The sequence below is a fragment of the Spea bombifrons genome, chromosome 13, assembly GCF_027358695.1.
Source record: "Spea bombifrons isolate aSpeBom1 chromosome 13, aSpeBom1.2.pri, whole genome shotgun sequence".
Lineage (NCBI taxonomy): Eukaryota > Metazoa > Chordata > Amphibia > Anura > Pelobatidae > Spea > Spea bombifrons.
Genome location: NC_071099.1, coordinates 13,967,959 through 14,083,665, shown reverse-complemented (window position 1 = coordinate 14,083,665; position 115,707 = coordinate 13,967,959). Strand labels below are relative to the sequence as shown.

At 39.9% G+C, this 115,707-nt stretch overlaps 6 protein-coding genes across 11 annotated transcripts; 4 read left to right on the top strand and 2 right to left on the bottom strand.

The window, feature by feature from the left end:
* The first annotated feature begins 5,839 nt into the window (after positions 1-5,839).
* On the top strand, positions 5,840-7,210 carry LOC128472127 (P2Y purinoceptor 1-like). The gene has a single exon (XM_053454201.1). It carries the CDS (start codon positions 6,124-6,126, stop codon positions 7,177-7,179), a length of 1,056 nt encoding a protein of 351 aa, XP_053310176.1. The 5' UTR covers positions 5,840-6,123; the 3' UTR covers positions 7,180-7,210.
* A 9,917-nt stretch (positions 7,211-17,127) lies between these two features.
* ARHGAP27 (Rho GTPase activating protein 27) lies at positions 17,128-45,418 on the bottom strand. 6 transcript variants are annotated; one of them, XM_053454192.1, is made up of 18 exons: positions 44,285-45,418; positions 29,543-29,617; positions 26,064-26,486; positions 25,237-25,443; positions 24,916-24,996; positions 24,456-24,566; positions 24,103-24,171; positions 23,538-23,605; positions 22,715-22,805; positions 21,538-21,636; positions 21,057-21,164; positions 20,702-20,801; positions 20,487-20,606; positions 20,249-20,347; positions 19,958-20,035; positions 19,153-19,287; positions 18,656-18,761; positions 17,128-17,654 (listed from the first exon to the last, which is right to left on the bottom strand). In XM_053454192.1, exons 1-18 carry the CDS (start codon positions 45,404-45,406, stop codon positions 17,477-17,479), a joined length of 3,270 nt encoding a protein of 1,089 aa, XP_053310167.1. In that variant the 5' UTR covers positions 45,407-45,418; the 3' UTR covers positions 17,128-17,476. The 6 variants fall into 6 exon arrangements, with proteins under 6 accessions (XP_053310167.1, XP_053310168.1, XP_053310171.1 ...); XM_053454193.1 differs by having other exon boundaries at positions 21,538-21,633; XM_053454196.1 differs by lacking the exon at positions 44,285-45,418 and adding an exon at positions 38,553-38,665.
* Positions 45,419-54,368: 8,950 nt separating this feature from the next.
* Positions 54,369-63,599, bottom strand: PLEKHM1 (pleckstrin homology and RUN domain containing M1). Its single transcript, XM_053453983.1, has 12 exons — positions 63,423-63,599; positions 61,397-61,489; positions 60,266-60,516; positions 59,384-59,989; positions 58,639-59,023; positions 57,867-58,047; positions 56,892-57,761; positions 56,301-56,446; positions 55,985-56,178; positions 55,364-55,427; positions 55,110-55,267; positions 54,369-54,757 (listed from the first exon to the last, which is right to left on the bottom strand). The coding sequence occupies exons 2-12, from the start codon at positions 61,448-61,450 to the stop codon at positions 54,649-54,651; spliced, it is 3,018 nt and encodes a 1,005-aa protein (XP_053309958.1). The 5' UTR covers positions 61,451-61,489; positions 63,423-63,599; the 3' UTR covers positions 54,369-54,648.
* A 16,265-nt stretch (positions 63,600-79,864) lies between these two features.
* Positions 79,865-82,496, top strand: LOC128470899 (uncharacterized). Its single transcript, XM_053452755.1, has 6 exons — positions 79,865-79,994; positions 81,053-81,192; positions 81,517-81,600; positions 81,928-82,077; positions 82,155-82,238; positions 82,374-82,496. Exons 1-6 carry the CDS (start codon positions 79,865-79,867, stop codon positions 82,494-82,496), a joined length of 711 nt encoding a protein of 236 aa, XP_053308730.1.
* A 1,716-nt stretch (positions 82,497-84,212) lies between these two features.
* Positions 84,213-86,319, top strand: LOC128470898 (uncharacterized). The gene is made up of 6 exons (XM_053452754.1): positions 84,213-84,315; positions 84,913-85,052; positions 85,359-85,442; positions 85,754-85,903; positions 85,988-86,071; positions 86,197-86,319. The coding sequence occupies exons 1-6, from the start codon at positions 84,213-84,215 to the stop codon at positions 86,317-86,319; spliced, it is 684 nt and encodes a 227-aa protein (XP_053308729.1).
* A 1,233-nt stretch (positions 86,320-87,552) lies between these two features.
* On the top strand, positions 87,553-90,169 carry LOC128470896 (uncharacterized). Its single transcript, XM_053452753.1, has 6 exons — positions 87,553-87,682; positions 88,742-88,881; positions 89,206-89,289; positions 89,601-89,750; positions 89,829-89,912; positions 90,047-90,169. Exons 1-6 carry the CDS (start codon positions 87,553-87,555, stop codon positions 90,167-90,169), a joined length of 711 nt encoding a protein of 236 aa, XP_053308728.1.
* The last annotated feature ends 25,538 nt before the right edge of the window (positions 90,170-115,707 follow it).

The window sequence follows — 115,707 nt, the reverse complement described above, 5'->3', positions numbered from 1 at the left end:
GCATGAGAGTAGTGGGAAGGGTAGTCCGGCAGAGCCGTTAACCCTTCCGGCGCCAAGGGGTTTAAAAGACAGATGTGCTCTGGTTTGCGGGATTTCTAAGAAGAAAAACATCATTAGAAGGATTAAAAATAGGAAGATGAATGAAGGGGGGACTGTTCAGAAAAGGAATCTGTAAGCGATGCCTGCTGGGGTATTAACGCCGTAGAACGCAGACATAACATTTCTAACGTCCTGTGTAAGTGTCAGCCTCCCGTGGCTTCGCTGTAAATTACTACTAAGCGGCTTTTATTCCTCTTTGGCAAAGCCCTTCGGGTGATCCATCTTTCTACTTTAAAGAAAAAATAAAGCACATGTGATACTATTTGAAATAAAATTCCCTCCTGTACTTTGTTAAATGGAACAGCTTCCCAGCAGAAGTAGTAGAGGGTAATACAGAGGGTAATACAGTGAAGGGATTTAAACATGCATGGGATAGGCATATGGCTCCTGAATCTAACACGAGCCCGGGCACTGATTAGGATTTATATACCGTATATATATATATAACAATGAAACAAGCCTAGCTAAAATGTAATTTTAATTCTAAATTTAAACATTCTTTTCCAATTAAATTCATTTCTAGTACTACTGGATTATCAGTCTCTTCCCAGAAATAATTGTTTTACCAAGTAAAATATTTGCTTCATTCATACATTTTCAGGGAACGATTAATTGCCATGTGACACAAACGCGGCCGCTGATAGGTTGCTGTTTTTTAATCGATTTAGCGGCGGCTTCTCTGGTCTGATGATAACCAGAAGACCGGATTTCGTCTTCAATTAGGTTAATTTTTTACCTAAATACTCCCAAATATTTACAACACAAGATACTTGCAGTTTTTAACCCCTTAAGGAAAATGGGCGGTCCCTAAACCCATTGAAAACAATGCATTTTGAGCCGTACATGTACTGGCTTTCTCATTAAGGGGTTAAAAATGGTTTATTTTGTTATACAACACTTTTTTTCTTTAAGAACGGGTCAATTTAATGACAGCGGGTGACCTGACAACACAAAACGGGGAGTTTCGGTTTAACGTACAATGAATGTTTAATGTAATTAAAAAAAATCGTTATTTCACTTATTATGAACTAAATATAGGCTATACGTGCAGGGCCGTTCTCATGGCATGTGGGGCATAGGGCAGGAGCCCGGTTGCCCTGGCCTAAGGGTGACCCTGGGTGTATGTTGTCCTACCAGACTGTGCGTTGTCATGGTTACACGGGATCCCAGTGACCTGCATTGCCCTTACGGCCTAGACTGTTACTGGCCTTTAATAGGTTAACACGTTGTATATATAGAACTCGAGGAAAAACATATTTTTAATGGGATTTTGTGTGTTAATGGAATTTTGTAATCAACGCTTCCCTTTTTTAAAAAAAAAAATATTTTTCCTGAATCTAAAAATATATTCCGAAACCGAACTACACAAATAAATATACCGTTCACAGCTGTGTCGTGCATCTCTTTATTTATTTTTTTATTCCATTTACTTTTACTGAATCAAAAGGTCTAGTCACACTTAAAAAAAATTTTTTTTAAATAAATATTATTCTGTACATTCCGTGAGCCAGAATTCCTAAAATAGAAACAAAACAAAATTAAAATGTATTTTTTTAACTAATAACATATCATGGCCTTCTAACAACCCTTTTATATTAAAGATAATGTTTACATATATATTTTCAATAACCTATTTATATGATGTCAAAATATGCAGATTTTTGGAGGTTTTATAGTCCTTCTAAAAAATGCATGTAAAAGGCATATGGCCGGGCACATCGAGTTTAAAGGGACGTCCCATGGAAAAAATATTTTTCTCCTTCAGCACAAACCCAGAAGCTGTATACAGTAATAACTCCCAGCGCTGTATACAGTAATAACTCCCAGTGCTATATACAGTAATATAACCCCCCAGCCATGTATACAGTAATATAACCCCCAGTGCTGTATACAGTCATAACTCCCAGCGCTGTATACAGTAATATAACCCCCAGCGCTATATACAGTAATAACTCCCAGCGCTGTATACAGTAATAACCCCCCAGCGCTGTATACAGTAATATAACCCCCAGCACTGTATACAGTAATATAACCCCCAGCGCTATATACAGTAATATAACCCCCCAGCCATGTATACAGTAATATAACCCCCAGCGCTGTATACAGTAATATAACCCCCAGCGCTGTATACAGTAATATAACCCCCAGTGCTGTATACAGTAATATAACCCCCAGCGCTGTATACAGTAATATAACCCCCCAGCGCTGTATACAGTAATATAACCCCCAGTGCTGTATACAGTAATATAACCCCCAGCGCTGTATACAGTAATATAACCCCCAGCACTGTATACAGTAATATAACCCCCAGCGCTGTATACAGTAATATAACCCCCCAGCGCTGTATACAGTAATATAACCCCCAGCGCTGTATACAGTAATATAACTCCCCAGCGCTGTATACAGTAATATAACCCCCAGCACTGTATACAGTAATAACCCCCAGCGCTGTATACAGTAATATAACCCCCCAGCGCTGTATACAGTAATATAACCCCCAGCGCTGTATACAGTAATATAACCCCCAGCGCTGTATACAGTAATATAACCCCCCAGCGCTGTATACAGTAAAACCCCCAGTGCTGTATACAGTAATATAACCCCAGCGCTGTATACAGTAATATAACCCCCAGCGCTGTATACAGTTATATAACCCCCAGCGCTGTATACAGTAATATCCCCAGTGCTGTATACAGTAATATAACCCCCCGCGCTGTATACAGTAATATAACCCTCCCAGCACTGTATACAGTAATATAACCCCCCAGCGCTGTATACAGTAATATAACCCCCCCAGCGCTGTATTCAGTAATATTCCGTCTTGGTTACGCCTTGATGTACGTTTTGATTACAGTATCCCTGACGTTTTCTGTAAGAAATGAATCGTCCCGCACGGAGCCCCAGGAGGATTCCGCCGGTAGCATTTCCAGATATGGCGATATAATCTGTTTATGATCTGGCAGCGAAACCATTGACCTCTTTTCTTAGCAACTTAAATATCGGCCCACACGCGTTCACGGTCTGATTATTCATTTCCTGGAAGAGCAGAGCGGCTAAGTAAATTTTGGAATAAATCACAAATATCGCAGAACGCAGCTCTATGCAACGTTAAAGACCCAACGACGTTGTGATTGATGATGAAAGGACCATCGGTTCTTGGTAGGAGAAGAAGCTTCCTCTATGACGGATGTTCTGCCGGAGAATATTCTTTATTTTCTCTGGCGTTTCCTGATAGGGGTGACAGCGTTGTGGGGGGGTTTCTGATAGGAAGTCAAATAAAGGCTGAAACAGGAAATTCCTGGGTTGAGGAAACCGTCCGGCTTCTATCAAACCTTGAGGTCCCTTCTTGGGTCATCGCTCCATTTTACTAAAAAAAAGAGTGAAATCCTGCTGAAAAATGTGCTCTATTTGTGAGGAAATCTGTAATTCAGCACATATAGGATTCTTATTATATGAGAATCTTTTTAAAGGGCAAATCCCACCACTTTTTTATTGCAGGTATCAGAAAATGTTCTAGGTAAAAAAACAAAGTTCTAGGTAATGCTTTCAGCAGCTGTATATTATCCGTCTGTATCTGTTCTAGCTCTGTTCTTATAGACCAGACACCTATATTCTGTAATATACTTCTTTGTGGTAAACAACAGAATGGCTCAGTGTTAATCACCCAGCCGGACTCTCTGACTAATGAAAGTCTATGGGGGAAGGGACTTCATTTGCATTGCCACAAAGCATCAGCTCAGTGTGGTGTTCGAGCCGGGAAAGTCATGAAATAAAATAATTGCGCCGACTTTATTTTCAATATTCACTGAATTCATTTCTAAGCGTGGCCGATAATGTCTGGTTGTTCTTGAAACCATTGAATTGCTGCCCAAATCATACATAAAAAACTTAGACTAACATATATCATATATATTTCACATTCTCTTCAATGCTATCAAATATAACAACTATAACAAAAAAATAATAATAAAGCATTTTGAGGAATGCTGCAGCTCCAGAGCTGCAGCATTCCTCAAAATGCTTTATTATGATATTTTTTTATAGGTGTGACGACTACAAAGTACATTAGTATGCTTTTATTGTTCAGGATGGTGTCCCTGTAACACGCCGTTTATCTCTGCTGAGAGCTGTAAAGCGGGTCACATGTTATAACGTGATTTCCTGGAAACTCTCTCGCTTGGGGCAATCGGTTCGCTGCAGGACTTTGCGGAATACTTTCAGTTTTGCAACGTGTATCATACTACATGAATTCTTTTTTTTATATTTTTGTGTTTTGCACAAAATATTTTTTTTCTTATTGTATTTTGTCCTTTATTTATTTTGGACTTCAATATTTTTTTCGTGCCAGAATTACCATGGCGGGGGGGGGGGGGTGTGTTACTCTAATAAGAGCCATTGGTCTCATCTTGCCTGCCTATGTTCCATCATATATTACCTAGTTTTTGGTTTTACACTTATTCCATCCATGCTTAAATTCCCTCATTGGATTAGAAGGAAATGCACCGTTAACAAAGACAGAGTATCCATGTCATATCATAACATATTTACAGAGGTGTTAACTAAAGCGCCTTCAAGGGCCAAGGGATCCATGTTGGGTGTCTACCCCCTTATGAGCCACCTTCGATAATGATATGTCATACCTTGTCTTCTAAGTAAGTAAGTTCAGAGGAACCTTGCCAAGAGCGGTGAAAGATATGCTGGTCTTCAGCAAGACTAGCCAACCCGGCCAACAGATCCAACCACAGGACCAGGGATGGGGGTTGGGAGACAAATGCCCCCTGAGTTAGTCCAAAATTGCTCACAAAGGGCTGGTCCAACCTGGACCAGGTGGTCCAGGTCAGGCTGGCCCTTTGTGAGCAATTTTGGACTGGCACACGGAAGCAGGAATGCAGCGGGGTCACATATTGCGAGGTGAGTATCCCCGCGGTGAATGCAAGGCTGTTGGCCGAGGGTTTGAGTAGCCAATGAGGTAAGGGGGTTGTGAGAGGGAAGGAGTATTTATGTAAGTGTGTTAGAAGGATAATGTATGTATAAGTGTGTGTATTGACAGGAACGTGTTTGTGTGTGAGCTTGAATATGGACATGTATGTGTAAGTGTCTATGTGTAAGCATGAATGTGAAATTGTGCGTTAGGGTGGATGCGTGTGTGTAATTGTTTGCGTGTGAGGATAAATGTGGATGTGTAAGTGGTGTGAGAGGGAGTGTGTGTTAGCATGAATGCGTAACTGTGTGCTAGTGAGTATGACTAAATGTATGTTAGAGTGTGCATGCGTATGTATGTTAGCATGAGTGAGTACATTTGTGTAAGTGTGTATATATATATGTTCGCCAGTGCGTATGTGGTGGGGCAAGGGGTGGATTGGGCCACTTGGCGTTACTTGCCCCCCACCCTGTGCCAAAAAGGTGCCAGCCCTCCCTTGCTTAGGACATACAATAAGCTATTTGTTTCCTTTGCAGGCGACATATTAAATTGAAAAGAGGAGGAATAAATAATTTATGTGGATATGTTCTGTTCATGCGTTCTTTTATTCTGCTTTCATATATTATATTAATTTCAGGCAAATTTCTACACTTCTTTCGAAAGCCATGGCGTAGACTTTGGACGACAGTCGTGTAACAATGTTCTAAGTGCTTGAATAATATCTCACTGACAGTGGCCTGGAACGCGGCCAGATGTAGGCGATACCCATTATGGGAAATTCTTCTTACTCTGTGTCTGCTGATTGCGATTATCAAGTGAATTGCTGGGAGGAGTTGTGGCCGCACGGTACTGCAGTCTAACAAACACCGTGATATGCTCTAAACCCTCTTCCGACAGCAGCCCGCACAGCTCTGTTCTCTTGGCGAGTTGCTCCACGGTACAGTAAATAAGGCGAGATATCTTGACAGCGTTGCCGCTAAAGCCCCCATGGTCAGAAGATGGAAGGAACGCGTATGACCATCAAAAAGCCAACCCAGAAGAAGCATTGCGGGATACGGGTTTGAAAGTACATGTGTTGGAATTCTGATGGGTAGATAGCCATCATGGAAGATTATTTCGAGGCGGCTTTTACAGCCGGCAGCTTTAATTCCAGCTCCGAATGCTCCGTCAACAAAGAGTTTACTTTTCGGTTCCTGTCTTCCGTTTACCTCGTGGTCTTCTTGATTGGACTGCTCGGCAACGCTTTCGGCTTGTGGAACTTGGCCGCGAACTGGAAGAAATGGACTTCTTTGAACGTGTTCGTGCTAAACCTGGGAATCGCGGATCTCCTGTACGTCGCCACGCTGCCCTTTTTTGTGTCTTATTACGTCAACAAAGGGAAGTGGATGTTTGGCTACGGGTTCTGCCGACTGGCGCGCTGTCTGTTTCACGTGAACATGTACGCCAGCATAAGCTTCCTCACCTGCATCAGCGTCCAACGCTACGTTGGCATCGTCCACCCGATGAAAATGATGGGCCGGTTCCAGAATTTAAGGCATTCTCTGTACATCAGTGTCCTGGTGTGGATTTGGGTGGTTATCCAGATCCTGCCGAACCTTCACTTCAGGAACGCCGAGAAGAACAACACCTTCTGCCACGACTCAACGGTTAACGAGCATTTGGAGACGTACACGCCGTACTCCTTGATGATAACGTTTACCGGGTTCTTGATTCCCTTTGTCATCATCGTGGTGTGTTACACGCGCGTCCTTACGGTCCTGATAAAAAACAAAAACGTGGATCCCAACCTGAAGAGAAGGAGCATCAAGCTGGTCTGCATCGTTCTCGTCCTGTTCTCCATCTGCTTCTTCCCCTATTACTTCTTCCGAAATCTTAACTTGCTATCGCGGTCTTGGCAGCTGCGGGGAACCTGCACCAAGACGCTGAAAAGTGTTTACGTATCTTATCAGGTTACCAGAGGTTTGGCCAGCTTGAACAGTGCCATTAACCCCTTGCTGTACTTGGTGACCAATGAGAACTTTGTTTCCAAGTTCAGGAAGCTGAGACAAAAAGCTTGGTTTAAGTTTGTGTACCTGGGGAGAAATCAAAACCTTCGCAACATCGAATCGTTAAACGTTGACGGAACCAAAGAACTTGAGGAGGTATCCGAGGAACTGTGAATTTTAATATAATATTAAGGTATATATACGTGTGTGTGTGTGTGTGTGTGTGTGTACATAGTGTGTATATATCTATATATATTATATATGTTTACCTTTTTATATCACATCACATTCACCCGTCTTTCCTGCTGTAAAGACTCGAACCGTAATCAGTCGTTGGTCTTGTCAACTTTGATACCCTTATAACACCCATAATGCCACCCCCGCCCCGCGCTCATTACATCCCCTCTGAAAGTCTCGTCTTAGATTCAAGAACAATATGCCTATCCCATGCTTGTTTAAATTCCCTCACTGTATTAGCCTCCACCGCTTCTGCTGGGAGGCTGGTCCACTTATCTACCACCCTCTCAGTAAAGTGACAATTCCTCTGAAGAGCAGAAACTATTGCATTCATTTTCTGAATCTAAGAATTTTAGACTACTTGGGGTGGAGGAATCTATTGGGCAACGGCTCTTAATAACATCATCACAGTATTAATGTGCCACTAAGAAGTATGCTTGATATATAGGATATTTACTATTGATGTTTTTTCTCCAGTTCCTGCCCTATAGTTCTAGGGCATCCAACAGGTCAATGGAAGTGCAATTCTCATAATGCTTAACTAGCTGTAAGTCCTTTTTTTGTCTGTTGGCTGAGCAATATAGGAGTTGTAATGTACAAACATTGGAGGGCAGAAATCATGGTGCATTTATTACAAGCAATAAGGCCACTGGCGGAACTACAGGGGTCACAGAGGTCACATGGATGTGTACTTGTATGCTTTGTGTGTGTGAGAGCATGGATGTGTAATTGTGTGTGAGAGCATGGATGTGTAATTCCGTGTGTGTGTGTAAGCATGGATGTGTAATTGCGTGTGTGAGCATGGATGTGTAATTGCGTGTGTGAGCATGGATGTGTAATTGTGTGTGTGAGCATGGATGTGTAATTATTTCAGGCAGTTTTTTTTATTGTGAAAAACAGTGTTTTATTTATATATTTTATCACGTTGAGTTACAAAAGTAAAAGCTTGGATGAAATGTATTTTTTTTTCTTCTTTTTTTTATAAATCGTCAAAAATTATTGCATTTTTGAATAAACACATTTCACCTTGTTGGATCTCAGTATTGTTGTGATACTTCTATCTACCATGATGAACACAAATTTGTGGGTGAAGCCTAATTAATTTTATTTCCAGACTCCTCCCAGGGACCCCCTAAACAATCAATATATATGAAAATACTTTGTAAGTAAAGATGGGGGGGGGAGAAACATGTACAGAGTTACAGCTTCCTACTTCCTGCTCGTCCGAACATTTTGTATCACTGATTGGCTGATTGAAGCAGCCAATCAGCACTCCCGTTGAAATCAAAGGGCATGGGTTCTGCACATGCGCAGGGGGTCTCATTAGAGACTTTTGTGGAACAAGAAGCTGACTGGGGTAAGCGTCTCACAGCCAAAAATATGCAAAATAGCTGGGGGGTAGGCAAAGGGGCAAAAGCCTATGGAGGCAATCTGCAAAATTGCATCTTATATGGTTTAGCAGAACTTTCAGCTACTAGGCTGTGAGTAAGTTATTGGCACCTGTGTGCAGACCACCACGTTCACCTGAAGCCAATCAACAGATACATTCATCTTGTATATGTTTTAAAGGAAGCTATTGAATTGCATGTTTTTTTTCCCACAAAGCATATGTTTTGATCAATTAAGCTTATTTTGACATCTAGAGCTCAAGATTAGTTTACAGAAGATAAAATCCCACTTTGTTCAGTGTTTACATCTCATCAGAGAGCACCAAACGCAGATCCAGCCTTCTGATAAATACATCTGTTGGTGGATCTCCAAGTGGAAGAGTTCAGAAGATTTTCATTATTATCGCTACATGTTATTATCAAACAATTTCCTCTTGGCTGCACCGGTTAGTTTCAATGACCCTAGATAAGGATATGTGGTGACATCATCAGAATTATAAACTCAGTTGTTTTTCAGAATTGTGATATGACCTCAAAATCCTCAGACTAGGTGGAACAATTCTTCCCCTTTTTTTGGTGACTGTTTTTGAGTTCTTCGAATGGTAAAATATTAAAGTTAATCAAGAACGAAAGTGATACAGGAACTTAATGCTCAAGGACTACTATATCTGTTTGATCTGTTTTGATATTCAGTGTTATCATAGAAATAATTCCATGATGGCCTCAGGACTAGTTAAAGCTGAGCCTAAATCCTATTACAGTTCTATGACTCGATCAACCCGTGACCCATAATACCAACTTCAGAAGTCCAAAAGCTTCTCCTCACGGACTATTGGCGTATCCTTGTTTAAGGAATTCGGTCTTATCGTAGAAATGAGGTCCAGGACAATCTCAGTTCTTGGTAAAGCTGGACCTAATTCGTAATACGGCCTGATATGAATTAAAAACGTGTGTGATCTGTTAAGCCAACTTCAGATGTCCAAAAGCTTCTCCTCAAGGGGTACTGCATCTCTTTGATTATGGAATTCGGTCTTATCGTAGAAATGAGGTCCAAGACAATCTCAGTCCTAGTTAAAGCTGGACCTAATGTCTCTAGACCTAAAAACAGCTTGGGATGCATTATGCTAATTTAGATATTCAAAGGCAGTTATTGAAAAACTGTCTGTTCAATATGGAACATGCAAAAGGTTGTGAGATTAGCTTGGCCAAGAATCTGGGATTGTAGACCTTCTTGCTCAAGGGGATACCAATTACTCCTGATGAAGGTCAAAATGTCACAACGTGAGGTTGTTGGTTCCCTTGTACAGAGAACAGTTGTCTTGCATTTTGGTTCTAGGCTGTCTCTCCTTAACCTATTATGTTCATTGGGATATTTGTCTCCGTAATGACAAAAGTGAGCTAAAACATGAGACTCCCCAAGTAAAGCTTAACCATGGATCAAGTTATTCAAGCTGGTCTGGTGCGCGTTTCCAGAGAAGTAGAACATTCCTTTGAAGGCCACATCAAAGTTTCAGGAAAGTTTCCCTACATACTCGAGGACAAACATTTAATGCTATCGGGTTTTAAAGACAACATATTGGGGATTTCAACACATCGACCATTCCTTTTAAATAGCATTTCTGCTATTTCCTACAGGTATCGTTTCCGACCGTATTCATAGTTCAACCAAATCCTCCAAAATGAAGGAGAAACGTTCATTCTGAAAAGACTAATAATAAAATTAATGAACATATAATCTCAGCTAAATGCTTTATGTTCTGCCAGTAATATGTTGACTCACGAGTCCACGCAGACGTCCCGCATGGAGCAATAAAGTCTTATCTTGCGTTTCAGAAGTCGGTAAAATGTATGAGACTTCCTTAGCTTTCCCCTGAGGTTTTACCAGCTTCACGGCATGACCCCCGCTCTCTCTGGCTGTTTGGAGGGTATGTCCTGTGTATAGAAACAGCAGTAGATGTTAAACCAAAATTCAGATTTTTTTTATTAATATAAATATCTATTAATACGTTAGAAACTGAACTAAAAAAAACCCCCAACTTTTAGCCAAATGCCTTAAAACAAAATTGATCCCTCTTTGTTTCTTTCCAAATGTTGAGAGGTAAGAATTGGCAAATAAATCAAACTCTTTAATGCAATAATATTCTGACGGCGAGTAAATAATGTTAACGCAGTCTTTGTAGTTCATACCAAATAGTTTCAGTCTACTTTATAATCTAGTAACAAACTATGAAACACGGAGTGTTTCTCGTATTCCTGACAAATTATGTTTCCTCCAGTGGTCTGGCATGTCTCCCAGCAGAATGTCGCAAGACTTTTAACCCCTTGAGGACAATGGGCGGTCCCTAAACCCATTGAAAACAATGCATTTTGAGCCCGTTAAGGGGTTAACCGTATCAAGATTTGCACAAATCCTCACATATGCATTACCTCCCTATAGTCCTGGTTTTCCCAGGACAGTCCTGACAATTACAGGCATTAAGGATCCTGAGCCAGTTGGGGAGACCCTTTGGTTTCCATTGACCGGCCCAGGGTTGTGCCATTGGAGTACAGACCTCCATCGCAACAACCACATGGCCACCTTGCGATGTTCTGAAGCTGAGTCCTACAAGGTAACTTTTATGGTATGGTAAGTGAGTGGCCACGCCTCCTGCTCTGGCCCCACCCCTTGTCACACCCCCAACACAGGTGTCCCAATTTCGGGGTGTGCATATGCCCTTTACACAATATGTCCAATAACTATAGCAAGATATTCTTGGCTTTGTCTTGGGTTTAATTTATTTAATGCTTTCATATACGCTTGTTAAGTGTTCCGGATCTCTTTGTTATGGATTTTACAGACTGAAACCTATTACCAATATCTCGTTACTTTCATTCGGGCTCTATAAAACACAAAGTTTCCAAAAAAAAACTTAATATAGGAGCTGTGAAGACTCCATCAACTCTTACAAACTCATACAGACAATACGTTTTCCTTGGGAAGCCTCCAAGGCCTTGATGGTTTCATAGATCACCAGGATCTTGTATGACAAAAGTCGACTTCGGTGCAAGACCGTAAACAACTACACAAACCCTGTCTTGTTAGACGATATGCAGACTGCGCCCGTGCTTACGAATGGTGTCAGCGTGGAATTTCAGAGTAGCTTGTGAAAATGTTCAAGACCCTTTAAATGCATAAGGGGGTTAAACAGAGAACGGGGGGGGGGAGTATATTTCCAAAGAGGATAATTGTTTGGACGTGTGGTGTCATCTAAAATAAGAGGGTCACAGGTTATACGTAAAGTATTTCTTTACAAAGAGGATAGAGGAAAATAAGATAGACTTCTGTCAGCAAGGAGAAGATTGTGTGGAATAGGCATAAAGCTGTTTCAAAAGAACCAAAGAACACTTGAGATCTTACAGAAGGTAGAAAAATGTACCGACTTGATCAACGTGTGGATCTTTTCTGCTCTTGATTTCTATTTCTTTAAATGTAAGACCTATTGATTGTCGAACTAGTGGACCATTGTCCTGTAACCCAGTCTCAACAACCTCTATTGATTGTCGAACTAATGGACTTCCCACCCGTAATCCAGTCTCAACACTTCTGTTGACTGTCAAACTAGTGGACCTTCTACCTGTAACCCAGTCTCAACACCACTATTGGTCGAACTAATGGACTTCCCACCTGTAATCCGGTTCCAACACTTCATTAATTTAACGGACCTGCATTTTTATTCCTTGTACAAAAAAAAATCATACATCTTCTTTAAGTGTCATGATCTTCCTTTACAGATCCAGACAGGAAAAAGTCCTTATCTTACTTTCTACTGACTTGGAATTTCCTATTCACTATGTAACCAAGAAAAATACTTCTCCACACTGCTGTGTTATAAAAAAAAAAGGATAAAACTAACATATATAAATATATATATATGTGAGGAAAAGCAGGGCCGGGCAGAGGGGAGTTACTGGGTCACGATAAATGAAATAGACAGTTTGTTTACAGAGCCGGCCTTAGGCGTTGTGGCGCCCTGTGCGGACTACTCCTCTGGCGCCCCCCCTCACTACCCCCCCTCTCTGCCCCCCCCCTCACTACCCCCCTCTCTACCCCCCCTCTCTGCCCCTTCAAACTACCCGCCCTCTCTGCCCCTTTAAACTACCCCCCCTCAAACTACCCCTCCCCTCTACCCCTTCAAACTACCCCTCCCCTCTGCCCCTTCAAACTACCCCCCCCTCTGCCCCTTCAAACTACCCCCCCCCACTTACCTTGTTGCCGGAGTCCTGCGGTAAGAGCGGGAGACATCCGTCTTCTCGCTCTGCCGGCATTTCATGTTGAGCGCCGGTATAATCCGGCGCTCAACATGAGATGCTGGCACCGCGACGGAGTCACGGAGAGTAAGGGGCGCCGAGCGGTTGCCGAGAACTTCACGAGCAACCGCTCGGCGCCCCTGACCGGGGCTTAGATTAAAGCATCGGTTTTTTTTAAAAAAACTTTATTTAACATCAATGATGTTAAATAAAGTTTAAAAAAAAAACAAAAAAAAAAAAACGATGCTTTAATCTAAGTCCCGGTCAGGCGCCCCTGCAACCATGGCGCCCTGTGCGGTCGCACAGGTCGCACACCCCTAAGGCCGGCCCTGTTTGTTTAAACAGAACAGTTACAGTGGCTACACTTTCCAAAGCAGTCGGAATATTTGTTTTAACCCTCATGTCCCTTGCTATAACACCCCTAATTATATCTATGAAACAAATAGGATAAATCAGACACATTGGAAGGTGACGATTTTTAATTTTTGTATGAAAATGCATTTTAAAGGGCAATAATACTTAACAAGAAAGTTTTTCACTGCAGAAATGGGATGGAAACCTAGAATTTTCCAGCAGATCGGCCCCCGTCTAGTCGCCCGTTTCTCCTGCTGTAAAGACCCAAACCTTAATCAGTCGTTGGTCTCGTCTTAGATTCAGGAGCCGTATGTCTATCCCATGCATGTTTAATACCCTCACTGTATTACCCTCTACATTGAATGTATTGGATGTCAGATGTGGGGCTCATGTCCCAAATCCAAAGACATCCGTTCTTCAGTCTGGCCGGGCTGACTTTTTCTAGACTAACAATGTGATGAGTTTCAGAGGCAACTAAGTAAGAACTGGGATTGAAGGACATCGATGTTCTCCACTATATGTTGGAGAGTCATGGATTTCATTGGATTCTGGGACATAAATGGTCAAGTGGGGACTAAGTCTATAAAAACAAGTAAAAGAACAAAAATTGGGTAATCTAGTACCTCCTGGTTTTGAAAGCACCACAGGTCTAGAAGACCACTCCAACTTTACCAACCAGTAGTAATGATTACTATTTGGGGTAAACGGTTCTAGACCACTGTCTAGAATGACTTCTCTCCCTCTCTTACTATTAGTACTGCTATGGAATATTATTTATGTGATGTTCACATAAACATGAGTAAGACAAGACTGATGTTCTCGCGAAACCAGTTCACTCCCTTTAAACACACAATGCGGGTGGGTTTTTTTTTTTTTGTGGTTAATCTGTATCTTAAAAAAAATATTATTTCATCTCAAGAAGAGATCTCTGAGGCTCCGAAAGCTTTCAGATCTTTTTTTTCTATTTTGGCCCAATTGATGATGTTAAAACTTCAACTGAAGAGCTGAAAAACATCCAACTTGTGCGTTCCTCTGTTTCCAGCAGACAGCATTCCGTTTCCTTTCTGAATTCTTGCAGGCACTTGTCACTCTTCCTTCCAGGCGTTTATGGGAAGTGTTTTATGGTTCTCTCTTTGGGCCTACTGAACGGCATCCAAGATAAACGTTCAGAAGACCGCCGTAAACCTTGGTCTGTCGGTAAAGTCAAAGATAAAACATTGTGTATCATTTGTTATTAACCCCTTAATGCATTGTTTTCAATGGGTTAAGGGGTTAATTTATTTACAGGGCAAAGCAGCTGTAACCAAGATGAACACACACGTGTGCCACAACCTTAAGTTAAAGGGACACTCCAGCTATCACAGGCACTTTAAATCATATGGTAGCTGAGGGGTCCCTTTAAATGTTCGTAGGACCCCCCATTGGAAATGCATTTTGCAGAATCCCCCATAAGCATTTGCCCCTTACTCCACCCCCCAACTATACCTGTGCGTTAGGCAGGTGCACGTCATCAGGGGTGTTTAAATAGTAAATATACCCCCCATGCATATGCCCAGTAAGTTCTCCTGTTGTTATAAATAGAACCTCTGATTGGCTGCTTCAATTGTCGCGCCATGGGCTCTGAAGCTGCAGCTTCTCCCTAACTGCTTTTTTCACCCTTTTAAAGAATGTCGATTAAAGGTTTCATAAAATACTTTAATAAGCAATCTTCTTTCATGAGGCTGCCTGGGACGTTAAGCTATGCCTTTCAACTGTCGTAGGTTTTATTAATTCATTAAAAATAAAATTAGTTACAAAAAATAACATCCTCTTGGTAAAAAGACGAAGACGTTATTTCCACAATTTCTTTTGTTTAAAATTAACAAAAAAAATGAAGTCATTTTTTAAAATTACCAGGGAAACCACAATAATGAGAACATAAATACTTTTGATGATTTACCTTTATCATTATTATTGACAATGAATGAGTCGGCATAGCTCCCGGCATCCCTGGATTCCGGCGGTGGTTGGAAGTTTTTGTTATGGGCTCATTGATTGAGGTCTAGCATTTTATGGAAGACTTGGGGCATAAGTATCCTTATGATGGACAACCTTCTGCCATGACGTTTCAGGCCATCAAGATGAAACTTTTGGAGAGATCACCCTTTGACGTCAAAGGCCAGGTCATACCATAAGAGTCTTTCATGGATGATGGAGGCAGAAACATCTCTTGAATGGAGTTTTTGTGAGCTTTAAAAGGAAAATTTGCCTCTACCCACACTTGCTTTCTGTGTATTCTCTTCCATCTTCGTTTTGTCACCATATGGAGCAGCAAAGGTTCTTCTGAAACGTACTGTCTGGGTGCAACTTAACACATTTATTTGCTACGGCCTGTTAAGGTAAATCTAATCCTATATGAGGATAGAATAGGTGGACCTAAAGGAATCCTCTGTTATTTGGAGTTGGTGGACCGGTGTAGGTTCAGGTTTGGGATCAGGAGAGGTGTAGAATCTAGAACCGGATGTAACCTTGTCCTCGCCAGAAGATATATACCGTTTTTGTAGGGTTTCTTTTATAAGCCGTGACATTGGAACGTATTCCCAGGCGCTAGCCCCGTCATGCTTATCCTTTTGCCTGTTTAGTGAAATTGCTGGGTTCTAGTCATTCAGATTTTAACATCTCCAGGAGACCATGCACGCCGTGTAGGTAAGGTTGTTACAGAGGAGAAGCATACCATGGCTTAAGATCACTGCTTTGTTTCTTCACCCCAACTACTTGGCCCCTGGCAGCCTCTAGGTTCTCGTGACTCCAGAACTTCTTGATGACCCACGAGGACACTGGGTTCACCTAGGGTGAAGGTAGCTATTCCTCAATAAAGCAGTGGGGAACCTCAGTAGGTTTAATTCTAAGACTGGTTTCTAGCCTAGCTCAGACACTGGAAACATACGGGATAGTCTATACTACTAGCCCAGGAATGGGGCAGATTAACAACCAAGAAATAAGTACACTGGAGAGGCAAGCTAAAGACATCAAAGACCACACAAAGGCAACTAAGCCTGACTGAGGCACGTTTACTGTATATCGGCCTGGTACTGGTTCTAGTAATATACCACTGGGGTGGACGCAGAGGAAGAACATGAGCAATCCGGCTTCAAGAAGGATCATAACATAAACCTGTGGACACAACAAATTGTGTCAGAGGGAATAACCCCCCAGACCTGAAGCCATTAAGTCTTGGGTTTAAAACCTGTGACTTAACACTGGTGGGCTTGGCTGGGACTTCTTGAGCTTGCCCACCTTTTGTATTATATTATAAAGACTAAAATACTTGGTTATGTCCCACGTGACTTGCTTAATTAACAACCATTGCCTTGAGATATAGAAAATGTCAAAATGTTTGAGTTTTGTGTATAGGTCTAATTTTAATTGATGGTCAACCCCATTTATAAATCACCTGCGGGACCTAAAGTCATCTAGATGTACTACATGCAACCCAATACCCTTTTGTCTGGTGGCCTACAGGTAGAGCAGGGGCATTTATACCTTGGTTGACACGGGCAGGGGGCATTTACATTGGAGGCATCAGTGAAAATGCTATCTAGTGCTCTACAAATGTAAGGGGTTTATAGGAAGGGTGTAGGACACAGTTCATGTCAACATTAAGTCTAAAAGTCTCAAAAAATTCAAATAAAGAGTTTGTAGGAGGGACAAGGGTCAAAAAAGGACTGTATTCAGCAAGAGAACGTCCATGTTGGCAGAGGCAAAGATCGCCCTACCTCCAAACTAGACCGCCATGGATACACCGCTTTTGTACCCCTCCTACAGAGCGGTAACGAGATGGACCCCCAAAATATTTGAAACACAGGACACCAACCTGATAATGAAGCCACTTCTTTTAATTTCCTTTAAAAATAATTAATTCTATAATATTATAAATGGATGATAAAAGTGGAACCGGTGACACGAGGAAATATACAGACATATATTCCGAAACACACATACATATATATTATATATTTATTCACAACAAGCAGCCTTCCTATTCGTTTTGGTATAAAATCATACTATATTTTACACAGTCATATATACCAAACAGCCGTTATGTACAGAGACATTTAAATAGCAAAAAAACACAAAAACGATAATAACGACAAACAAAATCTGATGTCTTCAGGTGATCCTGCACCTTCAAGTCACAGCCCACGGGGCGCCCGTTAAGTACAGGATCAGCTGGTATTAAATATTTGCTGATATTGGATGAGAAGGTATTCTACTATCTGGTTCTGAAAAACCATGTACATTGCAATGTTGGTTCCTTCCGTCTCCGGCCGCAGCAGAGTGGGTCCGAATACAATCGCGACGCTCTGCACTGACATACGATTCGATTCTTTGTGTTCGATAACACTGCAAAAAAGAAAAAAGAAACTTCATAAAAATAACATCGTAGGGCGCACTTTAGGACACACGTTAACCCTTTGGTGTAGCTAAAGACACATAGGCTTTGGTGTGAGGTCCCTTTGATAAAATGTAACACAAAAAGGAATTGTCTTAAAGGTTATGTGACCTTACTCTATAAAAGCAGATCTGCTGAAAGATCAAGACGAACAAACCGCCATTGTATCAGATCCATTTCTTGATACAGTGGAAGAAGAAGACAACTTGGTGGTATGGGGCAAGGGTGGGTTGGTTGGTTACTGGTGTTGTCTTACTTTAAGGATACAATGAAGGCTTTTAAAGAGGACTCGTTGCTGAACCTGATGTTTAAGGCCGTCGGTGTTCTTAAGAACTAAGACAGATTGAATGCCGATTGTGCCAAGGAAATATATGCTGTAAATCCGAGATGACCTTGGAGTCCAGAGTACTGATACGGCATGATTGTCCCGCATTTACCACTTTATAATAGATTCACAGAGACGTGATGCGAGAGAGCCAGCAAGGGAACCTTTATATAATGTTATATTAAAATATCCGTCCTATCGGGAATAAGGAGAGCGACGGATAGCTGAGACGCAGGCTCCCCCTACTGGTGCTCTGTAAATATGCAGCTAAGGCTAAAAGTACTTTTTAGCTGTTTTGTGCTACATGCGTCATGGGCATGCATACGTTACATGCATACGTTACATGCATACGTTACATGCATACGTTACATGACCGCTCGTGACGTTGGTGAGCAGAAGAGGCCTCTGACTTTTGCTTTCATAATCCATTCCGTGTTGCCATGGGAGGACGGATCAGAGCCGGCCATTGCTACGACTCCCGCAAATGGGATTTTCAATTCTCTGACCCATTTGGGTGTTTTTTGGAGTCATTGATTTCTTTTTTTTTTTCTATGGACTAGAATGTTACCCTGAATGTTATTACGTATTACAGAATCTTTTATTCCTTCCATCCCAGTGACCCCCTACCTGCAGAGATGTCTGAACAGAACTGTCATGGTCTCCAGGTTGGGAGGAGGTAACGTCTGCACGAGTTCTTTCATTCGTTTCATTTTCTGAGTTTGGTCCCCTATTTCTATAATAGATCAGAAAAGAATTTCGCTTAATGTCACACCGAAACAAGAACTAGAAACATACTATGTGTATATATAATATATAATTCTGAAGAAGACCCAGAGACCCTCAAGGGGTACTTCTACCTTGCCCTACACCACCACCAATGGATTCTGCCCACTTTTTTGGGTGATAAAAAGGACAGGGTCTTGGGTATCACTTTTAATAATTATGATCATGAAACATTAGTATCTTAAAGCTCTTATAATGTCTGCAAAACAAACTATGGAACATGTATAATACAAGACAACGGGGAATAACCGATGACTCAAAGCATTGAAGCGTTTTCTTTCAGATATTTGATGTTAAGATACAAGCTGTAAATTTATAGAAAGAAACAAATGCTTTCATACTTATGGCCTCGATGAACTTGTCAAAGTGACTGTATGGAAACAGAGGTTCTGGAAGCTCCCGAAAAAACAGTTTCAGCGCTCCGGTGATGACATGGACATCTTCCCACCGACCGTCATCCAAACTGAAGTTTTCATCTACGTGATGAATGTGAAAATGTTGCAGCGGATATCAGAAAACCGTCTTAATGGGTCATTAAAACTCCCCCAGGAGGTAGAAAACCATAATAATAATAATTCTTGGAACCACTAATTCATCCGTGACCCCAATCATCTCCATTCGTTGCTCGCACATTTTCTCCAAACTCTGCTTAGAGACCTCCTAGATGCATGGGTGGCGCTTGGTTATTGTCATCAACTTGGCATGAGATATGGTGGACTTCCAATAAATAAAGACCACCGTGTAGGTTTATTACTCAAGCTGAGCACCACCTATGGAAGTAGTAATTTGACTGATTCTAAAAGTATTGGACCTGAAGTATAGTTATGGTCCTCAAATATTTTTTAAATAGAAACAATGAATGAACTTATTGTGCTAAAACCATTAAACATTGAGGTTTCCTCAAGGTCTAATGTGAAATAAAGGTTTTTTGAGGATTTTCTTTCTCATCTCGGTCAATAAATGAAGATAATTTGGAATGGCAACCTAATTAACTATGTTTCTATATTTTTAGAGCTTTCGTTTTTGATGTATAATACTAGTTGTAAGAAGATCATATCTCATTGTGAGGCTTAGAGAAGGGCCTTTACATTGAGAGTTCGGCTTAATACGATGTGAATTGTAAGAATAAAAGAAAACTTTACTCACCATGGTCTACTTTGTAGCGTAGCTTCTGTATGACGGCTAAGTTTCCACTTACTCTGTATAATCCGTCAATATCCAGACCTATTTCAGACAAATGGGTTTTACAAAGGAACAGTAGACAGCATCATCCCGAAAAAGTAATACTAGCCTATGCTTCCCAGCCCATAGACTCCTGCTTAAACTCAGACTCTCAGACTCCGCAACTGGCTGGGACATTCCTTCATCGTACGTCAATGGTTCTCCATGCTGGGTTCCATCTAAACCATAGGCCTTGGATACAGCATAGAAAATTACCTCTTTTTTCCACTGCTTGGATGGACTTGCTTACAAAATCCGGCACGTTTTTCTTTTCCCTGTCGCAGAGAACATATAGATGGCATCCGAATACTTGATCTAAAGACAAAAACAAAAGGCAAGTATTGCTTTCCGCGTAGGGAGAAGGTCAGAGCGCTTGGAGTGCAACCAAAAAAAAAAAACCGCTGGTTCCACCTTGGATGGCGGGAGAGGCTACCGCTGTCCAGCTGTTACCGACCTTTAATGTAACCTTTGTCCCGTAGCGATTGTAGCGTTGGCCGCCTCTGTAAGAACTTCTTGAGTTTGGCTCGAACGTTGCGGTCACTGTCGGAGCTGGTGCTGCTGCTTGTCTGACCCGCTGATTCAAAAAAAGGGAAATACACAAAAATAAAGTCATGTTGTAATAGCACAGCGAAGTATTTCTGAGGGCCTATTGCCGCGTATCTTACGTACCTTGAAATTTCTTGTCCTTCTCATCTTTCGTTCCCAGCTTCTCATAAGAACCAAATAACCGAGGAGATTCTGCCTCACTGTCCGGGGCATTGTCTGTAGACTAAAGGGGGATGAAAATGACTCCGTATATCCCTGGACCATGACCATAAATCAGATGACGCAGCATTTGCTATAAGATGTACAACGATAAAAGTATCGATATACGATATAAATGCTTTAGACCAGATCAGAATTCCAGCAGAAGGAAATTGATGCTCCATGAAAGATACGCACCATGGGTACTTAATAGGCGTCAATGGAATATCACGTAACCTCTGTGGAACAAAGGGGTGATAGAATGTAGAATAGTGCTTACCCGACGAGTATTTTTCCCGATACTGTTACTTATAGACTTGTACCAATCGCTCGTTATGGTTTCTGAATCGTGGTGGATCAAATACTCGCTGCCATCGAGGGTTTTCAGCTAAAGAGAATGGCAAAAAAAGAAAAAAATCAATAGACTTTCAAAATGAGAATGGTGAAAGGTCTATGTCAAATGGATTGGGGGGGGGGCATTATAACACGGTCAAATAATTCCACCCTAGCAACAAATCGCTTGCTACGGTGATAAGACCACTTTTAGCTTGTTTTTTACAGGTAGGGTGGGAGGTGCTGCCGGCCACTTGGCCACCGGGCAATAACCTGGTGGCCACCGGGCAATATATACTGTATAAAACAGCATCATCATTCATATTGTATCGTGTGGACTGTTCAAAAGCATTTAATTATGTGTATAAGACAACCTGCACACACACTCGCACGTACAATATAACACTATCACAATAAGGAACGCTTACTTCCAAGACATGCTTCTTACTGGACTTGTCCTTTGCTGCCCATGAAATTGTTGCTCCGTGTAACTGGACTGTATGTTCTGGAATGGTTAAGACCTGCTTCTTTAAAGGAGACCATAACACCCATTAGGTTATACAGAACAAATACTTTAGTATTCATGTTATACGACCATCAATCATGTTCTTTAACCCCTTAAGGACAATGGGCAGTGCCTAAACCCATTGAAAACAATGCGTTTTGAGCCCGTACATGTACGGGCTTTGTCATTAAGGAGTTAAAAAGAAATTCAAGTACGCAACCTGTGATTATGTAGCTGCTTTACATTAGATACAGTGTTGCTCCGAGTAGTTGCCTAGTTCTGCTTATTTATTAAACGGCCAATAGAGGGCAGTATAATCCCTGTTGTAATTAATCCGATATTTACAAAGACAAACCTAGAACGGTTCTAGTAGAAGGTTCTGGACTGGACACAGGCTGCGTAAGGATTTGTCTAAAACTATATGGGTTCCAATTTAGGATCTACCAAGAATTCGACCCAAAGCTTATGATACATAAGACCAATTGTAACACTCATAACACTACCCTCCCCCCCTCGTCTTCCGTACATGAAAGGCAATGAGCTGCCGTTCTTAGGTGACTTTGAACGCTTGTTCTATAGGTGTACCAGTATATGAAGCCTGGCCTCCCAAAACATACGTCATCACCACATCCGCTGACATAACTACTTAAACCGGTTACACTAGAATGGAGACCAACCCCCCCTTTTTATTTGTAACTAGTTGAAAGGTATTTTTAGCCGGTAGTCAGTGGCGTGTCTGTCCGTTGAATCACTCATGACTGTTGGGAGCTATTCCTTCGTCTTACGTGGCTGAAATAAATGTTACTCTGTCTGAATAACCGCCAAGGATGTCCAAAAGCCACCAATGGCTTCCACAGCCATTGTTACGGACACCTTGCCGATCGCTGATCTAATCCCCAATGCTTGATGTTGCTGGTAATCTCATATTTCAGCACAATTTTTTATATAATTATATTATTTTTTGTGCTTTTGAATTATTTTCTAAAAATTTGCTTTCAATTTGGTTGTTGGATGAACCCACGCATAATTAAAGGAAGGAAGACCACATTCTAGAACCATTTTGTATATTATCAGACTATTCACACACCAATAAATCTTACCAGGCTGTTAGATGACAGATTTTTTGTATCCTTGTAAAATGTTAAAATCCCTCCCTCTAAGACGGTCCACGACGAGCTCCAGTTTTTCCGTCTGGAAAATATAAAATAATATAAAATCAATATAGGAGTCACATGGGGCTAAAAAATTTGCCGATCAGGGATCATTAGGTTAACCGAATACTCAACCTGAGAAAAAAGTTTAAAAAATTTTGTGGTGACGTCTGTTCAAGCAAAAAATCATTAAAAAAAATGTAAAATGAAGTTTTTCACCCCTTTCTACAACTTAATCAACCCACTAGCCCTGCCAGAGACGGGTTATGATGGCTCACAATTACACCCAACACATACCAGACTCGATCTGCCTCTTGGGCTTGCCATTAAGTTAATTAAGAATATATGAGCAATGTTATAGCTTCTTCTATATATATATATATATATCTGGTACAGAAATGAAGAAATAATTCCAGACTTTCCTGGAACGTTGGACCTCTTCCAAAATCCATGACTTCCAGTGAGTGACACATATATAAACGGGAGACGACTGCATTTGTGAATTGCAAGAATTTCATTCATTCACTAATTGATAAAAGGTTTTCATTCCAACTATAATTTGGACAGCCAAATCCACAACACCAAGGGAAAAGGGGGGTATCATTAACACTCAGGGGAGAAAGTTTTCTCATATACATTCTATAATGATATTCTTCTTACAGTGACTAGTCCAAGGGAGTAGCTTAATAAGTTATTATTTGCTTGGATTTAATAAAGCCATTCAGACATAATAGATAGAAACAACTCGGTTTGATTACTGTATTGTACTTACCGAAACTTTTTCCCGTTCTCAGCTATTTTTGCTTTCTGGAGGACTCCAGCTTTTTCTAGGCTTTTGGTCTGCAACAGAAAAGTTGTGATGCTTTGTTATAGTTTACAACCACTCATCATTCATAAAACATTAGAGAGAAACAACCCTTACATCAGATAGCCTGAATATTATTTAAGTAGTTCAAAAGGGGTTTTTCATATGAACTATGCTCTTAGTTATCACACTAACCATGGGCTAAGTTTGACTCTAGATATAGAGCCTCGTGTAGTCAGGGTTGGGATTGCGTATGAATCTTGGAATGGGTGAGGGTTTCGATGTAGAGCTAGGACTGTCTTTTTGTCTTTGGTTCCTTGAACAAGTCCAGAAGGAGGTTCATAAGTATTCGTGTATCTAAAGGGCGATTCAGATGAGATAAGGCTGGACGTTGAAGACCATCAAAGTGGTGGAGTCATGACTGGTGGCAATCAGTAGACCATACAAGAACATTCGCGCCCGAGATATCAGAGCGTAGCTTCAAGTATATCGTATTCTGAAGCGTTTCATACCCAACTTAAATGAGCCTAACCTGGTCATTCCCAGCATGGAGTAGAAAATTGTTGTCTGAATCACTCCTCTTGTGTTTTGGCACGAAGACCTTCAAACAAAAAAGCAAAACATATGGAATTATCTGTATAAACAAATCTTTGTTTTAACTTTTGCACCCTAATACACCTTTGCTCCATCGATAGTCTCTGTTCCTTTTATGAAATCCATTATAATTTTTTTATTTTTATATAATGCATTTGGTATGTTGAAAAACAACAACAACTGGCCATTACAGAGGACCTTATAAATATTTAATCAGTTATTTTGGTTAATGTGACCTTAGATATGTAAAATAATTAAAAAATCTCATTTTTAATCACACTTAAATTGTACCTCTGTGTCTTGTGGGAAACTATATGTTGAGAAGTTTGAGGCAAGTCTTGAAAGTGTATTGTTGTCCTGGTCAGGTTCACTTTGACTCCTCTGCAAGCCCGATGGCCCCAACTATAACAGAAACCGTTGGAAATTTGTTTGAATTGGACAAGAAATAAATAAATAAAGAAACGATTTATCCTTTCTTTTTCTTGCTAAACATGTAACTTGAGATATAATGGAAGATGCTTATATTTCTACTAGACTTGCTAAATTTGACATTTCTCACACGGGCCGAGCCATAGAAAGTAGGCCTGAGGAGATTTTAATCAGGAATACCTAGCAACGTCGCACTCCACAAAATAATAGTTCAAAAAAATATTTGTGGGTGGAGCACAGATGAGACCTGGGCGGTGCGTGGTGAGAATGGGAGGGGTGTGGGTGGAGCTATCATTCTGGAGCCGTTCATGTGAGAATTTACCTGAGGTAACTGCCATTGTGAACTGGAGCCATCTGGGGTATAGAAATAGGTTTTTCCATGTTGGTCTTGTGATTGCAACCACTAAAATGACAGAGCCGTATATAAATCAGATACGATAAATGAACAATTGTGACAAGTCATTAAAATCGGGTGATCTTAACCCAAATTCAGAATAAAGCATTTCATGGGCAAGGACCAAGCCAACGTCAACCTAATAAGTATTTTGCTATCCAAACCATATTGTAACCTTTATACCTCCGCATATTTTGTACTTCCTTCCCACAGCCTGCAGTCGTATAGCAACTTTATCTGGTTACTCACAGTGTCATTATTATAGTTATTTGTGTAGACCTTCTTTCCGTCTTTGTTGGTTCGGCAGGACCAGCCTGAGATTTGATCACCAAAAGAAGCTATGTCTGGTGGGACAGAGTCATACAAATTGGGGTAGGCCTGTCCATAGTCCGCTTCTGGCAAGTTATCTATATCTTCTTGGAGGTAGTCGGGGTAGTCAGCTTCTGGAGTTGGCGGCTAAAAGCAAAATAAAACAAATTGTACTTATAGGCAAAAAAAATACACATGAGTTGGAGTTTAAAGGCTTGTTAAAGGTTCATCTAGTCTGTAAGAAACCAAAAGGCAACCTTGGCTATGGTCAAGAGTCCCTCATAATGTCAGTGACCCAGCCCAGGGTAGTGGAAAGTTTTATAGAACCATGGATACTCACCATGGCTGTCCCTATGCTGGTATTTAAGTGTAACATTGAGGAACATTGAGGAACAACCCTAGTAGTCTTAAAGGCACGCTTTGCCTTTATTTTCTTTTTTTCTTAAAAACTTCCAGAACCAAACGTTCCTCAAAGGAATACAGGCTCTTACAGGAAAATGCACCATGCGTCGTTTCATGGTTCTGTCGTGTTGTGGAAACATTATAGTGCTTGTTACATTTTCACTAGACAAATGGCATCCATTCGGGAACACACACAACTCTGGATAGTAACATTTAGGTCCAGAGGATGGATACCAAGAGGCAGACATGGTACAGAATGGGTGAACCTCCACACCTCTATCCCCGCGTAGCCATAAACAACCATAACCATACATTTAAGCATATAGCGTACACTTGGAAATAACTGAGGAACCAGGTGAACATACCCTCCTGTCCATTGATCCGTATGAATATGAGAAGACAGATTGCATCCCTTGTATATTCAGCTCTTCCTCAGGAGGGTCCCAGGAAGTTTCTCCAGTCACTGAATTATAGAAGTAGAATTGTTTGCTGGTCTCATCAAAATGTTTCTCCCACTCGTCTGTTGGCAGTGGACTCAGGGACGTTGGAGAGATGGGAGAGTTGATCTGATATTCTGCTTGGTCAAATGGCGGATCCCAAGTAGTCTCACCCGTAACGCTGTTATAATAGAAGGGCTGTCCGGTCCCTTTGTCTGTGTGAGTCTCCCAGTCGTCTAGTGTACTGGTGGAACTGTGCTGCTGAGAAGACAATCTCTCCCTTGCATTATCTTTCTGTAATTCCTCTAGATTTACGTAGACGGGCATAGACTGTTCTTCTGCATTCACAGTCTGCAAAAAAGCAAAAATAAGAATATATTACCAAATATGAGACCGCATAGACAATTTTAACAACCACAGGGTACTTTTTTGGTTTTATTAACCACCAGGTGTGGAGAGTACTAAATATCTAGAGCTCTTGAGCAAGACGGTGGCTATACTATGCTTGGCCTCCATTCCAGTTAGAGGCATCCACTTTGGAAAGTCCTGTATATAGAATGATTCTGGTCCAAAGTAACAATAAACTGTTCACCATTGCAATCAACAGAATGCTCATACTAATTCCATCATTGTTTCCACTATGAACCAGAACAGATGTCCATATAAAACTCCTATTTACGTTTAGACATTGAATGATCCCGTGGAGGACCTCTATAACCCAATGGGGATCCCGTGCTTTGCATCCAATTCACAAATCCAAGTTCTGTCCTTGTGTCCCACCATTTGGTGTCTTGACGTGATTGAGCATTTGCTACAAAGGAACTTCGGAAGAATGGAAATTCTCCTGTGGGGTGATTTCTACCTAAGTAACCTCTGCATGCATTAAAACAAGGCTGCCGAGATGAGACGGCTGTAGTGTAGTGGTTGCCAGGGCATCTCTGGCACTTTAAGGCCAGTGACCATCCGATGATGTAAGTGCTGGTTGGATATGCACGACCGCCAGAAGCCGCACACGGCACCACCTGATCTGCCGGGCCACTGGGCCAGATGGCCAGTCCAGGCCTGGTGGTTGCTAGTTATTTTAACCTCTCCAGACAGTACAGAACAGTGTTCTGCATTTCAAAACTGTTCTCATTTGCCCTTTTATTGCTCGTTAAACATACCAAGGTTTTGTCTTCCTGGCCTGTGTCCCTACTTTAAGTAATGCTGTCGACTAGCGAACGTTACGGTGATTGCCGGCATATGGTGGAGGCGATCGAACACGATGGGCCCTGGGTGAGGTTGGTAGGTAACATATAGTGGGGTTGTATGTAACGTTGTAACTCTGAATCATAGGTACACAGAAACGTGTAGATCTACGAACAAGCTGATGCCCTGCAGGTACGTTGAATCATCTGTCGTTAGGTTCACTTTTTGTCATGGTTCACGTGAAAAAGCAGCACGTAATGTTTCTAGTCGACACATTCATCAGCCGCATTCCACCTTCCTGTCAGTAGAAACCGGATGTCTAATAACGGAACTGCAACGTTAACCACGGAAGTATTGCGTGTAAAGAATACATGCAGTCAGGTAGATGGCAGACTGCTCACTTTTAGGCATCGGCCCCCCAGTACCCAGAGGTGGCCGTACCATACAAGCAGAGAACCAGCGCCTTAGGGCTCCCAACAGTCGAAGGGGCCCCTTACAATTCAATGGGAAGACAATGATAGAAACGGGATATGGATTCTTAAAAATATGTTTCTATATAGTATGGGGTCCCTTAATTTTACTTAATTTCATCTACTAATTTGTGGGTTTTTTAAAAAAAAACTTTCTACAGCATATTAAATATAATTATGTCTAATTACGTCAGCGAAAAAATATTAATCTCACCACAACTCATTGTTTCATTGACATTGAAAACAAAGAACCCAAAAATTACTTTGTCTTTATTTCAGGTGTTGCGTGGCTTTCGGAATAGTTGACGTGGTCAAACTTCCTCAAACTCAGCTTAAAGTAAAAACGTTTGCATACACAATGTTGAGAAAGAGATCTGTTTCAATCCGGTATTGCAGGACTCTTACAACATTGCCAATTTAAAGAAGCTTACGGCGGAGATTAAAATAGACAGGGAAAATAAAGATGGCAGGGGCTCATGGTGGTGGGATTGCTTTACTCAAGTATGGAAGCCCACCTTCGAAGAAGTCTCCATTCTAGGTCCATGTCCATGGCATGTGGAGCAGGCAAACACCTAGGACATCAGTGACCGAGACACCTTGTGTGCTTTCTCTGGTGTCATATCTTGACACTATTTTTAGAGAGGAAAGGTAATGACCCGGGTCTATCTTATTCTTGAGGTCAACCTGCGATGATTAGTTAGATTCGACAGCATTACCCAAACCACTAGACCGGTCAACACCTACTAGATGGGAAGTTACCACATCATGGTTCTGTGGGTCTACAAACTTTGACGAAGGACAGTTTGCCACAAACACCTACCAGCCCAGCATCAGATGGTCAACAGAAGACCCCGGTGGGCTTCCATTATCAGAATAAACAATCATACCCAGCGCCCTCCATGCTTGTACCTTCACTCATGTAGTGGGGCCATAGAGTGTACGCATGGCTTGTAATGTAAGTTGTTGTCTGTCGGTACTCCTACTTCTATTGCTAAAAATACTTTATGTTAAATACGTCTGTGGATTAAGTGTAAGCTCTTAAAAGTTTACATCCTGCTGCGTCGACTTTGCCGAGCCTATCAATGAGCGTATCTCATATGGATGGAAACGCTTGGCGTTATTGGTCTAAGGTTTCGTATCGCTTCTCCATCTGTCTGACACACAAATGAGTAATCGATAAACCCCTACCTTTTCTTTTCTTTTTACACTGGCCGCTCTTCTCCTGAATATGCTAGCCCTTTTTGTAAGGAAATCCACCATTATGCAGGTTTTACAAAAAGCTCAACAAAAATAAGCAATGAAGAACATGGGCGCAAAACTCTCCGACTGTTAGGCATCCGAGGGTTTCACAGCCTTTTTCGCAAAACACCAGTGAGAAAGTCAGGCAAAAGACCAGAAACGAGAACTTAAAACAGGACGTTTCTGAGCGTTTCATAAATTTCCTGTTGTGGCGTGAAGAGGGAAATGTTACTACAGTGCCGTTAATCACTATTTTCTGTTTGTTTGTTTCCAGAGGTTAACTAAATGCCGCCAAGAACCAAAGTTTTTATCTATAAACAACAGAAAAGTAAAGAAGAACACAAAAAAATATGTCATTGACAGAGATTAGAGCTGAATAAAAAATAAAAATGAAATAGCTTTTAATATTCAGTATAAAAATCTGAATTTGTATCCCTCCCAGTGATGGCGTCAACACCAGTAAGGTATTGATTTTTTCCCATCCATCAACAAGAGGTCAAATTTAGAGACCTTGGTAGACGACTTCTTCCCTGATGTCATTTTCTTTCCATTGAGAATGTTCTCAAAACCAGCCTTGAAGAACCCCTGTCGAGACAGTATGTAACAAGGTCATTGGCACAGTTACCAAAGTTCTATCAAGGTCATTGGCACAGTTACCAAAGTTCTTAAAAGGTTTCATGTTGTAGACAAATGCTCTTTACCCATCATACTCAAGTATTATGGATGGAGCCCAAAAGACTTGGATGGAATAAGGTCGACAATGAGCATAAGATTGAGTGATCAAGGCTTTTGTCTTTCCATAACGCTGTAAAAGAAGAAGCGCCCTAGGGACATGCCTAGTTGGACTAGCATGAGGAATCTGACCCTGTGTCGACAGCATGATGCTGAAACTCTGCCCAGTTCCTCGTGTGTAGACAAGAGACACAACCAAAGGAGCCTCTTGGCTTAACCTCTAGCATGTCTCATAAGTTACAGGGTAAACCACTGAGGTTTTGGTGACACGTGGCTGAAAGTACAAAAAAAAAATCTTTCTGAATGTTCACATTAGGTTGCCCAGGAGGAAACTCAACAAAGCCTTCTGCTTAATCTTGTCCTATCATACGGTAAAATGTGGAGAACAAAACAGAGAGAGAGAGCAAAGAAAGGATCGACTTCAGTGGAAATGCTGCTTAATGGTCTTGATAGCCTACATCCTGAATAACCTACACATCTTTAACATCCACCAAAACCCTGTATCATTTTAGGTTGTTGTCTACCTTATACCCTTACATGAAAAAATCATAGCTAAATGTCACTGTTCTATTCTACATTCCTAGGAAATAATCTCCAGATCTCCCAAGTTAAGACCTTTTCAGTTTGTTGTCCAGATAGGCGAAAATAAAAGTGAAAAAAATGAAGTGTTTATTGTGCTGCCCATGGTCGGGTTTAATTAGCAGAAGTTACGTTTGAAACAGACCCCATGAGGGTAGTAAAAATAGCAAATTCTAACTACTAGCCAGACACTAAAAGAGGAAGAAAATAGAGAGGGGTGAAAGAAGGAAGGATGATAAAGCAGATAGAGATGTACTAACCAGTTACTATTGGTGACCACCATTCTAGATTTCAAACTATCCCCCACCAAGCACTGGACTGTCAAGGTCACCTGTCTCCAGAACCTACATTGCGTTTGGACCACTGCCATCCCTGTATTTTCTGTTCTCCGTGATTTTTAGTTCCTTGATCTTATCCCATGACCCGCTCCATAACCCTACTTTCTCCCTAACGATCCTTCCACCACCTTGACTGATTCCTTTACTAAAAGGGAGGTAGATAATTGGAACAGCGTCCTAGCAGAAGAGGCAGAGCTCGATGCAGTGAATTCATGGGATATGCATCTAGCTCTTAAATCTACGATGAGACCAAGCTAATGTTTGGGCCAAAAAATACTCTGAATGGGTCTTATCGGCTGCCAAATTCCATGTTTCAATATCTCTTTTTTTATTTTTTTTTTAAACAACCTTCCTGCCCTATCTTATCTCCTCCACCCCCGCACCAACACCTGTTCTCCTTACCCACCCATCTCACGTTGCAATTCAACCGAAAAAGCCAGTCTAACTGGTATATCATTCTTTAAAATTAAATACAATACTTTCTAGAATAGCGATGTCAGAAGGGAAACCTAACCGTTCTGAGAACTCATTTAACTAGCACTCCCCTCCCCTCGAATATTATTATCATCGAGATACACGCAGTCATGTAACAGTCCGGCTGTTTGGGAGATATTCGCTAAGTAGTGATAAGCGGAAAGGGATACCATTAAAGAGAAGTACATTTTCTCTTTCGTTCCTGTGAATTTCTAAAGGGTATGGCCTAAAGTTATCAAATACCCTTCAAATGTAAATGAAGCTCCTTAGAATAACAAAGAGGGGGGGTCGTATAATGTTTTTTTTTTCTTTTTGATTGCTGCGTTGGTTTTGGACTTGGTGTCATGTCTCTGTGACAATGTGGAAGCCACGTTGCCTGTATGCGGAACACACAAGTATTTTCATTGATATGTACTATGAGTTTCATCTCACCCTGGAGAAGGACCAACTCTCGGATGTTTCTCCTGCAAGAAAGGTTGACGTTTTGGTTCAATCTTAATGAAATTCTGCATTATGCCGGGTCAGCACAATCAAATTGGGCTTGACCCTTCGTATTGTATAGAAAAGTTCATGAGAAACAATGTTTCAGCTCAGACAACATGCAATTTATGGTTTAGGGATGTAGCACCAGCATCTTCGCTTTGACAGTTGCCCACAGTGGTTGCATAGGGTAGAGCTACTTTGTGTCATAAGGAGCCAGTAGCGATACATGTTCCTTGGCTGGTGGTCTATCAGGATGAAGTTGATTTGCTCCTCCAAGAAAAGAGAGTTAGAGTCATACTCTGACATACTATGTCTTGAAATACCCACTCTAATAACTGAAGCTTTAGAGCTATGTTAGGAACCGGAGGAAAGGCTGCTGTCAGGGTTTGTTTGTTCCCTTTATTTTTAAGGGGCAAGCAGGTGGTCCTACTTTCCGTTATGCTTGTGGAGACCAAGAGTGTGGAGGTGAGTGTGAAGGTACGTAGGATCTCTGTGGGCTCCGGTGTGAGCCTTGCTTGCCCAGACCTTAGGGTGGCCCTGCCCTTGACCTCCGAGGTTAGAGAATCAAATTTTTTTTTTCATGCGTTGGGTTATATGTTTTAGAATGACTGATTTATTCAAGTGTAGAAAGATATATAAATGAAACATTTTGTATTGGGGAGAAAGGCCTTTGAGGTGAAGCCATGTGTATACTCAACAAAGATATACTGACCAGATGAATAGACAATTGAAACTAGAACCTAACAATGAACGTGTGAAGGATCGGAGATACAGGAAACAAGGTGATGTACAAAGGACCATGAAGAAAAGTGTAGGGGCAAAAAAAATAACACATCGTAAATGATTATCAAGAACATTCACACTCGCTATTCCGTCTACTCTGCTGAATATATATCACTTCTACAACTTTTAGTACTTAGATCGCAATATGTAATTGTGATATATTGCGATATGCAGCATGCTTAATGGGGAGCCATTGCAAGTATCAAGTCATTTTAAAATGGTTCTAATTTTTAGTATGTGATCTAGCTTCCTATGGTAATTAATAGAATGGCTCAGTCTTAATTACCAAGTTGGACACCCTGGGTAATGAAAGTCTAGGGAGGAAGGACTTCATTAGCATTGCCATAGAGCATCAGCTCAGTGTGACCTCAGAACAGGGAAAGTCACCCAAAATAGTGACAACAATGGCGGCCTCTAGATCTGCATGTTGGAACCTTTTAATGGCATTATGGCTCTCAAGCTTTAATACAAATCTTTGTATGCTTGGCCCCGTATATATCTTCACATTTATACATAATTGGGGCGGAAAGACAGCTGAAAAAAGGAAGTTGTGGGTTCATAATAAGAGCCCTTTAAATAAAATGGTTAAACTGTTTGGATTATGCAAACAAAATGAAAACAAATCAATGTAACCGGAGCTGATTGGGTTCTGAACAACCAAATGCGTTCCTATCGTTTCATGGGGTCGGGCACCGCGCCAAGCCTAACAAAGGAATAAATACACCATGGAGGTAACCAAAGGACACGCACCCAATATAAATTAATAGACCCTAGATAAGCAAACAAATGAGGAAGGCACCGGGTTCACACTGGAAGCTCTAGTATAGTGTAATCCGGTGTTAATTGGGGAAAGTGCTAAGGCTCTGGACGGATTATTGGCCTCGCAGTCCAAATCTGACATATCCGCAGAAGCCCCATGGGAAAGGGCTATTAAAACGTTAACATAATGGTGCCATTCAGGGAAAATCAGTGGTGGATCTTATATCGGGATATAAAGGGTGGTATTGAATGGTGTGTCAACATTTGATTGTGTATACAGCAATGCACTCCGTATGGACCTACTTTATGCACCCCATACTGTACTCTGCATTGACCCACATCATGTACCCAACAATGTACTCGGCATGGACCCACTTTATGCACTCCATAATGTACTCAACATTGACCCACATCATGTACCCAACAGTGTACTCGGCATGGACCCACTTTATGCACTCCATAATGTACTCAACATTGACCCACATCATGTACCCAACAATGTGCTCAACATTGACTTACATCGTATACCCAACAATGTACTCCATGGATCCACACCATACACGCCACAATGTGCTCAGCATGGAGCCACACCATGTACCCAGCACTGACCCACATCATGTACCCACATAATGTAGTCAGCATGGAACCCATACCATGTACCCAACCCATTTATCTACTAATCCAGCCTGGTCACACTTTCATTTTTGGTGTGCTGAGCCAAGCCTATGTTCTAGCTGATCAACCAAATCTTCCTTCTAAGTGATGACACATAGAAGATGAAAACACTTTCCTCTCTGCAGATACATAGATTACGTAGACCTCATTCTGGGTTGGAATCTCCTTATAACGTAAGGAACGATGTTTTTGAGTCCTAGGGCCATCTTTGAAACACTCTTTAAACTCCAGATACAGATACACCGTGTCTGTAACATACGCGAGGAGATGGATCTGGAACATGTAGGTCTAGAGTCGCATTAAACTGACACCTACTCTAAAGATTTCCTGATTTCAGTAATGTAGAGTCGCAGGGACAGAAACCAAGCTCTCCATGCAATGCTCAGTGGTTGAAAACGGGGCATACAGTCCACCAGTGATCGTGGCATCATCAGAGGAACTGAAATTAGGATTACTGCATTTAACGGAACTGAAATAATAGCTACTGACGGTGCTGATCACCAAAAAATGGAAAAATAACTCAGATTTTATATCAAGATTTAAAAGGGGTGGTCTTTGTGTACCAAAATATAATTTCATGTATTGAAGTTCTCTCCCCCCCCCCAAGCTTTACTAAGGCCATCTGGACCAATCAGCAAATTAACAGGGATGGGGGGGGTATAACTTTTTAGGGAGGAAAGGAATTATCATGAAGATCATGAGAAAAGGAACTTTAAGATGACTGCTTAATTCAGGGAAGAACATTACATGGGTTTAAATACTGCGCAAAAGAGGAATTTCTACTTAAAATAGGGATTTAATACTAATTTCAGACATTTTGCTACTTTTACTTCGTTCTTTAGCACCTGTTAACAGCATTTATTCCAGCCCATAGGATACATTGTAACCCATCTGATTTCAGGTCATCTCCGATAATCTATGAAACTAAGGTTCATTCGTCTGCCACGTTATGGCGCCATTACAACCTCTGATGGGGTAAAGTGTGAAGGGACATACAAATGTCTGATAGGTAGAGGTAGCCAAAATGGGGGGGTCACCTTGGTGGTTATGGCTGTGATGGGTGGTTCCAACAACCTATGGGATTTTCCTAACTAAGCTGCCATCGTGTGGAACAGTATACACCCCAAATGGTTACTCGCCTACTTTGGCCATGACAAGAAAGGTACGGGCCTTGACTGGCCACCTGGCAAATGTCCAGTGGGCCAGTGCCAGATGGTGCGGGTTCCGTAACTTGGTTGTCGTTCACGTGGCAGATCTGGTTTGTTAAATTGCAGCCACATGCTGCGCGATTGTCAAAGCGTACCCTGGCCCTTTAAGGCCAACGGCCGCTATATAACATGAGAGGCTGCCAGCTAGATGTGATTAATTTCTCCCTGCGCGGCCTGTATGTGGTCAGTGTCCCACGCCTATTAAACATGGCTAATAGTTAATCATTACAGCTAAGACAGACAGACCGTAACAGAACTGGCATGCAGATCGGCCCCATTCGGCCCCCGTCATTCTGCCTGTTTCTCCTGCTGTCTCCTCTTAGATTCAGGAGCCATATGTCCTATCCCATGCATGTTTTAATCCCCTCACTGTATTACCCTCTACCATTTCTGCTGGGAGGCTGTTCCATTATCCCTCTCAGTAAAGTAAAACCCCGTTGTTGTAACGTTTCTCCTCCTTTGAAATAAACTCCCTTCTTGTACTTTTGTTAAATCCCTTTAGGTATTTAAATATTCCCATTAGCATTATTCCTATCACAGTTTGCTGGAAAAAGCAATTAGCGGTGGTAGTCGGGTGGCACGAAAACAATGGCAAAACCTCCGTTTAAACAACCTGATCCATCCACGCGTGAAAAAGTATCTACGCCTTCTTCAAGAACCGTACGCACATACCTGCAACCCCCGCAGAGGAGCATTCGATCCGCACCTACACCTTCGCACGGACGCTTGTATAGACCAGGCAGCGCCGTGAGCTTTAGCCTGGAAGGCAGTGAAGGTTTTTTGTTGCGTCTCGATCAGATTGTCTCCTCGTAAAGGTTGGTGTGGAGAAGGACAGGTCCCCTGAGTAAAGCCCAGCAGCCTGCTGATCCCCTGTTAAATAATGGAGCCTTGTGCGGTTAAAGGTCTCCGAGCACTTTGGAAATCCCTTGATCCGTGCAGTCAGAAAAGCCCTTGGTAGCAAAAACAACAATTACTCGTGTGTTTGGACGTTCCTTAATGTGTTCTTCGTCGGGCTTTGGTGGAGCCAACACACCCACAAGCCAACCCTAGCTAGAAAGCTACAGCATTTTACTAGTTAAACAGCAGCTTAGCTCCATGCCAAACCATCTTACGAAGCTGGCTGGGTATTTAATTAGTTTATAGCTGAGCCATGAAATAATGCCGGCATGATTAGAAACCTAGCTCCCAATAACAGGTGCAAAAAAGGCGTGGGTGAACTGCCAGAGGTAGGTAGATATGCCATTGCCCGGGGCAACTTCAAGAATGAGGATCTGCTATTGTGCGACCGGCTGCTCGGTGTATCCACGGTGATTTTCCAATCTCTTGTAACAAATCTCCGCTGGAAAACACCAGTGTTAAAGCAGCCTGATGTTCTACAGATGACCGATCTCTTCTGTGTAGGAAAAATTGTTCCAGCAGATGTATAGATCAAGCACGTGTAAGCCGGCTCAATAGGCACTTAACGTCATTTGGCGACAGGTGCAAAAAAATATTATACAGTCGTATATTTTGATCTATACTTTCACTAGAAATTAGTCTGGTTATGATTTTAGAATAATAATTGTCAATGCTCTGAAAAGGTGCTATATGGGCTCGAGAATATATAGTATGAAGAATATACAGCAATATATATATATACCGTATATATAATGGGTTATAAGGACGGGATTAGTTATCCGGCTGGATAGTATATAATATATAATATGAGGAATATACAGGGATATAACGGGTTATAAGGACGGGATTAGTTATACGGGCCGAGAGTGTATAATATATAATATGAGGAATATACAGGATATAACGGGTTATAAGGATGGGATTAGTTATACGGCCGGAGAGTATATAATATATAATATGAGGAACATACAGGGATATAACGGGTTATAAGGACGGGATTAGTTATACGGCTGAAGAGTATATAATATATAAAATGAGGAATATACAGGATATATAACGGGTTATAAGGACAGGATTAGTTATACGGGCCGGAGAGTATATAATATATAATAATAGGAATATACAGGGATATAACTGGTTATAAGGAAGGGATTAGTTATACGGGACGGAGAGTATATAATATATAATATGAGGAATATACAGGATATAACGGGTTATAAGGACAGGATTAGTTATACGGGCCGGAGAGTATATAATATATAATATGAGGAATACACAGGGATATAACGGGTTATAAGGACGGGATTAGTTATACGGGACAGAGGGTATATAATATATAATATGAGGAATATACAGGGATATGCATATTTTATTTGTTGTTCAAATATTTATCTGCATTTAATAATTTTAATATATCGCCCAGCTGAATTAGTAAGGACACATTAGTAAGAGTACAGAACTAGGCAATAATGTATAAAATACAAAAATATGAAGCAAAACATGCATTACAGCTCATCTCTCGCATGTGAAAACAGAAACTCAGCTCATTATTTAGGAAGGGTTGTAGATAAGTGGAAAAGCTTCCCAGCAGAAGTGGTAGATGCTATTACAATGAGTTTTTGAAATGTAATTTCTATTCCTGTTTCCGAGACGGCAATGGAAAATGTATTTTGTACAATAACGCATGCTTGGATGACTTCTAATGCGTCTTCGTACCCCTCAAGAGTTAAACACTAGACACACCAGATTTTTAACGCACCTTGAAAAAAAAGTCTAATTGGCTTTTCCAGTAACAGTAAAGCTGAGTTTATGATCCTTATTGTAAAGCGAACGGAGCTGTCATTCTCTACCCGTCATAAACGACACCTATAAAAAACACATAATCCAGCTCTTGGCTGGTTACTAAAACACAGCCCCGTGGGGTGGCTTTTTATATAAGGGAACAGATCACGCAAAATAAACATACATACAAAACACTCCGAATTCAAACCAAGTCTCAGGGCCAAGGGGCAAATCCTCAGCGTATCGGGGTAAAAGAACCGCTTATCAAAGTAAAAGGACATCCGGTTTGGCTGAATGGGCAGATTGTTAGGGGCATATCATCTAGAGAGGACCTTCCATTATATATCCCGATTTGGAAAGACTTCTAACTCGTCCTGACGTATCTAGCATTAGTAGATATGACATTAGCATCTAAGACGAGACCAACGACTGATCAAGACCAGATGGACGAATGGGTCCAAACAACTGGAACGTTGGGAAGACCAGATGGACGGATGGGTCCAAACCACTGGAGCGGTCAAGCTGAGATATTAAAGGTTTCCCAGGTATGAACAAGATGTCTTCCAACACAGTAACAGGCAGGACGTTCAAACGCCAGTTCTTTCATTAACAATGTACTACCTGGAGAACGCGTAATCCCTCTGATGTCAGGTTTACTAAGAGGCGATTCACCGGTCAGACCAGCGTTACCACTCTAAGGCTCTCTCCGAGCAACCAGCACAGACCCAAGGTGCCACCAACTGGAGATACCCTCCCAGAACATGGTGTAACACACAAAAACCCACCGAAAATGTCCCGGGGCGCCCCTACCTTATTCCCTTCCAGAGAGATCCCGGACGAGGTGCCCCTTCTTGTTACTTTAAGTGTTCCGTGGAGACGGGAAATCTGAGCGGTGAAGGTGATCAGACCTTCCTTGGGATAGGATCTCAGTGTCTCCGCTTTACACTCATAATACGGTATCAGGTGACGAGGGACTCTATTTGCATAGGGAGGGGTCAGGTGGTGTTGTTTGCCTTTAACACTTTCTTTTCTAAGAAAATGCTTTATGGGCACAACACTTTGCCTTTGTCTCTGTGTCTTATTCCCACACAGAAAAGAAACTACAAAAAGAGAGAAGGGGTTAACGCTTGGCCATTGTTTTGGATTCCGTCGGATAATTGTATCTGTTGGATGATGTTCGATTCTAAGATATACATATATATATATTAAGGGTTTTATTAGTAAGCTATTCTCGTGTTGCATAAGCCAAGGTGGTGTGGGGGGGAGATATGATGTCATACTTGGCATTTGGTACATTAATAAATAGAACAGCCTGAGGCAACAGTGGGGAGAGCGGTTTGACTAGCAGGGTCTAAGGTCGTTGGGCAGGTGGTGATCTTCAAAGTACAAGAGGCCGTAATCTAAAACTAGAGGGTCTGAGGGTTAGGTAGAATGTTAGGAAGATTTACTTTACTGAGATGGGGGGTAGATACGTGGAACAGCCTCCCAGCAGAAGTGAGTGCATTTAAGACAAGACCTTGGACTGATTAAGGTTTGAGCAGGAAAAACCGGCCAAATGGGTCCTATCTGGTGTCAAGTTCTATGTTTCTAGGAGACGGATTAGGTACCGCATAATATCGTATATAAGGAGGCAGCTTATATATATCATATGGTATATAATCCTGAGAAGAGACAGCCTCCCTTTATGTACGACACAAAAGAGACAGTCCAAGGGCAATATTGTGTCTAAGGAAGAGCCCAGCTATCTGATGACCTCTGTGTCCAATGCAGGGTCAACCAAGATAGACCTGGAGAAGAGAGAGAGGTGCGATGTTATGTTCACTCCCAAAAGTTTAGGATCCATTGTAATTTGCCAGATTTCTGGGACTTGACTGGATGGACGCGGTTGATCTGACCGACGTGTCACAATGGGGTTTATTCACTAAAGGGAGAGTTTACAGGAGACTTATAGTTTCAACTCCTCATCTTCACTATTCATTATGAAGGGTCAACGCTGGCAGGTACCTCCACCGAGAACTGGCCCTGTATAATGTATAATTCCATGTGAAGAAATTTCTCCGATTGTACTATACATTAAACGGGGCCGACTGAGATATTTCCACAGCAGAAGCTCACTGGAGCTGGATCTTCATAACATAATAAATAAACCACTCTTTGCTTGGCGCGTTGTGGACGTTTAACGATTCAGGATCGGAAATGAAAAGGCCAATAGCTGTTATATTTTGTAGGCATTTAATGATTAGTGAACGTTAAGAACCAGAACTGATTGTATGCTCTGGAAGTAGGTGGTCTGTATCTACTGCTACTTCCGTGACGACCACACTTTGCGTTCAGTTTTTTTTTTAGAATTCTTCACATGCTGACTTTGGGCTGGGACGCCGTACACTTTCCGTACGTTTAAAGTATTTTCTAGCATAACAAATAAAAACCACACCTGTACGTGGCTGGAGCGTGAATCACTGCGCTCGGCACACAGAGGTATCCTGGCCGCCTACCGAACCCGAAGCGATAATCTGCAGCCGGGAACGCACCGGAGCATAGAAAACACGGCTTATTGTCTCTTAGGTTAGGAGCCGGGGCAAAGACCACGCATGCACGGGTAGTGCTGGGAATCACGGAGCGGGCATGAAATCCACACCCGGGAACTCAGTGCTTGACACAAAGTCTCAGGGTGAAGGGGCAGATTCTGCAGGTTACACAGTCTGACTCCTTCCTATCCCCCCCCCCGCTGCGATCATGTATAAGGCTCCCAGTTGATGCTTTTGCCCCCCCCCAGTATGTTGTGGCTGATATCCCTGCTTGAATGCAGGTGACTTAATTAAGCGTATCTTTAAATAACGACAAGTCAAGGTTTCCATGACAACTGTTGTTATTAGAGTCCCCTTTTGAGGGTCGCTGCATAGAATCTTTACGGTGGGCTACTAAAGGGTTAATACTAATGAGTCTCCGGGGCAAATCCCGGGTACGATGATATCTTAAGTATTCTGTGACCTCAATGTTAGGAAGTGTTTCCACCAAGGAACAGATTCCCGCGCTGCTCGGGTTTAGCCCCCTGACTACGCTTTGGTTTAGGAAGCCATTCCGAGCCGGGCAAACTGGTTTTAAGAAGCTATTCCCAGTCAGACAATTTGGTTTAAAAAGTGCATTTAATCTGTTAATAACTTGGCTTTAGGAGGCATTTCTCATTTAGAGAATACGCAGATATTGTGTAAAGCCCGTTCATGATAATTAAAATAGCTAAGGTGGGTGGAACAGCCTCCCAGCAGAAGTGGTAGAGGGTAATACAGCGAGGGGATTTAAACATGCATGGGATAGACATACGGCTCCTGAATCTAAGACAAGATCAACAAATAAATAAGGTCTAAGTCTGCATCAGGAGACATAAACTTGTGCCTCATTCATACTTTTGACGGGAACCCTTAATTGTCATGTGACACAAATGCACAAACTGATAGGCTGTTGCCATAGAAACCCGAAAAAAACCTGTTTAGTGTATCTGTTGTTTCTATATGATTAGTAAGAATGCAATGCCATATCTGCTAAGGTTGATTTCTGTAAGATCCCCCTCCAAAAAGTGAAACTCATGTTTTGTCGCTGAAAAAGGTCACTGTGGCCCCGTATTCTAAATGCATCCCAATAGGATGGGCCCTATTTTAGTACTGCTTTCGATCGATAAATTAAAAGGTAAATTTCAAAGGGGGCGAAATAGTAGAACAAGAGGCCATAATCTAACACTAGAGGGTCAGAGGCCTAGATGTAATGTATGGAGGTTTTACTTTACTGGGAGAGTGGTAGATAAGTGGAACAGTCTCTCAGCAGAAGTGGTAGAGGGTAATACAGTGAGGGGATTTAAACATGCATGGGAGAGACATACGGCTCTTGAATCTACGACGAGACCAACGACTGATTAAGGTTTGAGTCTTTACAGCAAGAGAAACGAGCCAATAGCGGGTCGGATCGGTCGGATCCGCCGGCAGATTCTGTTTCTATGAATAGATCGTGGTGAAAGGGCGCCACCTCATGGAAACTGTGGAAACTGCAAATGTGCCTTTTGTTTTTTAAATCACGTGATCACGTGATAAACATTAAAGGTGCTTTTATACTTTAATGTTATTCTTTCCTAAGAAGGTTTAATCACTCAAAACAGTACTTAAACGCCAATGAGCTTTTCGGTTTCTACGGCAACAACCTATCAGTGCCTGGTTTTGTATCACGTGATAATTAAGTGTTCCCAGCCTAAAATATTCATGGAAAATCTCACTTATAAGAATTCCTCTCTTGGAAGGGTTTGTGGACATCCAGCAGGGCTTTGGATGCTGCTCATAATGCTGTATTTAGTTATTAGTAAGTGGAACAGAGCCTTTAAACGTCTCATGGCGCCATTTGCACCGTATCCTGTATTTGTTGGAGAATTTCAGGAACCGTCTCCACGTCGCTTTTTTTTTCTTCTTCAGGAAAATGACAGACGTTGACAGCTGCTGGAAGCGAGACAATAAGTCCCAAAGAGGAAGGAAACACCGGGTTCTCTCTGCAAAAACAGCTGTATGGCCTCTGAATCCCTGATTTTTCCCTCCCTGCGACCCCAGCGTGTATTTATATAAGAGACAAAAATCCCCTTTTTTAACATAACATAGAGCGGCCTCTGGGAAAATCAAAACCACCGGGGCACACAAGAGTATCATAAATCTTCCTTTAGGAAGACAAGTCCCTATTTGGGCTCCAAATCCTTGTGCCTCTTTTTCCTCCCCTGATGCCCCTCTTTTTTAGTAGCTCAGAATGTTTGCTGGGCATACGGGGGAACTCTCTGAGTTTCACCCTGAGACTCCAAGTGAATCATTGTTTCTCCGGGTCTCCAGGTCACCACAGACAAAGTCCGGGTCGCGGGAGTGCTCACTCACTTCCCCTCAACCGTTTCTCTTTGTGTGAGGCTAGTCCCACGTGCCGCATCAGCGGGGCGCCCACCGATGTTAGCGGGAAGGCCCACCGACGTTAGCGGGAAGGCCCACCGACGTTAGCAGGGCCGCCTACTTTTAAAAAGGGGTAGCTGGGGCCTGAATGTTCCCGGGTATGGGTAGGAAGGCATCACAGGTTTCTACAGCCCTAAAGGAAATGCCTTTATAAATGAAACTGTATAAATAAAACACATCATTCTCGTTTTAAATGCCTACCAAGAAGTCACAAAGTGACATAAAAAGTCCTGCTGAAACTCATCCACCGAACGTGCTCCTGGCCCTCTTTAGCCGCTTAAAATGTTTAGAGGTACGCTGTAGACGTGTGCAAATGGACCAGAAATGACTGAGAAGTTTTTTCCCTTTCGGTTCGGGCGGAAATCTCAGGGCATTTTACATTTGGAAACAAAACACTCTCATTTACTCTCTCATGCTTTCTTACACTCTCACTCTCTCACACTCTCATTCTCTCACACTCTCATTCATGTTCTTTTACACTCTAACTCTCTCACACTTTCTCAGCCAGGCCACTTCCGTGTCCCTGCAAGAGAAGAAGCAGCTTCTGAAAGCTTTACATGAATATATCTTGTATAGTCGCATAAAAAGTACTGCCAATTGTCCTGATCTGGTGGAGACAGTCCTGACGGTGGAAATGTGGATAACTAAAAACTTAACTCCTTACGTCCTTAGACAGAAGGCACTCCTGTAGTATGTCGTCCACACCAAGTGCTGTAATCGCCAATTAGACAATAAATTTGTCATAATGGGAAGATAATATATAGTTTCATTAGGCCGCATTCCGCACTCCTGATAAGTGCCATAAGAATTCTCCATGCGCACGGATCTGTTATCCGGAAGCCGAGTTTCATGACGTAATTTATTCCTGGTATTTACAAGCTCGGTAAACTGGTCTTTATGCAACTTTGTAACGTCATAAATATCATTATGAATTGGGGTTAATAAATAGTGAAATGAGTAAGCGTGTTGATATGTTTGGTGCGATGGAGGAAGGAAGAAAGTTGGACATAGCGGCCTAGAAATTATATATTCACTTTATCTCCGTAATAGTACGTCGGAACCAAAATCTTATTTTTCGAAACAAAAACCTTATAATGAGATGGAAAAATCCAGAGGCACCACTAGAACGTGATAGTATAGATGTATCAGTAAACAGTTCCCTGACAGGAAGTCATGTAAGGTTTGGCAGGAAGTGAAGAGCCCAAGTCAGTAATTCTATGAAGTATCTTCAAATCTGTTCCCTGGATGCTGAAGAAAGTAATTGTAGCTTTTGACTTGGATTCTTAACTTTTTGCCAAATCTAATATTGACTTTCCATTGGTGGTTTCACTTTACTGTACCTTTATGTGGCTCTCTTTGAGCAGGAAGTTGTATAAGGTTTGGCAGGAAGTAAAGAGTCTGAGTAAAAATCTATTCCCCCCCCCTGTTTGAAATAGAATTAATGTCTTTTAACACTATTTAAAAAAGCTACAACATGTTGTGCGGGGACAATAGGACGATGACTTTGTGCGTTAATTTGTAAACATTTATCTTTATATATAAAAAAAAATCGATCGAAATTCACATTTACAGTACCTGGACTGGAGATGAGGCCGGCTCAAGTCCTGCCTTCTCTGTGTGACGCAGTACATTCCTTTTAGGAGGCAGAGGAGGATCTGGCGGTAATTCGTAGATGATATTTTGTAGGTCATTTAAGGATTGTGTGGGTCTGATGGTTGGTTGAAGGTCTGGAGGCAACGCAAAGCTAATGCGCTTTTTAGAGTCTAGAATCTTCTTGGAATTATGGAATGTTCTCAGTGGGACGTGGGCACGGCTTGGATCGCCTCGCTCCTCTATATGCTGTACGTCTGTTGCAGGTTTTTCGTACCCTCCTGAGATGCTTAAAAAAGACGATGAGCCAGAGAGCGCAGTATTCTGCTGTACGCCTGACGATGCGTAACTGGTATTGGTTCGATAATCACAGGTGGATAGGAGTGGGTTGCTGGTACTGATCCGCTGAAGGGTACCTGCTGACAGTGGGTTACTGGGACCAGGACTTCGTTTGGTACAAGCCGCCAGAGTGTTAATGGGACTAACTGTCCGAATGCTGCTTGCAGACAGGGTGTTATTGGGACTGACCCTTTGAGTCCCGCCAGGTGATAGGGTGTTACTGGGAGTGACCCCCTGCATGCTGCCGTGTGATAGCGTGTTACTGGGACTGATCCCCTGCATGCTGCCATGCGACAGCGTGTTACTGGGACTATGGCTGGTACCGACCTGCCGTTCGCTCTGTATCCTTAGGCTGTCTTCAACGCCCGCCTGCTGTGCTCTGATTGCTGGAAGGACATTATTATTTACAACCCCCTGTCCATCCGTCAAGGGCTTAGCACTGCTAATGTGCTGCTCAGGTGGTACAAAGGCGTAGCTGTATTGTGTGCTGGGAACGGGATTTATCACGTCCTCAGAGCTGGGCCTGTAAGTCTGACATCCGTTGGAACCCAACGACTGAGAGGACAAAACTTTGACATATTTTGCCGGGATGTAAAAAGGCTTGGCCTTGATATCTTGACACACGTGCCACCAGTGTTCGTTCGTTCTTTTGAGAAGGATGTACCTCTCGTTGGGTTTTATACGGATGAGTCTTCCTTCCTTGGTGGTGTATTCAAATTCATATTCCACCAGGACAAACTCCTTCTCCAGTGATCTCATGGACTGCATCCTTGCCTTCTTTTTTTTCCAGTCTGGGGAAAGAAGACGCGATAAGGATTGTAAGGGCTTACTAAGAATGGTAAAAATATACAAAAAATATATAAAAAATGAAAACGAGTTGACAATTTAAGTCAAGATATCGTACATAGAAGACCTAGATGCTCTTGACGTGAAGAGACCTGTATACATATTTGGCATATTTTAAATTCAGGAGGGGAGGGTTAATGGCACAGAACGTGCTTCTTAATCGCATATAATTCAGACATCAGGGAATATATTAATTTCAATCTAATAAAGAATGCTAAAATACTCTAAAATACTGGCGTCCCAATTAATGTGCTTATCTAGGCACCTCAAGACACCTAGTTGTCCTAGGACACGACTAATGTTCTTCAAAAATCACCAACTGCGAGATTTATGTTGTGTTGTACGCAGGGATAGATGGAACAGCCACTCATCGTCAGCAGCATTGAATTTTTAACTCTTAAAACTTACTCCGGATGAATTGGAAGTACTCGCTCGGAGGGCCGGCTCCTCTAAACTGTAATACCTGACGTATCTCCAGTAAGAACCATGAAACGCTGTGTTATGAAAACAAATATTTCGAGACAAACTACAATTAGCTATTTCTGGATCTCGGAGAACAGGGCACACTGGATATAGGAGTGGATTTTGCAATCGTAGGACCTGGAGCGGGATGAGTCAGATGAAAGAAAGAAAGAATAAAGAGGGAGACACCCACAAGTCATCTGGAATGAGGAGGAATTCATGGGAGGCAGGAGATAAGAGAAGGTCTGGTGCGCTCAACACAGAAGCTGAGATTCTTTGAGTACAGATGTTGGTGATACCTTTTAGAGGACCAATGATCATGGAGTAAAATAAGATCACATTTTCGCTTCCAACCTCTAGGATGTCCCTTTGTCTGAAGAAGGAAACCCTGAGGTCTTTTAATGGACCATCATGCAAAGTCACTCACCCTTTCAACAGTGTCATACATTGTATATCTACTGTACATTGTATATCTACTGTATATGCCTAGTCCAAAGAATCTAATAAAAAAGTAACAATGGGGTTTATTCTTTACAGGAGAGCTGCCAGAAGATCTTGCAGGGGAATTGGAGCTTCAACAGTTATGAAGGTCCATCCTTGGTGAGCTTCTGCTGCAGGAAGAACTTGGCTGGCCCTACATAATGTGTAGTTAAATAAGTAAGATTTCTTCAAAGTCTCCTTACACGTTGCATGAAATAGGCCCAGCTCAGCCCTTCTACCTGGAGGAACCTGCCAGGGTTGGGCCTTCATAATAAATAATGAGGTGTCTCCTGACAACTCTGCCTTTCGTGAATAAACCTCTAGGTAGGGTTAATGTACCTGGAATGATATAAAATGAGGCATCCATTTAAAGTGCTTTAAGTGGACATGCCCCGTGCCCAAATCCAAACTTTTATGGTCCGTACGACTTGGTAAACTAATGCACTGGAATTAAAAGAATTAGATAACGATGATTAATCCACCAGAAATGTTCTTGATCAGAACGCAAGTGAGAGGCCGTGTTATCGTCTAGATCCTAAGGAGCAGTTGACCCCTAATACGTTCTTCCTTTCGCTGAAGCTGACTGGTTCTTGGAAGGAGGAAAGCAGGGTTTAACTTAAATAAATTAAGAAGTCTCAGTGGTACCTTAAATACCATTACTTTAAAAAAAAAAATGAATAACTCCGCCACCGAAAACAGAAAAATGGACCAGAAATGGCGGGACAGATGAAAAAAATGCACATTAAATCATATCTTTTTTTTCGGTCTCTGTCAAGTCCCTTGACCTTCCTGTTTTCCCCCCACTGTTTAAAAGAGTCAAAACAAGTCTGCGAAGCGTAGATCCAACACAGGAAAAGCAAGGTTCCTGTGTGTCATTACCAACGCATTGTGTGTGCGAGGTTCTGACACACCGCAGATAACAATTGCTTTAGAAGCTGCAAACTAAAGATAAACCTTTATCGCCGAAGCTCTTCTCGTCTTTAGATTTCTTTTATCCAAAGATACAGTTACCAATCAAAAAGAACGGGGTCCTTTTCCATGGTCCATTTAATCTTTTTTTTTTAAAGCAATATAATAATTGCCGTATAACGTGGCATTAAACAAACAATGAAATGGGTACAAGGGCGTGGTGGGAAATCTTCAAGAATCAGACTGTAACAGCTTGAATAATTCAGCGTTCGGAGTTATGTTGGTGAATTGACCAGATATTTGAGGTCTTGTCTTCAAATTGATGGTTACCTCCAAATCTTAGCTCAATTGGGGCCTTGACCCATCTTGTAGTCATCCCAATGGGGCCTTGACCCATCTTGTAGTCATCCCAATGGGGCCTTGACCCACCTTGTAGTCATCCCAATGGGGCCTTGGCCCATCTTGTAGTCATCCCAATGGGGCCTTGGCCCATCTTGTAGTCATCCCAATGGGGCCTTGACCCATCTTGTAGTCATCCCAATGGGGCCTTGACCCATCTTGTAGTCATCCCAATGGGTCCTTGACCCATCTTGACCTTCATCCACCGATTAAAAATATGCAAAGGGTCGACAGCTAAACCATCTTATGTTTCACCTCCTTAATTTGTGGGGAGCAGATATTTGGGACACCCCAGTTTTCCATTCTTAGAGTTTTTAGAAAAAAACTATGCTGGTTGGTTTCAAGATTATTCCCCCCAATTCCATAAATTATTTGCAATACGATAAAATTGTTAAAATATCATCTGCAAATAATTCTGAAATAATTCAGAATGCTACCAGCTGCCATTATTATAAAACTTTTTTTACAAAAAAATGACCATATACATAATAACACTGATTAATAAAAAAAAGTAATTTGTTTCTATTTTAATATCGAAACGATGTAAGTGGTGAGAAATTATGATACAATTTAATTATTTACAATATAAAATTTAACTTACAAAAAAAATAATAAATATTTTTTTAATAGTTTGCCTGCCAGTGGAGATTTAGTTGTCTACCGACGCTCGAAATGACATAGTGAGTTGGTCTTTTCCAAGGTTTTAAGCTTAATTAAAAAAACTGGCAGTTCTAGACTAACCATATTTAGAGATATATGTAGAATGTGGGCTGAAAACTTGCATTTTTGGGTTTCTGTACCATACACACACATGCACACATACATATACATATACATATATATATCATACCTGTCAAGCCCGGTGTGTAACGCAACTATCAAGATAAAAATACTAAGTTAAAATAATTTGTCTTACCTGCTTATCTTCACAGGACTGATTTCTTATCGCGTCTCACATTCTGTCTTTAAAAATAAAGAGAAATTGGAAATGTGTTGTCTTGCGGAGAGGCGTAATCCCCAGGTTTATTAATGGTGCCAGGCTGGAGTGGTGGGCACGCAGCATGGGGACAGGCGCAGGTCGTTGTGCCGAGGGCAGCGCCCCGGGTTCGGAGGCTCGCTGATAATCAGAGAATCATGGGAGCGAGTGAAAGGAGCGGGGCGAGCGATCGGTATGGAAGCTCGGTGGAGCAGAGGCGATGCCAAGTGTGGCTTGGATCCTGAGTAGTAGGGAGAGGCAGGTCTGAGGAGGCTGGAGGCCGGGCTACGGCTGGTCTCGACTTGCCTATTTGTCTCGCTTAAAATTTCCTGCTCAACAATTTCGAGCAGAAATCTCGGTACTGAGATTCACTCACTTCCTCAGACACAGGATCTAAAGCCGTGACTATATATATATATATATATATATATAAATATAAATATATAACTAGATAAATATACATAACAATATATAAATAAATAGATAAATATAAAACTAAATATATAACTAGATAAATATACATAACAAAATATAAATAAATAGATAAATATAAAAATAAATATATAACTAGATAAATATACATAACAATAAATAAATATACATAAAAATATATAAATATATAAATAAATATACATAAAAATATATAAATAAATATAAAGATATATAAAAATATATAAATAAAGATACATAAAAATATATAAATATATAAAAATATATAACTAAATAAATAAATAAATATATAAATACTGTATAAACAACCCGATGACCTTCAAAACACTCGGAATAATCACGTAACATAGAATCAACTTTTAGGTTCTAGTTTATTTTTTTCCAGAGAGGATAAAACACCTGTCTGAGGCTGGCGTGGATTTAAATTGGAAATATAGAATTTACCAGCAGATCGACCCCCATTCGGCCCCCGTCTGGTCGCCCGCTTCTCCTGCTGTAAAGACTCAAACCTTAATCAGTCCTTGGTCTCGGCTTAGATTCAGGAGCCGTATGTCTGTCCCATGCATGTTTAACTCCCTTCACTGGATTAGCCTCTACCACTTCTGCTGGGAGGCTGTTCCACTTATCTACCACCCTCTCAGTAAAGTTAAACTTCCTTCCATTCCATTTAGGCCAACGTTCCTCTCATTTTAGATTATGGTCTCTTCTTCTAACATTTTTCCTCCTTAATATATAAATCCTAAATTGTTCTTATGGTCTGAAATAAACTTCTTATATAAACATATACATCGATGATAATAATAGTAATTTGTTTTGTAACTAAATCTGTATTTTTTGTAACAATTCCAGATGATTGGCATTCCTGAGAACTTTCTTAATTAGCTGACTCTTGAAATATTAACCCTTTAATATGCATTGGGAAGGCTCTACGTACTTATTCACCAAATGTGCTAAATGTCCCTAGCACCGGTCATCATGGAAGCCTTCACTTATCGTGATTTAAAGATACATTTAAATGAGTCACCTGCATTCAAGCAGGGATATCAACCATAACATACTGGGAGCAAAAGAACCGTCTGCTTGTTCACATTAATCAGGTGATCATGCCTGTCCACGGCCACAATTCACTGCGTGTTATTAAACACACGCACATTATTCACGGGGAGACGTGTGGTCACCTCGTATGAATGAACACATTGTTCGGCCAGCACGGCGTGTTATTGATCTGTATACAATGTCAGGTGAGTTAAATTCCCGATTATAATGACCGCTGATACGTTTATACTGACCTTGGCTCTAAAATATATACTCTACAGAGTCTTCCAGTGTAATTCATCTGGGGTTCACTTGTCTGTGCCTTCTTTGCCTTCCCCCTTACATACACTCTGGCACACATGTATGAACACACTAACAAACATGTACACATTCATTCCAACACACTTTCCATTTCATGCACTTACACATCCATGCTCACACACACGTATGCCTACACATCCATGCTCACACACACGTATGCCTACACATCCATGCTCACACACACGTATGCCTACACATCCATGCTCACACACACATACACATCCATGCTCACACACACATACACCTACACATCCATGCTCACACACACACATTACACATCCATGCTCACACGCACGTACGCCTACACATCCATGCTCACACACACATACACCTACACATCCATGCTCACACACACACATTACACATCCATGCTCACACACACGTACGCCTACACATCCATGCTCACACGCACATACACAAAATTACACATCCATGCACACACACACACACACACATTACACATCCATGCTCACACGCACGTACGCCTACACATCCATGCTCACACACACATACACCTACACATCTATGCTCACACACACACATTACACATCCATGCTCACACACACGTACGCCTACACATACATGCTCACACGCACATACACAAAATTACACATCCATGCACACACACACATTACACATCCATGCTCACAAACACGTACGCCTACACATCCATGCTCACACGCACGTATACCTACACATCCATGCTCACACACACATACACAAAATTACACATCCATGCGCACACACACATTACACATCCATGCTCACACACATATACACCTACACATCCATGCTCACACACACACATACACCTACACACCCATGCACATGCATGTGACAAGGCCAAACAACGCACACACAAAATTACGTATCCATGCACACACACACGCACACGCACACACAAAATGACACATCCATGCTCACACACAATTTCACATTCATGCTCACATACATACATATATACACATTAACACATATACATACATCTCACCCCCACTTACCTCTCACCACTTGTGCAGCTTGCTGTCCGGCTGCTCACACACGGCGGTGCGGTCCGAAGGGCCCTTTTCTAAACTATTTTGAACATGTACGAGGAGACAGGAAGAAAGGGTCGCAGGGTCGCACCGGGCCCCCTAGAGGCACGGGCCCCATCGCAGATGGGACCCCTGTAGGTACGCCAGTGCCCATGGTAAAATTTTAATTGGTAGACACTACAGAATTATTCCTCCCCATTAAGTTATACATTTTTTATTATTAAGTTACTGGTTGCTGTTGATTGGCTCGGGCAACCTTTCTAAGGGTGGAGGAGGCGATAGGAAGCATTAGATGGTTTCTAACCCCTTACGCTAAAGGAAATGTGTTTTTGTAGGGCTTTTTTAACAGCTCATTAACGCAAACCGACCCCCCCCACCCCCGCTATATGAAATGCTTTAGTTTTACTTCTCTGTTCCCGTTATTGTACAGAAATGTGTGTTTGGTGGTTGCAGAAAGCGATCGATCCCCCTAGAAACAAGACTTTGGGTATATATAGATATATTTGTGGGCGGACGCAGATGCGGTCGCTGGTATTTGGCGTAAAGTTGGCTTTACAAAGCTGAATTGTCTTAAACATTTAGATGGATAACATTTTTCTATTTTATTTTCTGATTTTCTCAAAAATATACCGTAAATAATCTGATTAATGCATTTTTTTAATAGAAATGTGTTTTAATGATTGAGCAAAATAATAGCTAATTGTTAATTTATTGAAACTACCTACAGCTTGTGCACATTAAAGTCGATATTTAAGAAGATTGGTATTCCTCTTTTTTTTCTACTCATACCAGTTAAGAATATGAGTGATTTTTTCCCCCCCAGTAGAAGACCGATGTTTACTTTGTGGCTTCACGCTTCAGAGAAGTAGGAAGCAACACCCAAAACGCAAAGAAGGCCGATAAAAAGCCAAGCTTTTTTATAATTGTTTTTCAAAAATATATACAATGTAAAGAAATGATTGGGCTTGCGCGCCTATTGAAGATGTACTGAAATATGTCTACGGGGTCTCAATAGGTCCAGCTTGGGGGGAGAGAGGATGTAATAGAAACATTTAAATACATAAAAGGATTTAACAAAGCACAGGAGGGAAGTTTATGTCAAAGGGGGAGAAACGTTACAAGAGGCCAGAAACTAAAACTAGAAGGTCAGAGGCTTAGATGGAATGTCAGGAAGATTTCCTTACTTTACTGAGAGTGTGGTAGTTAAGTGAAACAGCCTCCCAGCAGAAGCGGTAGAGGCTAATACAGTAGGACCATAGTCTAAAACTAGAGGGTCAGAGGCGTAGATGGAACGTCAGGAAGATTTACTTTGGAGGCTGTTCTTCTTAATACCTGCTTACTGAGAGGGTGGTAGATAAGACGGGAGGGAGTGGGTCACATGACGTCCGTGATCTCTCACTCCAGGTGGATTTGCAGGTAAACCGGGCAAAATCTGACCCCCAGTCCAAAGATGGGTTAAAGACCGTTGTTGTATGTTGCAAAAATAATACAAGGCCGACAACCGTAAAAACGTCAAAATCGTATTTATTACAAGAATAATTTAGAAACAAAACAAATAAAACCAAGCGATTTTGAGATGACCTTCATGTTAACAAAATGTTTTTGATTACATGATCACAATGCAGTTTGGCACACGGTTTAACATTTTAAATACACTAAATGATTTATTTAATTGTACAATTTTAAAGCTCCGGGTCATGTAACAGATGGTTTCTTGGCTTGACCGGGAAGTGTCTTCAGATCAGAGATTGGTAAGGTGTTTGTTGAACAGGAGACGCTTTCGTGTGTACAATGTTGCCAAGGGTTTCACATAGTTTCTTTTCTCACCACATTAAAGCACAGTGAGGGCCACAATGTAAGGCCACGGTTAAAGGAGTCACCACTTTATTAACGTAGAGCCCACCTCCCCCCAAAAGAAAGAACAGAGCCCTTGAGTTGTATATCCTTAATATCTTAGTAACTTTGTCCCTCCTCTATTCCTATATTTTATTTCTATACAGTATATACAGTCATTTAATCATCTAACTACTATACATTTTGCGGCCATAAAAAGATGGCGGACCAAAGCAAACTCTCCTCTATTTACCTTGGAGACCGGAGGATGAATTTATGAAAGGCACAAAGTCAGTTTTAGGGATAGCAGCTGTGACGTTTCTCTATATATTCCCAGTGAGATAAGCTACAAAAATACAGATTTTGGAGATTTGAATTTTTTTTTCAATGTATTGAAAAATGTATTATTATTATTAAAGTTGAATTGGGGACAGGAGGGGGAAAAAAACCTCAAATGCCTTCAAAATGCGTTTAACTTAACTTTAAACAGCCATGTACAAGCAAGCAAGGGGTTAAAAAATCCTTGGCAACGACTTGATTTATTTTAAAGGAAGACTGTAAAGAGTTTTTTTTTGCACACTTTATAGAAGACGCACTAAAAAGAACATTATGACTTAATGTAGTAGTGTCATATGCGTGAGACCCCGTAGTGAAGCTAGTTATGTAATGCAAACATTCCAGGGGGTCTTCCGTGTGGTACAGAAGGTGACTTTAAATAGCCAAATGCTTTTATCACACACCTAAGGACCCCGACAGAAGGAGACTATGTGGACTTAACTTGTTTAAGAACAAGATGCGGTGACATAAAAACTTGTAAGTAGGTTCTTAGACCACCAAGCATTATGGGGAAGAACCCCAGACCCAGCACGGGAATACCCAGTATGGGGGGGAAAAACAAAACAATGTAAGATTGCACTCCGATGCCATGTATGTACAAAAGAATTACCACGCCAATGGTTAAAAGACAATTATGGAGACACGCCAGATCTCTACCATAATATACAACCTTTAATTTAAAGTAGAGAGTTTCAGAATGTGGCTCCTTCATTCATTCGCTGTAAGACCGTTAATCCGTCAAATGAATGGCCAGAAACTGTGCAAGTGCAAATGTTTATATGTGCAAATTCTGGGTGGAAGAGCAGGAGAAGGAGACATAACAGGCCAGGTGTCGGCAGCTGCTGGAGCCCGCCGGACGCGCTGCGGGAAACGGCTTCCTGTTCTTTGCTCAGAACAATAAGCGGCTTCCTTGCAGCTTTCTGTCTGACTCACATCTTCATGCCCTGAACCTGGTACTTCTTCCTCCTTACACAGCGAGGGCACGGGTTCCTCGGCGTTTTGCAGGGTCTGTGGAAGACTGCTTTGCAGTCGCCGCATCTAGTTGTGAAAAGAACACGGTACAAACAATAAATCCATCTGCTATGGAAACCTTTTAAATATATTTGATGGGAAGTAGATGACAGAGGTCCACCAATCATTCATTGCTTTCTCTCAGCGCTGGTACATTAACCATTTAAATTACACATAGAGCAGGTTTCACCGGTTAGCACCCATGAGGATAAGAGCCGAGGCACAGGGAGTTGATGTTGTATGTGAACCATGAATACTTGGACCCATGAACATGTGACTGATGGCTTAAGTTCCTCAGTGAACCTTCTCTGCGTGCATGCGATGGCCTGACCCATAAGTGGAGAATCTAATTCACAGATCGTGCAATTACCAGTCTCACCTGATGGTAGTTTCAAACTGGAAGGGGTAAATTATCTCATTGCGGTTACAGATCAGGCAGATGAATCCTCTCTGCCTGCAGAGCTCGCATGCGTAGACGTGGTGACTTGCGAACTCCAAGACCGACTGGAGCATGGGCTCGAACGCGCCGTCCGCGATCTGCAAGGTACAGAGATTTCTGCCGTCAGCAAATAAGTCGAAAATACCAAGTCATTGTAAATATTATTTAGATCAAACGGGCCAGGCGTGCTATACCTGCTTTAGGTCCCGCATGCTGTACGTGTGGGCACAATCCAGAAGATAGGTCCGTTGGTCTAAGCTAAAAAAAACAAAAAAACACACAATATAAAAAAAAAAAAGAATGAAATTGAATGGTGAGAACTGTAGAATAAAATCATAGGGCTATACCCAAATAAATCATAAAATACCAGGGAGCCCGGCAGATGGCAGAGATTGTTGGACACTCAGTTCATTAAACAGGCACTAGGTGGTACTCGAGTACAGTTTCATTTGTGAAAACACAACGCATGCGACGAAATTGGGGAAATGCGTGGGGGGTGGTCAGCTGACTCCTCAGAACGCTACCCAACTCAGAAAGGAAACACTTCAGACGTTCTCCAGCTATCTCATCTATAGGTAAAATATATGCAAAATGTACCTCCACGCAATGGGGGGGGGATTTAGACATACATGAGATAGGCATACGGCTCCTGAATCTAAGACGAGACCAACGACTGATTAAGGTTTGAGTCTTTACAGCGGGAGATTATTTTAATCAGCGCTGTCCGCATAAATTCACAATGGCCCAAACTGTGGGAATTTTTGGGGATTAATCTAACCCGTGTGCAACAAAATCATTATCATCAGGTAACCCACCTCTTGTTCAACTCCTGTAGGGCTCCGCTGCGGCACGTTACGAGATACTCCCCCAGCAACCGGAGTCTCTCTCGGCTGTGGCTAATCTCATACATGGTCTGCGTGTGTTGATACAGACGCTGGTTCAAATACTGCACGTTCATTAAGGGCTCGTTTCGCACCGTATTCAAGAAGTTCAAAGCTGGTTTCGACACCTAGTGGAAGGATGAGGGATTTTCGTCACACAGCAGGCAGGGCAACGCTCCGCAACGCATAGCACAACATGAACACAAGGCCACAAAGCAGCCGGACAGCATTAGATATGACAAGTACGTACCGCTCTCTCCGTTATATCCCAGTTGTGCACCATTCTAGAGGGGATGACCGAACCTTGATCCTGGTGGCACCATTCACAGTAATAAAGCCCAGAGAAACCACAGAGCTTCGCTTTCCCAAACTGGAATCCGATCTGTTTGTGGCAACCTGCGAGGAAAAAAGGATGTGAAAAGAAAGCATTAATGGCGACGCGCTCATTCATGGTCTGCGCTCTGGAACCATTCATATCTGACGCGTATTAGTTCCGCAGAACATTCATGGGTTTTAGTAACTAAACCGTTAAGTTTCCATCCCAAAAACTAACAATGCATTATCAAAACTCCCCCACAATCAAAACATGTCGGGGGCAGATTCCGCTTTTCATGCCTACTTTAGCCGTCTAAGTAGATTACCCGTTTTCGTGGTAGCTGAGCTGTAGCAATTACCGTGTTCCTCCCTGCTTAAGAGGTTTCGTGTCATTAACAACTTGTTTTCCGTCTTCTCTCCGAAAGTAAAACATTTAATCACTTGAATCAAATATAATTAGTGTAAAAGTTTCCCTTTAATTATTAAATGCCTTAAGACTGAATGCATATTTAAATGGTTTACTAACCTGCACACTTGAAGTTCTGAGAGTCCAGGCCCATCTCGGTGGGAATGTGGAGCAGGTACTTGAAGAGGGGATGTTCCCGGATATGGGATTTTATCTCGATTTTTCCATCTCCGGGTACAAAGGCCGAGTCCTCTTCCGACTCGAGGTACGCAGCGCGGACAAGCTCCCTCCAAGCCTTGGCCTCTAACGAGCTCTCGGCCTGTAGCTGTAAGGAACCTTTCGAGGTTACCAATCGGAAACAAGACGGGCTTCCCAAATTGGCATCTGGTAAGATGTCTCGGACCATCTCGATGCTGTAAGAGCTGTATAAAACCTTCTCAGGGTTCTTGGGTAAATAGCACCGCAAGACTCTATCCGATAAGGAGAAAATACACTGGGTCCAGCGTTTATGGATTTTCATGTAGAGTATGGACTCTTTCAGAGCGTCTGGTTCTGCTTCAAACGGAGAAACCCAACTGAACTCCTGAGCAGACTGCGTGCTCCCACCAAGAGAAGGCGTTTTGTTTTCCAGATCGCTGGGGGACTCGGGGGACTGTAAAACCTCCCAAGCCTCATCTTTCTGAGGGCGGAATTTCTCCACAGCCTCCTGCAGTCTTTCCACCCAATCCTGGGCTTCACCTTCCGAAGGAGCCCGCAAATACAGCTTTTTAGCAGGAAAGTGCAGCTCGAAGCGCCCGTCGCTGTACGCGGGACCCACAGACTCGCACCGGAACAGCGAACAGTTCTCAAGGCAGATTTGCTCTTCTCCTTTGAGGAACAGACGGAATTCGTATGGCGTCAGCTCGCAATAAAAGCTCTTGTACAATCCCAAGGCATTTCTTCGTTCGAGACAACCCAGCATCAAGAGCCCCCGGAAAGGGTTTGAAAGGCCTGAATTAAAAACACCACATCACACACACATAAATATATATATATATATTAATCTGAATCGGAAAGCATTCCCAGCCACCCATATGAATCCCCCGTAATCGTTACCTATTTGCCGCCTGCGGACGACATTGAAGGATTTACTGATCTGATCTGAAAACTGGGTAGAGTCGCCGATTAATTGGTTCAGGGGCTGGGAAGGGAGAAAACTTCCTTTCTGCATCTGATCGGTAGGGATAACAGGTTCTGGTCTCTGGAAATCGTCTTCGGAGATCCAGCTTCTGCTTTTCTGAAGACACAAAAGAGAAAACGGATGAATCTAGAAGTTCAGCAGATACTTATTGTGTTAAGTCCTTGCTCTTATACTCAGGGTAGGTTTATCTGCCATCAAATTCTGCAATGCTTTGATTTTATTGTCACAACTGAACAAGACTAACACTTGTCTCCTGGGTGCTTATACCCTCACACTATACGCCTCTACCCCTTCTGCTTGCATCACACATTAACACTCGGTATATTCATAAGAACGCATTTAGGAATCCTTAAAAATGAAGGTTTCCTCAATACAAAAAAACCTATTACATTTTTAAATATATCGGTAAAATGCTCTCAACTAGACCAAACTAGCAATCTTCTGTACCAGGCATAGCATTTAGTCATCACATGTAAAATAAAACTATTTGCGAGCACAAGGTACAGATGAAATCTCACCTTAAAGTAAACTTGTATTTTTATTTATTTTTGTAGGGTTCACAAGGGGGGGAAAAAGGCATTCCAAAGCTTACTTCCGCTTTGACGTGTCGCTTTAAATGCCAATGATAAAGGCTCGTATTGCGGGGACCTTAATAAACCAATGACTTACACTACACCAGGTACTCACTGGGAGTTCAGCAACAGGACAAGGCTCACATTTAAGCAGAACACTTTTTTCCGGGTTGCTAGATCTGCTGTCCCCGACAGGTTCCTCGACTGCTTGGGTTTGGGGAACGGTAGCATGTGCCTTCCCCGCTGATGTGTCACATGAGTAATTCTGATTACTGGTATCGTGGCTTGGAGGCTCTGCGCTCGCCGGCTCGTTTTCCGATTGTGGTTTTAATAAAACAGCTGACTGGAGAGTTTCAGGTTCCGACAACTGTCTTTCGCTTTTCAAGCCCTGCGTCTTGAAGTCTTCAGCCTCGAGTCCGGTCTCTTTCTCGGACAGTTCGTCAGGGGGATCATCGGTGGGAGTTGCGTTAGATGCTAGAGGGAGACTGGGTTCCGCATCCCTGAGAAAAAAGAGGAAACATTAGGTCTGCGCATTTAACTTTACAGGGAACAGGGTGTGTGGGTAGTCACCCCAATATTTTAATGTGTGTTTCTGGAGCAAAGAAGCCACATGAAACATCTACATTTTCTTCTTTTAAAGATAAAGCGTATTAGCACAAACTCGGGCACAGACAGGACCTCTGTGGGGCATATAAAATATCTCTATTCATTTTTATTCAAGGCGAGCAGTTGTGTTAGCAGTGCTGTCAGGTGTTGGCCATTGGATGTTATCTGAAAGGAAATGATTGATCGGGACAAGCACAAAAAACAGAATACTACCATAACAACAATTAAACTACACAACGGACAGAAGGACTCACTCAGCGTTAGACTTTTCTGACTCTTCCGGCTCTGTGGAATCCACTTCGCAGGAGGAGATATCGGGGCTCCCTAGTATAACAGGGGCCCTGGCATGTGGCTGTTCGTCTGAGCCAAGGCTGGACGAGAGCTGAGATGATGAACTGTTGGTTTCTAGACTCATGGATGACGACTCTATGATCCCTTTGCCCTCCTGCAGCACGGAGCTGTTGGTGTCATCGGAGCTGGAGGACTGAGACACAGAGTCCAATGATTTCCGCCGGAGAGGTGCATGAGGAGACAGTATTGACCGCTCCGTGTCCTCAGCCCACAGTCCCGATAATGAAAGCGGCGTGGCTGTCCATACATTTAGAATGGAGGATTTGTAGGACAGATTAAACGTCAAGGAAGACAGGCCTTGTAGGTAACTAAGGACCACATCACAGTCTTCAGCATCTAGAAGCAATGCACATGGCTGGTAGTATTCCAGCAGCCAAGACTTTTCTCTTTGTAACGAAATGAAATAGCATTCCATGAGACAGTCATTCAGAGCGAGACGTAGCCAGGAGCGGCACCGGCCCACATCGGTGTTAATGAAACTCACGCTCTCCAGTTCGGTGATCACGTTGCTGCAAAAGACAAGAAGCATTAGGAATGGAAACAATACGGAGATATCTAGTATTTCAACCTAGGGAGGCTGCAAGGGGCTGTTGCTATAATTTAACAAACTATGCAGTTATTTGGGGTGAAGTGCTAAACGGAACTATCTGCCTGTAAAACTCAACTTGTTTCTATAGTAACTGTTCCATCAGGGAATCTATTAACAAAAACTTTAATTTTCACTATTGCAATTCTTTTTATCTTGCAGAAATGATATTCCATCACAGCAGAATCATGCAGCTTACCGGTGAGTGATGGCCTTCAGCAGAGGCCAGTAGGCCGGCTGGGGTAGTGGCACGTGGCGGCCCCTGCTTCTTCCTTTCCTTCTGTCAGCTTCTGTTTTAATAAATTTGGGTTTCAGGCCGTGAATGAACACGGCTTCCAAAGCCACGCAGAGGCCGTTTGCATCGTTGTCTTCGCTGGTGACCACATCGTCCGTGGTGACGTATCGGACCTGAAGCTCTCTGAGACAACTGGATAACTTCTTTGTGATCCTCTGACAAAAAGCACACGCTGATTAACATTTATTTCATAAAAAAGCACTTTGCACAACGTTTAATATTGTCCCTTAAAGACTAGAAGGCTGGCGGAATTTTCTGTCCGTGTAGCACAGGCAGCATTAGGCTTTGCAATGAGAAAGCAAATCACGAGAGGCAAGGAGGCGGAAGGGGACGATCCGGGAAAGAACTAATGAGCAGAAAATACCCTGTTCTCTTTTACAACAGAACAATGGAGAGGATTACATTGCAGTCCCTGTACTAGTTAACAATGGATTCCTGCCTGGCGGTTCTAATGGATCCCGCCTGGTTCAGAATGAATGCCATAACGCCAGCCTCCTGTATGCAGGTTTGACAGGTCTGTCATGTTTACTCATCTCTGCTTTCACGATGGGACGATGAGTTTGCAGAAGAGATAAAATCCCTGACTTTACTTTATAAAGGACCAACCCCACCGTGATTCTCCAACAAGTTAAGCCTTTATAACGAATACACTTCAGGCTGTCGTCTCATAATTTAGTTATACATTATACAGGGTCGTGTCAGCCTTTCTGGCAGGTGAGCGCTTCTGGGTTGGCCCTTTATAAACACACCAACGTATTATCATCCTTTTTTAATTGTTTTGGTTTATGTGTTTAGGACTCTTACCATAAAACGTACCCACAAGCACCTCGCTATTTTAAAGCTTAGAGCTGATGCAGACCGCAGGTTTAGAAATCCTTAAGTCTTAGACAAGGCTAAGGGTTGAATAGCCTCCCAGCAGAAGTGGTAGAGGGTAATACAGCAAGGGGATTTAAACATGCATGGGATAGACATGCGGCTCCTGAATCTAAGACGAGACCGACGACTGATTAAGGTTTGAGTCTTTACTTTACTTACCAGCTTCACGTCTCTGGACTCCTGAACGTTCTCGGGAGCAGGAGATGAATACATTTCAGCGCCCTTCAGAATAGCACAAAGATCACATGACAACTGGGGGGAAAAAATATGCAAATGTTAGTCAGTGTATGATGCCAGCTTTCCAAATGTTACACATTTTCATTGCAGAAACAGGGAACTTGAGTTTGTGCGGAGGAGCGAAGACTGCGATTCTGCGAGTGAAGGAAGTGACGCTTCTTCAGTGGGGGCAGCGATGAGATATGAAGGTTCTGAGAATGTGTTAGAGGTCACGTAAGGAGTGGGAAGACGTTTCGGGACAGTAGGGTTATATAGCAGCCACTGAATCCACAAACAGGGCAAAGGTAGGAAACTAAAAAAACAGGATCCTCTGAAGCATGTGACTTCTGCTCTCGTCTCGGGACACGCCGCTAAAAACACAAAGTTCAGGACGTGGAAACTGGCCAAAAGTCCAAAAATGAATGTGATCACATTAGCTGCGAAGGCACCGTTACGCTGCGTGACACAAGCCGGCCGGTGATAGAGCTTTACGTACAGGTAACAATTACACACTACCATTCAAAAGTATGGGGTCACTGAGCTGCTTTCGTGGAAAACAAGGGCATTTCTGGTGGTAACATAATTGCAAAAGGGTTTTCTAACCATCAATTAGCCCTTTATACTTGGATCAGCAAACACAACGTGCCATTGGAACACAGGAGTGATGGGAGTGATAAAGGGCCATTGGAACACAGGAGTGATGGGAGTGATAAAGGGCCATTGGAACACAGGAGTGATGGGAGTGATAAAGGGCCATTGGAACACAGGAGTGATGGGAGTGATAAAGGGCCATTGGAACACAGGAGTGATGGGAGTGATAAAGGGCCATCGGAACCCAGGAGTGATGGGAGTGATAAAGGGCCTCTGTACGCCTACCAAGATATTCCATTAAAAAGCAGCCGTTTCCAGTTACAATAGTCATTTACAGCATTAACCCCGTCTGGGTCTGCTTATGTAACTTTGCATTCACAATAAATTGCTGCTTTGCTAGATTCTAGAGAATTTTGTTTTGACAGGCGAATTCAGTGGCACTTTAGATATAAATCAGGAATCCGTCGAGCGTGGTGCTTGTTTGCTGAAGCCCCGATATAATTCTTCCCAACTAAGTGAACTGAGTTTATTTAACGTCTTTTGTGATTCATTTCAAGTTGGAACATCGACGCGCATGGATCACTGGGGTTTTTATGTCGACGTCTTCGGAGTTACCCCCGGCTCGATAAAACATGCAAACAGCACTAGCACGATGGGAAAAGCTGGAGTTTATTCGGCGTTCCTCGTCTCGATGGAATTCATTTCGTCTTAAGACTCGACAGTATAGCGAACCATCTCAGCCATATACTCGGGATCACATTAAAGCATTCAGCCTGCTATACATTAAAGTTATTCAGGGCAAACCCGCGCATGCTGCAGCAGTGGCTGAAAAGGCAGTGAACCGGACAAGCAACGTGCCGGCTATTTGCTTACTTTAGGCAGAATTCCCAACATACTTTTATGTCCTTTATAAAGTGCGGGTAGCCGGAGTGCCAAATAACCACACAGTAGCATATAAGCTGTGCATAAATACCCAGCGCTGTATAAATAATAATAACAATGATATATAACATTATATATATATGTCAGTGTCCCCGGATGTTTAGACTTTACATATTTTGTAAGCACCCAAAGGAAAAAAGAGGGGGAGGGGAGCTAAGGGGAAAAGGAGGTGAAAGTACCACCACCCCAATGGGGAGAGAAGGAAAAGATACCCCAGTGTCTGAAGGGAAGATAACACAATGCGTGAGGAAGGGGCAGCAAAGGAGAAGATACCCCGATGTCTGTGGGGGGGGGATACCCCAATGCCTGAGGGGGTGAAAGGAAAAGATACCCCAATGCCTGAGAGAGAGGGGGGGGATAACCCAATGCAAGGCGCCCCTATGCCTAAGGATGTGGGGTACTTTTATATGTGGGGTAAAAGCGGGAAAGATCTCACCTCCGAACGATCCTCAGCAGCTCCAGCAACAGAGAAATAACAAACCAAGCTTCCGCCTTCCCGGTCAGCTTCCGGTCACGTGCCCCGGCTTCCGATGACGCGAGCGGGCAGGGCCATGCCCGGCACGTGAACTGTCCACACGCAGATAGCCAGATACGCGCTGCTTCACTGTCAGCCCCTGCACCTCACAGCACCGAGTACACAGTCACACCGCTGTCACTAGTGCTAATAGTTTACTGTACGCAAAACTCGTTCGTGTCACTGCCGATAATGTACCGTGCAGCACCGAATGTTTACACCTACAAGTCTGTGTCACTGGTGGCAAAGTGGTGTACAGCGCAGAGTTCATAATAATGGCAACATGGTGCACAGATACAGCTTAATACAGTTGAGCTGCACAGCACTGAGTATGCATAATGTAACACAATGCAATTTTGTTATTCCTGATAACAAAGACAGGCTTCGTAAGGATGAAGTTAACATTAACCCCTTACTGACCAGGCTGTTTTATTCTTTTTCTACCCTTAGTGACAATGGCTGTTCTCGTTTACTGAACCCACGAAAGTTATATATTGTTTTTTATTTCTTCTAATACTGTTATTGTGATCATATCACCTAATTTCCTGTAAAATATGGTGAAAAATTGGGGGGTAGAAAGCTTCTTCTCAGCGTTTTGCTATTTCAAAACAATTTTTTTTCCAAATCTGGTCGTTTTGCCACCATGTCCTATTTGGGACCATATATTTTTGAAAACTAGGCGCCCCACAAGGTATTTCTAATGCTGATATTTTAACTCTTTCCATGCACAAATTCCACCACCAGCCTTTGTCAAAGTTTGTTTTTTTGTGTGTGGTTTTTACTATATCACTATAACATATATATCATATATACACCCTAACATATACAGTGATACCCCCCATGCATGGGTTTGTCGGTTGTTGTTGGCCACATTTGAGAGATGTGATTTTTTTTTACATCTGGTAAATCTGCGACTATGCCCTATTCTTTGAACCCGGCCAATTCAGTTTACCCCATTAAACCATTCATGTTTTTAAACTTGGCACCCAATGGGCATTTGAATTGCTCGTTTTTTAACTCATTCAATGCCAGGTTTTTTTTGAGGGGGGGGAAATAAACTGATAATTTTAGCACTTGTTCATAAAAATAAACTTTCTTTTTTTAAAAAATATATATTTTTGCACTTTTTTTCTTCTTGTTGGAACTGGATGGCTCCCCTGATGCTGACATCACTGCACAAATATGTATATTTTACTAATTAAATTATAAAGCTGGGCTCCACTGAGTACCTGTATTCAACCTGCAGGGGGGAGCCAACAAGTCTCAAGAGGATCTGGAGAGACTCTCTAGAGAACATATCTATTTTTTAAAGGGTGCCGTCTCGCAAGAGGGTGGTAGATAAGTGGAACAACCTCCCAGCAAAAGTGGTAGAGGTTAATACAATGAGGGTATTAAACATGCATACGGCTCCTGAATCTAAGACGAGACCAACGACTGATTAAGGTTTGAGTCTTTCCAGCAGGAAAAAGAGACAGACTACACAGGGGCCGGATGGGGCCAATCTGCCAGCAGGCTCATTGTTTCTATGTTTGGATGTCTATCAGGTTGTTTTGATTACTAAACAAATTTTCCTGGAAAATTAAGGTGGTGAAGCCCGCAGGTATAAGAATTACTAAGAGTAAAGGTGGCACCCAGCGGGCTTGGCATACATTTTATAAAGAAAAGGTGTTCCAGAACCCGTTTTCAAAGAACCTCTGACTTATCAGGACTTACAAACGTCTCAGACGAAAGTGAATCAGATTCTAGTCATCTTTATTGATTCATAAAATTAAAAAGTGATTCAGTCAACGGTACAGCTTTATAAAATGTACGCCAAGCCCGCTGGGCGCCACCTTTACTCTTAGTAATTCTTATACCTGCGGGCTTTACCACCTTCATTTTCCAGGAAAATTTGTTTAGTAATCAAAACGACCTCATAAACATCCAAACTTAGAAACACTGAGTGTGTGCTGGGGGGGTATCGCTGTATACAGCACTGGGGGTTATTACTGCATACAGCACTGTTTTTTTTTACTGTAGCCAGCCTATTGGCCGGTGGTGTACCAGGGGGCACAGATAGACCACCATAGTCAGCCTAGGCCAGAGCAGCATAAAAAAGCATTCACATAGTTAATTAGTCGAAAAAAAGACAAGGTCCATCAAGTTAAGCCATCCCGCGACCCATCTTAGTTGACCGAAAAGGAGGCAAAAGCAAGACTGCCCTTACGCTTGTTTCACACTCTTTGCAATTTTGACTCCACCTGCTGGCAGCGTCGGGAATTGCGGAACGACCCAAGGAACGATGGACGTCCTCCTCGAAGCAGACCCAATACAAGCTGCTGGAGACAACAGACCACATCACCAGCAGCTGGTCAAGCTGGCTGGTCGGAACGCCCAGGGTCTGAGGGACACAGGGGCCACCCTGACTCTGGTACAGCCTCACAGGATTAAGGACTTGGAACAAAATGGCCGTATCGAATCCTGCCTTCTGGAAGCATGAGTCATGAAGGGCCTGCCAGCTGAGGTCCTACTCAGCAATGACTTGGGGCGTCTTACTTCCAAGTTCTCCACAACACCAAAGTGTGTCCTGTCACCACCAGGCTCCGTGCCAGGACCGCTGACCCTTCTTACTCCGAGCAACCTAAGGGAAACTAAACGTCTCCACCTGGACTGACATAACACCCCAATTTTGGTAACCCCCCCCCCCCAAGAGTTTAAAACTGAGCTCAATGATTCCACCTTAGCTATTTACCGTAGTCAGGCAGAGATGCACCCCGGGGGATTAGACAAAGAGCGATTTGAGTGGGCAGGGGGATTACTGTATAGGGGGCTGCCCAAGTTACTGAAATACAGCTTGTAGTCCCTAAGAAATATTGGGCTGAGCTACTAAAGCCCCGTCACGAGATCCCCTTAACCGTGCACCTTGGCACAGGCTGACCCAGGCATTATTTTGGCCGGGAATCAACCGCAACATGCAACAATATTACAGAACCTGTTATGCTTGCCAGAGAGTGGCAGAAAAGAGGAGACTTCAAGGCCAAGTTGAAGTCACTGCCCATTGCAAGAGAACCATTTTGTAGGGTAGCAGTCGACATGGTCGCCCCCTAAGCAAGCCCAGTCCCTCAGACAAGAAGTATATTTTAACTGTAGTGGATTATGCCACCAGGTACCCCCGAAGCAGTGGCCATGTCCAGCATACACGCCAAGACAGTGGGAGAGGTCCTGTTCAGGGTCTTCTCCCGGGTATGATTTCCTCGTTCGTTTTCGGGGCAAGATTCGCAATCATTCGCTGTCTCTCTAAATGTTTCCGTACCTTCTCTGCTGACCACTTCCGCTTCTGCTGACCACTTCCGCTTCTGCTGACCACTTCCGCTTCTGCTGACCACTTCCGCTTCCGCATCTTCTTCATCGTCTATCATCTCCCTTCTCTTCTCTCTTCTATCCTCAATCCTTAATCCGGTATCTTCTTCCAAGTCATTGATAAATGAAACCGATAGAATAATCGGCAGGACAGAACTTTAAGATCTTTGTCCAGCTGAAAATAACTTTCATGCTCTTTACCATTGAAGAGAATATTGAATCTCATAGGATATTTTAATTATTAAATAAAAAAGATTCCAGATACATTATTCCGGACAGTTCTCACTGAAAGACGGTGATTTCCATGGACCTGCGTGTTTTCGTGTGACCGCGTCTCATTTTCATTTTCCAATTTCAGGTTATTAGGTGTTGTTCAAGTCATTTTGGTCATTTTGGTGCCTTTTCTGTCTCTCATTGATTTAATCCCTCAATTAAATTAATAAAAATGCACAATTCCCTTTAATGTTATCAAGATTATATGTTTGTAATGAAAAAAAAACCCACGCAAATTCATCAGGATCAATGTTTGAAAATAACCACTTTTATTAATATATGAGAAGAAGAAAAAATGGTATTTTAGTGTATCAACAACTTCTTCTGGCTCAATGCCTTTTTTTTAATGTAATTTTCAATTTTTGGCAACTGGCTGTCAGACCATAAGATGTTCGTTTAGGGGGTTTACATTACTGGAAGTGTGGTAGATACGTGGAACGGTCTCCCAGCAGAGGTGGTAGAGGCTAATACAGTAAGGGGATGGGATAGGCATATGGCTCCGGAATCTAAAACGGGACCAAAGACTGATTAAGGCAGACTAGATGGAGCGAATGGGGCCGATCTGCCTGTAGATTAAATGTTTCTATGTACAGCGCTATGGACTCTGATGGCGCTATATAAATCAATAAGTAACAGTAAACAGTTAAATAGTAAAACAGTAAACTTACCTGTTGACCAGGCACAAAAAACAAGCTGTTAACATGTAGAAGCTTTACATTCAGTTGATTAATATATATAGTTGGACCCCGTTATAAAGAAATAGAGTTAGTCCGACATATAATAGACTGCAAGCTCTTGGGGCTATAGTTAGCCAATGAAGAGCCAACGTAATAAGAACTCTGTGGGAAACTGCTAAAAGTACTTTTTATCTTTTATTAATACGGCGCCAACAATTCCTGCAGCGCTTCCCGCAGTCCGGGCATTCAAAGGGTGGGACAAAATTAGAACCGGCCGATTAAGAGGAACCCATGCATTAGGTTAAGCGGGACCGTCCCGTGAGCTTACAATCTAGAGGGGACGGGGTGACAGCTTTTTACAAGACAAACTGAAACAATGTATCCATGTGTAGTTCTAATAAACAATTGCATTCTACATATACTATATATACAGTATTCATATATATATACAGTATATATATATATATATATATATATATTATATATATATATCTGATATCCACAGATGCCAAGGTTTTCCAGGCAAAACCTCTTATTTAGCCCGTTTTTTTGGAGCGAGAAAAGACGTTTTCAGTCTCAGATCTGAAATCAGAAAGTGAAAGTGGGGAAACCCGACAGAAGGAGAAAAGAAAGAGGAGGAGCTGAAAGGCATACTTGGATTTTCATTATATCATAGCAGACTATCTATATAAAAGGCACAATGGATGGACTAAAAGTTATAACTTACTGCAAGCACCATGGCAGGTGAGTGACCCGTTTCTGCTAATAATATATGTATAATTAGCCAAATTCAAATCATTCTTACTATTTTCTTTTATGTTTTTAGCTATTTCTTGTTGGAATAATATCATATACTGTAATATATATATATATCTATATATATATATATTTTTTTTTTTTTTGTTATTTTTTTGCTCAAAATATTTGAATTACAAAAGTACATTTCTTTTCAAATAATTGTTATATTAAAGTGTTGATACTTTTTAATATATGCTCTATATTATTATATTATGACCGTAGATATTATTAATAATTTTTTTGCTCAAAATATTTGAATTACAAAATTACATTTCCTTTCAAATAATTGTTATATTAATTTATAATATTATATTAATGAATGCTTTGGATGGTTACATTTTATTTATTTTTTTTATTAGGAAAGTTGTTCATAGAAAATAACTTTTTTTGGGTAAAAATATTAGAATACATTTATAATACATTTTTAGGGCAGTATTAGAAAGAGTGTGTGTGTTAATATTGCAATTTTCAAAAATACACAAACTTGGAATACAATTTTATTTATTTATTTTTTAACAATTTCTCGATGGTTTTTCAAGTAAAATGTCTGAAAAAAATAACTTTTTTTAATGTACTGATATAAGAGCAGCTTTTTTTCCTCCTTAACTAATAGTAATTGGAAAAAATAAAATATAAAATATAAATAAATATATCGGAACATCATTCTTCAAAAGTGTTTCCTGATCACTTCATGAATTGTAGGTTTCTAGAAAGACTCCATCCATTGCTACTTTTGTGACAGTTTCCACAAAATATAATAAGCCTTGATTTAAAACTTAAATTTATGAATAAACTGTAAATTAAATTATAATAATTTTATGTCCTTAAAATGTATTTGAGAGACTAACGCTCAGTGTCATCGTTCTGTCTTTTGTAGCAACTCTGACCAAAGCGCTGACAGCGACGCTCGCGTGCCTCTATATCCTGGCGCTGTCGTGTCCGACGAGCCTTTCTCTGGAGTGCCACAGTCTTTACCCGATGCAGCGCTTGATGAACAAGGAGACCCTTAAGCTCCTGGCGCAGATGGTAACTATTGCTACAAGACTTTGGGGGTCTGACCATAAATGGGGGCAAAACCAGTTATTGAAGCCGAGCAATGCTCCGATCTACGTTCACATTATAACGATGCAGGTTAGGAAATGTGAAGGGGTCTCAATATGTCCGGCTTGGGGGGGGGGAGAAAGGAGAGAGGGGATAGGAGAGAGACATTTAAATACACAAAGGGATTTAACAAAGTACAGGAGAGAAGCTATAATGTAAAAGTAGAGAGTCAGAGGCTTAGATGGAAGTTTTCTTTTATTGGGAGTGTGGTAGATAAGTGGAACAGCCTCCCAGCAGAAATTGTTAAAGCAGGAAAAACAAGTAGACTCTACGGGCCAAATGGTTCTTATCTGCTGTCGGATTCTTTGTTTCTATGATTCTTCAAGACTGTATGGAGAATTACCAATTGGGCTTCGGTCAGGTATGGGCTGGCGAGAGGATTAGACAACGAGGGCCTCATTTACAACTAGGGCTGGTTTTCTAAAGCAAAAGGGACACAGTCATTCGGTTTTGGGTACTCAATGGCTTGTAGAGTTAAGTAGCCTACTTGGCCACCGACGTCCCATTGGCTCTATGCTGAGAGCCGCAAAGGCGAGACTCTGATGCCCATCAACTGTAAAAGCTACTGGGTTCTTGATCTAGTCTGAGGAAGCCACATCTTCTTCATGATAATTGAACAGGGCCTTCTTTCCTCAGGTTAAAGCCTCTCATTCACACTGTCCTCAAAAACATCTGGACTTCCAGTCGCCTTTTGAGAAAAATACGTCTATGGTAAATATATTGTATAAAATAGAAATATTTTTTTCCAAATCTTATATAAATATATTCTAAGAAAAAAATATTGAAATTATTTTTTAAAATAATTGACGTGAATAAAGAATTATTTCCAGGGAGCATCTTGGCCTTCGATAGTACCGGGAATTATGTTTTTAGGGATTTTTTCAAACATGGAAAAGCATCTATGTGTGTGTATTGCATGTGTTAATAACCTTGTACTCTTTTTTATTAAGGTGGCAGAGAGTACCTTACGCAGAATTATCTTTCTCACCAAGAATATCATGAAGGACCACTTGGCCAATGTCGCCACCGACAAGAATACTAAATATGGCGCAGAAAAGCTACAGATACTGCTCTCGGAGATGCTGAGACTGTGGACTGATTGTGTAAGTGAGGACAGGTCAGGGAATTATGGGGACAGAGGAGAAGACTATAGGTACAGAGTCAGTACGAGGGGTTCTGCTGGGGTATAAATAAGCTTGAGGTCGGCGCAGCAGGAATGGTCTCTTAGTTGGGAATTCTGTAGCCAAACTCATCAGAACCCCGGTTGGGTGGATGGATCTTCATATATTGACTTTTTTTCTGTTTTAGCTCTACAATACGGCAACCTCAAACGAATCAAAAAAAATACCCAGCCAACCAATCAAAATCATTGAGATAAAGACGTACTTCCGCAAAATGAAGGCATACCTAAAGACAGAGGTAAGGAAAGAACGCGTCGCTTAAGTTTTACTTTAAAGGCTCAAACCTTAATCAGTCGTTGGTCTCGTCTTAGATTCGGGAGCCGTACGTCTATCCCATGCATGTTTAGTACCCTCACTGTATTACCCTCTACCACTTCTACCACCCTCTCAGTAAAGTAAAACTTCCTTACATTACGTGTAAACCACTGACCCTCTAGTTATAGATTATGTGATAGAATGAGTCAGGATGATTGACAGCCCATACCCTCTCTTCGTCTTCCATTCACACACTTGAGCTTCCTGTGCATTCATTGACCCTTCTTTCCTGTCTTCTAGGATTATAGTCCTTGCGCTTGGGCTGCCGTTACATCCGAGGTCCAAAAAGTCATAAGATTTGTGACCAGGAACACGGACATTCTGAGTAAAGAAACACAAACCAACTGACTGAAGAACCCCAAGAAGCGCTCGGAACCCCAACGAGAAGATCTTTTTTCAGCAGAACACTAGGAGCTTACTATCATGGCTCATTGGCTTTGTTTTAAAAGACTGCATGCTACCTCAACCTCTATGACCAGAACAAGCCTCTACTCACTGCTTGTGGTGGCCAACGTGAACCTTTTGAGCAGCTAACCCAGAACGTTCCTCACCATGAAGGTTCCAGGACGCTAAATGTGTTATATGTTATTATTGATACGCAATGTGTTACTTTAAGGGTATGATTGTGACCTCTGGCTTTGTTGAAGAAGCCAAGGATATCGTCACAATACAATTGTGAGAAAGCTCCATGTATTTAAGAAGTTGCAGGCAACTTTCTCTTATTAACTGCAGCTTCTGCTTCGGTGACCCCACAGAAGGGAACTTAATTAGATCTTAATTAAATTCTGTGCTGATCAGCTGAGACCTTCGCCGATCTATATACCCTACCAGCCGTCATTCTGAAAGCAGAAGAAGACAGAATAAATAGGATTTTTCTGATAGAAAAAATAACTACGGTTTCAAGGATTGCAAAACTACTTGCAAATTTGAAATTAAATTATGGTTATCAATTCTAATTCTAGAACATTTAGTTTTGAAATGTTTGGGGGGTTTTGTATTTTTTTTTTTCTTATTAGAAAAAAATGTCATTTTAATCCAGATCCTGGCTATATTTAGTCTGGGAGATGAACATTGATACTTTTTTTTGTATCGTTTATTGTTACAATTTATTAATTATTTATTATGTGGAGTTTTATTTGTTTTATTTATTTATGTATAAAATATTTGAATTCTTACATGATATGACCAAATGCAAGTGTGTCTTTCGCCATTAAACTTTCTTAATCCAGATTTTATATGTTTTATACGTAAGAAGTGTCTGGACTAATCCCTCCATTGATACTTTATTTTCCTGCCTTATTTATATGTATTTATTTCTGTGAAATGATGGCTTTTTTGAAAATAAAAACCTGTTTTCCTTATGCTGAAGTTGATTCCAGCGTGTTCATACGGCAATATGTAGAATTATAAAAGCTTCGAAGACCTCAGAGGTGCCTTCTTCAAATACCATTCGTTACTGTGATCCAAGTGGCTTACGTACTGGTCATAGAGGTTGCTTTCTATGATGACCCAAGAAGACGGAGACCTGCTTATGGACAATCTTGTAAGTTTTAGCTTGGGGCATGGCCAGTCAGGCTGAAAAATAGGTCTTAGATGGTACTGAGATGGTGGTAGGTAAGTGGAACAGCCTCCGGGCAGAAGGAGTAGAGGCTAATACAGTAAAAGAATGGGATCGGCATATGGCTCCTTAATCTAAGACGAGACCAACGACTGATTAAGGTTTGAGTCTTTACAGCAGGAGAAAGGTGCGGACTAGACGAGGCCAAAATCTATGTTCCTAGGCTGCAAATTTCTGAAAAAAATGCCATTATAAGGCAAAACCAATCATTTTATGGTTTGTCGTGTATAGAAAATAAGTTAAAATACAAAAAGAGTTCTGAGAAATACACAATTATTATCTGGCGGGTGAACAGTAGAGTGTGAGGGACAAACAAGTGGGTCTAGACTTGTCTGGGAACAGATTCTTCATTACCTGATATCACCTTTTGACTGGTGCCAACTTCTCGTGAATCAGTAATGATGATGGTGACTGGTAAAGCGCCATTCATTGTATTCTTGGAAAATCCAGGACAGAGGAGTTTCACCTGACTTTGTATCATGTCGTTTTCTAGTGCATCACCACTGCTCGGCCCGGGGCAGGAACACAGTCCCTAGGATGACACATTTTTGGAGTTTGCTCCTCAGGGAGGATTGTTTTTAACAAGGTGACACCAGGTTAAAAGTCTGGAAGGTATCCCGGTCTTGCCATGAGTTGTGGCAAATTCTGGCCCTAGACTGCTAAGTAAGAGCCCCATAGTAGCGCTTCAGCAACACCTAATGTGAACAGAAGTAGATGGACAGACGATGGGATGGGCACCTTCAGTACGGTACTTTGGGGTGAAGAAGTGAATTCACATGATGTCATGTTTTACTTTACTGAGAGGGGGGTAGTTAAGTGGAACAGCCAACCAGCAGAAGTGGCAGAGGGTAATACGGCAAAGGGAATTTAAACATGCATGGATTAGGCATACGGCTCCTGAATCTAAGACGAGACCAACGACTGATTAAGGTTTGAGTCTTTACAGCAGGAGATAACGGACGGACTAGATGGGGGGGCTGAATGGGGCCTGAATGGGGGCTCTCGGACATCTCGGTTCATAGAGCTGCATTTTAAAGAAGAAAATTCAACTTTATTTTTTCCATTAGTGAATAATATAATAATATACCTTTGTGTGCCTGATCAGTAGTTACTTTCTCTGATTTTTGAAATGACCTAATTACATTGTAATTAATGTTCATTCCTATTGGCAATTTTACATAAAGATTTAACAAAGACATAACATTTGTCTCGAAATGATTTATTCCTGAATTATAAGTTTCAACTAATTACATATTAAAGCATAATTATATATATATATATATATATATATATATATATAAATGTATTATTATTATTATTATTACTATTATTATTATATTAAATTATAACTATATTATATATATATATATATAAATGTATTATTATTATTATTATTAATATTATTATTAAATTAAATTATAATTATATATTATATATATATATATATATATATATATATATATATATATATAAAAATATATATATTTGACATTTATTGCACTACACACAATTTATTCTGTTGTAACCCCTTGTTAATAGTAATGGAAATATGACATACGGCAAGAGAAAGTGATGTCATAAACCAACCGGATATTGAAACAGAAAGTGAAACTTTGAAATTCCTGTAGGAATAAAGCACAAAAAAGGCAGAATATTGCATAGAGTTTCATGATGTCAGTAAATAACGTTAGGGATTGGGTGCGAATTGAGCTTGGATAACTTAACCCCTTGATTGCCAGGCAGTGGTATTGTCATAATGTCGTGTAAAACAATTCTGCACTCAAAAGAGTTATATGTCGGCATGTGATAATTTCATGAGGATAGTGAGGTTTTTAGTTATTTTTAAAAGTACTATTTGCATTGGGAAGAAACAAATAAATGCAAAGGGACCTCCTAGTTATCATATTTTTTAAAGTACATATGATGGCTGGAATGTCCCTTTAAATGTATTTACAACCATCTATATGTTAATTAATTTGACATTAAATGGCGCTAATTGATACTTGTTTTATATAGCGCCATCAAATTCTGTAGCACTGTACAATGGGTGTTTTATATATTTATATATATATATATATATATAATATATATATAATATATATATATTATTCATCTTTATTAAGCAGCAACATATTCCCCAGTGCAGTACAATTTAAATATATGTGCAATGAAATATTTATTTTTATCAAAATATTGAGTACCTGCATATTTGTTTTAATTATTTCAATATTTAATGCCTATCATTTTTTTATATTTATAACTATTTAAATATTTCATTTAAATATATATATATATAACAAATACGTAACAAACCAAAAAAACATTTCGATACAAGTGGAGATAAAGACCCTGTCTGTGAGTTTGCTATCCAGGCTTTTTATGGCGTTTTCATACAATGAAATAATGGTGGACTTTAAACATTTTTGTATGTAACGAGGAAACTATGTGTTTTTGAGACAGAAGTGCAGCTTTTGGTTTATTTATTTATTGTTAGTCTTTTTTTGGCGGGGCTTTTTTTGCTTTAATAGTAGTAAGGTAAAGCTTGACAAAGTTTGGTGTGCATTTCTGACTTGGAGCCACCAGGGGGCAGTCATCAGATTTGTAAATCTATATGCTATATTATTATTATTATTATTTATTGTTTTATATAGCGCCATCAAATTCGGTAGCGCTGTACAATGGGTGGACAGGGCATAGCAAGCAGTATGTAACATAACAACTTGACTTACAGAGACAACAGGTGAGGAGGGCCCGGCTCAAAGAGCTTACAATCTAGAGGATGCAGACATTCTAAAATCTAAACACTTTGTGATGTGACATCAGTGCCTCATTTGGTCAGACCTTGACACCAATGACAGCCACTGTTCTTAATGGTGCTGTTTACCGAGGAATCAAAGTGTTTTTATATGGTTTTTTTTTAAAGAGATCAAAAAATATTAAAAAATATTAATTGATTCTCACCACTGTGTTTCACTGAGCACATCTCCTACACCGAAGAAAGCCAAAATGGGGCAAATGCCTAATCCCCCCCCCATACATTTGCAAGGGGGACTCTCCCCCATTTGCAAGGGACCCCTCAGCTTTGATATCAATTAACATACACATAATGGCTGGAGTGTTCCTTTATTTTATCTTATACAGTATATTATTATATTTGAAACAGATTATTAATTGCCATTATTTTTTTTTTATTTTTTTTTTTACTTTTAATGTTTTTGATTTTATTCCCCCCCCCCAAATAAAACTCTGGATAAAAGGCACCTCTTGAATCCAATAATGCGTGGCGATTTTGTTAAAGGGAATTCCGTTTTTAGAGTGCAAATAGACAGCGTGCTGGGGAAATATTGTGTGGTCACGCGAGACTCTCTCTTGGTGAAGGAAGAAGTAGCGGCGGGTGAAGCGGTGATGTAAGGGTAGGAAAAGTAAAAGCAGAAAGTGACATAAAGAAGCTCGAAAGGGAATCCCCACCTGGCAGCTTTCCACATTCCAAACCAAAGAAAGATTCATTGTATTGGTGGATGATGAGCGGCTTTTAACTATTGAAGCTCTTATGGTGTTCATTGCAACTGAATTGCAGTGCATGATGTCACCGGCTGTCACGTTGCCGGGACCCACTGCCGGCGATGGTCCCGAGCGGCATGTACTCTCCTGATCGCGGTTGTCCGTGCGTTCCTGCCGACAGGGGGACACTGTGGGCGCGGCGGTGACGTGGGGCTGGAGGCCGGGGAGGTCCTACTATAGCCTTTGCCGCTTTGGATTTGAGTTTGCCGTTTTGACCCTTGGCTTGTCTGGCTACTCTCCTGCCTTGTGATTCTGCTACATATCGATCTACCTGTGCAGCAAACCTTGCTTGTCTGGCTACCTGCTCAACGAACAGACCTCTGGCGTCTAAGGCTACCTATTTTGTGTACTGAACCCGGCTGTATTAACCCCTGTGTTGACCTTCTCTTTATTGAACAAATCCCCTTACACTAATGCATTAAATCATAGTCAAATGTTAATGCTGTTGAAATCAAATGGAATTTAGTTTGCAGAATGAAGTTAAGTTTTACAGTTAAGAGAAATAGTAACATCCTTAAACCGAATCTTTGGATTTCTTCTTTCTAACAAATCTTCAATGCGACCGAAAACTTCCCCCTGCTGGACAAAGACAAGCAAAACGTAAAGTGAAAATAATTCGGAAGATCCCATGTATGAACTGATTTTCCTTTTTGAACATCCTAATTTCCTCTCACTGTATATAAATGTACATTCAGGGAGATGGAGTTCAGTACAGAGCTAGAGAACAGCACAACCAGAACTCAACCCAAAGCTACAAGGTAAGACTGCCCGTCAAGCTCCACTTCATGCTTTCTTTTTTTATTAAGTGTCCTCTTGTGTTTCTAATGTGATTTTGTCTTTATCCTAGTGACAATGTATCACACAGCTCCATGGAGAGTTCTTTTCTTGCTAAGCCTTATCGCCGTCATCTATTGCCAAAGCTGCAAATGGCTCCGACCTCAACAAGAGTATCTGAACAAGATGATCCTTCAGAACTTCAAAATGATGGTGAGTTCCATAGAACGTCCTCTCCTCTCTCCTCCATTCATTTTGCCTTCAGTAGTTATTTACACAATTACTGCATAACCTTTTGAGCCCAACACACTTGTTTGCCATGGAGAACGTTGACCAAAAATTATTTGAGCTCCAAATCTCTGTCCACCTGCCCCAGAGATCCTCCATGGAAGTGGAAGCCAGAATTATATTTTCTGAATATTATACTTGCATTATCATAACATAATAGCACAGGACATGGGATTACAACTCAGTTATCTGATGATAATGGATCTTCAACCCTCAATGATTTAAATTTATTGTTTGTCTCTTGAATTTTAGCATCATGTTGAAGCATCTCATGATGAGTGCATGAACAGCTCCCCAACCCTTCCTAATACTGAGTCTCTCTTCAACATATCACAGGTAAGTTAGCATTCGTTACCCACCTAATGGTCCAACAATAGGTTGAATTTCAAAATAGCTTTCTATAGTAGGGCTTTTTGTCTAGAGCTTGCAACAGACCAGATGTTAAGGATAATCCTTCTTCCAATAAATTACTTTAATATCTAGTTTAAGGTTTAGAGGTCCTCAAGTCATGGTCTTTCTGAATTGTTGAGGATACACTCAACTGTCTTTCAATGCATGCATTATCAGAAAACAAATAGATGTTACTTAATTATCTAACCCCAACGATGGTCCTTCTGTAGGTGTGTAACACATTTGACATTTTGTAGGTGGAAGAGGCAGCCATTGCTGTGCATGAATTCACCAACCAAACTATCTGGTTCTACGGAAAGCAACACGAGAGACTCCATTGCCAGGAGAACATCTGGAAGAGACTCCAAGACCTTCTCCATTATCTAGGAAGCCAGGTGGCAGACTGTGTAAGTGTACAGTACAAAGACCAGGACTCCATATTTACTTTAAAGAATGTTACTAACGTAGAAATATTTTTTTTCCAGGTTCCAACGAAGGTAGAAAATCCTACCATCAAGCAACAAATATCAGAATATTTTTCCATACTAGACAAGACCGTCAGTGAGCAGGTAATGAAAAGGCTTAGTTTATTGTCTACCAAATAATATGATGAAACTAAAGAAAATATTAAAGTTTCAAAATCACCCAATATTCTTTTGTTGGTCACATGTTTAAAATATTTTTTTTCTTATATTTTTCAGGATAATTCATGTACTCGGAATTTTGTTCAGTTTAACATCAAACGGAATCTACAACTGGCTATGCAACTCTCATCCCGTATGAGAAGAAGACATCTCCTGAATGAAAGTCATGTAGTCTCATAAGTGGATCTATCTGGATATTTTGTGATTGTTTCGTCTGTCTAGCGGAAGGAACCAAAACTTCAAAAAAGACTTAATGCTGCAAATGCTATCAACTGTGAAAACGGAACTAGAAAAAATAAGAAATCAAGATTTACGCTATATAATGTATTTTGCTGTTGCCATATTTATTTATATTTTTATAATTATTTAACTGTGTATTTATTTAAAAAAAAATGGAAAATATTTATTTTTTTTAATAAAAAATTTAAAAACACTGAAATTCTAGTTTATGATTTTTTGTGATTTAGGGGAATATGACAAATCATGATTGGGATAAATTAAATTCTGGGCATTCTCTTTAGTTTAAGATTATACAAAATTGGAAAAATAATCATATATCCTGGTCCATCAAAGTAAAAGCAAAAACACAACGCGGGTCACGCATCTAAATACGGAACAAACTTCCGAGTAACTAACAGAATATTCTTACTGATTGCTCAAAATTTAGGAATTAGTACATTGGGGCTTCTCCTCGTGGATATGGTTCATTGCTCAGTGGTGGTCACTTTGTATCAGGTGGCGATATTTCCCCTACTAGTAGTTGCTACTTAGATCTACTCACTTACGAGAAGAAGACATCCTCTGGTTACATCCCATTAGTCTCAGCCCCTGTATTAAAATATTTACTTAAAGCCTATTTTTATATAAGCTCTATTTGGCTTACAAGAGAAAAAAAACAAAATCCTACAATGGAGGTTTAATGCGTTTGAAGTTTATCAATTTATCTATTTGTGTGTTGAAAAATTACACCAAAAAAAGCAAGAATTCAGCCCATTCCCGGGAAATACTATTAAAAAAACACACCTATTTAAGGCATAAATATTGGGAATCCAATCACGGTATATGGCCGTATATTGTATATTTTATTTTAAAAAAAGTATTTCTGTAAAATAGTTATGTATTTTTTTGATTTATAAAACTCCGATATGAATCCCACGGGCATTTATATCAACGTCAACTGGAATCAAAATATTCCCTTATTTCAAATGTTAAAAGTCTGTAGGAGAAGAGGCGTCATTCTCCATGTTGACTCCGTAGCAATGTAATAAGATTTTGTATTTAATTTATTTAATGTCTTTGTAAGTTGAAGAGGAGTAGAAGGCGCCACAATCTTGGAAAAGGTTTCATGACTTCCAATGAGTTATTTGTTTGTAGAGCGTCAGGAATAACTAAAGCCAAATGAATGATGAGGTCTGTTGGGTCTGGAGATGGAAGAATTAACAGGGAACCACGACTTTCTATCAGATTAGAGATCCCTCTGAGCAGAAGAAAAAGACTGGAAGGTGGAATTTGGGTAAAGGGAAAGAAAATGAGGGGTGAGTTAGACCCTAGGAAGTAGGGGGAGCATTTTGGATATCTGGGTTGGGATTAGAAGATGTGCTCATCAGGTGTCAAATACATTTTTATTTGTAGATGAACATAGGACATAGTTTGAAGTATACTGTAGGTCAACGAGGTGCACGATGCAACCCATAGTCTCATTAGGTTTTAGGCGATACTTGCTCCTTCTTGGATGTTTTTATTATTAATGCCCCACGAGGGCTATTTGAAAAGATGGAGGAGAAGAGAGGGGAATAAGTATTGGTTAGAATGTAAGAAATGCAGAGACTGCAACGAAAGGAGATGTAAATAAGAGTTCATATAACTGAAGTAATTATAATTTGTTGTAAACGACATGAGAGATGCTGGAGGAATCAGACGACTGGTTAAACGAAGGACTATTGTCAATAGGGATCTGGATGTCCTACAATATGCAACCCCCACCCCCCATTAACCGGTACGATTAGCGCTCAAGTAGTCAGATGCCCTGTGTAGTAGTTTGTTGTTGGTTAGATGTATTAAATGTATCGTAAGTCTCCTTTCCAAAAACATCAAGCAAGTAGAGTGTAATAATGTAAAAGTCTTCTTATTTTAGTTAAAGACACAAATTGAACAGATATCCGTACTTTAAGACATTAAATTATTAATTTGGTTCAAATCATATTAAATATACTTTTTATAATGAAATTAAGTTTAACAGTTAAGAGAAATAGTAACATCATTAAACCGAATCTTTGGATTTCTTCTTTCTAACAAATCTTCAATTCGACCGAAAACTTCCCCCTGCTGGACAAAGACAAGCAAAACGTAAAGTGAAAATAATTCGGAAGATCCCATGTATGAACTGATTTTCCTTTTTGAACATCCTAATTTCCTCTCACTGTATATAAATGTACATTCAGGGAGATGGAGTTCAGTACAGAGCTAGAGAACAGCACAACCAGAACTCAACCCAAAGCTCCAAGGTAAGACTGCCCGTCAAGCTCCACTTCATGCTTTCTTTCTTTATTAAGTGTCCTCTTTTGTTTCTAATGTGATTTTGTCTTTGTCCTAGTGACAATGTATCACACAGCTCCATGGAGAGTTCTTTTCTTGCTAAGTCTTATCGCCGTCATCTATTGCCAAAGCTGCAAATGGCTCCGACCTCAACAAGAGTATCTGAACAAGATGATCCTTCAGAACTTCAAAATGATGGTGAGTTCCATAGAACGTCCTCTCCTTTCTCCTCCACTCATTTTGCCTTTAGTAGTTATTTACACAATTACTGCATAACCTTTTGAGCCCAACACACTTGTTTGCCGTGGAGAACGTTGGCCAAAAATTATTTGAGCTCCAAATCTCTGTCCACCTGCCCCAGAGATACTCCATGGAAGTGGAAGCCAGAATATTATACTTGCATTATCATAACATAATAGCACATGACATGAAATTACAACTCGATTATCTGATTATAATGGTTTATTTGTATCTTTAACCCTCAATGAACTAAATGTATTGTTTTTTTCTCTTGAATTTTAGCATCATGTTGAAGGATCTCATGATGAGTGCATTAACAGCTCCCCAACCCTTCCTAATACTGAGTCTCTCTTCAACATATCACAGGTAAGTTAGCATTCGTTACCCACCTAATGGTCCAACAATAGGTAGAATTTCAAAATAGCTTTCTATAGTAGGGCTTTTTGTCTAGAGCTTGCAACAGACCAGATATTAAGGATAATTCTTCTTATATTCCGATAAATTACTTTATATTACTTCCGATAAATATCTAGTTTAAGGTTTAGAGGTCCTCAAGAAATGGCCTTTCTGAATTGTTGAGGATACACTTAACACTCTTTCAAAACATGCATTATCAGAAAACAAATGTTACTTAATTATCTAACCCCAACGATGGTCCTTCTGTAGGTGTGTAACACATTTGACATTTTGTAGGTGGAAGAGGCAGCCATTGCTGTTCGTGAATTCACCAACCGAACTATCTGGTTCTACGGAAAACAACACGAGAGACTCCATTGCCAGGAGAACATCTGGAAGAGACTCCAAGACCTTCTCCATTACCTAGGAAGCCAGGTGGCAGACTGTGTAAGTGTACAGTACAAAGACCAGGACTCCATATTTACTTTAAAGAATGTTACTAATGTAGAAATATTTTTTTCAAGGTTCCAACAAAGGTAGAAAATCCTACCATCAAGCAACAAATATCAGAATATTTTTCCATACTAGACAAGACCGTCAGTGAGCAGGTAATGAAAAGGCTTAGTTTATTGTCTACCAAATAATATTATGAAACTAAAGAAAATATTAAGGTTCCAAAATCACCCAATATTCTTTTTTTGTTGGTCACATGTTTAAAATGTTTTTTTTCTTATATTTTTCAGGATAATTCATGCACTCGCAGTTTTGTTCAGTTTAACATCAAACGGAATCTACAACTGGCTATGCAGCTCTCATCCCGTATGAGAAGAAGACATCTCCTGAATGAAAGTCATGTCGTCTCATAAGTGGATCTATCTGGATATTTTGGGATTGTTCCGTCTGTCTAGCGGAAGGAACTAAAACGTCAAAAAAGACTTAATGCTGCAAACGCTATCAACTGTGAAAACGGAACGAGAAAAAATAAGAAATCAAGATTTACGATCTATAATGTATTTTGCTGTTGCCATATTTATTTATATTTTTATAATTATTTAACTGTGTATTTATTTAAAAAAAATGGAAAATATTTATTTTTTTTAATAAAAAATTTAAAAACACTGAAATTCTAGTTTATGATTTTTTGTGATTTGGGGGCATATGACAAATCATGATTGGGATAAATTAAATTCTGGTCATTCTCTTTAGTTTAAGATTATACGAAATTAGAAAGAGAATCAGATATCCTGGTCCATCAAAGTAAAAGCAAAAACACAACGCGGGTCACGCATCTAAATACGGAATAAACTTCCGAGTAACTAACAGAATATTCTTACTGATTGCTAAAAATTTAGGGAAAAGTACATTGGGGCTTCTCCTCGTCGATATGGTTCATTGCTCAGTGGTTGTCACTTTGTATCAGGTGGCGATATTTCCCCCACTAGTAGTTGCTACTTAGATCTACTCACTTACGAGAAGAAGACATCCTCTGATTACATCCCATTAGTCTCAGCCCCTGTATTAAAATATTTATGTAAAGCCTATTTTTATATAAGCTCTATTTGGCTTACAAGAGATAAAAAAACAAAATCCTACAATGGAGGTTTAATGCGTTTGAAGTTTATCAATTTATTTATTTGTGTATTGAAAAAGTACACAAAAAAAAGCAAGAATTCAGCCCATTCCCGGGAAATACTATTAAAAAAACACACCTATTTAAGGCATAAATATTGGGAATCCAATCACGGTATATGGCCATATATTGTATATTTTATTTTAAAAAAAGTATTTCTGTAAAATAGTTATGTATTTTTTTGATTTATAAAACTCTGATATGAATCACACGGGCATTTATATCAACGTCAACTGGAATCAAAATATTCCCTTATTTCATATGTTAGAAGTCTGTAGGAGAAGAGGCGTAATTCTCCATGTTGACTCCGTAGCAATTTAATAAGATTTCGTATTTAATTTGTTTAATGCCTTTGTAAGTTGAAGAGGAGTAGAAGGCGCTACAATCTTGGAAAAGGTTTCATGGCTTCCAATGAGTTATTTGTTTGTAGAGCGTCAGGAATAACTAAAGCCAAATGAATGATGAGGTCTGTTGGGTCTGGAGATGGAAGAATTAACAGGGAACCACGACTTTCTATCAGATTAGAGATCCCTCTGAGCGGAAGAAAAAGACTGGAAGGTGGAATTTGGGTAAAGGGAAAGAAAATGAGGGGTGAGTTAGACCCTAGGAAGTAGGGGAAGCATTTTGGATATCTGGGTTGGGATTAGAAGATGTGCTCATCAGGTGCCAAATACATTTTTATTTGTAGATGAACATAGGACATTGTTTGAGGTATACTGTAGGTCAACGAGGTGCACGATGCAACCCATAGTCTGATTAGGTTTTAGGCGATACTTGCTCCTTCTTGGATTTTTTTTTATTATTAATGCCCCACGAGGGCTATTTGAAAAGATGGAGGAGAAGAGAGGGGAATAAGTATTGGTTAGAACGTAAGAAATGCAGAGGCTGCAATGAAAGGAGATGTAAATAAGAGTTCATATAACTGAAGTAATTATAATTTGTTGTAAACGACATGAGAGATGCTGGAGGAATCAGACGACTGGTTAAACGAAGGACTGTTGTCAAAAGGGGTCTGGATGTCCTACAATATCCAACCTCCACCACCCCATTAACCGGTACGATTAGCGCTCAAGTAGTCAGATGCCCTGTGTAGTAGTTCGTTGTTGGTTAGATGTATTAAATGTATCGTAAGTCTCCTTTCCAAAAACATCAAGCAATTAGAGTGTAATAATGTAAAAGTCTTCTTATTTTAGTTAAAGACACAAATTGAACAGATATCCGTACTTTAATACATTAAATTATTAATTTCGTTCAAATCATATTAAATATACTTTTTATAATGAAGTTAAGTTTTAAAGTTAAGAGAAATAGTAACATCATTAAACCGAATCTTTGGATTTCTTCATTCTAACAAATCTTCAGTTCGACTGAAAACTTCCCCCTGCTGGACAAAGACAAGCAAAACGTAAAGTGAAAATAATTCGGAAGATCCCATGTATGAACTGATTTTCCTTTTTGAACATCCTAATTTCCTCTCACTGTATATAAATGTACATTCAGGGAGATGGAGTTCAGTACAGAGCTAGAGAACAGCACAACCAGAACTCAACCCAAAGCTCCAAGGTAAGACTGCCCGTCAAGCTCCACTTCATGCTTTCTTTATTTATTAAGTGTCCTCTTGTGTTTCTAATGTGATTTTGTCTTTGTCCTAGTGACAATGTATCACACAGCTCCGTGGAGAGTTCTTTTCTTGCTAAGTCTTATCGCCGTCATCTATTGCCAAAGCTGCAAATGGCTCCGACCTCAACAAGAGTATCTGAACAAGATGATCCTTCAGAACTTCAAAATGATGGTGAGTTCCATAGAACGTCCTCTCCTCTCTCCTCCATTCATTTTGCCTTCAGTAATTATTTACGCAATTACTGCATAACCTTTTGAGCCCAACACATCCATGGAGAACGTTGGGCAAAAATTATTTGAGCTCCAAATCTCTGTCCTCCTGCCCCAGAGATCCTCCATGGAAGTGGAAGCCAGAATATCATTCTTGCATTATCATAACATAATAGCACAGGACATGGAATTACGACTCAGTTATTTGATGATAATGGATCTTCAACTATCAATGATTTAAATTTATTGTTTTTCTCTTGAATTTTAGCATCATGTTGAAGCATCTCATGATGAGTGCATGAACAGCTCCCCAACCCTTCCAAATACTGAGTCTCTCTTCAACATATCACAGGTAAGTTAGCATTCGTTACCCACCTAATGGTCCAACAATAGGTTGAATTTCAAAATAGCTTTCTATAGTAGGGCTTTTTGTCTAGAGCTTGCAACAGACCAGATATTAAGGATAATTCTTCTTCCAATAAATTACTTTAATATCTAGTTTAAATTTTAGAGGTCCTCAAGACATGGCCTTTCTGAATTGTTGAGGATACACTCAACTGTCTTTCAATGCATGCATTATCAGAAAACAAATAGATGTTACTTAATTATCTAACCCCAACGATGGTCCTTCTGTAGGTGTGTAACACATTTGACATTTTGTAGGTTGAAGAGGCTGCCATTGCTGTGCATGAATTCACCAACCAAACCATCTGGTTCTATAGAAAACAACACGAGAGACTCCGTTGCCAGGAGGACATCTGGCAGAGACTCCAAGACCTTCTCTATTATCTAAGAAGCCAGGTGGCAGACTGTGTAAGTATAAAGTAGAAAAACGAGGACCCTATATCCACTTTAATGTGTTTAATATGTAACTAATATGTCAATCCATGCTTTCAGATTCCAATGACAGCAGAAAATCCCACCTTCAAACGGCAAATATCAGAATGTTTTTCCCTACTAGACAAGATTGTCGATGAGCAGGTAATGAAACCTCTTTAACAACCTTGGTAGAATGTTCCTGCATCATGTGTGTTCCAAAATCACACAATATTCTCCACGCTGGTCACATGTTTAATATGTTTTTCTATTTTTTTTATGTGTTTCAGGATAATTCATGCACTCGCAATTTTATTCATTTCCACATCAAATGGAATCTACAACTGGCTATGCAACTCTCATCCCGTATGAGAAGAAGACATCTCCTGAATGAAAGTCATGTCGTCTCATAAGTGGATCTATCTGGATATTTTGGGATTGTTCCGTCTGTCTAGCGGAAGGAACTAAAACGTCAAAAAAGACTTAATGCTGCAAATGCTATCAACTGTGAAAACGGAACTAGAAAAAATAAGAAATCAAGATTTACGATCTATAATGTATTTTGCTGTTGCCATATTTATTTATATTTTTAGAATTTTATAATTATTTAACTGTATTTATTTTAAAAAAATTGAAAATATTTATTTTTTTAATAAAAAATTTTAAAACACTGAAATTCTAGTTTATGATTTTTTGTGATTTAGGGGCATATGACAAATCATGATTGGGATAAATTAAATTCTGGTCATTCTCTTTAGTTTAAGATTATACGAAATTAGAAAGAGAATCAGATATCCTGGTCCATCAAAATAAAAAGCAAAAACACAACGCGGGTCACGCATCTAAATACGGAACAAACTTCCGAGTAACTAACAGAATATTCTTACTGATTGCTCAAAATTTAGGGAAAAGTACATTGGGGCTTCTCCTCGTAGATATGGTTCATTGCTCAGTGGTGGTCACTTTGTATCAGGTGGCGATATTTCCCCTACTAGTAGATGCTACTTAGATCTACTGACTTACGAGAAGAAGACATCCTCTGATTACATCCCATTAGTCTCAGCCCCTGTATTAAAATATTTACTTAAAGCCTATTTTTATATAAGCTCTATTTGGCTTACAAGAGAAAAAAACCCAAAATCCTACAATGGAGGTTTAATGCGTTTGAAGTTTATCAATTTATCTATTTGTGTATTGAAAAAGTACACAAAAAAGCAAGAATTCAGCCCATTCCCGGGAAATACTATTAAAAAAAAAACACCTATTTAAGGCATAAATATTGGGAATCCAATCACGGTATATGGCCATATATTGTATATTTTATTTTAAAAAAAAAAGTATTTCTGTAAAATAGTTATGTATTTTTTTGATTTAAAAAACTCCGATACGAATCCCACGTGCATTTATATCAACGTCAACTGGAATCAAAATATTCCCTTATTTCATATGTTAAAAGTCTGTAGGAGAAGAGGCGTAATTCTCCATGTTGACTCTGTAGCAATGTAATAAGATTTCGTATTTAATTTGTTTAATGCCTTTGTAAGTTGAAGAGGAGCAGAAGGCGCCACAATCTTGGAAAAGGTTTCATGACTTCCAGTGAGTTATTTGTTTGTAGAGCGTCAGGAATAACCAAAGCCAAATTAATGATGAGGTCTGTTGGGTCTGGAGATGGAAGAATTAACAGGGAACCACGACTTTCTATCAGATTAGAGATCCCTCTGAGCAGAAGAAAAAGACTGGAAGGTGGAATTTGGGTAAAGGGGAAGAAAATGAGGGGTGAGTTAGACCCTAGGAAGTAGGGGGAGCATTTTGGATATCTGGGTTGGGATTAGAAGATGTACTCATCAGGTGACAAATACATTTTTATTTGTAGATGAACATAGGACGTAGTTTGAAGTATACTGTAGGTCAACGAGGTGGACGATGCAACCCATAGTCTGATTAGGTTTTAGGCGATACTTGCTTCTTCTTGGATTTTTAAATTATTAATGCCCCACGAGGGCTATTTGAAAAGATGGAGGAGGAGAGAGGGGAATAAGTATTGGTCAGAATGTAAGAAATGCAGAGGCTGCAATGAAAGGAGATGTAAATAAGAGTTCATATAACTGAAGTAATTATAATTTGTTGTAAACGACATGAGAGATGCTGGAGGAATCAGACGACTGGTTAAACGAAGGACTGTTGTCAATAGGGGTCTGGATGTCCTACAATATCCAACCCCCACCCCCCCATTAACCGGTACGATTAGCGCTCAAGTAGTCAGATGCCCTGGGTAGTAGTTAGTTGTTGGTTAGATGTATTAAATGTATCGTAAGTCTCCTTTCCAAAAACGGCAAACAAGTAGAGTGTAATAATGTAAAAGTCTTCTTATTTTAGTTAAAGACACAAATTGAACAGATATCCGTACTTTAATACATTAAATTATTAATTTTGTTCAAATCATATTAAATATACTTTTTATAATGAAATTAAGTTTTACAGTTAAGAGAAATAGTAACATCATTAAACCGAATCTTTGGATTTCTTCATTCTAACAAATCTTCAATTCGACCGAAAACTTCCCCCTGCTGGACAAAGACAAGCAAAACGTAAAGTGAAAATAATTCGGAAGATCCCACGTATGAACTGATTTTCCTTTTTGAACATCCTAATTTCCTCTCACTGTATATAAATGTACATTCAGGGAGATGGAGTTCAGTACAGAGCTAGAGAACAGCACAACCAGAACTCAACCCAAAGCTCCAAGGTAAGACTGCCCATCCAGCTCCACTTCATGCTTTCTTTATTTATTAAATGTCCTCTTGTGTTTCTAATGTGATTTTGTCTTTATCCTAGTGACAATGTATCACACAGCTCCATGGAGAGTTCTTTTCTTGCTAAGTCTTATCGCCGTCATCTATTGCCAAAGCTGCAAATGGCTCCGACCTCAACAAGAGTATCTGAACAAGATGATCCTTCAGAACTTCAAAATGATGGTGAGTTCCATAGAGCGTCCTCTCCTCTCTCCTCCGTTCATTTTGCCTTCAGTAGTTATTTACACAATTACTGCATAACCTTTTGAGCCCAACACACTTGTTTGCCATGGAGAACGTTGGCCAAAAATTATTTGAGCTCCAAATCTCTGTCCACCTGCCCCAGAGATACTCCATGGAAGTGGAAGCCAGAATATTATACTTGCATTATCATAACATAATAGCACAAGACATGAAATTACAACTCGATTATCTGATTATAATGGTTTATTTGTATCTTTAACCCTCAATGAACTAAATGTATTGGTTTTTTCTCTTGAATTTTAGCATCATGTTGAAGCATCTCATGATGAGTGCATTAACAGCTCCCCAACCCTTCCTAATACTGAGTCTCTCTTCAACATATCACAGGTAAGTTAGCATTCGTTACCCACCTAATGGTCCAACAATAGGTTGAATTTCAAAATAGCTTTCTATAGTAGGGCTTTTTGTCTAGAGCTTGCAACAGACCAGATATTAAGGATAATTCTTCTTCCAATAAATTACTTTAATATCTAGTTTAAAGTTTAGAGGTCCTCAAGACATGGCCTTTCTGAATTGTTGAGGAGACACTCAACTGTCTTTCAAAGCATGCATAATCAGAAAATAAATAGATGTTACTTAATTATCTAACCCCAACGATGGTCCTTCTGTAGGTGTGTAACACATTTGACATTTTGTAGGTGGAAGAGGCAGCCATTGCTGTGCATGAATTCACCAACCAAACTATCTGGTTCTACGGAAAGCAACACGAGAGACTCCATTGCCAGGAGAACATCTGGAAGAGACTCCAAGACCTTCTCCATTATCTAGGAAGCCAGGTGGCAGACTGTGTAAGTGTACAGTACAAAGACCAGGACTCCATATTTACTTTAAAGAATGTTACTAATGTAGAAATATTTTTTTTCCAGGTTCCAACAAAGGTAGAAAATCCTACCATCAAGCAACAAATATCAGAATATTTTTCCATACTAGACAAGACCGTCAGTGAGCAGGTAATGAAAAGGCTTAGTTTATTGTCTACCAAATAATATTATGAAACTAAAGAAAATATTAAAGTTCCAAAATCACCCAATATTCTTGTTTTGTTGGTCACATGTTTAAAATGTTTTTTTCTTATATTTTTCAGGATAATTCATGCACTCGCAGTTTTGTTCAGTTTAACATCAAACGGAATCTACAACTGGCTATGCAGCTTTCATCCCGTATGAGAAGAAGACATCTCCTGAATGAAAGTCATGTAGTCTCATAAGTGGATCGATCTGGATATTTTGTGATTGTTCCGTCTGTCTAGCGGAAGGAACCAAAACATCAAAAAAAAACTTAATGCTGCAAATGCTATCAACTGTGAAAACGGAACTAGAAAAAATAAGAAATCAAGATTTATTATCTATAATGTATTTTGCTGTTGCCATATTTATTTATATTTTTAGAATTTTATAATTATTTAACTGTGTATTTATTTAAAAAAATTGAAAATATTTATTTTTTTTTAATAAAAAATTTAAAAACACTGAAATTCTAGTTTATGATTTTTTGTGATTTAGGGGAATATGACAAATCATGATTGGGATAAATTAAATTCTGGTCATTCTCTTTAGTTTAAGATTATACAAAATTAGAAAAATAATCAGATATCCTGGTCCATCAAAATAAAAAGCAAAAACACAACGCGGGTCACGCATCTAAAAACAGAACAAACTTCCGAGTAACTAACAGAATATTCTTACTGATTGCTCAAAATTTAGGGAATAGTACATTGGGGATTCTCCTCGTAGATATGGTTCATTGCTCAGTGGTGGTCACTTTGTATCAGGTGGCGATATTTCCCCTACTAGTAGATGCTACTTAGATCTACTGACTTACGAGAAGAAGACATCCTCTGATTACATCCCATTAGTCTCAGCCCCTGTATTAAAATATTTATGTAAAGCCTATTTTTATATAAGCTCTATTTGGCTTACAAGAGAAAAAAAACCAAAATCCTACAATGGAGGTTTAATGCGTTTGAAGTTTATCAATTTATTTATTTGTGTATTGAAAAAGTACACAAAAAACGCAAGAATTCAGCCCATTCCCGGGAAATACTATTAAAAAAAACACACCTATTTAAGGCATAAATATTGGGAATCCAATCACGGTATATGGCCGTATATTGTATATTTTATTTTAAAAAAAGTATTTCTGTAAAATAGTTATGTATTTTTTTGATTTATAAAACTTCAACTGGAATCAAAATATTCCCTTATTTCATATGTTAAAAGTCTGTAGGAGAAGAGGCGTAATTCTCCATGTTGACTCCGTAGCAATGTAATAAGATTTCGTATTTAATTTGTTTAATGCCTTTGTAAGTTGAAGAGGAGTAGAAGGCGCTACAATCTTGGAAAAGGTTTCATGACTTCCAATGAGTTATTTGTTTGTAGAGCGTCAGGAATAACTAAAGCCAAATTAATGATGAGGTCTGTTGGGTCTGGAGATGGAAGAATTAACAGGGAACCACGACTTTCTATCAGATTAGAGATCCCTCTGAGCAGAAGAAAAAGACTGGAAGGTGGAATTTGGGTAAAGGGGAAGAAAATGAGGGGTGAGTTAGACCCTAGGAAGTAGGGGAAGCATTTTGGATATCTGGGTTGGGATTAGAAGATGTGCTCATCAGGTGTCAAATACATTTTTATTTGTAGCTGAACATAGGACGTAGTTTGAAGTATACTGTAGGTCAACGAGGTGCACGGTGCAACCCATAGTCTGATTAGGTTTTAGGCGATACTTGCTCCTTCTTGGATTTTTAAACTATTAATGCCCCGTGAGGGCTATTTGAAAAGATGGAGGAGAAGAGAGGGGAATAAGTATTGGTTAGAATGTAAGAAATGCAGAGGCTGCAACGAAAGGAGATGTAAATAAGAGTTCATATAACTGAAGTAATTGTAATTTGTTGTAAACGACATGAGAGATGCTGGAGGAATCAGACGACTGGTTAAACGAAGGACTGTTGTCAATAGGGGTCTGGATGTCCTACAATATCCAACCCCCACCACCCCATTAACCGGTACGATTAGCGCTCAAGTAGTCAGATGCCCTGTGTAGTAGTTCGTTGTTGGTTAGATGTATTAAATGTATCGTAAGTCTCCTTTCCAAAAACGGCAAACAATTAGAGTGTAATAATGTAAAAGTCTTCGTATTTTAGTTAAAGACACAAATTGAACAGATATCCTTACTTTAATACATTAAATTATTAATTTTGTTCAAATCATATTAAATATACTTTTTATAATGAAGTTAAGTTTTACAGTTAAGAGAAATAGTAACATCATTAAACCGAATCTTTGGATTTCTTCATTCTAACAAATCTTCAATGCGACCGAAAACTTCCCCCTGCTGGACAAAGACAAGCAAAACGTAAAGTGAAAATAATTCGGAAGATCCCATGTATGAACTGATTTTCCTTTTTGAACATCCTAATTTCCTCTCACTGTATATAAATGTACATTCAGGGAGATGGAGTTCAGTACAGAGCTAGAGAACAGCACAACCAGAACTCGACCCAAAGCTCCAAGGTAAGACTGCCCGTCAAGCTCCACTTCATGCTTTCTTCATTTATTAAGCGTCCTCTTTTGTTTCTAATGTGATTTTGTCTTTGTCCTAGTGACAATGTATCACACAGCTCCATGGAGAGTTCTTTTCTTGCTAAGTCTTATCGCCGTCATCTATTGCCAAAGCTGCAAATGGCTCCGACCTCAACAAGAGTATCTGAACAAGATGATCCTTCAGAACTTCAAAATGATGGTGAGTTCCATAGAACGTCCTCTCCTCTCTCCTCCGTTCATTTTGCCTTCAGTAGTTATTTACACAATTACTGCATAACCTTTTGAGCCCAACACACTTGTTTGCCATGGAGAACGTTGACCAAAAATTATTTGAGCTCCAAATCTCTGTCCACCTGCCCCAGAGATACTCCATGGAAGTGGAAGCCAGAATATTATACTTGCATTATCATAACATAATAGCACAGGACATGAAATTACAACTCGATTATCTGATTATAATGGTTTATTTGTATCTTTAACCCTCAATGAACTAAATGTATTGGTTTTTTCTCTTGAATTTTAGCATCATGTTGAAGCATCTCATGATGAGTGCACGAACAGCTCCCCAACCCTTCCTAATACTGAGTCTCTCTTCAACATATCACAGGTAAGTTAGCATTCGTTACCCACCTAATGGTCCAACAATAGGTAGAATTTCAAAATAGCTTTCTATAGTAGGGCTTTTTGTCTAGAGCTTGCAACAGACCAGATATTAAGGATAATTCTTCTTATATTCCAATAAATTACTTTATATTACTTCCGATAAATATCTAGTTTAAGGTTTAGAGGTCCTCAAGAAATGGCCTTTCTGAATTGTTGAGGATACACTTAACACTCTTTCAAAACATGCATTATCATGTTACTTAATTATCTCACCCCAACGATGGTCCTTCTGTAGGTGTGTAACACATTTGACATTTTGTAGGTTGAAGAGGCAGCCATTGCTGTGCATGAATTCACCAACCGAACTATCTGGTTCTACGGAAAGCAACATGAGAGACTCCATTGCCAGGAGAACATCTGGAAGAGACTCCAAGACCTTCTCCATTATCTAGGAAGCCAGGTGGCAGACTGTGTAAGTGTACAGTACAAAGACCAGGACTCCATATTTACTTTAAAGAATGTTAGTAATGTAGAAATATTTTTTTCCAGGTTCCAACAAAGGTAGAAAATCCTACCATCAAGCAACAAATATCAGAATATTTTTCCATACTAGACAAGACCGTCAGTGAGCAGGTAATGAAAAGGCTTAGTTTATTGTCTACCAAATAATATTATAAAACTAAAGAAAATATTAAAGTTCCAAAATCACCCAATATTCTTTTTTTGTTGGTCACATGTTTAAAATATTTTTTTTCTTATATTTTTTTCAGGATAATTCATGTACTCGGAATTTTGTTCAGTTTAACATCAAACGAAATCTACAACTGGCTATGCAACTTTCATCCCGTATGAGAAGAAGACATCTCCTGAATGAAAGTCATGTAGTCTCATAAGTGGATCTTTCGGGATATTTTGTGGTTGTTCCGTCTGTCTAGCGGAAGGAACCAAAACTTCAAAAAAGACTTAATGCTGCAAATGCTTTCAACTGTGAAAACGGAACTAGAAAAAATAAGAACTCAAGATTTACGATCTATAATGTATTTTGCTGTTGCCATATTTATTTATATTTTTAGAATTTTATAATTATTTAACTGTATTTATTTTAAAAAAATTGAAAATATTTATTTTTTTTAATAAAAAATTTTAAAACACTGAAATTCTAGTTTATGATTTTTTGTGATTTAGGGGCATATGACAAATCGTGATTGGGATAAATTAAATTCTGGTCATTCTCTTTAGTTTAAGATTATACGAAATTAGAAAGAGAATCAGATATCCTGGTCCATCAAAATAAAAAGCAAAAACACAACGCGGGTCACGCATCTAAATACAGAACAAACTTCAGAGTAACTAACAGAATATTCTTACTGATTGCGCAAAATTTAGGGAAAAGTACATTGGGGCTTCTCCTCGTAGATATGGTTCATTGCTCAGTGGTGGTCACTTTGTATCAGGTGGCGATATTTCCCCCACTAGTAGATGCTACTTAGATCTACTGACTTACGAGAAGAAGACATCCTCTGATTACATCCCATTAGTCTCAGCCCCTGTATTAAAATATTTATGTAAAGCCTATTTTTATATAAGCTCTATTTGGCTTACAAGAGAAAAAAACCCAAAATCCTACAATGGAGGTTTAATGCGTTTGAAGTTTATCAATTTATCTATTTGTGTGTTGAAAAAGTACACAAAAAAGCAAGAATTCAGCCCATTCCCGGGAAATACTATTAAAAAAAACACACCTATTTAAGGCATAAATATTGGGAATCCAATCACGGTATATGGCCATATATTGTATATTTTATTTAAAAAAAAAAAGTATTTCTGTAAAATAGTTATGTATTTTTTTGATTTATAAAACTCCGATATGAATTACACGTGCATTTATATCAACGTCAACTGGAATCAAAATATTCCCTTATTTCATATGTTAAAAGTCTGTAGGAGAAGAGGCGTAATTCTCCGTGTTGAGTCCGTAGCAATCTAATAAGATTTTGTATTTAATTTGTTTAATGTCTTTGTAAGTTGAAGAGGAGTAGAAGGCGCCACAATCTTGGAAAAGGTTTCATGACTTCCAATGAGTTATTTGTTTGTAGAGCGTCAGGAATAACTAAAGCCAAATTAATGATGAGGTCTGTTGGGTCTGGAGATGGAAGAATTAACAGGGAACCACGACTTTCTATCAGATTAGAGATCCCTCTGAGCAGAAGAAAAAGACTGGAAGGTGGAATTTGGGTAAAGGGAAAGAAAATGAGGGGTGAGTTAGACCCTAGGAAGTAGGGGGAGCATTTTGGATATCTGGGTTGGGATTAGAAGATGTGCTCATCAGGTGTCAAATACATTTTTATTTGTAGATGAACATAGGACGTAGTTTGAAGTATACTGTAGGTCAACGAGGTGGACGATGCAACCCATAGTCTGATTAGGTTTTAGGCGATACTTGCTCCTTCTTGGATTTTTTTATTGTTAATGCCCCACGAGGGCTATTTGAAAAAATGGAGGAGAAGAGAGGGGCACAAGTATTGGTTAGATGGTTAGACGAAAGAAGAAAATGTAAGAAAGGCAGAGGCTGCAACGAAAGGAGATGTAAATAAGAGTTCATATAACTGAAGTAATTATAATTTGTTGTAAACGACATGAGAGATGCTGGAGGAATCAGACGACTGGTTAAATGAACAACTATTGTCAATAGGGGTCTGGATGTCCTACATTATGCAACCCCACCCCCCGATTAACCGGTACGATTAGCGCTCAAGTAGTCAGATGCCCTGTGTAGTAGTTAGTTGTTGGTTAGATGTATTAAATGTATCGTAAGTCTCCTTTCCAAAAAAACAGCAAACAATTAGAGTGTAATAATGTAAAAGTCTTCGTATTTTAGTTAAAGACACAAATTGAACAGATATCCGTACTTTAATACATTAAATTATTAATTTAGTTCAAATCATATTAAATATACTTTTTATAATGAAGCTAAGTTTAACAGTTAAGAGAAATAGTAACATCATTAAACCGAATCTTTGGATTTCTTCTTTCTAACAAATCTTCAATTCGACCGAAAACTTCCCCCTGCTGGACAAAGACAAGCAAAACGTAAAGTGAAAATAATTCGGAAGATCCCATGTATGAACTGATTTTCCTTTTTGAACATCCTAATTTCCTCTCACTGTATATAAATGTACATTCAGGGAGATGGAGTTCAGTACAGAGCTAGAGAACAGCACAACCAGAACTCAACCCAAAGCTCCAAGGTAAGACTGCCCATCCAGCTCCACTTCATGCTTTCTTTATTTATTAAGTGTCCTCTTGTGTTTCTAATGTGATTTTGTCTTTGTCCTAGTGACAATGTATCACACAGCTCCATGGAGAGTTCTTTTCTTGCTAAGTCTTATCTCCATCATCTATTGCCAAAGCTGCAAATGGCTCCGACCTCAACAAGAGTATCTGAACAAGATGATCCTTCAGAACTTCAAAATGATGGTGAGTTCCATAGAACGTCCTCTCCTCTCTCCTCCATTCATTTTGCCTTCAGTAGTTATTTACACAATTACTGCATAACCTTTTGAGCCCAACACACTTGTTTGCCATGGAGAACGTTGACCAAAAATTATTTGAGCTCCAAATCTCTGTCCACCTGCCCCAGAGATCCTCCATGGAAGTGGAAGCCAGAATATTATACTTGCATTATCATAACATAATAGCACTGGACATGAAATTACAACCTGATTATCTGATTATAATGGTTTATTTGTATCTTTAACCCTCAATGAACTAAATGTATTGGTTTTTTCTCTTGAATTTTAGCATCATGTTGAAGCATCTCATGATGAGTGCATGAACAGCTCCCCAACCCTTCCTAATACCGAGTCTCTCTTCAACATATCACAGGTAAGTTAGCATTCGTTACCCACCTAATGGTCCAACAATAGGTAGAATTTTAAAATAGCTTTCTATAGTAGGGCTTTTTGTCTACAGCTTGCAACAGACCAGATATTAAGGATAATTCTTCTTCCAATAAATTACTTTAATATCTAGTTTAAATTTTAGAGGTCCTCAAGACATGGCCTTTCTGAATTGTTGAGGATACACTCAACTGTCTTTCAAAGCATGCATAATCAGAAAATAAATAGATGTTACTTAATTATCTAACCCCAACGATGGTCCTTCTGTAGGTGTGTAACACATTTGACATTTTGTAGGTGGAAGAGGCAGCCATTGCTGTGCATGAATTCACCAACCAAACTATCTGGTTCTACGGAAAGCAACATGAGAGACTCCATTGCCAGGAGAACATCTGGAAGAGACTCCAAGACCTTCTCCATTATCTAGGAAGCCAGGTGGCAGACTGTGTAAGTGTACAGTACAAGGACCAGGACTCCATATTTACTTTAAAGAATGTTACTAATGTAGAAATATTTTTTTTCCAGGTTCCAACAAAGATAGAAAATCCTACCATCAAGCAACAAATATCAGAATATTTTTCTATACTAGACAAGACAGTCAGTGAGCAGGTAATGAAAAGGCTTAGTTTATTGTCCAAAATCACCCAATATTCTTTTTTTAGAAGATTGGGTTAGCCACATGTTTAAAATGTTTTTTTTTTTCTTATATTTTTCAGGATAATTCATGTACTCGCAGTTTTGTTCAGTTTAACATCAAACGGAATCTACAACTGGCTATGCAACTTTCATCCCGTATGAGAAGAAGACATCTCTTGAATGAAAGTCATGTCGTCTCTTAAGGGGATCTATCTGTCATTACGTCTGTCTAGTGGAAGGAAACAATATAAAAACGGAACTATAAAAATATAAAATCAATATTTAAGATACTTTGCTATAACCTTATTTATTAATATTTTAATATTAAATTTATTTTTAGAAATATTTAAATATGTATTTTTATTTTAAAATGTCCTGAAAATATTTATTATATTTTTTTTAATAAAAATCTATGAAAAAAAGAAAATGTCTTTTAGTGCATCAATTTTTGGTCATTTAAGGGAACGTGACAAAAGATAATTCTGGTAATTCTCTACAAAGTAGGAAAGAGAATGGGATAATCTGGTCTGATATATATTATATATTATACATATTATATTGTCACCAATATTTATTTATATGAAGAATAATAGATGATATAATAGAAAATAGTGTTAATCAACTAAACTCCACTCAGGAACAGAGGAAAAATGTCTGCTGCAGCCCCTGTAATCACTACAATAATCACTACAGCTTCTCCAATTTACCCCACAACAGCACATCTTCAGCACTAAAATAACACGCGGTATTGTATATGAGTAATGAGCACCAATCTCAGCCTCTGCTAGGCTGTCACTCTCTCACACTCCAACTCCCATCAGTGTGTAACAGCTGCTAATGATTTTTTTAATGGTTAAAATGGCGGCAGCACACTTATATATGTAATGCTTGTCCCCGCCCCTTGTAACTTCTGATTGGCCAGAGTGAAACAAGTAAGGAGAAACACCCACAGGTTGTTTGACCCACCAATCACAGCCATAGCCATCAACGAGACCACCCCCTATTTTTTGGCTACTTCTGCCTATCAGTCATTGATATGTACCTTCCCACTTTACCTCATAAACGAGAGTCCAAAGGGCTTGTAATGGCGCCAAAACAGCTTGTAATGGTGGTGACTGCATGTGGCAATGAATTGACGAATCAAGACCAATTTTTTGCACTCTTGCAATTAGTTTTCATTTTCAGAGGTCGCCTTTGAGTTTTTTGATTCGTACGAATTTATACATCAACCTTAAGCATTACATCATATTCTAGACTATTCTACTAAATAAATAAACTAATACCTGGAGTGTACGTGTGAATGGCGTCACCAGCTAACTATAATATATAATATATATATATATATATATATATATATATAGTAAGGGTGCAATGATCCTGAATAAAGCGGCCTCCTCCTATAGCGGATCGTGTATAAAAATAACCAAACACAAGTTAAATCATCAGTTTTGATCTTTCACATTTTAAACAACATGTTAGGATCAGAATTTCACCAGCTTTGCAACATGAGTGACGGTAGAAGGAAACAAGGTGAGACAATACATTTTAGTTGGTGTGGAGAGTCTGGGGGTACACCAGTAGGCTCTAAAAGGGATAGAAAATCCGGTACTAGAATTATTTCAACATTTACAAGAAGACATTTTGTTTGGATCACCAATATATTGATGATATCTCTTATATCTCATAATAAACTCGGTTGTGAGATTACAATGATTAATATGATGCCCTTTAGTGCCAAACTCAGATCATTAATGTACAGGAGGGGAGAATGCTGAGTTAGACACCATAGAAACACAAGGAAAGATAAACATAGAATCTTCCAGCAGATTTAAACCAATTTAAAGACGTTACTGTTGTAGCAAAGAGAATTTTTTTTTTTTAAATAATCTTTATTTTCTTTTTTTAAAAGACAAACATTTAGACATGTCATAACAGAGAAAAGAGAAATATTCAGCATAAATAAACCAAAAAAATCAAAAAAAAAATCGATTACATATGATTCTTCCTTGGCTCGTATGTTGAACATTCTAAGCGGAAAAGAGTCCGTTATAGAAAACATAAAGCAAAGAGAAATTTGAAGACCTAACATGGAAAAAAAATGGAGGATGTGCAACTAAATCACAAGACCCCAACACATGCCGGATTCCAATCACCCTAACAACCAAATACACCAGACTTTTAGGCAACAATTCATTTTTTTACGCAGTGTTGGGTATATGGCACGTGGTTGTGCATTCATGGTCTCCACATTTCTAATAAACTCTCCATAAAAGATAGAATGGCAAACATGCTTATAAAACAGAAAAAATACATTCACAACCAAATTAATCGAACGACATTAGAAGAGAAACCATTTAGCATCAGAAAATAAAATAAGAAAGTTTTGTTTTGATATTAGATTAGGATTGAATCTAAGAGAGGATATTTTCTGAGAGGTAAAGTGAAAATACGTAAATGTAGACTTCCCAAAAAAAAAAAAAACCCTGCAAGTGATTGATGTGAAAAAGAAACTAAATTAAAATGACTGAAGAGCATCAATTGTATGAAGAGAGATTTTCAGTTTTTTAACATCTTTGCTTGTACAGTATAAATATTAAGCCTGGAAAATGGAGCTCAGTACAGAAGCCGCACTCAAGAACAAGAGCGAGACCCAAAACCCGAAGGTAATAATATCTCTTGTGGAGTTTCCTGCAAAGCTTTATTTTGTGTCTTGAGATTCTATCATCCTAATTTCATACCGTTCCTATCCCAGGGAAGATGACCCACACCGTTACATTGAGCGTTCTCTTCTTACTGAGTCTCGGCTCTTTCGTATGTTCCAAAAACTGCCATTGGCTTCGTCCGCACCAGGAGTATCTGAACAAGCAGGTCCTCCAGAGGTTCAAGGAGATGGTGGGTTCCAAAGACTCTTCCGCTGCTCACTTCTCCTTGCTTAGATTTGATAGAAAGGGACCTTTTGTTTCTCTTTTAACTTTCAAGTAAATATGTATTTGTAATTTAGAATGCTTGTAGATATCTGAATTGTAAATGTAAGCAGCTTATTTGATTCAGGCTCATCAAATCATTTATATACAGAAGTTACTACAGAATAAGCATTGGACGGACAGGAGAACATATTTGTTGACCCATAAGTCAATTTTGGATTCATTTTTATTTTACATTTTTTATCTTTAGAGCCCTATTGACATGTCTTCTGAGGCTTGCACAACGCACGCCATACCACTTAAGAATATCGATAACCTGTACAACATCTCACAGGTAAGTCATCTTCCATTTTGTATAGTTTATAAAATAGAGATCTTTGGAATATAAAATGCAAGGTGGGGCTGTTCAAAGCAAGTTAGGCTTTGGGAGGTGACCTAATAAAATTAGGATTTTGTCCATTGTCAGAAAATGGATCTTCTTCAAAACTGGGAGATTTTTGTTCATAGAGTGTTTGGCGTTTGTGGTCTTATAACCAAATCACAAGATTTAATCCCTAGGTGGCTTCCATCATGACCAAATCATTAGTAGACTCTCCTTCAGTTCTAATGTAGTTAAACTTTTGTAGGCTGGAGATGCAGCAGTCGCTTTGCATGAAGTCTTTAGCGAAACCTCTAGTTTCTACGGAAAACTCCACAAGACGCTCCAATGCCAGCAAGAGGCTTGGGAAAAACTCCAACAACTTCTCTATTTTCTGGCCAACCAGATGGCCAAGTGTGTAAGTGTCTCACATTGTCATTTTGTCCCCTGTATCCAAGAATTAATTATATCACTGATAATGTCACATTTATTTTTAGATCCCAGAGACATCAGAAAACCCATACTTTAAAGAAAAAGTATCAGAATATTTCCATGGTCTTGAGAAGATTGTGGAAGAGCAGGTAATCCATAACTTTGTAGCAAATACACTTCCCAACATACATTGTCCACATGGCTTCTTTACATAACTATTAACTTCTCTTGACTGGGGCTTCTCAAACGTAACATCCGTTAAGAGTGATAATTGGACGTTTCTATGGCGAAAGGAGGTGGTCAACTCAACTTCCTCGACATTGACATGGAAGCCATACAGGTCTTCCATTGTGAAATTAAATACAGAAACAGAGAGCATTCTATAAATGGAATACAAATCATTACAAAGTATCGCACTTCCCTCTTTCACATCCTCTTACAGTCTTCATACTTTCATATAGTAACGTGTGAATTGCTTACTTTTCAGGAGTCCTCCTGCGCTCGTAGAATCATTCATTTTGAAATCAAGAGAAATTTACAATTGGCTACTCTGCTCTCTTCACGGATGAGAAGGCACCATCTCCAGAATTAAACAGATGCCTATATTGGTCCAAACAAATATTTATTTATTTTTCTAATGCTATTATTTGTGGATTTTTTTTCTAAATGTGTCAAAACATTTTTTTTATATATAAAATATATTTATTAAATTTTTTCAATAATTTATACAATTTATGTTTTAAATTTATGTATGTATTTTTTTATAAAATTTAGTTTAAGCCTTGCCAGTTTAGTTTGTTTTCTTGTATCGTAAGAAACTGGATTAAGTAAGAAAAAAGACTACCAAAAAAAGAATAAAATTTGATTTCATCCTCACCTCATTATGACAATTATTTTCCATGAAGTAAAGAACATGAAAATCCTACAAACATGCTGCATTTCTTTTTCACAATTTAAAGTCTGGTTAAAAATAAAATCCCCTATGATGACTGATATGAAAAAGAAAGCAAAGAGCTTGTGAAGAGTATTTTCAGTTTGTTAATAACTTATGGAAAGTTAGCATTTGCCAGCAGATCGGCCCCATTCGGCCCCCTTCTTGTCTGCCAGTTATTCCTGCTGTAAAGACTCAAACCTCAATCAGTCGTTGGTCTCGTCTTAGATTCAGGAGCCTCTCCTTAAAAAAATTCAAATTACGCAAGATAAACCTATAAAGATACCTTTAACATGTGAAGAAAGCTGAAAAAAAGAACGCATATTTTTCACTGTCCATCAAATTAGCAGGAAACTTGGCGAGATGAAATGATTTGTGTGCCTGGTCATCTCTTCTTATACGCCATACTATTCTTAGTCGTTTTTTCAATTATTTTAGAGGCTTAGGGCCCAAAATGCTCATAACATCAGTTAATACGATTTATTAAGGTTTTTTTTTTGCCCTGTATTGATAAAGAACGTTAGAACGAGAAAGTACAGAATATAAACTGAAATCACTGTAAAATGCTGTAATAACTGAAATATTTGTGAATTATTGTTAATAATTTTCTCTTGAATATAAGGGTTCTGTTGAAAAGTCGCCTAAGGTTTGCTGTTGGTCGTCTAATTGTTTGACGTTGCCAACAAAACCGCCTGGTTCTCTGGGAGGTATTTTGAAAGATTCCAATTTAAGAAAGAAGCTTGGGGAAAAACTGTGATTATCTGGAAAACCAGCTGATTATTTTTAATAATAATATCTTGAATATTTTCATTAAAAAAGTTATTTTATTTTATCTCATTGCTTAAAGATGAAAATGACATAACATTTTCTTAATTTATTTAAAATAAATCTGCCATGTGGGCCACAGTTTATAATAACAATTATGTTTGTTTAATGATAGAGGGCATAATCAAAACTAGTGAGATTTCTTTAGCATTTAATGGGATGGGGATTGGCTTCGTTTTCCTAGAACAGAAGACAAAAGAAACCAACTGAAAAAGGCATCAGATTTCAGAAAGCTGAATGGCGAATGATTCCGACTCCTTTTCTCGGTTGCAAAATATTGTGTGAAGCTGCCTGTTTGTTGATCGTTCCTCGTCTGACCCGGTTTGGGAACGTGAAGCCCTCACGGAGGTTTAGACTTGTAGGAAACTTCAAAGAGATTCTGCTGTGAGGTTGGAATTTACCCCAAAGCTGGATTCGTGTCCCCCAACGCGTTGAACAAAGCCGACTGTTTGCGGCGGGGCTGCTGGAATGATCTGTCGGACAGAGGAGATGTTTCTGTACAGTCTCCGCAGTTTTGGGGAAGCTGAAACCACGTTAATAGATCAAAACCGGTATGAAGTTGCAAACCTTTTGTCAGCTGCTGTTTCAATATTTATTCACTAAGTGGCGCTTGTTTCTTCGAAGTATGTGAACAAAAACGTGAGAAAAGAACGCATAGTTTTCTTACGATCCTTCGTATTAGCAGGAAAGATACATTGTGAGATGTTATATTTTTTTATCGATTTACCACACGTTAAAGGACAAAAAAAATATACATTGCTGTTAAAACCAAAAAAAAAACCAACGGAAACTGTCATTTTAAACACTTTATCTTTATTCGGTAATTGTTTTCATGTCATAGCTGGTGTTTCGGGATGATATACAATTCTGTAGCTTGTTGTCCTTAGTTGGAATCCATAGACCGTTTCCTCATCAAGGAGGAGAGCTGGTTAATGTACAGCAAATATTTCCTGACTTCAGATCCAGCGATGCTCCAGGCGCAGTCTTTGTTATCCTGGAAGACACAGAGGTGGAAAAATTAGTCCATGGAAGTACAAAGAGAGACATAGAACCGGTAGAAAGGAGTCATTGGAGGCCATCTTGTCTGCCTACGTACTCCTGGTGTAACAAGGTTGGAGAACTTGTGGGGCAGACAAAAAATGATGTCCTGACAGATAAACCTTCACTCAGTGAGGGAACCTGGGGCACGAACATTATGACTACTGTGCATCGACCAGATTCTCAGGGGTCAACAAGGGAGAAGAGAGGATGATATTGCGGTAGATTCATTACCTGCTTCCAAACAGCCTTTTTAAGATGGTTGAAATACGTGGATATTTCTTGTCTAATCTGTTGATTTCTTCCTTCCTTTTGAAACTAAAGGGAAAAAACAGGAGATTAAAATGCCTCATCTGCTCAAATACATCAACAGCAACAAATTATCTGGTGCCTCATATTTAAAGTTTTTTGCTTGATCCCTATTTCTTAAAAACGTAAAATTCTCATATTGACACACAATGGCCTTTATTAATAATTCTGGAGCACTCTAAGTTTATATCATTACTCCAAATTTGATCTTAATGACTAAGTATGGCTTACTGTTAATCTGAACGGATACCTTTGATTCTGGACCCCAAAGCCCCATCTTTCTCTCCGATTCTCATTTTTAAGAAGGATGAGTTGGTAAATATGCATTAAATTGCTTGTTCCATTCCAAACAAGGTCACCATCTCAGGACCCAATCCAAATGTAAAGCCCGGACCCCCTTCCCATCCTATGCTGTTCCACTGCCCTGCCGAATGCTTAAAATGGACCACCAGGCCTCAAAGCGGGCAATGGATGCACTAGGCCTCAAAGTTCAGAATGTGACCACCAGACCTCAATCTCCAGAACCTGCAATGGCCCAGAAATGTGTTATAGGCCCTAACAAATAATTTGTCCAATAAAAGTTGTGTCATTCTATAAAGTGGTACTTACACATATTTTTAGTTCCTTCTGGAAGTGATCAAATTGTTCCTTGAGCTGAACCCATTTTTCCTTCTCATATCCAAGTTTCTTGTGATTTCTCTTCAGGAATAATTTTATTTGTGAGACGACTTGTGTGATGATGTTGGCCGCCTCAATCTGAAAAGAAAATTATTTCATAAGCTTTCTTTTTCGGGCGACACAATATAGATTGAATTATGTGTTTAGAGTCAGGCTGAAATAAGATATGGTGCCCAACATTGACCTACCTGAGTTACTTTAGATATCACTGTCTGCTTGAAAAGATGTTCTATAGAAGGAAGCTCTTCATCATAACGACATTCTTCTAAAGACCATTCATCAGGACTCTGAGGAAAGAAGAATAAATCATTTATCTTCATTGTAATTTGCTTGAAAAATAATTTTGAAATATCAAGGTGAGAAACAGAGGGTTTTCATTCTTTTGGAGATGAGGCATCCACATGGAGGTGTTAGAAGAATCTGACCGGGGTATTTAGATATACCATCTTACCCCGGTGACCCGAAGGAGTTATGGCCTCAGTGTCCACGAGCAAAAGCTCTCGTATCAGAAATACATCCTACCATCCCCAGTCTTACAATGTTGAGCTTCAGAATACATTTTTGGCCATGTGGAACAATTTGTTTGGGTCTATGAGTCTTGCCGTGGTTTTATTGTATGTTTTATGTTGTGTTTTACGTGAGCTCTATCCACAGCTAGACTTTGGTAGGTGAATATATCAAAACTGGAAACGATTGTTATGCTCTCCATATGTCAGCTTCATTTTGTTATATCCTCGTACTGTATCTTTTGTTTGAGAAACACAGAGAAACAATCAGTTATATGACATTGATGTGAAGTGCTATTATGGTGCTCATGTGAAGTGCTATTTTCTGGACATTTTACAGTATATATAAATATAATATAAATATATATTCTACAGTATTGGGTCAGATGACCTGCAGCTATCAATGTGGGGACCACTTAAACGGATCTCTGTCCACCATTTTACATATAATTGGGATAGGGGCCGCAACGACTGTGAGCAGCTGTCCCTAAAACTTTTTTGCAGCAACCCTACTGGAGTATCTACTAATATCCCACTTTAGACTTATAATGCCCACCGTCGTATGAAAACAGCGGAGAAGCATCTTATTCTGATTCTCTTGTTGTGACTGAAGCCACTTGCAGCTTTGGGAATGGGAGAAGCTACTGAGCGACAGCAAGAAGAAACATTTCAATGAAATATAGCGAGTCATTGTGTGAGAGCGTGGCGTTGGTTCTCTCGTAGGTCTGCTCTACACACACGCTCATCTCTCCGCGTTAATAGGCCACAAATTTTGTCCGCTGCTGTTTCAATGTCTCTTGTTTCTTCGAAGCTTCTGCAACAGCAGCGAGCGTTTCTCATCTGACCTTCACGCGGCGCAGATTATTATTATATGTTTTTGTTCAACTGTTTACATAATTAACTCTTTTTTAGATTATTTTTTTAAAATGTTGAGGTTACAAACGGACGGCCTGCGACTTGTAGGACAGATACCTTTTACAATACGAAGAATATGACCTTTTGTCCAACTCTGTTAAAGACTACACAGAATCACTAATCACAAAAATACCAGAACTTTCTCTTTATTCACCTTAAACCACTTGGTCTTTAGCCCATCACATCAAGATTTACAGAGAAGAAGCTGTTGTTTTGTAAATCACACTAAAACTGCTTACTGCAAAAGAGACCATTAATAGAGATTATTATCTATTCACTGAACCTGAAAGGAAAAAACTCAAATTCCTGTCATTTTCTGCAAAACCTGAAAACAGAAAATGTGCTTATTTTGAGCGCCGTATGTTTATTATGTGAAACATTTTGCATGTAACTTTTTTTTGTTGGTTATGTAGAAATATCTGCTCTGGGAAGTGCTCGCAGATGCTGCCGCCCAGTAAGGATGGGCTAAGAGGTGGGACTTGGTGGAAAGTCCCAGTCCCAGACGAGATCTGCTGCTGGATGTGAGAACATTCGTCTTCTGAGACGCTGATCAGAGCCGAGCATACAGACGGCAGGAGGCTCTGAATTCTCCTTCTCCTTAAACACTTCACTTACAACGAGATCCGAGGAACGAGACGCTTTACTGAACTGATGGAATCTCTATTATTGAACCTGTTGAATATAACGATTCCTATGGTTACATTTGGTGATTTATCTGTTACCTGATGGTGTGAAGCTCGGTTACATTTTATGGGACTTTGTATCGCAGCAGGTTAGACGCTCTTCTGTGTAACATCATGAGAATGTTTTACCGAATGTCTCTCTCTTTCTCCCAACAGCTGGCTTCTCTATTATTACATCTATTATAAGACGATATCTACATCTCCAGCGATTATACGACAATCACATGTTTGGATAAAGGAAACCATTCAGCAGAAACAATATAAAATCTCATGAAACAATGAAATTGACACAATATTGACAGCGACTGTCCGAGCGCACTCTCTCCCGTTCTGTAGAATAGACGGTTAGAGTGTGTGTTACAGCAACACACCAGACAAAAGCTGCTGCTGATCTGGAGTCTGAAGACGGACGGAGTCCTCGTTGCCTGAAGGCTAATAACAATACTTTCATTTTTGTGTCGCGCTGCTGACAGCGAGCTGCCTGTCGATCCTGTTACACGACTTGTGAATGGTTTTGCTGACAGAAATAAAGTCCTGAAGCAGTTATTGTTGGACTTTCCAATGATTCAGAATGAGAGATAAAGTCAGAGCTGATAGAAAAGAGAAACATCTTTTGGCGGCATTCAGTTGAATCACAGAAACACAAGAGAACTTTGCGTTGTGATGTTTTTATCATGTATTTCCAGGGCGATATTAATGATGTAATTGTTACATTGTTTATCAGCTCCGAGCTCCACAACCCATCGACTTTGACTTGAAACAATCTTTCCAATTGTTTTGGTAACTGTTACAAGATGACCAAGTAATTATTTTACTACAACAACAATGCTTTTCTAATGAATGAGTTTGTCAAGGACCCTGACTCTTCTCCTTTTTTACCAGTTTGTTATTGTTTGTGATTTTAAAATACTCTACTGACTCTGTTCTAACAGCGCTATGGAATCTGCTGGCGCTATACAAATAAACGTGATGTCATGATACAGACTCGAAATAGTCAACAATTCAAACTACTGCACCCTGAATCCGGATCTTCAGGGAAAAGGTTTTGCCACAAGAACTGTATATACATTTTCTGTAATAGATCTCTTTGTTGGGAAATTTGTTCATTTTGGAGAAATTTTTAAGAATTTGGACAAAAAAATAAATGGAAATGATAAACTATTTAAATAAGCAATTAATGTGACCAAGAGCTTCACGTTACTTTGAAACACAGATGAGAATTTATTTTTAAAAACCTTCCTAGAGCACACAGCAAGTGAGTGATTCTTTTTACTTTGTGTCTGAATAATAGGCGAATGAATAAGCTGCAATGAGTCTTTTTTCTGACACCTTGTTACCTGCAGGTTAATAACAATACTTTCATTTTTGTGTCGCGCTGCTGACCGCGAGCTGCTTCTCGATCCTGTTACGCGACTTGTGAATTATTTTTCTGTCAGAAATAAAGTCGCTTCAGAATTTCATTCCTTAAGCATTTATTGTTGGACTTTTGAATGATTCAGAATGAGAAAATAAAGTCAGAGCTGATATAAAAGACAAACATCCTCTACTGCATCTCTTAAAATGTAAAACCTTAACAGGAGGCCTAAAGAATATCAAACAGAAGAAAACAATCTAATTGTTATCCAGTCGATTACTGACTCGCCAGAGACTAATTCAGCTTCTCGTGGATTTTTTCTTCTATCAGCGGGACAATATGATCCGTGATTTCATAAAGATTTGAGCCGCTCCTTGGTTTGGCTGCGATGATCTTCAAGCTCTATTTTATTGTATCCAAAGGACGGATCTATTGTGATGTTCAATAAAAATAAAAATGACCTTAAATAAATGTAACGCAGAAGAAATTAAGTTATTATTCAGAGTTTTTCTAGATATTCAGAATAAATGTCTTCTTTATGTCATTTCTTTTCTTGAGTTTCCACTTTTTTTTCTATTTTTCAGAGTTTTTTGCTGTGCTTCTCGGGTTATAAACCAGAATCTGTGAACGAGTATAACGTCTGCTTCTTGGCTTCATCCTCATCGAGGAGGAAAGTTGACTGATCTTTGTCAGCAATTCATTGATTTCAACCGCAGCGACTGACCGAGCGCACTCAGTTCTGTTCTGTGAAATAGAAGGGTAGAGTGAGTGTTACAGTAACACACCAGACAAAAGCATCGAAACCAGCGAACACGTTACATTCCACCAGTGCGTACGAGGCGGGTCTCTGAATTCCGACAAGGTTTAGGTAGTTGACATTGCATGAGTTTTAGTTGAACCGGATGCATGTAGAGTGTAAGTCTTTGGCCAATTTTATCTCTGCTGCTTCGTACCCCAAAAAATAATGAAGAATTACACATTGCCATAAAAATACAACAAAAATGTAAGAGATCAATTACCTGTATAACAAGAGGAAGCTGTTCGAAATATTCCCTTATCTTATTTCCGTCAGACTTTGTTGTTTTGTTTTTTCGAATCTAAAAAACATTCTCATTAGTATTATTGTTACAATCATGGTTTGTGGTATCGTGATACTTGCACACACAGTGTTGGTATTTATACTTACACAATTAGTCACTTCTTCTATATGGTACACTATGGGATCCAAGATAGTGTCATTATACCCGATAGCGGAGCTCATGTTCATAAGGAATTTCTTTATTTGGGAAAGGACCATCTTGACGTTGGCTGCTGCTGATGGTTTTGAGGCATTGAAGATATCATCCATGTTTGGAAGCTCTGGGACAGGCAGACAGTTTGTAGGAATACTTTCCTCAGGAATCTGAAAAGAAGAAATCAGGGTTATTGTCTAGCAATGCCGATGAGATTCATTAAAACAACCATTGAGTGTAAATAACACAACGTTCATCTTTTACCAATATTCTGAAAACAAACTATTTATGTAAACTTTGGATGTGGTTAAGCGCTTCGTGTGACTTTCAACGACCGTTTCTAGACCGCATTATAAGGGAGCCATTCTTGTTACTTTGTTCTTGTAGGAGAATAAAGAAGTTGCCGATAGTGAACTATTACGGCCGACAAGTCTCAAAATGTAGCTTCTAGAAGTAGAACCGGTTGAGCCACATGGCGCCGGAGAACCATCGGCTGTATTGTTTAGCAACTACTAGAGCCGATCTTGAAGTCGAGATCCTTGGGCACAACGTGTCTGACACATGACTCAGGTATGGTTATTGTGACAGCGGCGGCTGTATCTTAAACATTCCGCTGCCTTTCTGGACGACAGCCCGGTCGTCATAACTGACAGTAATGTTCTACGGCCTGTAGGTGATTCGCCACAATCTTGTCGCATAGTTTAGCGACTTGGGCGGTTTTCGGCATCCCAAGGGCCAAAATTTCTTCAACTCGTCTCATGTATACTTGTCGCAGAAACGCACCACGTGAAGCAGCTTGTGCATCTTTTCCCCTTCATAACTGAGCCATTTGCAGGTGGTAGAGTAGGTGCACGAAGCCATACTCAGGGTAAGGAGAACCTTAAGGTATGAAGAGGAGAACATTTTCTCGAGAATACGTTATCCCCATCTTTTCTTACTTATATTTATACCAGAAGACATGGAGTAATATTGGGTGGGGCAATTGTCAGCCCAGTGGGTAACGGTACATGGTACATAGCCACAGTCACTCTGACAAAGTGACTGTGGCTATGGATACCAACCCATTTCAGGAGGTTGTTTTGGATTTTTTTACAGGCAGCTGTAGCCCACGTTTGAAGGCAACCTTTACTGTATATAACACCTTCCCTACACCCGCATAATTTCATAGCGCATTCTACCCAAGGAGAGACAGTTTACCGATGGAATCTCTATTATTGAACCTGTTGAATATAACGATTCCTATGGTTACATTTGGTGATTTATCTGTTACCTGATGGTGTGAAGCTCAGTTGCATTTTATGGGACTTTGTATCGCAGCAGGTTAGACGCTCTTCTGTGTAACATCATGAGAATGTTTTACCGAATGTCTCTCTCTTTCTCCCAACAGCTGTTTTCTCTATTATTACATCTATTATAAGACGATATCTACATCTCCAGCGATTATACGACAATCACATGTTTGGATAAATGAAACCATTCAACAGAAACAATATAAAATCCCATGAAACAATGAAATTGACACAATATTGACAGCGACTGTCCGAGCGCACTCTCTCCCGTTCTGTAGAATAGACGGTTAGAGTGTGTGTTACAGCAACACACCAGACAAAAGCTGCAGCTGATCTGGAGTCTGAAGACGGACGGAGTCCTTGTTACCTGAAGGCTAATAACAATACTTTCATTTTTGTGTCGCGCTGCTGACAGCGAGCTGCCTGTCGATCCTGTTACACGACTTGTGAATGGTTTTGCTGACAGAAATAAAGTCCTGAAGCATTTATTGTTGGACTTTTCAATGATTTAGAATGAGAGATAAAGTCAGAGCTGATAGAAAAGAGAAACAACTTTTGACGGCATTCAGTTGAATCACAAAAACTTCGCGTTGTGATGTTTTTATCATGTATTTCCAGGGCGATATTAATGATGTAATTGTTACATTGTTTATCAGCTCCGAGCTCCACAACCCATCGACTTTGACTTGAAACAATCTTTCCAATTGTTTTGGTAACTGTTACAAGATGACCAGGTAATTATTTTACTACAACAACAATGCTTTTCTAATGAATGAGTTTGTCAAGGACCCTGACTCGTCTCCTTTTTTTACCAGTTTGTTAGTGTTTGTGATTTTAAAATACTCTACTGACTCTGCTCTAACAGCGCTACGGAATCTGCTGGCGCTATACAAATAAACGTGATGTCATGATACAGACTCGAAAGAGTCAACAATTCAAACTACTGCACCCTGAATCCGGATCTTCAGGGAAAAGGTCTTGCCACAAGAACTGTATATACATTTTCTGTAATAGATCTCTTTGTTGGGAATTTTGTTCATTTTGGAGACATTTTTAAGAATTTGGACAAAAAAATAAATGGAAATGATAAACTATTTAAATAAGCAATTAATGTGACCAAGAGCTTCACGTTACTTTGAAACACAGATGAGAATTTATTTTTAAAAACCTTCCTAGAGCACACAGCAAGTGAATTATTCTTGACACTTTGTGTCTGAATAATAGGCGAATGAATAAGCCGCAATGAGTCTTTTTTCTCACACCTTGTTACCTGAAGGTTAATAACAATACTTTCATTTTTGTGTCGCGCTGCTGACAGCGACCGGCTTCTCGATCCTGTTACACGACTTGTGAATTATTTTGCTGTCAGAAATAAAGTCGCTTCAGAATTTCATTCCTTAAGCATTTATTGTTGGACTTTTGAATGATACAGAATGAGAAAATAAAGTCAGAGCTGATATAAAAGACAAACATCCTCTACTGCATCTCTTAAAATGTAAAACCTTAACACGAGGCCTAAAGAATATCAAACAGAAGAAAACAATCTAATTGTTATCCAGTCGATTACTGACTCGCCAGAGACTAATTCAACTTCTCGTGGATTTTTTCTTCTATCAGCGGGACAATATGATCCGTGATTTCATAAAGATTTGAGCCTCTCCTTGGTTTGGCTGCGATGATCTTCAAGCTCTATTTTATTGTATCCAAAGGACGGATCTATTGTGATGTTCAATAAAAATAAAAATGACCTTAAATAAATGTAACGCAGAAGAAATTAAGTTATTATTCAGAGTTTTTCTAGATATTCAGAATAAATGTCTTTATGTCATTTCTTTTCTTGAGTTTCCACTTTTTTTCTATTTTTCATAGTTTTGCTGTGCTTTTCAGGTCATAAACCAGAATCGGTGAACGAGTATAACGTCCGCTTCTCGGCTTCATCCTTATCGAGGAGGAAAGTTGACTGATCTTTGTCAGCAATTCATTGATTTCAAAAGCAGCGACTGACCGAGCGCACTCAGTTCTGTTCTGTGAAATAGAAGGGTAGAGGGAGTGTTACAGTAACACACCAGACAAAAGCATCGAAACCAGCGATCGACAACACGTTACATTCCACCAGTGCGTACGAGGCGGGTCTCTGAATTCCGACAAGGTTTAGGTAGTTGACATTGCATGAGTTTTAGTTGAACCGGATCCATGTAGAGTGTAAGTCTTTGGCCAATTTTATCTCTGCTGCTTCGTACCCCAAAAAATAATGAAGAATTACACATTACCATAAAAATACAACAAAAATGTAAGAGATCAATTACCTGTATAACAAGAGGAAGCTGTTCGAAATATTCCCTTATCTTGTTTCGGTCAGACTTTGTTGTTTTCTTTTTTCGAACCTAAAACACATTCTCATTAGTATTATTGTTACAATCATGGTTTGTGGTATCGTGATACTTGCACCCACAGGGTTGGTATTTATACTTACACACTTAGTCACTTCTATATGGTACACTATGGTATCCAAGATAGAGTCATTATACCCCAGAGCGGAGCTCATGTTCATAAAGAATTTCTTTATTTGGGAAAGGACCATCTTGACGTTGGCTGCCGCTGATGGTTTTGAAGCATTGAAGATATCATCCATGTTTGGAAGCTCTGGGACAGGCAGACAGTTTGTAGAAATATTTTCCTCATGACCCTGAAAAGAAGAAATCAGGGTTATTGTCTAGCAATGCCGATGAGATTCATTAAAACAACCATTGAGTGTAAATAACACAACGTTCATCTTTTACCAATATTCTGAAAACAAACTATTTATATAAACATTGGATGTGGTTAAGCGCTTCGTGTGACTTTCAACGACCGTTTCTAAACCGCATTATAAGGGAGCCATTCTTGTTACTTTGTTCTTGTAGGAGAATAAAGAAGTTGCCGATAGTGAACTATTACGGCCGACAAGTCTCAAAATGTAGCTTCTAGAAGTAGAACCGGTTGAGCCACGCGGCGCCCGAGAACCATCGGCTGTATTGTTTAGCAACTACTAGAGCCGATCTTGAAGTCGAGATCCTTGGGCACAACGTGTCTGACACATGACTCAGGTATGGTTATTGTGACAGCGGCGGCTGTATCTTAAACATTCCGCTGCCTTTCTGGACGACAGCCCAGTCTTCATAACTGACAGTAATGTTCTACGGCCTGTAGGTGATTCGCCACAATCTTGTCGCATAGTTTAGCGACTTGGGCGGTTTTCGGCATCCCAAGGGCCAAAATTTCTTCAACTCGTCTCATGTATACTTGTCGCAGAAACGCACCACGTGAAGCAGCTTGTCCATCTTTTCCCCTTCATAACTGAGCCACTTGCAGGTGGTAGAGTAGGTGCATGAAACCATACTCAGGGTAAAGAGAACCTTAAGGTATGAAGAGGAGAACATTTTCTCGAGAATACGTTATCCCCATCTTTTCTTACTTATATTTATACCAGAAGACATGGAGTAATATTGGGTGGGGCAATTGTCAGCCCAGTGGGTAACGGTACATGGTACATAGCCACAGTCACTCTGACAAAGTGACTGTGGCTATGGATACCAACCCATTTCAGGAGGTTGTTTTGGATTTTTTTACAGGCAGCTGTAGCCCACGTTTGAAGGCAACCTTTACTGTATATAACACCTTCCCTACACCCGCAGAATTTCATAGCGCATTCTACCCAAGGAGAGACGCTTTACTGAACTGATGGAATCTCTATTATTAAACCTGTTGAATATAACGATTCCTATGGTTACATTTGGTGATTTATCTGTTACCTGATGGTGTGAAGCTCGGTTACATTTTATGGGACTTTGTATCGCAGCAGGTTAGACGCTCTTCTGTGTAACATCATGAGAATGTTTTACCGAATGTCTCTCTCTTTCTCCCAACAGCTGGCTTCTCTATTATTACATCTATTATAAGACGATATCTACATCTCCATCGATTATACGGCAATCGCATGTTTGGATAAAGGAAACCATTCAACAGAAACAATATAAAATCCCATGAAACAATGAAATTGACACAATATTGGCAGCGACTGTCCGAGCGCACTCTCTCCCGTTCTGTAGAATAGACGGTTAGAGTGTGTGTTACAGCAACACACCAGACAAAAGCTGCTGCTGATCTGGAGTCTGAAGACGGTCGGAGTCCTTGTTACCTGAAGGCTAATAACAATACTTTCATTTTTGTGTCGCGCTGCTGACAGCGAGCTGCCTGTCGATCCTGTTACACGACTTGTGAATGGTTTTTCTGACAGAAATAAAGTCCTGAAGCAGTTATTTTTGGACTTTTCAATGATTCAGAATGAGAGAAAAAGTCAGAGCTGATAGAAAAGAGAAACATCTTTTGACAGCATTCAGTTGAATCAAAGAAACACAAGAGGTACTAACATACCCACTCAGACACTTACACACCCTGACACTAACATACCCACTCTGACACTAACATACCCACTCTGACACTAACATACCCACTCTGACACTTACATACCCAGACACTAACATACCCACTCTGACACTAACATACCCACTCAGACACTTAGACACCCAGACACTAACATACCCACTCTGAGACT

Bases quoted from the DNA above. Each gene is read 5' to 3' on its own strand.
- LOC128472127 (XM_053454201.1), top strand. From the start codon at position 6,124: ATGGAAGATTATTTCGAGGCGGCTTTTACAGCCGGCAGCTTTAATTCC.
- LOC128470898 (XM_053452754.1), top strand. From the start codon at position 84,213: ATGAGAGATGCTGGAGGAATCAGACGACTGGTTAAACGAAGGACTGTT. The intron at 84,316-84,912 runs GTACGATTAGCG...TCTTTGTCCTAG, and splicing joins CTCCACCACCCCATTAACCG to TGACAATGTATCACACAGCT. The intron at 85,904-85,987 runs GTAAGTATAAAG...CCATGCTTTCAG, and splicing joins GAAGCCAGGTGGCAGACTGT to ATTCCAATGACAGCAGAAAA.
- LOC128470899 (XM_053452755.1), top strand. From the start codon at position 79,865: ATGAGGTCTGTTGGGTCTGGAGATGGAAGAATTAACAGGGAACCACGA. The intron at 82,078-82,154 runs GTAAGTGTACAG...ATTTTTTTCAAG, and splicing joins GAAGCCAGGTGGCAGACTGT to GTTCCAACAAAGGTAGAAAA. The intron at 82,239-82,373 runs GTAATGAAAAGG...TATATTTTTCAG, and splicing joins ACAAGACCGTCAGTGAGCAG to GATAATTCATGCACTCGCAG.
- PLEKHM1 (XM_053453983.1), bottom strand. From the start codon at position 61,450: ATGTATTCATCTCCTGCTCCCGAGAACGTTCAGGAGTCCAGAGACGTG. The intron at 58,048-58,638 runs GTGAGTACCTGG...TTGTGTCTTCAG, and splicing joins GTCCTGTTGCTGAACTCCCA to AAAAGCAGAAGCTGGATCTC. The intron at 54,758-55,109 runs GTGAGACTGGTA...TTTCACAACTAG, and splicing joins CAGTTTGAAACTACCATCAG to ATGCGGCGACTGCAAAGCAG.
- ARHGAP27 (XM_053454192.1), bottom strand. From the start codon at position 45,406: ATGCAGTCCATGAGATCACTGGAGAAGGAGTTTGTCCTGGTGGAATAT. The intron at 20,348-20,486 runs GTCGGTAACAGC...TTTTGTCTTTAG, and splicing joins GGACAAAGGTTACATTAAAG to ATCAAGTATTCGGATGCCAT. The intron at 17,655-18,655 runs GTAGGGGGTCAC...TCTTTTTTGCAG, and splicing joins CTGTTCAGACATCTCTGCAG to TGTTATCGAACACAAAGAAT.
- LOC128470896 (XM_053452753.1), top strand. From the start codon at position 87,553: ATGAGGTCTGTTGGGTCTGGAGATGGAAGAATTAACAGGGAACCACGA. The intron at 87,683-88,741 runs GTGAGTTAGACC...TCTTTATCCTAG, and splicing joins AAAGGGGAAGAAAATGAGGG to TGACAATGTATCACACAGCT. The intron at 89,290-89,600 runs GTAAGTTAGCAT...GACATTTTGTAG, and splicing joins CTCTCTTCAACATATCACAG to GTGGAAGAGGCAGCCATTGC.